At 37.8% G+C, this 103,284-nt stretch overlaps 7 protein-coding genes across 10 annotated transcripts; 2 read left to right on the top strand and 5 right to left on the bottom strand.

Moving 5' to 3' along the window:
• Positions 1–12,522: 12,522 nt before the first annotated feature.
• On the bottom strand, positions 12,523–22,593 carry tdp2a (tyrosyl-DNA phosphodiesterase 2a). 2 transcript variants are annotated; one of them, XM_079836179.1, is made up of 7 exons: positions 22,339–22,447; positions 21,870–21,967; positions 20,973–21,629; positions 15,323–15,414; positions 15,125–15,243; positions 14,784–14,954; positions 12,531–14,672 (listed from the first exon to the last, which is right to left on the bottom strand). In XM_079836179.1, exons 2-7 carry the CDS (start codon positions 21,893–21,895, stop codon positions 14,382–14,384), a joined length of 1,356 nt encoding a protein of 451 aa, XP_079692305.1. In that variant the 5' UTR covers positions 21,896–21,967; positions 22,339–22,447; the 3' UTR covers positions 12,531–14,381. The 2 variants fall into 2 exon arrangements, with proteins under 2 accessions (XP_079692304.1, XP_079692305.1); XM_079836178.1 differs by having other exon boundaries at positions 12,523–14,672; positions 21,870–22,593.
• A 645-nt stretch (positions 22,594–23,238) lies between these two features.
• kiaa0319 (KIAA0319) lies at positions 23,239–38,223 on the top strand. Its single transcript, XM_079836174.1, has 21 exons — positions 23,239–23,436; positions 23,795–23,894; positions 24,773–25,464; positions 26,470–26,626; positions 26,744–26,842; positions 26,928–27,025; positions 27,124–27,211; positions 27,303–27,398; positions 27,493–27,625; positions 27,804–28,032; positions 30,212–30,335; positions 30,422–30,551; positions 31,124–31,272; positions 31,924–32,075; positions 32,163–32,301; positions 33,083–33,242; positions 35,674–35,810; positions 35,958–36,080; positions 36,449–36,539; positions 37,101–37,192; positions 37,382–38,223. The coding sequence occupies exons 2-21, from the start codon at positions 23,846–23,848 to the stop codon at positions 37,552–37,554; spliced, it is 3,111 nt and encodes a 1,036-aa protein (XP_079692300.1). The 5' UTR covers positions 23,239–23,436; positions 23,795–23,845; the 3' UTR covers positions 37,555–38,223.
• Positions 38,182–47,676, bottom strand: aldh5a1 (aldehyde dehydrogenase 5 family, member A1 (succinate-semialdehyde dehydrogenase)). Of its 2 annotated transcripts, XM_079836176.1 has the most exons (11): positions 47,595–47,676; positions 46,991–47,239; positions 45,985–46,068; positions 45,713–45,883; positions 44,315–44,431; positions 42,816–42,959; positions 42,581–42,724; positions 41,205–41,363; positions 40,805–40,968; positions 40,472–40,530; positions 38,182–39,451 (listed from the first exon to the last, which is right to left on the bottom strand). In XM_079836176.1, exons 2-11 carry the CDS (start codon positions 47,210–47,212, stop codon positions 39,240–39,242), a joined length of 1,476 nt encoding a protein of 491 aa, XP_079692302.1. In that variant the 5' UTR covers positions 47,213–47,239; positions 47,595–47,676; the 3' UTR covers positions 38,182–39,239. The 2 variants fall into 2 exon arrangements, with proteins under 2 accessions (XP_079692302.1, XP_079692301.1); XM_079836175.1 differs by having other exon boundaries at positions 46,991–47,671.
• elp6 (elongator acetyltransferase complex subunit 6) lies at positions 47,648–52,283 on the bottom strand. The gene is made up of 7 exons (XM_079836181.1): positions 50,696–52,283; positions 50,528–50,606; positions 50,383–50,453; positions 50,183–50,307; positions 48,976–49,180; positions 48,737–48,892; positions 47,648–48,645 (listed from the first exon to the last, which is right to left on the bottom strand). The coding sequence occupies exons 1-7, from the start codon at positions 50,747–50,749 to the stop codon at positions 48,523–48,525; spliced, it is 813 nt and encodes a 270-aa protein (XP_079692307.1). The 5' UTR covers positions 50,750–52,283; the 3' UTR covers positions 47,648–48,522.
• On the bottom strand, positions 51,138–59,463 carry gabpb2b (GA binding protein transcription factor subunit beta 2b). Its single transcript, XM_079836180.1, has 8 exons — positions 59,270–59,463; positions 58,313–58,420; positions 58,032–58,199; positions 57,753–57,947; positions 57,477–57,627; positions 55,097–55,261; positions 54,882–55,000; positions 51,138–53,416 (listed from the first exon to the last, which is right to left on the bottom strand). Exons 2-8 carry the CDS (start codon positions 58,418–58,420, stop codon positions 53,063–53,065), a joined length of 1,260 nt encoding a protein of 419 aa, XP_079692306.1. The 5' UTR covers positions 59,270–59,463; the 3' UTR covers positions 51,138–53,062.
• A 997-nt stretch (positions 59,464–60,460) lies between these two features.
• cdc42se1 (CDC42 small effector 1) lies at positions 60,461–84,183 on the top strand. The gene is made up of 5 exons (XM_079836173.1): positions 60,461–60,596; positions 62,248–62,580; positions 73,697–73,801; positions 81,814–81,893; positions 81,982–84,183. The coding sequence occupies exons 2-4, from the start codon at positions 62,527–62,529 to the stop codon at positions 81,880–81,882; spliced, it is 228 nt and encodes a 75-aa protein (XP_079692299.1). The 5' UTR covers positions 60,461–60,596; positions 62,248–62,526; the 3' UTR covers positions 81,883–81,893; positions 81,982–84,183.
• A 2,021-nt stretch (positions 84,184–86,204) lies between these two features.
• Positions 86,205–102,232, bottom strand: bnipl (BCL2 interacting protein like; the record flags this gene model as incomplete). Of its 2 annotated transcripts, XM_079836171.1 has the most annotated exons (11): positions 87,241–88,234; positions 89,616–89,714; positions 89,841–89,927; positions 95,132–95,263; positions 95,368–95,470; positions 96,865–97,056; positions 97,176–97,427; positions 97,615–97,685; positions 97,767–97,847; positions 101,975–102,027; positions 102,167–102,232. In XM_079836171.1, 11 exons carry the CDS (start codon positions 102,230–102,232, stop codon positions 88,210–88,212), a joined length of 1,161 nt encoding a protein of 386 aa, XP_079692297.1. In that variant the 3' UTR covers positions 87,241–88,209. The 2 variants fall into 2 exon arrangements, with proteins under 2 accessions (XP_079692298.1, XP_079692297.1); XM_079836172.1 differs by lacking the exons at positions 101,975–102,027; positions 102,167–102,232 and adding an exon at positions 99,897–100,134 and having other exon boundaries at positions 86,205–88,234.
• Positions 102,233–103,284: the final 1,052 nt, after the last annotated feature.

The raw sequence follows: 103,284 nt of genomic DNA, 5'->3' as shown, positions 1-103,284 counted from the left end.
ATTAGACTGGATAAACACATGCAGCATCTTAATTGTTAAGAAAATTAAACGAAATAAATGAATAAATCAAGCCTGTATTACATAACACTAGGCTATATCATACAGCATTCAGAAAAAGAACAGTTTGCGCTCCTAAGGGCTTTCACACTTTTCCAAATGTTTTCCAAATGTGGGCTGATGAATTCTTCAAGCCGGGTCGAAACATAAACATCGCGTTCATCAATAATATGCATCTGGAGCTGAAATGGAAAATGATGGGCCGCCTCAAGAACTTCCTGCTCTCGCTGCTGCACCTCTGAGCGCACCACGCCAGGGCCTGAAACATTTTCTCAATGGCCCAATGAGCTACGATGAGCATTTACTACTTTTAAAAAATTGCGGGTCAGGAAGCGGGTCGGGTACAATATTTTCTTCTTTTTTTTTGCGGTCCGAGTTGCGGGCGGGTTAGTTGAAAACGTCGGTCGGGTGCGGGTTGTTTATACATTGACCCGCGCATCACTGTTTTAAAGCCTTGCCAGTTTGAACATTGAAGCGATTGTGCTCATTCAAAAACAACAATACGGAAAACTCACCGTTCAGTGCTCAGCTTTTTTCTGTGATACGGAGAGTTGAGCCGTGTCGCGTCTTTGACAACACGCGCGCGCCCTGAAGGCAGACCTCTTTTCACGTGAAGATCGCGCGCGGAGAGCTGCGCAGAAACGCAGTGTCAACGCCGTCCTGTGACTAAAGTAAAGTCACTAAAGTAGCTTAGAAACTCAACCGTTAAAGGCATGTATTTGAATACCTTTGAAGTAATTACAAACCACAGCTTCATAATGAATAGAGACTGTATGAGTAATTCACACACACAATCACTCTCTCATTAATGCATCCAAATAAATGTAATGTAGATCTATACTGTGTTAATGTATCTGTATCTGATGTAGGCTACAACAAACATAAATCTGCCCCACAGACATCAATAACTGCTGAAAGTGAACCGTTTCCTTCAAGTATTTTAAAATCACAAAGAAATGCACTTTTTGCATTTGTTGGAAAAATTCCAACTTTAGTAGTAGAAAATCAGTAACACACACACATGCACCCTTCTCTCTCTCTCTCGCGCCAGTCAGACCAATCGTGGCAATGCATCACATATGCTTAAACTTTTATGTAGCCACGCAACAATAATTTCAGCGTTCACTGTATAGCCTACACCGGGACGTGATGTGACGCGATTTTTCGAACGGATGCTTCACCTAAAATGCACCGCTATGCAAGTGATGCAAGCCAAATGCAGCGCTCTATTGAAAATGAATGTATGTATGCATTACCAAATTGCAATGAAGCGCGCGCGCGCGCACACACACACACACACACACAGTTTGCTAGGTTACCCTAGCAAATAGGTTCACCCCAGAAATGATAGATTATTTGTTAGTAGCCTAATGGTAAATGCTGCAGGTGTAGAAATCTACATAAAAGATATTTACTTTGATGTCAGGGTTAGATTACAGCATGAAACCTGTTGTGCATATTAATAAATTAAATTGCTTTTCCTCTTCATTTTCGTTATGCATTATTTGTTTTGGTTGTTTAAAAACACGGATTTTCTTATCCGATTAATCGATTAATCGGTCGATTAAGTGCTAGATTAATCGATTACAAAATGAATCGATAGCTGCAGCCCTATAAGTACCATAATTCAAATATACTACTGGGTTTCTACTGATTCAAAGCCTAATGCTAAATCACTGAAGTTACCCTTTAAGTTTAACGTTGGAACTGACAAAACTGTGAGTATTTTTTGTTAGAAATGTATATTACAAATATAATCACAAAAACGTAAACGTCTTTAGGTTTAGCTAGCTAACTGTGGCGGCACCAAAAGACTCTTCATTACTTTTAATCTACAACTTACTACTTTTGCACTACCAACCCCACTAGTTACTTTCAGAAGAAACCTGCACTCACTTTCTCCTTCTCATCTTTCCTCTGTTGTGTCATCCTCTCTTCCCTTACCCACACAATAGAGGGTATGTACATGAGGGGGGTGGGGGCGGGGGGACTACTTAGCCTTGGACCGCTTGGACATCCCTCCCTGTGCTCCCTACTATTGCCAGACCGAGGGAGACGGACTTGATAATAGTCTGTAATTTTCTAACTCAAACCACTGCCGCCTGCTGCTTCTGGGAAAAAGGGAAAAGCTGCCCATAACTGCTGGTCTAGGATCTGTTTTCCTCGTAATAATAGCTTATTATTAATGAAAAAGAGTTGGTTAAAGATCCAGTGCATATCTGTATTTGCGCTCGTCAAATGATTAAATTTCCAATGTGTTTTCACTTCGGTGAGTAATGTAGCCAATCACAGACATGTTTGTTGATTTCTTGAACGCAATGGCCAATCACAGGTGTTGAAGTTAGAATCCACTCATCGCTCGAGTTTTTGTCCAGTGCTGAGTTTTGCATGCATGCAAATCCTCTCTAGCAAAGTGGAGACAGTATGTAAATAAGAGATTCATTGTGTCGTCAGCTTCACTGATTAATTTATCGGAACTTGGTGAAATCGCGTTCATTGAATGAGTGACAGCTTTTAGGCCCCATTTACACTGCATGGTTCAAGTGACCCAATTCCGATTTTTCCCTCTCATGTGGCTCAGATCGGATAGGAAATGTGAACGTGTAAGCAGGAAAAAAACACATGAATTCCTATATCCTCAGATCAGATTCAGGCCTCACTCATATGTGGTAATAAATCCGATATGATTCGGATACGTGCATTTGCGTCTGCCATGTAAGCGGTCAAGTCGGATGTTCCCCAGTAAATGTGAGTCGTACGTCATTGAAAAAAGGGACGGAGGCGAATGACGTCAACTCAGGTGGACATGAACTGTGATCACATGACACTAATGGCACGATGGAAGACGAAGGTACGACACAGTGGAGTAATGCAGAGGTTTCATGTCTTTTAAGCCTTTGGGGCGAAGACACTGTACAGGGAAAAATGCAGGGTTGTTATAGAAACCAATCTGTGTTTGAAGATTTTGCAGGCGAGATGGTGAGGCGTGGATTTAAGTGCTCGTGGCTTCAGTGCCATCAAAGATCAAAAGCCTAAAATTATCTTTTTCAAAACGGTGAAAGACCACAATAATAGAAGTGGCAATAGCCATTTTATTTTTCCATTTTATGATCAAATCAGGGCTCCAGACTAACTTTTTTCACTAGGAGCACAGTGGCCCCCAACTGAAAATTTTAGGGGCACAACCAGAAAATGTAGAGGCGCACACCGTAAATCAACATGCTAACCAAATCTACTAATTTCCACTGTATTACTAATAAATACTTTGATAATACAGGGCTCCAGACTAACATTTGAGAGCAGTGGTACCAGCTGGAGGAAAAATTATCATTAGGATAATTGAATCATAAAATTACTATTGTTTTGCATTGTTTTGTTAATAAGTGCAGTTACTAATAATAGTACTTGTTTGTTTATTGGAAATTTAACAGTGAAGCGCTGAGCTTGAATTGTTTTGCAGAAAAAAAAACTTTTATTAACAACAGTAATGTGCAAAAACCAAATTTTTATAAGGAAAATTGTAATATTCCCCTCTTATTAAATGTACTATTGTTCTTCTAGTATCATACTGAACTAAAAGGAACACTCTTTACTTGTTTTCTGTGTAATCCAGTCACAATTTGAAGAAAAGTTTTAGTTTTTCATGAGACTTTGTCACTTCCTACTTTTTTCCATAATTGGAGTGGAAATGTCTAACAAGTCAAATAAGTGCTCCTATGCCACCACCTACTGGTTATAGTGTTTTTTTGTTAGTTTTTTTGCCATAAAGTGGCCAGCACCTTTAAACTTTTAGTTTTACAAATCATCACACTAAAATAATATTAAAATTGGATAATATTTGGAGCTTTGAAGTGCTGGAAAAAGTGTGAAACACTTGAAAAGTGCTTGAATTTCACTCTCAAAAGGTTGCACAAACCCTGAGACGAATAATGTAAAAAAACCAAAAAACAAACATTTGGTTATTTCTTATTGTCTCGCAGTATCGATGTTATTAATTCTGTGGTGAATTCAAATGCTTTCTCACTGGATCTCCCAGCGCTGTTTAGTAACGGTGTCACGTGATCGAGATTCCGTGATCAGCGCAGCACAGCTCAAACGAGTAGCGCGGTTCCGTTCCGCTTTCGTTTAGTTTGCCGTCCGATGTTTCTCATATGTAACAGAAATGGCAGCTCTTATCAGTTGGGCACCGCGGTGGTTGCACCAGTGCGACCTCCAACCAAATTCAGTCGCACCAGCAGGAAAAAAGGTTGCAAAATGCCAACATTTAGTCGCATAGAGCCCTGCAAATGGACGGCATATTAGGGGACAAGCCGAGCTGCCAACCACCTCAAATACTGGATAGTTGCAGAGAAGATGATGTTGCGTCATCATTGGACTTTGAAGAGCCGGAGAACATTCTGTTTCGCCAATGTATAGTGTAAATGCAAATATCGGATATGAGTCGCTTTTAAAAGATGATGTAAGCGTGTCGTCACCAAATATAGTCACCAAATCTGAATTGTGCATCAAGACCTGCAGTGTAAATGCAGCCTAGTGATTAGCGCTCTTTGCGCGCTGTCTAGGCGAAATAAAAAAAAATATTCATAGGCCTATAATATATTCAGAATTTGCGGGATTTACTCTTGAAATTGTGATGACTGACTGTGATAAACATTTATGTAGGCTATTGAAATCAGGCTCATATAAATGTCAGGAAACACGATTCCTGTCTGCATGTCAATATCCATGGATCACTGGATCTTAGTTGTAAGGAACACTATATTGAGTCCAACCTTTAGTTTAAACTGATAACCGTTTGTTTTACTTGCGTTTTCCCAAATTAAATCCAGTCATGCAGCAGCTCTTCTGCCACTCAGTCCCTGATGAGGGGGCGTGTTCCGGTGGGAAAGTGACGTTGATGCATAACCCCTATTCCCATCTCTGGATGTGAATACCGCAACAGACACTTTATGTTCCACTTTAACTTCTTGTCTAGATAGTATCTGTCCTCTATCTGCTAGGCCAGCACGTGCTACTCCCTCTAACTCCTAGTTATCCGAAGTTCAAACTCAGGGCAGCAGACAGTAAATGCCGCAAACCTGTCTGACCTGAGTGTATCAATCTCTGCTCTCATCCTTTTCTTTTGAAGTCCATGCTGCTAAATGCTCATATTTCCAGCGCTTCAAACACGCGCACACTTTTCAAATCATTCAACTCTCTCCCCTGTCCCCTCCGCCACCTCCCACTGGGTAACCCCACTGCTTAAAAAACCCACATTAAATATGTCTCTTGTAGATAGTTACAGACCTGTCTCTCTCCTACCACTCATAGCGAAAACACTTCAACGAGGTGTTTTCAACCGTTTTCAATGGCCTGTCAACCGAGAATGCATTACTGTCGGTCACTGAAGCCCTACAGACTGCGAAAGCTGATTCCAAATCATCAGTTCTCGTCCTCCTGGATCTATCTGCTGCCATTGACACTGTGAATCATCAGAACCTTTTGTCCACCCTCTCATTGCTGGGCATCACAGGGATTCCACTCCACTGGTTTGAATCCTCACAGGTAGGTCTTTCAGGGTTGCCTGGAGACGGGAGGTATCCAAAGCACATCAACTGATCACACGGGTTCCTCAGGTTTCTGTTCTCGGATCCCTTCTCTTCTCCATTTACACTACATCACTTGTAGTGATGTAGTGATCACTACATGCACCCATCATAAAGACACATGGCTTCTCCTACCATTGCTATGCTGATGACACATATGTAGGGTATACTTAAAATGTCACTTAAGTATACTTGACTTATAGCTACTGCCAAAAAGGTCTAAGTATATTTGGACCAGCTATACATGTAGCTATATAAATGCAATATAATATACATACTTATGTTTTCAGTGGTGTATAAAGACCTTACATAATAAACTGTTGTATAAAGTTTGTATTACCTTAGAATGAGCCATTTCTATCTACATACACTGCAGGTCCCCTTGCAGTGAAATTACTTTGCATCCCTTTTCATTTTGTGCCCCCATGTTTCTAGCCCTAAATAGACAAACTGCTTTACAGAGTGCTAGCTACTCTCTACTGTCTCAGACGACAGCATGTTTGTCCTGTGTCGGCCACCGTAGCTTCTCTACGTGCTTTGAAAGGGAGGGGAGAGCAGTGGGCGGTTGCAATTCACAACCTCAGTTCTAGATGCCGCTAAAATTTACACAGTGCACCTTTAAAATAGTAAACTACTAGTACACTTATAAGTTCACTTGTAGTACAGGTGCAGTACAAATGAGAAATGTAGTTGTGCACTTAAAGTTCACTACTGTTACACTTATAGTACACTCAAACATATACTTTTATATACTAAAAAGTAGTATATAAAATGTAGTATTGAAATAGTACACTTACATGTTTACTACATTGATATTAGTTTACCTAAAAATATACTTGAACTTTACTTAAGTATACTTCAAAAAATTAACTTGAAGTAGTATACAGTGGGGCAAAAAAGCATTTAGTCAGCCACCAATTGTGCAAGTTCTCCCACTTAAAAAGATGAGAGAGACCTGTCATTTTCATCATAGGTACACTTCAACTATGAGAAACAGAATGAGAAAAAAAATCCAGAAAAGCACATTTTTAAAGATTTTATTTGCAAATTATGGTGGAAAATAAGTATTTGGTCAATAACAAAAGTTAATCTCAATACTTTGTTATATACCCTTTGTTGGCAATGACAGAGCTCAAACGTTTTCTTTAAGTCTCCACAAGGTTTTTACACACTGTTGTTGGTAGTTTGGCCCATTCCGCCATGCAGATCTCCTTTTGAGCAGTGATGTTTTGGGGCTGTCGCTGGGCAACAGGGATTTTCAACTTCCTCCAAAGATTTTCTGTGGGGTTGAGATCTGGAGACTGGCTAGGCCACTCCAGGACCTTGAAATGCTTCTTACAAAGCCACTCCTTCGTTGCCTGGGCGGTGTGTTTGGGATCATTGTCATGCTGAAAAACCCAGCAATGTTTCATCTTCAATGCCCTTGCTGATGGAAGGAGGTTTTTACTCAAAATCTCACGATACGTGGCCCCATTCATTCTTTCCTTTACACGGATCAGTCGTCCTGGTCCCTCTGCAGAAAAACAGCCCCAAAGCATGATGTTTCCACCCCCATGCTTCACAGTAGGATTTGGATGCAACTCTGCATTCTTTCTCCTCCAAACACGACAAGTTGAGAGTTTTTTTACCAAAAAGTTCTTTTTTGGTTTCATCTGACCATATGACATTCTCCCAATCCTGGCACTGCAGGATTTGAGTCCCTGGCGGCGTAGTGTGTTACTGATGGTAGCTTTTGTTACTTTGGTCCCAGCTCTCTGCAAGTCATTCACTAGGTCCCCCCGTGTGGTTATGGGACTTTTGCTCACCATTCTTGTGATCATTTTGACCCCACGGGTTGAGATCTTGTGTGGAGCCCCAGATCGAGGGAGATTATCAATGGTCTTGTATGTCTTCCATTTTCTAATAATTGCTCCCAGTTGATTTCTTCACAACAAGCTGCTTACCTATTGCAGATTCAGTCTTCCCAGCCTGGTGCAGGTCTACAATTTTGTTTCTGGTGTCCTTTGACAGCTCTTTGGTCTTGGCCATAGTGGAGTTTGGAGTCTGACTGTTTGAGGTTGTGGACAGGTGTCTTTTATACTAATAACGAGTTCAAACAGGTGCCATTAATACAGGTAACGAGTGGAGGACAGAGAAGCCTCTTAAAGAAGTTACAGGTCTGTGAGAGCCAGAAATCTTGCTTTTTTGTAGGTGACCAAATACTTATTTTCCACCATAATTTGCAAATAAATTCTTTAAAGGGGTCATAGAATGACATTTTTGTACAAGTTAATATGATTCTTTAGTGTCTAAATGAAAAGTTTGTAATATAATTTAATTAAAAATTCTCATTAGTATTGTAAGAAAACACTCATTTTACCTGGTCAAAACCAACTCAGTTTTCAGCAAGTCATTTCAGTGTATGTGACTTTAAATGATAATGAGCTTTGCTCACCCCGCCCCCTCTGCTCTGTGGGGCGTTCGGTTCGACCCGACACAACACCACAACACACGTGGAGTGTTGCCTTGACAACATTTGAGGGTATATTTTCGAGAAATAATGGCAACGGGAGTCTCTGAGGACACATCTGAGCAACCTTATCATTTTGAACCGGAGTCGGACCAGGAACAGATGACGAACCCATCGAAGTTCGAACAGGACGTTTCTGAATGGTTGGTTAACGTCATGTCACTTTGATCTATCTTTGTACTGGCAGAGTAGTGTAGTTGCTATGTGTTTACTGATGTGTTAGGTCATTGACAGATTGATGTTATGTTATAAGATTTTTTTTTTTTTACATTACTTCTTAATCAGTAACAGACACCGTTATAAACCATGTACAAAAGTAAGCTTAGTGTAGTGTTACCACGTTAACTTTATCACCCGAGTACACAGTTTGTAATAACAAACATAACGCGTTGTTCATTATAAACGTGGGATTATGAATTATATTGAGAACGTCATACACAGAAAGCATGCCGTAATGTAACTTACCCTGTAAACTTTAGCCTCATTCATCGTGAAGCGTGCAAGCGATTTGCAAAGATTAATATAAAGGTTAATAAAACACAACACCACAATCGCTTAGACGCCATTCTGCTCCAGAGTATCAACAATGGCGGACTGATGACAGCTCGCTCAGGGCGGGTCTGTGTTGAAACGCTGCTGTCAATCAACAATCGTAGGGGGGGCGTACACCGTGTAACGTCACACGGTCAGACGGCTCGATTTGAGACAGGGGAAAATATATAAGGATATTAAAAAAAAACACTGGATGTATTTTTATCATTATAGGATGGTTGTGTACAGGCACTGCCAACACACATTTCCGTATAATCAACTTGTAAAAGTGCATGTACCATTCTATGACCCCTTTAAAAATCAGACAATGTGATTTTCTGGATTTTTTCCCTCATGTCTCTCAGTTGAAGTGTACCTATGATGAAAATTACAGGCCTCTATCATCTTTTTAAGCGGGAGAACTTGCACAATTGGTGGCTGACTAAATACTTTTTTGCCCCACTGTACTTCTTTTTCATAAGGGTTAACAGTGCATTGATACTGGATTTACTGTACAATTTCCATATTAGAATTTCCACCACCGCAAGGTGCCAAAGCTCATAACCTGGTGAGTTCTTTTCTCATATATAAATTAATTTCATTTATATAATATGAGAATCCAGGAATAGCCATTCATTCAAGTAATTACATATAGTACATTTGTTGCCACCTGCTCTGGATTACGCAGTCCACTATAAATCTGTATGAGTAGACTGGTGTAGCCTAACGGTCCTCTGTCATATTGAATTCAACTGTAACATGTAATACTGTTTGTTTAAAGTTGTTGAAAAAGTAAATTGGCACAAATTATTTATGTTTTTGATTTTTAATAAAATGAGCCGCCATATTTTTACAGTGAATTTCTAACAAACTCAGTTACCAGTTTTTATTTACCATGTTTTAGCTATCAGGGAAAGCAGATTAAAATTAGGCATTATGGTTGAATCTGGAGCATTGATATAACAGTTTGATCTTAATTAATGTGTTCTGTTCTAAATGAATAAATACAAATATATTCCCCCTGATTTATCTTTTAAATCAGCAAGCTGTCTATCTGTAAGCCTGTTCTTCATTTTCACTGTATTATCTGCCCGCCTTGCGCTTATCCTTATTGACAGCTCAGGCTTATCACGTCTGAAATATGTCCAGTGTAAACTGGAGGAAGCCTTCTAATGTAATTATTTCCTCTGCTAATCTGAGCACGCACAGGTGGGCTGTGGACTGCCATGGCATCGGTTGATCTCCATGCTGTCAAGTGACATGAATTGTCATCTGCTTTAATAGGGGGCGTGCAGAGCACCCATAGCATGGGAGTCATTTGTCATATTTCATAACTGTGAATTATGGTCATCCGCATTTGCCCGGTATAGATTTTAGGGAATTAGGGAACTGGCATGTGCATTAGGATATCATCTGAGGATGATGATGGTGAACTATTAGAGTATTTATCACAATAATAACAGAAATATTATAAAACGTTTAACCAAAAGGGTCTGGTAAATGAAAGAAAGCTTTTTCTAGAATGTGTATAATATAAATAACAATCCTGCATAGTGAGATGTTTTTGTCCTGTTTGTGCTGAACAACGTTCGTTAACATGAGGAAAATCATAAGTTCAGTAGCTCCAGTGAGCTGTGATTTTAGCTTAATTAAACACTCAAATCACTTCTAATCCTATTTCATTTCTAAAACTGTACGAATGACAAGGTTATAGCTGTCACCTGCAGGAGCAAGTCAGAAGTCAAGTTTAGTATGTGACCTTCACACAATGGAGTGCACTTCTTCCTAAATATTACCTGGTGCCATGTGTTCCCCAGGTAAGCGACGCACACACACCCGGCCAGCCACGTGATGTAAAAGAAAACGTGATACATCTGACCAGGCCACTTTCTTCCATTGCTCCGTGGTCTAGTTCTGATGCTCACATGCCCACTGTTGGCGCTTTCGGTGGTGAACAGGGTCAGCATGGGCACTCTGACTGGTCTGCAGCTATGCAGCCCCATACACAAAAAACTGCGATGCCCTTTGTATTCTGACACCTTTCTATCAGAACCAACATTAACTTCTTGAGCAGTTTGAGCTATAGCTTGTCTGTTTGATCAGACCACACGGGACAGCCTTTGCTCCCCACTTGCATCCATGACCCTGTCGCCGGTTCACCACTGTTCCTTCCTTGGACCACTTTTGATAGATACTGACCACTGCAGACCGGGAACACCCCACAAAAGCTGCAGTTTTGGACTCTACTGGAAGCTTCATCTGTCGCCAAAGCAACTTCCTTGTGTGTGTGTGTGTGTGTGCAAGCAAACTTGGCAATAAAACTCTTTCTGAATCTGATATATAAGAGCTATTCTGAAGGATTCTTGACTCCTTGTTATGAAACCAGATGTTCAGATAATATTTGATGAGAATTCATGATTTTCATGTGGCTCCATAGACTGGGTAAACCCAGCCTGATCTTTGATTTGATTTGATTTTTTTCGGCCTGGAAAACTGTACATTCATTCCTACTGCTTCTGTTACACTTTTGCGGGAACCAATAACAGACTGGCTTATCCACCTGGCATGCTATTGGCGGGTTTAACACGATGACGGATAGAGAAGCGATGGATCGATGCCCGTTGATCACGCCTCTTGTGGTCTGATTGGTTAAAGGACTATCCAATTGCATACAGAGTCATTTGAATTATGCTTGTTTATCACGCCTCTTGTGGTCTGATTGGTTGAAGGACTATCCAATTGCGTACATATTGATTCTAAAATAACTTTATGAATCGGCGAGAATAGTTTTTGTGCGCAAAAAAACCCTAAATAACGACTTACATATTGATGACGATTTCAAAACAAGGCATCATGAAGCTTCGAAGCGTTATGAATCAGCGGTTTGAATCGCCAAATTTCAGCAGTTTGGCGGTTTGACACGCGATCCGAATCATGATTCGGCTCACTGATTCATAACGCCTCGAAGCTTCATGATGCCTTGTTTTGAAATCGTCATCACTATGTAAGTCGTTATTTAGGGTTTTTTTGCGCACAAAAACTATTCTCGCCGATTCATAAAGTTATTTTAGAACCACTGTAGTGAGATGGACTTTGTAACGACGTCTTTAGTACCTTTTAAGGGTCTTGAGAGTGTAAAGTGCCATTGTGCCAATGGAGTCCTTTCAGAGCCATCAGATTTCAACTAAAATATCTTAATTTCTGTTCCGAAGATGAACGGAGGTCTTACGGGTGTCGAACGACATGAGGGTAAGTAATTAATGACAGAATTTTCATTTTTGGGTGAACTAACCCTTTAATGTGAGTATATTTGTAGTTTGTTGTAATAAAGACTAAGGCTTTCCTATAACAGTGGGAGCTAATGATCTTTCACAACCTTCATGATGGTCTTTATTAAATAATGCCTTCTAGTTAGGCTATTAGAATACTTCAACATTCAACATGTGTTTATATAGAGATGATATGGCAATTATTTCATCTGGCTGATTATTCTGTGATGTATTATAAATTAAGGAAATAGATTAGCATGACAGGACATTGAACCATTTACTGTGTTAAACATTTGATTAAAGCTGCTGTCCGTAACTTTTTTTGTGTTCAAGATTTACAAAAATTATATAATGAGAATGTATAACATGAATCCATTTTCCAAACCGTGTTTTTGTCTTGTTTTGCCTGAATCATTATGGTACACTAATAATAAGTATTGGGACTATTTCAGACCAGTCTGGTAGCACAGTCCCTGTGTGACTCGCCATAGACATAAACAGAGAAGTAGCTCCGGCTGCTATTGTTTTTCCGCAAGATGCATGCAGTTCTGTTTATTAACCGACAGAGTGCAAAAAGTTACTGCAGCTTTAATGACATTGTCATACATTTTAAAGGACAAGGTTTTTTCCTTTAGCATACAATTCTGACAAAGTTCTGTTTACTGATTTAAGTGTTTAATTATGTGAGGTAATGCTGGCAGAATCTCTCTCTAGATAATAACAATGAGTGTTTAAGACAAACATGATGGGTACAAAATAAAGAAAGAAAACAGAAGCAGTTGAGAAGATTCGTGGCACATTGCAGTAAATTTCTAAATCCATGACTGTCCTGGTAAATGGCTCTTTTGTTAATCCAATTCCTGACACCATGCCAATGACAAAAAATAATTCTTGTTGTCAGCCTGCCACCTCTCTCTAACTGTACTGGCACATTTCAATTCTGTTTAACTTAGGAGAGAGAATGTGCTGTAAATAATTTCTCCAAGTGAAAACAGGGCCATGTTTGCCAGTTCCAGAGAATATATTCCTATCCATTTAAACATAATTACTCACGGTCATCCAAAAGATTCAGTCCAGATTTCAGCATATGCATATTGAATCAAAACGTGTACAGTCCACATTATTTTATAGTGCTGTGTGCTTGCCATTCAAACTGTGTCAATGGTGCATAATTATAATGGACTAAAAATAGGTAGTATTCCTAAATCCGTGGTTGATTACCTTAAATGGAATCTATGTAAACATAAAACCATTAGAGGTATTATGTTTAGTAACATAAACCCAAATATTATTAATTAAAATGAATGAACAAAATTAATAAATACAGCTTTGATATTTTTGTCACATACACCAGCAAACATAAGAATCAGGCTGTCCTTTGAGCTCCCTCTAGTGAAAAAATAAGGGAAGAAAGCTGGGATATGAAAGTAATGGTTATTATTTACATTAGGTATTAACATTTACATATAGAGGAGACTGGTGATAGTTGTCACATTGTCAAGTCTATAGTCTAAACGGTCTTGTCAAATGTCCAAATTCCAATTACACAAATGTGCTTTCTTTAGCAGAAATTTTGTATATGCCATGCATTCAAGAAACGTAATGAAGATTGAAAGACTGAACTATGTGCTCTGGACCAGGAATGTTTTTCATAAGTCAGGATGGAGTTGTCATATGTGTTTTTAATGTTATGCAATGGTTTACCTTTTTTTTTTTCCCCAAAATATAAAGTGTGATATAAACACTTTTAATATTGTGAGAAAAAAAGTCAGAAGTGATCACATCTCTTTAGGCCTACTTCTTTACTTTATAACTTGCAATTCTGACTTTAACTTGCGATTTTGATTTTATATCACGAAATTCTGACTTTATAACTCGTAATTCTGACTTTATATCTCACAATTCTGACTTTATGTCATGCATTTCTGACTTTATATATACGCAATTCTTACTTTATATCACGCAATTCTGACTTTATAACTCGAAATTCTTACTTTATATCTGTCACGTTCCTGGTTCTGTTTTAAGTTGGACTCTTATTTTGAAATATATCGCCCAAATATATTGTTTCTTTTTCCTTCTTGTGTGACTAGTTCCTGTTACTTTATAACTTGCGATTTTGACAAAATTGCGAGATAAATAGTAGCAATTATCTTTTAAAAATGTTTTATTATGTGGCGGAAACAAGCTAGGGTAGCCTATGTGTTTACATAGAAACTTAGAAATATTCACTGAAGTAAAAAGTGTGACAACTAGCCTCAGTCTAGGTATATAGTTGGTGTATAAGTTAATCTTCCAGCAGTTTATGATTGTCAATGAACATTTAAAAACGAGTTTATCAATAATGGTTTGTTTAAAAAGCTTATGACCCATTTAGTTAGGCTATATATAATCATGCACAGGACATAAAAAGAATATCAGTCATTAACACTACTCTTCTGATGTCCCAAATATGAAAGTACAAAGAATGCCCCAGTGATCGCTGATGAAATAGTCACACTTCAGCCTCTCCAGACCAATCAGGGTCATGCTTTCTGGCCGTAGCTGGGCACCCTCTGCGGCTGGTTTGAGGAAAATTCGATCAAATCGCAGGCGTATAGAATTAGGAATTTCATTGTTATCATTGATGGATGTGTCCCAGGTGTATCTGCTTTCCTCTGGTTTCCCCAGCATCTCCCACACATCAGAGATACCGTCCGGCAGCCCCCCGAGCTTCTTCACCTGTCATAATAAACACAGGCAAACAAATCACACATCACATTTTGACAGAGTAAAATGTGAGTTTTGATTTTGAGGACATTAGAGCAAACCCATGTTAGTGTCACACACAACCTCCCAATCCCTAAGGTTAGTATCTCCTCCAAATATAACTGAGTGGTCCTCTGGAGCCTCTTTCATCCATTTCCAGACTCTCCGCAGCTGATTCAGGCGTTCTTGAGAGCCTGTCTTGCAGCTCTCCAGATGAGATGTCATGATGCTAAGTGGACGGCCTAAAAAGCTCACCTAAACAAACATGCAAACACAAAACGGGAAGTTGAATGTTTTGAATAGAAATTTACATTATGACTTGTATCATTATAAATATAGTCTAAAGGGTAAAAAAAAAAGTACATATTGATAATCAGGCATATTAAATTAATAATTATCAAATGGCTAGCAAAAAAGGGACCTACATTTGCTATTAGCAGGTTCCTGCCCATCTCTGTGGTTGGGTACTTCACAATGTTGCTTTGGAGGAATTGTACGCTGTCCTTTTTGAGCAAAATGCCAGTGAAATAAGCCTCTTCACTGGCTGAAAAAACAAAATGATCTAATATTCATATCAGAAAATAGTATTTATTTATTGAGCTTGTTTGCGACCATTAACATACCTTGCAGAAACTGATAATCTTTCATAATGTTCTGTAAAATCTTCAAAGAAGGAGGAATCAGCTCTTGTAACAGTACAACATCTGCACGGTACCTGCATTCAAATCATAATTTAGTGATCAGTTCATTCAAGTATTTTTGTAAGTGGTTTTGTAAAACATTAGATATTTTTAGTTAATTGAGACCGCTAAATGCTGTATATGAAGTGTGCAATGCTATTAATGTTAAATACTTGTTCAGATTCATGTGGGAAGAAAACAATTAAGTAATTCATTTGTCAAAAGATATCTCTATTATATAACATCAGCTCAGCAAATGGTTTGAGTTTAGGGCAGGACAGAAATGACACACTTTACCTTTAAATGTGAATGAACAAACTCCCTAAACCTGATCATTTAAAAATGTTATTCGCCATAATGCTATTTAAAGGCACAATATATAAGATTTTTGGATTCAAATATCCAAACAATGTTATATATTTTGTTGACTTGCGTACTTACATTATCCTAAATATTTCCAAGAATGTTTAAAAATCCAGATAAACAAGCAATTTTAACCAGGACACGGAACGTGTCCGTGCATCCCCTATTAATGATATACCCGCATTGTAGAAACCTTAGAATAACCAAAGACGCTTTAATATATTGTGTTTTAATAGACAGGTGAGCAACTGCTTGGATACATCAACAGAAAATGAATCATTGTTATTTACCTCAACACAGTTAGACTTATTGTTTGAATCAGTTTTTTTCTTGATTTACCGTGAGTACCGTGTTTTACCATGCCTAATGTCGATCTAGCTTACTGCAGTGAGCAACAAGTGTCTTATAGTAGCCGCTGAGCGAACGGACAGAGTAGCATTATAACATTACTTTCATCAAATTCAAATGTATATATGATTGTCATGATCACCAGTGAGAGTGCCTGTGATTTACCACCAGAGGGCACTCCACCGTGGACTATTGTCATACTATCTCAGACTACATCTCCCATAATCCTTTGCTCGGATTTATCATCCCTGATTACATCCACCTGTGTCTCATTTTCCTCATTACCCAGTCCCTCCAGAAAAACGCGATTATGCAATCGCATGAAGTCCGCATATTTACCGTAAAACTTCAAATAATAGCAGAGTCCCAAATAGACGCCTGTCTCTTTTAAACGCCTGGTGTGACGACAGGTTTGGATAAATAAAGGCCGGTCTCAAATAGACGCCGGGTCTGTTTTTTAGTATCGGGCTGTATTTGATCTTCTCAAACCCGTCAGATCGTCTGTTCTTTGATTAAATTTCACGTGACAGACGGAACCGTTCATGAACGACTCATCACTATGGCAACATTACAAAGAGGTTAACGAACTTTCAGTCTTCAGTTTTTCTTAATTCTCTCAATACCACCATGGAGAAAAGTATAATTTGACATTTAAGCTGACAGTTGTCAAATTTCAAGCGTGGGTAAAGCTGGATACGGAGCGGCTGAAACATTCCTTTAATGCTTGCGCGCAGACGTGCGCGTGTGTTTGTGTGTGCGAGGGAGAAGGAGGAGATATATTTCATTAACTTCGGGATGTTATCCTTAAGTATGTGGCCTGACAGTAGCTTCTGATGGAAGCGAGGACCACATTATCCATTGTTTCAAAGAGGGAGAGCCGTGCGCATCTGGGCGGAGCTGTTATTGCGAGCAAGGCAGGCAGAGTTAGCGGAGGCTGGAGAGGGAGAAGTGGAGGAGGAATTCGCCCATGAACTTGAATCAAGAATCGCGGGGATGATGATAGTGATGAATAGAGTAATTTTCTATCACATGATTGCAGTTGTTTTACAGGGTAGCCTTCATTCTTTCTTGTTGATGTGTTTCGGGCAACAAGTTCATACGCTCAATGGATTTTAGCGGTAACTTATATTGTTCTGCCCATTGCTGTCACATCGTTTCGTTTTTTGTGCTGCCAATAATCTAAGACATTTCTTACATTAAATGATTTGTTAAACACATTCGAATTAATTATAAATAAAACGTAATATAATGTGGTAACCTCCTACCGTCATGCTTGAACATCTCAACACTAAATTAAAGGCCTGTCTCTTATAGACGCCTGTTTCAAATACAAGCCGGTGCAGTTCGGCGATTTGGGTAAATAGAAGCCCGGGCTATTATTTGAAGTTTTACGGTATGCGGGGGCCACATTTTTTCAAATACGCCGCTCTTTCGCAGCGTAAATTGTCTATTTCCGCGTGCAAAATATGCGGGGCTAGCATGATTTCATAATCCCCGCATTTTCGTTGCAAAAAAGTCAAATATATTAGCAGAAAGTTGAAAAATGTTTGTTTACTTCACACAAGAGCCGCCATTTCCCCCTATTGCCATGGGAACGATTTGAAGTGACATAATTACTCGATGCGAACGTCGTCGAAAAGCTGCAAACCCTGTGGTGAAACCATAGATATCGGTTCCCATTTGCCAACAAAAATAACAGCAAAAGACCGTGCAAAGCAGTTTCCCGGTGTGTTGACCGATTTCAAAAAACAGCATCATGAAGCTTCGAAACGTTATGAATCAGTGAGTCAATTCAGCGGTTTGGATCGCCAAAGTCACGTATTTCAGCAGTTTGACACGCAATCCGAATCATGAATCGACTCACTGATTCATAACGCTCTGAACCTCTGAATCGACTCACTGATTCAGAACTTAAATATTCCCAGCACTTTCTGTGATGTAGTGTTTTTTTTCTCTTTTTCATCAAACCGCAGTTTTTGCAAGTTCCCGCAATTTCATTGCATAAATATCCCGCATTTTCCATCGCATTTTTTAAGAAAACGTGCCGCATAATCAAGGATTTTTGCCCGCAACAATCACAAAAAAAAGCTGCATTTTTCTGGAAGGACTGATTACCTCTGCCTATATCTAGCCTGTTCACCCTGTCATTCAATGGGAAATCTTGCTTGTTGTATAATTGCATTTCTGAGTGTTTTCCCTGGTTTATTGTCTCTTGGTTTTGGATTATTTTTGACTACGATTGTGGATTATCCTTTAATAAAGCTGCGTTTGGATTCTCAGCCTTTGTGTCTCGGAGCAGTTAGTAGTGATGGGCAGGCCGAGGCTTCGTGAAGCACTGAAACAGTTGAAGCAAATGTGCCATATTGTTTCGAAGCTTCGAATCAATCCGACACCTGTCTCTACGGCGACACCTAGTGGTCACTTGCATGTGTTGATCTAAAATAACCTTGACAATGATATTGGTTTTGTAACCTGTTGCCTCCTCATTGTGAAGAATAACTATAGGGGTTTTTTGGGGTCATGAAAAATTAACATTATTAAAATAAAGGCACAATGTGTCACATTTGTTACATAACATTTCTATTGAAAAATATTATTTGCTCTGCTGTTGAAGGACTTTTTTTACATATATAATTTCTTCAGCCTTTGTAAAAAATCCGCTCACAAGGGACACTTGTTGCTGGCATGCACAAATATTTTTAAGCAAGTACATAGGTTACAAATGAGGGGAAATTACTGCTCTCTCTTTTCAGGAAAATTAATGGATCATGCATTCTGGGCAAAAACGCATATTTGAGGTACTTTTTCACTTCTACTGTTGTATCAGCTGTAGCACCGTGTATCGTCTGGGTTTCACAGATATGACAATCAAACAGTTCCCATAAAAAAGGTTTAGATAGAGGGAGAATGTTACCATCCTCTGCACCCTGCAAAATAGCTGTGCCCTCAAATGGCGCATCATGATGTATTGTTGCAGTTGGCTAGCTGCCTATCATAATACACACATCTGACTTTATTTGGTGTTTCCAAATGGAAATGCTCCCACACCACAGATGTACGGCATCTCTTACGTGGAGCCTCCATTTTTATCTATTCTATTAATATATCTATCTAGCCTATATTTCACCTAATCATTATAATTCTATATCTCTAACTTATGCTGTGCTATCTGTCACTATCTAACTTAGCCTATATTAATGTGTCACTATATCTATCCTAACTATATGTCACTGTCTATACCTATCAGTCAATTTATCAAATTTAAATGTAGCCTAAATATAACTAACCAAAGCGCACTATAAATCTCTATATCACAAAATCACTGCTGCCATCACAAAATCTTTCTCCTCTCACAAAAACCCACGAGGTGAAGATGGATTAACTTTTAAACTGAGGGAATTATACAGATGTGTGACTGACTGACTGTGTGGTTTGTTCCCGCCCCTTTCAATCAAACGCAGTTTCGACAGGGGCAACCTGATGAAACACTTCAAAGCTTCATTTAGCCATAGTCACGTGACAAGGGTGTTTCGAATCACTGTTCGGAGTAGTGTTTCGAAACATCTGCTCTTCGGGATCTCGGCAAAGCGCCGATACCACAGTTTCGCATCAGCCATCCCTAGCAGTTACATTGCAATGATAAAGCAGCGCTGTTACCCCACATACACATGACCGGAAAAAGCGGAAGTGGTCTGTGGCGAGGGGGCCGTGGTTTAGCAAAGTCTGTGACGGGAGAGAAAGTCAGAGGACGAGCGGCACGTAAGTGGATCAAGCACAAATGATGAACACCTGTCTCTTGTTGCAGTAATTGGCGTGGAGAGAGTACATAGAGCAGGAGGAAACGAGAGAGAAGGAGAGAGAGCTGGAGACGGAGAGACAGACTGGAACTCGGCTGGGGGAGGAAGCAGAGAGGAACTGCTGGAGAGAAACCGACGATTGAGAATTTATGATACTATATGAGGAACTTTTTATGTTTGTGCGAAGTGCACGCTATTGTAACCTGAGTAAAACCTGAGTTAATAAAACCCCCACGAGTTCCAGTAAGCCGACCCCTTTGTCTTCTTCCTTACCATCCCACGAACATCACAACATGGTCGTCTTCGCCATGTGTCATGCTGCTTGTCTCATATTAGCAATCACTCCAGCGGCCTCATTCCGCTTCAGTGGCTTTCAGCCTCACCCTGCTTTATGTAACGTTAATAAATCTTTAATACATTAGCTCTGAATATAATTTATGCCCGAGTCCCATCGGATTCTTTTCCACCAACTGGGCACTCGCTTGTAATATGAGACAAGCAGCATGACACATGCCGAAGACGACCACTTCCGCTTCTTCCGGTCATGTGTATGTGGGTAACGCAGAACTGCTTTATTCCCTGACCTTTATTTTTAAGTCTCTTCTCAAAACGCGCCTGTTTTCCTTAGCCTATAATTCAATTTTCTTTGCAGTTCTTTTTGTTGTGTTTTATGTTTAAATGGATCTACCTTGCTTTCTTTGGTTTCTTCTTTATATTCATTTAAACTGGGGTCTGACTCAGTTTTATTGTGTTTTAGCTGTTTTATACTTTTTTTTTATCTGATCCTGTGTACATATATGGTTCTGTGTACCTGTGTACTTTGGTCAGTCGTGTGGCTGTTTTATAAGCGCTTTTTTAAATAAACGTAACTTGAACTTGAACTGTAGAGGTCAAGGCAACAACTGCCATGATTCTGTGAAATCAACTTTTTTGAATAAGCAACCTCTAGCGGAAAAAATTACATATTGTGCCTTTAATCCTCCTTGTAAATCTGTGCATGAGAAATCTATTCAAATTATTGTTTGGTCTGAAGGTGTATGCATATTAAAAATATAAAAAATTTACAATTGGTGAGTAAAACTTACTTTCCTAAGAGTGACAGCAGACCTTTGACCCGGTCAAAGACATTGTCGGAATCCAGACCGTCTATATTCCAGGATATCACTGTCAGACAGCTGCTTCTGGAGCCGAATTGGGTTTTCTGCTGATCAGCTGACTGATCTGTGAGTGTATTTCCCCAGTATGCCTGGTTTAAGGGAAAACTAGACCGTACTGTCTGGGTGGACGTGGATTCTGTTGATGGTGTGTCTACACCCTGGATCGGAGGGGTTTGCGTTGACTGCGTTTGGACAGATTGGAGTTGAGGTGACTCTGTCTGAGTTGACTGGTCACAGGTAGACCGAGCTGATGTTTTCTGTGCACTTTGGTCTTTTTGTCGTTGAGTGGAGCTTGCGGGAGAAATTGCAGGAGATATAGAAGGATTTCTTGTTTTGCGAGTATTCTTTTCTTGCTTTGATCCTGCAGAGCTTTTTTCAAGGGGCTCAGGCAGGTGTTGTGAGGGTGGCGACAGCTCTTCAACAGTGACCTGGGTACAATCACCACCTGTTTTCATTTGGCATGCAGCGTTGCGTTTCTTTTTATGCTTTTTATTCTTCCCAGTTTTCCCCTTAACTTGGGTGTCAAGACAAGGAGATGGAGTACTGTCATTACAGGCCGCATGGGGCTCTCCTGAGCAGGTATGACTATAGCAGAATAAAATACAGTAGCCTATGTCAAAAAGTCAATTGTGTTGCAGCTCATACATTTAGTCCATTGAAAATAAAACAGCAGCAGCATATTATCTATCAAGACTAACGCAGCTTGACATTTTGAAATTAGATAATCTAACCAAAACAGTTTTTTATACTGTAACTGACATTGATTAACTACAGAAAATAAAAATGCTTTTAATGCTTCTTGATAATGTCGAATAGTGTACTTACCTTGGTGAACAAGGTGGTTCATCCATTGTAACAGGGAAGATAGGTTTGTGTTCACTACTTGGAGCTTTCAGATTCAATTTCTGTTCAAGGGTTTGGTGCTAATAGTGAAGTTGCAGTCAAGTTAAACCAGACATGAACAAGTTTATTCATCCTATGATATGCATTGTTCCCAAAATGCCAAGAATATGTAAATTAGGCAACAGGTTCGACCTATATGTAGCTGTCACTGTGATATTTTTTTGTGGGCTACACCTTAAATCTAAAATTGAACTGCCACTCCTTTATATAACTTATATTAAATTTACCTTTAACGAAATTTTTCCATAAGAAGGAATACTGTCTGTCAGACAATGTCGTAAGTAGGATAAATATTAGAATTAGGTCTACAATAACAGGTTTTAGAGGGGGTGTTTTACTCACAGCAGCGAGATATAAAGTCGCAAAGAGATAACATAAATGTCATGCTTACTGTTCTTGACTCCCAAGTCTCGAGTAAAGCATTAGCCTACTCTTGCCTTATATGCAGCCGCAGTTAAGTTTCGATTTCCCATACATCAGTCAGGTTGGTCTATGAACCACAGCGGCATATTCAAATTTCGGAAGGGTTTTCTCGTACTTTATGGTATAAATAAATAAATAAATAGAGAAATAACGACAGTAAAATGTGTCCACAGAATTAAAAACGCAAGCGTTAAAATGAAACGAAAACTCCGCCCCTTTAAGTAAAAGTCCCTTTAAAAGTCTTTGGTATGATATGTGGAGAATTGTTAAGGTGGCTTTCAAAGAAAATAGTGTAGAATGGTGAAGATTATGATTATTATTATTATTGTTGTTGTTGTTTCTCTGACCACGTTTTGGAGTATCGACGTAATATTAAGACTAAAACTATTAATGCTAATAATAACGCATTTTGAAATAATAAAATAACATAATGTTGTTTTTGTGATCACATATTTTGGTGTGTGGTCGACATTTTAATATATTATATTATAATTAATAGGATAATATAATAAAGTTTTTTTAAATAACAAAATAACATAATGTTGTTGTTTCTGTGACCACGTTTTGGGGTGTGGTCGACATAATATTAATATTGTATCATTAATAATTCTATGCGATAACATTTTTATTTATTTTAATAATATTTAAATTAAATAATGATGTAAAAATTTAAATGTAAAAAAACAAAAACGTTCTACTTGGCCACAAGACGCAATTAATCCCAAATCAGGGATGATGTGATGTTTTTTTATTTTTTATTTTTTTTAGGGATGTGATGATGTGTGTTTCTGCAACATCACAGAGATCACGTCACGTGTCTCCCTCCGCCCTGCTCGTCTCTGTCTGCTCTGCTGACACTCCCTCCCGCAGACATACACCTAAACATCTCTCTAGCAATATCAGACCTTCATCTCAACATCACTGCCGCAATACCAGACCTTCATCCCAGCATTACTCCAGCATCGCGTGTCCCAGCCTGCGCAGGTTCGCTATGGAGCAGCGGTACGGAAGCTGATTCTCGATGTCATGGAAACAGATGCTTGAATAAGAGCGTCACATCCCACGGGTACAGCTACAACTCACAATAACAGCGCACGTTTTTGCTGTTGACTTTTTTTAGTCCCATTGTTTTTAGCGTTTTGCTTGTTTTATGTAACTAATTGTGGTAAATAATATAAATAATATTGCTGATATATAATGTATTTTAGTATCACATGACATTTCTCCAGAGGTATCTAAGCCCTTAGGGCCGGTTGCTGTGAGGGATGGAAGTCAAATAAAATAGGCCATGCAACAAATGGCATCTAGCTTTAAATTGTTTTGACTATAAATTGATTAATGCTCCTGCTGTAATGTTATTTTTTTATCTTTCTGTTTGTGATAGCCTATAGCTTGTGTTGTCTCCTCTGTCTTTAACCTTATAGAAATATTGAAGAGGTAATGACGGTCAAAATCCTTTGCTGTGAATAGGCAGCATGAACATCTCACCAGTTCTCTCACTTGTGCTGCTCTTCTGTATCAGAGGCAAGTATATATTTCTGCATTACATCCATCACCACCAAGGCAAAGCTGTATATATAGGTCTACCAAGGCGCATTTATATATATATATATATATATATATATATATATATATATATATATATATATATATATATATATATATATATATATATATATATATATATATATATATATACACAAGGCTGTCAAATGATTAATAGAAAAGTTTGTGTTTACATAATATATGAGTGTGTACTGTGTATAATTATTATGTTGGCCTATATTTGAATAGACACACATGCTTGTATATATTTAAGAAATATTTGCATGTATATACTGTATATATTTTTATATAATTTATTTTATATATAAATATAACAAATAAACCTAAGTTGCTTCAATCCAATAAATACTCATCTTGAAATATTACAAAACATGACAGTTATTCTCACATTTACTTCATAAAAATTATAAAATATTTCACAGCAAAAAGACATGTGCCACGACCTGAAGCTAGACATTTTTAGAATTTTACTAAAGGCCTTTTTCTTGCTAAAAAGGTATGAATAATCAATCAGAGGGAAGAAAACATGTAGAAGATTGTGTACAGCAGGTTTTTCAGCAAGGTTTTGATTGTTGATTATTTAGAGGACTTGGAAATGTATTTAGCAAGCTGCCATTTAAACATCATAAAAACATGAAAGACACAGAGAATAACTCGGTGCCAAATGCACATCATTTTTTGATAATCATGTATTTTAACTTGTTCTTTCTGTTTAGTTTTTTTTAGACATTGCAATGGTCTGTAGGGGCTTGGTTATGTAATGTCTTTTTATTGGACTACTGAATGAAAAAATGAAATTTATTTCTTCTTGCATTTGTTTTTTGTTGTCGATGCAGTATCAGGACAGTGCTGGCAGGCCGCAACCTACACGGAGAGCGTGGTGTCTCCTGAGCTGAGGAGCAGCAGTATTTTACGGGTTCCGGATGTCACGTCTATGGCCCAGTGTGCAGGGGCTTGCTGTGATCTCCCAGGCTGTGACCTGGCCTGGTTTTTTGAGCGCCGCTGCTATGTGCTCAGTTGTCAGCGAACAGAGAACTGCCAGCCGAAGCAAAGGCCTGGTACTGACTCTCTCCTGGCCTTTTTGCAACGTGGGCCCCCGCAGACACAGGTTCTCCAATCCTTGGTCCGAGGAGAGTCTTTCCCAAACCACTGGCAGCCTCTGCCCAGGCACAGGGGCTCTGAGGACCCCATGAAGGACCTTGCCTTGTTGGAAGGCATTCGAGATTTGGACAACACTGATGCTGAATATGCTGAGAGTTTTCGAAGTGTGGAAGACAAAAGAGCTGAAGACAGGGATGGTGCAGCTGTAGAACAAGAAGAAAGCCCTGGGCTATACGCTTGGCCACTTGTTCAAGGAAAAGAAGAATTCAACCAATCAGAAACGGAGCGAGTTGGTGAAAGGCCGATGACAGTGCAGGGCTCTCTTGAAAGTAGTCACTTCCCAGAAATGAGAAATGAAAGCAAGTCATCTCTTATTGATGCAGAATCCGATGTTACGCCCCCAACAAGCGCTGTGCTTAACCTGATGGTGAGTGTTGGTTACGGATTCATGCATACTATTTCCAGACACCCTAAAGACATTAAAAACAGACAGGTAAATAAATATTATATACACAACTGTTCAATAGTTTGATCAAAAGTGACGGTAATGTCTTTTACATTGTGACAAAGGAGTTCTAAAATAAATGCCATATTTCTAAAATAAACATTCTATTCACGAAAGAATCCTGAGGAAAAAAAGTAAAATTATTGAGCTGACAACTGGTTTTAACATTGATAATAATGCATTTTTATATCTAGTATAATTATATAATAATATATTTAAATATTTCTTGAGCACCAGATCAGCATATTAGATTTGTGAGGGATTATGTGACACTGAAGACTGGAGTAATGGTGCTGAAAATCACATGAATAAATTATATTTTAAAATATATTCAACAAGAAAAAAAGTTATTTTAAATAGTAATAATATTTCAAAATATTACTGTTTTTACTGTATTTTAATAAAAAAAAACTTGTTGAACTTGAGGAAAAAAAACAGTAGTACACAAGTGTGCGTGTGTGTGTGTGTGTGTGTGTGTGTGTGTGTGTGTGTGTGTGTATACCGTATACATATATTTATACAGTATATATTTAAATTGAATTCATCTTTAATTATATTATTCAAAAATTTTTAATATATATATATATATATAATTGACAAGGCTGTTAGCACTTAGAAATTAAAGGAACTGGCTTTTCTCTTATAGATAGTTGCCAATTCATCATCATGACTTGAAATGTCATGATTCTATTTTAAAGTTGTGGCATCATTGGGAAACATGGTGTCTCAAATGTACTCTCACTCTGGCCAAGTGCTTAATCAGTCTTCCATGTCTCATCTGCTGTGTGAAATCTTTTGAAACATCTTTATCCTGTTAAAGTCATTCACTTTTTATGGTCTTTTTTTATGGTGTCATGTACTATTCCACAGACTTTGGTCGACATGGGTGACGACATTTGTAAAACATTGTTACTTTTATCATTAAAGTTTGAAGAAGACCCACAGAACACTTCGTCTGCAACTACTCAACCTAATGTCCTGCAAGACATCAGCTCAGAGCCCTCGAGGTTCAGCGCAGTCAGTAGTTTCTTCACTACTCCACTCAGCACTGAAGCCACATCGCAGATGATCACAGAACAGCCAGGTATTACAGATGCGTTACTACATTATTTCCATTTATTAGTGGTGCTTACTCATGCAAGCATCACTATTATTATTATTACTCAGATTAAAGTTCTTTTCACACACTCTCTTTGTTCAGTAGGAGCCCTGTCTGTGTCCATTGAAGGCCCTGTGGAAGCCACACTGCCTCAAAATACAGTCGAACTAACTGCTACTGTTAATCCAGATGACACTTCAGGTACTGTATGGCCTTCTGAATTCTGTGCCTACCTGAATCATAACTAAGCATTTCAATTTTATGTTGATGGTGCCTTTTTCCTCAGAGGCTCCTTACACATATGAGTGGACTTTGGTAACGTCACCTGATGGACACCACGGTGTGATGGAGGGGCAGCACAACAAGTCTGTCAAAATTTCAGAAGTGAGACTCAACTCCTGGCCACTTTCAGTATGACTTTCATCATTTAGAACATTAAACAATATTATTTTTTCTAAAAACATCTTCCTTTTGTATTCCAGCTTTCCATTGGTGTCTATGCTGTCCGAGTGAGTGTGAAAGCACAACAAGCATATGGAGAAAGTGTTGGGAACTTCACAGTACACCCTGGTAAAACTTCTTTCGATCATAATTTGGTATTATTTGCTAAGAATACAGTATTGTGCCTCATATATGAACAGGCTTACTTTTCATTCTGCAGCTGTGGATATAAATAAGCCTCCTAAAGCCGTCACTCTGCCTAAGAGCCAAGATGTGCTTTTTCAAGAAGGTTCCATCTTCATCATTAATGGCAGTCGTATGTAGCTTGTTTTGTCCATTTCTCTCAGTTTTTTCTTTAGATCATTTAGGTCATGAGTTTTTAACCAAATGTGCATCCTGATGCTTCCCAGAGAGCGTGGATGATGTTGGAGTTGTCAGTTACTTGTGGGAGAAGGTGGATGGCCCTATTTGGAAACCTGAGGGCCCCGTTGACACATCTGTACTGTTGCTACAGAATCTTTCACCTGGAGAATATACCTTCAAGTAAGGACTTAGATAAGTTTGTACTGTAAGAATAGGCCTATGTATTGTATAACTTTAATTTTTCATCTTCTACGATTTGCTGTTTAATCATTGGTGGGCGATTCCTCCAGGGCTTTTTCTAATTTGGCTTGACCTCATTAACTCGATCCTGACCTGATTTTTGCTTGGCCTACATTAGGCTGACAGTGTCTGATTCTGATGGAATGACCGACTCCAGCACTGCCACTGTAAGGGTCAGCAGCCCAAAAGATGACCCTCCTCGGGCCAAAGCAGGCAGTGACCGGGTCATCACCCTGCCTCTCAACCACCTCACCTTGTTGGGTAACCAAAGCACTGATGACTATGCCATTACCAGCTACCTCTGGACTCTCCATCCTAGAAGCCTGACCCAAAAGGTCACTATGCAGGTAATTAGATTTTTATTTTACCCAGTGGAAAATGTGTTGCACTGAAGTGAAGAACACTTACTGGAGTTCCACAGTGTCACAGTGGTGTTCTGAAATGAGGCACAGTTTTTTGAAAAGAATTTGAATATATAAATCAAATGTAAATTCATGTCCCAGTTACACTTAATGTTGTCACATTTTCCTGGTTAAATAAACATTATCTAATTTGTATTTCCCACAGTCATCATGATTTCTGTAATGATTTGGTGTTGTAATGACAACATACAGCAGAAGGAGTGAGAATCCAAACGCAGTTTATTTACAAGTATAATCCAAAGTCATCGTCCATACCAGGCATAGGGTCAAGTACATATAATCAGTCCAAATACACAACATACTCTCCAAGGAGGGCAGACAGGAACAGGGATTCAAGACTCAGGCAGAAATCAAACATAAGAAACTCAAGAACTGCTCGAAATGCCAACGGAGAATGTAAACCAAAACAAACAAGATTTCAGCAAGAATGCAGTGCAAATGGCATTTAAATGAACTGAAACAAGACACAGGTGAAAAAGGTTAAGTAATAATGAGCAGGGGATACTGGGAAATGAAGTCCGGGGTGATAAAGTCTATGGAAACGAAGGGTACTTAAGGGTACCACAGCTGACGGATGTTACAATTTCAGGTCATTTCGAGTTTGATTTTGATGTGAGAAAGCAAGTGGGTAAGTTGTTTACTTAGTCTTTATTCAGTCTTAATAGTCTTCATTCAGTTCATTCAGACCGATTTGTGAACGCGTACACAAGAGGCGGGAACCAATCATATCCAATCATGTGATGGAGTCATTTCCTCCTCTCACGTGACTTTCCCCCATTTATTCTCAATTACCCTTGTCTGGCTATCACCAGACCAAGCTCAATCTTTTAAGAGTGAACATTAGTCTGGGGAGTCTGCTCTGTATTTTCTACTGCACAAGAGGCGTGATCAATGGGCATAGTTCAAATGACTCTGTACGCAATTGGATAGTCCTTCAACCAATCAGACCAACGGGTGACGTACAGCTGATTGGCGAAATCAAATCGCTGGCAGATCTGGCTGGGTTTTCCCAGGCTGAATCCGAAATCGCCCCCTATACCCTCAAATACGGCACTATTTGAGGGGTCAGCCATTTGTAGTGGTGTCCGAAACCATAGTGGACATTATTGAGTGCACTCATTCAGTCCCACATTGCACTGCAATAACGAGTGTACAGCCGATGGACACTCAACGGCTGTCTGACTTCACGCACTCGTTTTTCATTCACTCCTTCAAGTGAACTATATTAGTGGACTAACATAGGGAATAATGAATGAGGGTTTAGGGGGCGATTTCAGATTCAGCCTCAGTCTAGTTAAACCTGCCAATAGCGCGCCAGGTGGATAAGCCAGTTTGTGATTGGTCCACGCAAATTTTTAACGGATACAGGATTGAAAAATTTACAGGTTTCCAGCCTGAGCTGCAGGGCGAAATCAAATCGTTGCCAGTGTTTTTGATAATTTTCACAATTTCTTGGCCCCCAGAATACTTTGATGTATGAATATCTGAATATGCAATATATAAAAAAGAAGAACAGACACTCTGCTTTTAAACAAAAAATAAAAAACTGTTTTATTCGAGCTTGATGCATTCCTTTTTTTAATCAACCCTTGAATGTAGGTAAGTTTCATTTAAAAAAAAGCAACATTTTGAGCAGAAAGCGGAGAAAAATAAATTTGTCAAAGTCTAAATCCAGATCAGATTCAGAAGGATGATCAAAACATAGATGGAGTAGATTGAGTCCATCAACTCTAATGCTTGCACAGTCCTAGACCTCATCCTGGGTCGTCCTTTCCATGTTCTCCCTGTGTCTGCGTGGGTTTCCTCTGGGTGCTCACAATCCAAAAACATGCAGTATAGGTGAATTGGAAATGCTACATTTTCCGTAGGTGTGTGTGAGAGTCCCAAGTCATGTAATAGGGAGGGTAGGGGAAAGACCTGGCAACCTACCCTAGAAAAATCATTGCCAAGAAAATTCATGGAGAATCACTTGGTAATTTTATGACCATCTCTTGCCATACACAAGAGTCGGATACAACTGAAATGGTAATAGATAGATAGACATACAGACAGACAGACATCATTGTAGATCCGTTGATGTTTTCAAATGCTGTGTTTTTGTCAGGATATGAGATCACCTTTCCTGCAGCTCTCTGATCTCCAGGAGGGTCGGTATACTTTTCAACTGACAGTCACTGACTCCAGAGGTCAACAGGATTCAGACACCATCTCAGTCACTGTGCTGCCTGGTAAAACAAACCCACTATACCAATCAGTGTGTATAAAGAAAAACTATACATTCTCTATAAATGATTTTTGTTTTTTTGTGTGGTAGCAAACAAAGCACCAGTCGCTATAACCGGGCCAGACAGGCAACTCTTCCTCCCAGTCAACAGCATCACGTTGAATGGCAGCGACAGCATAGATGATCAGGCCATCAGCAGCTACCAATGGGACATGATCAGGTACCACCTACTATTTACTGTTCAAAAGTTTGGGCGCTGTAAGATTTTTTTTATGTTTTTGAAAGAAGTCTCTCTTATGTGCACCAAGGCTGCATTTGTTTAATCAAAAATACAGTAAAAACTGTAATATTGTGAAATATTATAATCATTTTAAATAACTGTTTTCTATTTGAATATATTTTAAAATATAATTTATTCCTGTGATGGCAAAGCTGAATTTTCAGCATTAATAATCCAGTCTTCAGTGTCACATTATCCTCCAGAAATTGCTGATTGGTGTTCAAGAAACATTTCTTATTATTATCAATGTTGAAAAAAGTTGTGCTGCTTAATGCTTAATTGCCAGACATTGCAATTCCATAAACTGGACAAATGTGGCATGTTGTCTTTAAGAATGCCTCCGTAGGATCTGTTCTTGCTTCACCCTTTTTTCGTACTGTCTCATATTCCAAAACACATTTCAAAACACATTTTTTACATTTTCAATCACCCTTAGTGTTGCATGAATTGTGAAGGATTTTGGTGAAAATTGTATTGATGTGCCATCACCACTCTCCTATGTAACGGTGAAGTGGCCCTCCAGGCTTGAAGATAAAAGATGCCAATAAAGCGGTTGCCATAGCAACTGGCCTGAGATCTGGGAATTACAAGTTCAAACTGACTGTGACAGATCAACAGGGAGAAACAGACAGCGCAGTCCTGCCCGTCACCATTAAAGAAGGTGAGCAGAATTATGTAAATATATAAATGTAAGTAACACATAGGTATTTCTATCATTTAAAAACTGACATTTAAAATACATGAGTGTCAATGCATTACATAAAATTGAAAACCATTTGGCATTTATTTTAACCCTCTGGTGCTCTACGCTCTGTGGTAAAAAATGACAGATTTATTATTTTTTATTTTATTTCAATGGAATGAATGTACTATATTTTAATTTGATAATGTTTTTATTTAATATTTTGTATTTTTAGTGGATTTTGTGGTACTAAATTATATTTATGTAGTAGTAAAAAATGAAATATCCAACTTAAACTGTCATAAATTTAGAATGCTTTGGAGCACAGACTTAAGTTTGGTCTATTTTTCAAAGAAGACTAGATGAAATTGGTTTCCCATTCATTTCCAATCCAGTCATATTTGACCACGAGGAGGACAAATGTGACTATTTTTACAGGATTATTTAACCTTTTCGAATCATGTCAATGATTTTCTCTAAAAGAGTTAGAGTTAAAGACATCACAAGCACAATTTTTCTAGCTCAATATTTCACAAAAAGAAGGTTGTCTGACGTTAAATGACAATACAATGGATATTCTGACAAAAAGCATTCTAGGACGTTTCCAGCAATTCTGTGTTAAATTCACAGCCAAAAGCCTTCCACTGGTCGCCCATGCGAGCGGCAGCCACACACTCACTCTGCCCAACAACTCTCTGGTGCTCAAGGGCTCGGTGTCCAACAGCGGAACAGCAAACGTGTCCTTTCTTTGGGTGCGAGATGAACAGAGTCCTGCTGCCGGGGTGAGTGAGTTATTTGTACACCATTTTCTGTGGCTCAGTATTTTACCTGATGATCTCTCTCTCTCGCTCTCTTTCTTTTGAGAGTAGGATGTTTTATATGGCTCAGATCACGAGGCCTTCCTTTATCTCGCCAATCTGGTAGAAGGAACGTATCTATTCCAACTCCGGGTCACTGATGCCCAGGGCCGCTCGAACATGGCTACGGCCACTGTGGAAGTACGCCCTGGTAAGATATTACTCATTTTATTTGCCATGTGGTATCGGCTAAGAATACACTGCTGTTCAAAAGTTTGGTGTCTTAGATTTTTTTAATTTTCAAAAAAAGCTTATTTTGCATTTATTTGATTACAAATACAGTAAAAACAGTGATATTCAGTAGTATTTTTTTTTTTTTTTTACAAATGAAAATTATTCTTATATGAAAATATATATAATAAGCTGATTTGGTGCGCAAGTAAAATTTCTTATCAATGTTGAAAACTGTTGTGCTGCTTAATATTTTTGTAAAAACCTTGATACCTTTTTTCCTAGTGCACAGAGTACTTTTCCTCACTGCAGAGCCAAATGACGACCAGCTCTCCTTCTCTGGATGTCATAATGGGGTTGAGCATGACCTAGTCGTCACCTCTGTGGATCTAATGGGTGGAGGGATAGTTATGGGTAGGGTTAGGGTGTGGTTGGACCTTCTAGTTCCACCCATTACACTCAAATGACATCAAGAGAGGGAGAGCTGGACTGCTGTGAGCTGCCTCTCTTTTTTCAGGATTCTTTGATGAATATAAAGTTCAAAAGAACAGCATATTTTGCAACGTTGTAAATTTCTTTATTGATCAATTTAATGCAGTCTTGCTGAATAAAATATATATATATATATATATATATATATATATATTTTTTTTTTTACAAATGAACTGACAAATCACCTACCCTGCCTTTAAGGTAATTAAAATAGTACATTCTGCTAATTTACAGATTGCTTGTTTGATGCCATTGATATTTCTGTGCAGATCCACGTGAGCGAGAGGAGGTGGAGCTTGAGCTGCTGGTGGGCGTGGCTCAGGTCAGTCAGCAGCAGAAGGACACTGTAGTGAGACAGCTGGCCGCCCTACTGCATGTTCTGGACTCAGACATTGCACTGAAAGGCCTGCATGGCCAATCAGACATCAGGTACTACACACACGTTTGACTTGTGTTGTTCTTAAATTAAGCATAGAAACTAACCCTAGCTTAGTTAAAGGGATGGCTCACCCAAAAAAATGACCCCATGATTTACTCACTCTCAAACCATCCTAGGTGTATATGACATTCTTCTTTCAGACGAACACAATCGGCGTTATATTAACAAATGTCCTGGCTCTTCCAAGCATTATAATGGCAGTGAATGGCAGCCCAAAATTTGAAGCCCAAAAAAGGGTATCCATCCATTATAAAAGTAATCCACACGGCTCTAGTGTTGTTTTTGGCGGCCTGTTTTCATTTTAGTTTTAGTCTAGTCTTTGTGTCAAGCTGTCATTTTAGTTTTTATTAGTTTTAGTCTTAGTCATACTCTTTTTAGTCTAGTCAAGTTTTAGTCGACTAAAAGTCTGAGCATTTTAGTCTTATTTTAGTCAGAATTATCTATGACTATTTTCGTCTAGTTTTAGTCGACGAAAACTGATGACATTTTAGTCAAGTTTTAGTCAATGCAAATTGTATTTTAGTCTCTTTTTAGTAATGCAATTCTATTTAACCCAGTCAATGTAGTATAAGTACGTATTATAGACAAAACCAAAATCTTCTTTTAGCCAAACCCATTTCAAACAAGGTTATCTTATTATATTATTGTTACCTCAGACTCAAGAATACATCCATTCCAGACACGGAAGACGCTCTGATTTGAAGTTACAACATTTATTTTACCAACTAAACATGTTAAAAGTACACACACATACATTTAAATAAAATAAATAAAAACATTGAGATGTCTCTTAAGGTTTGTGGTGTTTTTTTCCTGTGATTTTTGTGGCCACATTTTTCCCCATCTATTTCCACAACACCCGTTTTATTTTCCACTTCAATGTAATAAAAGTTTTTCCAAATGTCTTAATAAGAATAAATGCATATTTAATTTAATAATAGGAAAATAATATCCAAATTATTATTTAATTATTTAAATATGTTTAAAATTAGACCCACATTATAGTTAAAATGTTTTTCTGTCTTGTATTTTATCTCAAAATAAAGGATGTAATTTTATTCCACATGGAAATGAGTGGAAATAAGTGAATATAGCCTCTTATTCGCTTATGAGGTATTCATAATGCTGCGGTTATTTTAACATATATAATTGCTGCCGTTATAACGGCACATTTCAAATGTTTACGTGCTTTTCTTTCTTTCTTTTTTTGAGCGGTGATGAAATATCTTGCTCTTGTAAATACTTACCAATATTTCAGTAATACAAGTCTAGATCTTTAAAATGCATCCAGATAACAGCGAAGCACAACCGCACGGTGCTCTGCAGTGGCCAAAAAGGATATACCGTGAATTCTGTAGTGATTGAAAACTCAGAGATGTGGATTCAGACGGCACCCCACGACCTTGGTGTTTGTCAAACAGTAATTCAGTTAGGTAATTCGACCGGAGATTTTTACACGGGTGGTGAGAGAAAAACACTGATATTCTGCATTAAGACGACAATAAAATCACTGACTAGCCCCTGTAAATGATGAAGACACCTTACGACCGCAGGACAAACAATTACCGTCCGAATAGGGCTTACGAACCCCGACTGGCCGGCCATAGGACCCGTTCACTCACCGGAGACGCCGCGCGAGTGGGGTTTGAAGAGAGTGATTTCACCTGCGTCTGCGAAGTGAGACTTGATGCAGCCCCTGAATGAGACGCACAGAAATACTGCAGAATAAAAACACGACTTTTCGTCTCGTCTCATTTTCGTCAACGAAAATGAAGAGACATTTTAGTATAGTTTTTATTTTGTGAACCACATTTAGTCTCGTTTTTATTCGTCATCGTCACATGACCAGCATTTACGTTGCGTCTCGTCTCGTTTTCGTCACGTTATAAAGGTTCGTTGACGAAGATATTTAGTCATACTTTTCGTTGACGAAAACAACACTACACGGCTCCAGGGGGTCAATACAGGCCTTCTGAAGTGAATCGATGGGCTTTAAAAAAAAAAAAAAACATATTTAACACGTTACAAAGTAAAATATCTAGCTTCCGGCTGACCGCCTTCCATATTCAATTTCCGAAAAAAGCCTAACTGGCATGAGAATGACATCAGACATAGCGTAAGCGTTTTGAACTGGGAGAGGCATTACACTTTCTTCTTAAGTTGAATACAGATGGCGGTCCGTCGGAAGCCGTGTGGACTACTTTTATAATGGATGGATGCACTTTTTTGGGCTTCAAATTTTTGGCTGCCATGATAAAGCTTGGATTAGACAGGATATTTTTAATATAACTCTGATTATATTCGTCTTAAAGCAGAATGTCATATACACCTAGGATGGCTTGAGGGTGAGTAAATTATGGGATAATTTTCATTTTTGGGTGAACTATGCCTTTAAAGCCTAAATGTGTTTCTTATGTTTAGCACAGTATTTAGGTTCTCCGTGCAGGGTCCTGATGGTACGATCCCAGGACCAAAACTCACTCGTCTGCTGAGAAACCAGCTGTTACGAGAGAAAACCGATTTCTTGCTCTTTAAGGTCTTGAGAGTGGACACAGTCAGTGAGTGACTTGATTTATTTCCTTTAAAGACATTTTCCCATTTAATTTCCCTAAGACCGTTTAACAACAAATGGTAACAGTAATTTATATAATAAATTCAAGTTTAATGCAGTCTTTCTGATTTTACCTTGGTGGTGAATACTTTAGTGTGTTTGCTGCTGTGTTCTGGACGTGGTCAGTGTGACCCCGTTACAAAGAGCTGTTCCTGTGACCCTCTTTGGATAGAGAACCCCATTCGCCTTTTCCTTGAAGATGGCGAGAGCAATTGCGGTTAGTGTGACCTCTCGATTCTATTTCCAAATAAGGCAAATATGTAAATGAGACATTTCGAATAAGATAGAAGCAAGTTCAGTCTTAAGGTGTGGTCATTTGCTGTTGCTCTGCGAAATTTTCAGAATCAACAAGAGTTCAAAATGGGTTCAAGTTGGGCCCGGTTGGAAAGTGACTTTTGTGTGAGCAGTGCTTCATGGACCATTTATTCCCTCAAAATGTCACTATAACATGACCACACCTTTTATTGATGCTTTCTGCTCTGCTAAGTTATCTAGTGATATTTCGGATGGGCTGTCATACAAAATACTAGAATGATTGACAACAGTGGAAATGCTGAGGGCTGATCTTCTGTCTTCTCTCTGCAGACTGGAGCGTGTTGTATGTCACAATCTCTTGTTTTGTGACAATCATTTTCCTTTTGTCAGTCAGCTGGATTTGCATCTGCTGCTGTAAAAGGTGATAAAGATTATATTACTGCATGTAAACAAACGGCCTATTGAAATACAAGTCCAATATTAAAGGGATAGTTCTGCCACAAAAAAAAAATGTCATTGTTTACTCACCCTCATGTTGTTCCAAACCCATATAACTACTTATATATTTTGAATTATGTATTAACTGCTATTTGTCATGTAAGAACAGTGAATATCACATTTTTAAACTTGAGGAACAACACAAAAGCATCATAAAAGTGGTCCATATTACCACTTTTAAACTGAAATTTTGTCGAAGCTCTTGTCTTCATATGACTTTGAATAAAGCGCACCCCAGATAGCATACATATACGGGCCTCATCTGGGCCAAATATGGCACAGGCAAAGTTCACATGGGCCACACACAGCAAGACACAACTTGCACTAAAACCAGCGGTGGGGCAGATACGGCCCATATGACATTTGCTGCTGCCAGAACTGAGCCATATGTGCCCCGATGAGGGCCGGATATGTATGATATCGCCAGCCACACTCAGGTTGAGTCACCGACATCTATACCCGTGTTTGTTTTGGCCTGTTTTAGAGGGAGACGCACCAAAGTGAGAAAGAAAACCAAGTACACAATACTAGACAACATGGATGAGCAGGAGAGGATGGAACTTCAGCCGAAGTATAGTAAGTTTCACACCTGATTTCTTGATTAGCTTATTTCATGCTGGAATCTTTTTTACAGGGAGGAATGAAGACACTCTTGCACTCATTGGAGGCTTGTATTTTTAAGCGGTTCGAACCATTGTTTTAGAGGCAGACCATTAGGTTTGTAATTGTAGTAACTGCATTCACTTTTCTGTTTGTCATCTTTAGATATTAAACACAGGAGCACAGAGCACAACTCGAGTCTGATGATGTCAGAATCGGAGCTGGACAGTGAGCAGGAAAACATTTTCAACTACGGGAGAGCCGATAAAGCTCGGAACAGAGCCAATGGAGTGGTCAGAAATGGAGACACTCTCAGCCTTTGTCCTGTGGAGGGTTGAGTCTCACATGGGCAAATGGATATTTCTTCATGGTGGATATTTACAACACAAGGGTATTGTTGACTATTCCACAAATACAAAGACTGGCTGAATGAATGGGCTACTAAACTTACCGACTACTGAATGCAGTTGGTCTTGCAAAGAATAATCATGGTTTGCTTAATGATACATTTAGACTTTCAGTTGCCAATAGCATATACAATTTGAATATATAAAGACCTGTGCATTCAACTCACACATTGTTTTCCTCAGTATGTGCTTCATAATGGTTGTATGTTCAGTGACAGTGCAAGCAATTGACATTGGTTATTTTGCCATTTATATGACGCTTCAATTATCAATTTTGGGGAGAAGCTGCAAATAACTGTTAGAAAAAAGCAAACAAATATCATTCTTCTTTATGCAAAATCATTTTAACTGTACTTTTTGAATGTTAATGTGCCCGATTAAAATGCACTCTTTTTGTTATGATTTGTTGGTCTTGTCTCTGATATGGTTCTGTCTTTTTAACGTTCTGGCTTTACAAGCGTTTAAAATTTCTGCTTTAGCTGGAATTGCAATAGAAGCCATTTGTGCCAGGCATATTGTGACAAGGAGATGCATTTCTTATATTTTCTTTTTTGTTTTAATGCAGCTGGAGATGAAAATAAATAAAGACATGTGGCCCTTTACAGAGGTTAAGACTCTTTTATAACCAACATAAGAGTTCAGTATTTATAGTAGCAGTGTCAGAAATGTAATGAAACAGTGTGCATTCACTTAGCGATGAAATGGCACAACTAAACTAACAAGTTTCTTTACAGAGGACTTCAGCTGTATTTATTAGTCTTTGTATCTCCATGTGCTTACCTGCAACCATTTCAATCATACGTACAAAATGAATATACTTCTAAACATACACAGTTTACATTACAATTAGGTATATCAATATCAAAATAAGAGAATTACTTTACAATAAAAAAAACACTAAAACGGATGACTGTTTTGTAAAAAAAAACCATTGGCACAACATTTTGCCACACATACAAATTATTAACTTGCTAGACAAATCTCTACACTTCAATACCTAAAATCACACCCAAGCACTTCATTTCTTAATTTCTAGAATTACAAAAATAGAACACCAAGTCAAACATTTAGACTCTGGAATAGCATTTTGTTTTAGAAAGGTTATGCTTTTATTTCTCACTGGATCCACCCCCAATCCTTATATTTGTATATCCTATTTTTTGTGCCTAAATGAATCGGTTACACTGCAAAACATTAGTTGTTTTACATCTAAAATTAAATGGTAAAAAACAATAATAAAAGATTATTCACAAAAATAGGTTATCTTGTTTTAAAAGAAGGTAAGCTAATTTTACATCACAAAAAATAAGGATCGTTTTTGCAGTGTAAGAAACTTATTTCAGAGCAACTGGGTTACTTAAATCAGTTATGATGGACTGAATCTGAAAGAGGACAATTTGTACCACCCCTTTTTACAGCAAATATCTAAAGTACCGTCATCAAAATTCTCATAAAAATTGAGAACATCAATCCTTATAGTCAATATTCAGTTACATCTGACTAGAAGAGAGAATGGTTCACCGTGTTTTGTGGATTTATGTTTTTATGATGGTCTTGCTTGAATAATGGCACACTACAAATGTATTTTTTGCTCTAACCACTAGTAACCATTGTCTTCAAGGAGAGAGTCCCCCCAAACACATGTACTTTACTTCCAGATACTCATCAATGCCATATTTGGATCCTTCTCTGCCCAGTCCAGACTGTTTGATTCCACCAAAAGCGGCTTCTGTGGAGGAGATCAAGCCTTCATTGACCCCGACCATGCCCACCTCCATCTGCTCAGCCACTCGCCAGATCTGACTGATGTCTCTGGAGTAAAAGTAACCTGTTGAAAGAAAACAGTTTTGAATGCTATGCCACAGAAAGAGACAATAGCTAGCTGTTCTTGATTAAGATGATGTATTTGTGTGTGTATTTGTGTGTGTGTGTATGTGTGTGTGATATATATATATATATATATATATATATATATCACACACACACACACACACACACACACACACACACACACACACACACACACAAATACATACACAGAACAGGCATAACATTATTCTGACACCTTTCTATCAGAACCAGCATTTACTTCTTGAGCAATTTGAGCTACAGTAGCTGGTCTGTTTGATGGGACCACACGGGCCAGCTTCGCTCTCCACGTGCATCAATGAGTCTTGGCCATCCATGACCCTGTCACCGTTTCACCACTGTTCCTTCCTTGGACCACTTTTGATAGATACTGACCACTGCAGACCGGGAACACCCCACAAGAGCTGCAGTTTTGGAGATGCTCTGACCCAATCGTCTAGCCATTGTCAAACTCACTAAAAATCCTTACACTTGCCCATTTTTCCTGCTTCTAGGTAGGTCCTGCTTTTTACGTCTGTTTTGTTAAAAATAATCTCACTATAACCGAAGCTAGAGAGGCCTTTTACACAAAATGTGTTATTTGTCGCCATATGCAAATACTTTTTATATAGCAAGATATTTTTAGTATCATTTAAATACATATTCCAAATAACCCTTTGTGATTTAGTGTTTTGGGTGAAAATCAAATGAAAGGGCCTTTAAAGTTGGCATGAAAACCTGAAGTTCCGAAAGTATTTTCTTCCTTATTGTGAGCCGTAAAATAAATGAATATAGTATATCATTGATTGGTTCATTCGTCTATTGTACATGCCTTTTAACCAATAAGGAACACTCATCTTTTCAGCCATGTCTGACAATAAATAAACAGGTATGTGAGAAAAAGTGGACAAGCTCAAGACTGTCAAAAAACAACTTTGTCAATTCTTAAATATAACAACTACATTAGAAAAACATGATGAATTTGTACAGATGGACAAACCTGCTAAACCAACAGGAGAAGCATTGGCAATAGCAAGTGCCTCCTGTTCTGTATTGAACCTAATGAAGAAAAAAGAAGGGAAAAAAAAAACAGTAAGCAGGATGTTAAATCATTCACTCCGAAACATGTCGCCCATTAAAACCTATTCACAAAACAATAAATCAAATGAAACCTAAATATTTTTCTAAGAATGAAATTAAACTTCACTAAAATTATGTTGATAATATAATGAAATGTGTATAGATAAAACTGTAATGAAAAATATATATATATTTTTTAAATCACCACTTAAGGTAAACAAGTTATATAATACAATACATTGTAGATACTCACTTAACAACAGGAATAAGGGGTCCAAAGGTCTCCTCTCGCATACAGAGCATGTCAGTGGTGACATTGGACAGCAGGGTGGGCTGCATGAAGGAGCCCTCCAGCCTCTTCCCACCTCGAACTATGACTGCTCCCTGTGCCACAGCATCTGCAACCTGACCCTCCACCTGAAAGAAACAACAGCATTAAATCCTTTCATCTCAACCAAATGCCCTTCACATGATCTATTTGTGTGTGTCAGTGTTGCCAAGTGGGTGGTTTTCCCCCGGAATGTGATTATTAACCTCGGAATGCCAATTGGGCGTGATTGTGCTAGTTTTGATTAGAAATTGGGATGCTTTTATTATGCATTGCAGACCTGGCAACCCTGGTGTGTGTGCTTATTGACAGTGACATGACGCACCTTTTCTGCGGCGCGGGTGTTGATGAGTGGCCCCTGTGTGGTGGTGGGCTCTGACCCATGGCCAAGCTTCAGCTCGGCATCCATTGCCTTCGCTAGCTTTTCCATGAAAGCATCGTGGATCCCACTCTGCACTAAAAAGCGGTTGGAGCATACACAGGTCTACAGCAGAGGTGAGTACAAGATGTTTGAAAAATGAAATATGAAAAATGTCATATACACCATGATATTTACATGCTACTTAACTCTTTCCCTGCCATTGACAAGTTGACACGACATTCATGAGAAAACACTTCCCTACCATTGACGAGTTTTTATGGCTATCTGTGTTTTTTCACTGTAATACGCTAGGGGGCACAATTACGCATCTCCTGAACGAGTACAGTATCTTCAGATCAAAACACAGGAAAAAAAGAAGCAGAAACAAGCGATCTCTTATGAAAGCAGATGCATATGAAAAATAACGCGATCATCAACAATAAACAGCATATAAATCAAAACGGCCTCATGATACAAAGTGAAATGTGGACCCAGGAAGTGGTAAGGACTGTGCAAGCTTTAGCGGGTGCTAATGGACTCGATCTACCCCATCTGTGTTTTGATCATCATACTGAATCTGCTCGACATAAATTCTCTCAGCTTTTTGCTCAAAATGTTGCTTTTTTTATGAAACGTACCCATATTCAAATGTTGATAAAAAAAGAATTCATGAAGCTAGAATAAAACAGATTTTTTTTTTTTTTTTTTTAATGCAGAGGATCTGCTTTTTATTCTTTTGATATATTGCATGTTCAGATATTCTGGTAGCCATGACATTTTTGTGCAAATTACCAAAAATGCTGGTGGTGGCTGGCAACTTGGGGGAAAAAAATGCTGGCGGGGAAAGAGTTAAAGGTACTTCAGAGAATACTATGGTACTGTTCTTTATGAGTACCTAAAGTCCCACTATTTCACTCCTTGTTTATGAAAAATATTCACTGTAATACAGTTCTCCCCCTTATAATCTGTTTAGGTCAATCTCAAAAATAAATGTATGGGTCATATTTCTCTCCAAAATAAACAGGAAAAAACAAGAAACAATATTTGGCATAAATTAAGTCCATTTACATAGTACCATTAAGATTTTTTTGCATTGTGACAGTTGTGATTATTTTAATGACAATATAATATATAATGTATTAATTGAATTAGAATTTAAATAAATATATTATGATTAAAATATTATACAAACATATTTATTTAAATAAAAGAATTAATCAAGCATGTTAGCAGATTATTTCTGAATTTCCAACAAAAATAACTAGGCAATAATTTCATTGTATACATTATTGTGATTTAAAATGACTCATATCAAGATATAACATTGAAATAACATTCACCTGGCCTGAGTTCCTGAATTTGGAGCCCATCGCTCCGGTAACAGCTTTATCAACATCTGCGCTGTCAAATACAATAAAGGGGGCGTGTCCTCCTAACTCCATGGAGACCTTTTTGACCGTTCCTGCTGCATGTCTTAGTAGAATCTGCAAAAGTGTTTACTTAGGCAATTACTAAATTATGGTGAACATTAAATGTTGACGTCAGACATAAATTAGATGTTGGGTGGATCTTTACCTTGCCAGTGGCTGTGGAGCCGGTAAATGAGATTTTGGCCACTAGAGGGTCAGTGCAGAGCAGCTCTCCCACAGCAGGGGTCTTTTCTCTTGAGCAGGGCACCACATTAAACACCCCTGGAGGAATGCCAGCCTGAACAGACAGCTAGATAGGAACACAAATGATACATTATTTCATATACATCATATACATTACCTTACAAAAGTTTACTTTAGGGTCGATTTTTTAAGTTTCAAGTCTTTTATGCTCACCAAGGCTGCATTTATTTGATTAAAAATACAGTAAAAACTGTAATTGTTTTCCATTTTAATTAATTCCTATGATGGCAAAGCTGAATTTTCAGCATCATTACACCAGTCTTCAGTGTCACATGATCCTTCAGAAATCATTCTAAAGGCCAATTCACACCGCACTGACAGACAGCAACAGACACTTTATCTGGTTTTGCCCATCTGAGTCTGTTGGTGTCTGTTTGAGCTCGCGTTTGCAGACTGAATATGCTGAATCAGATTTAGAATGTCTGAGAAGTTGCGTTCTGTAATCTGGTGACTGCTGGCATTGGTCTGCGTCTGTCGGTGCAGTATGAACTGGCCTGGGTGATGAACTGAGGAATCAACTTTCCCTTGAGATATATAAAAGGCATAGACTGTAAAAAAATATGGACGTAGTGTCCATGACGTCACCCATAGGATTCTGATGAGCAGTTTTGAAGCGTAAAGTAGGGACGAGCTGTCCGTTGCCATCTTGGAAGCGCGTGTCACTCCCGGATAACAGAAAATGGGCAAAAAGGCGGGACGTGGGCGGAGCTGAGGTGACGCGATGTTCTTTGTCTGTGTGTCAGTAAATCAGACCAGTGACTAAACATAAACTTGCATTGTTTCTCTTAGTAGGATGAAAAGAATCTCTTATATAACAGTGATTCAATTCTATAAAGAAAGCGATCAAAGCGATCCCTTTGCAATCGTTTGAGAAGTGCGCCCCTGTCAATCAAACAGCGAGAGTTACGCGTTTATCAGTGACTCCTCCCGTTTCATTCAACGAATCTTTTAACTATATCACGTTTGCACTGTTAGTGAAGATGAAAGCATTCATTAGTGTACAGAAACTGAGTTGCAATGACGAGATTGCTGCTTTCTTGCGCTCAACGTGTGTGATCGGCTACAATGATCGTCACTGCAACCTTTCATGCCACGAACTTAATATAATGCCATTGATCTAAATGTAATGCAACACTTTTCACGATTAGTTAACCATGAGAGCTGCAATTGTAAAAACGAGCTAAAAGAGGGAGTAATACTATTTCAAATGCAAAAGACATTAGCCAATCACAGCAGTGTGTGTTTACACTGAAGTCTCCCAGCAGACACGCCCCTTAAAACAGAGCGTTCAGAGCAGAGGGCTAAAATCAGGGTAGGAAAAATGCCTTTTATTTATAAATTATGACATTTTATGACATTAAACAGTTAATGACCCCTTTAATATAATAGAAACAGACCGACCTCAGCAAGAGCTAAAGCAGAGAGAGGTGTGTCCTCAGCCGGCTTCACCACTACAGTGCAGCCCACTGCAAGCGCTGCGCCCACCTTCCTGGTTATCATGGCACTGGGGAAATTCCACTGTAAAGAGAGAAAATTTAAAGTGTCCCTATTATGGTTTTTCGAATATTCCCTTTCATGCTGTGTGCAATATAGCTGTTTGTGAATGTAAACGCTCTGCAAAGTTGTAAAGTCGAAAGTGCCCGATAAATAAAGTTGTTGTCTCCCAAAAGAAAGAATCGACTCTGAACCGCCTAAACGAGTCATTTGTATTTCGAATCTCGCTGCGTGATGGTTCTACATCACTAGAAAAGACATTTGCTTAATGCGAAGCTGAACATGTACATTGTCCGCCCGTTAACAACTTGACTAGCCCTCAAACGTCATTTCAACGCAGGACGCATACTCTTGAAAGATGGGTTAGTACCCAGGTTATTTGGACCAGTTTGCTCCCCGGAATCACAACCTGTAAGTATGAATGATGTTGAAAATAGGTGTTCAAAATACGTAGTTTTGTGTTTTACATTGTGTAAGTTTCCGGCTAACTCACGTTATTACAATCTTACTGAAATAGTTCTAAGCAGCTGTGGGCCACTATTACCTAAAACTGTCTATTAATGCAGATTGTCTGTCGGTCTTTGAGTAAAGATAAAGGATGGAGCAAGATTTGTTTTACAAAGGTTAATGTTACATCAGTCATTCATGTTGGTGCTGGGCTAACATATGCACTGTTATTGATACAGTTCCCGCATGTGCACCACAATAAATTAGAAATATACAAATCATTTTGTTGATGGACATACACTTGTTAATGCGGATGGTGAGGAATTAGAGTTGCAAAATCTCAATGTACCTCAAAATGCGCTTCACTGAGAAATGTCCTGCTCAAGTCGCCCTCGCAATGGAGGTTTTGATTGAATAACTAGCTCTTCCAATGTTTCATCATTGGACTCACGCTTGGATTGATATGGTAAAATCGACGCCATCGGTACTGTCTTTACAGTGTGTCAATCACTGAGCTTTAGGAAGCCTCTGGACGGAGCTGAAGTTCAGTTATGGTAATGGACGTTTGGCTTCCAAAACACGCTGCACGCGGTAGTAGACCAATGGTAACAGACTGGGTCATCTGGCCAATCAGAGCAGAGTAGCTCGCTAAAAGGAGGGATTTAGATTCATCCGTCGAGTCGTTCGAGAATCATTGAAAAATGTGGTGACGCATGTAAACCTGTTGTTGGAGACCTCCAAAACAAAATTAGGAGCCTTTAAAACAGCATAATAGGGGCACTTTAAAATCACAACTGGCAGTTTTAGTTTAGCTCATTGATCCTGATGGTGTTATCACAATGAAGGAGGAAGACTCACAGGTGTAATGATGGATGCCACTCCCACCGGCTGCTTGAGTAACAGGATCTTGCGGTCCTTGGCTGAAGGTGCAACAATATCTCCATATACACGCCTGGCCTCTTCAGAGAACCACTCCAGAAAGGAGGCAGAATATGTCATCTCCCCAAGAGACTCATTCATGGGCTTGCCCTGTACACACACGTGTTATATAACATCTCATAATATCTGGATCCTTGTAAATGGACATGTTAATCAGTTGTATAGTGTGTGTAATAGGTCAGTATACCTACACACTCTGCTGTGATCAACTTGGCAAGATCTTCCCTGTGCTGAATGATGAGATCGAACCATTTCCGCAACAAAATGCTTCTTTCCTGCAAAGAGCATGCATCAATATGAGAACTTATGATTTTTATATTGAATTAAATTAAAAAATGGTAAATATAGTAAATCAGTAATATTGTGAAATATTATTACAATTTCTTGTTGCTCAATAAACATTTCTTATTATCAATGTTTAAACAGTAGAAAACAGAAACTGATATTTCTTCTGGATTTTTGATTAATAGAAAGTTCAAAATAACAGCATTTATTTGAAATAGAACATTTCTGTAACAATGTAAAACACATTTACGTCACTTTTGTTCAATGTAAATGTGCTGAATAACAGTATTGATCCAACATTATGGGAATATGTAAATAGACAAGCTTAGTTCAACCAAAAATGAAAATTATGTCATCATTTACTCACCCTCAAGTTGTTTCAAACCTGTATGCATTTCTTTGTTCTGCTGAAAACAAAGGAAGATATTTGGAATAATTATCTACTTGGTTACAAACATTCTTCCAAATATCTTCCTTTGTGTTCAGCAGAACAAAGAAGTTTATACAGGTTTGGAACAACTTGAGGGTAAATTAATTTTGGGTTGACTATCCCTTTAATTGTCTTTCTTGGTTATTTTCGGAAGAAATATGGCCTGATTTTAAGGGTGAAAACTATGTTAAACTAAAGTGTTTTTTTTTTCTTCTTTCTTTTTCTAAACGAGTACACAATGATGTGTGTGTGTGTGTGTGTGTGTGTGTGTGTGTGTGTGTATGTATATATAGCTATGTTACCTACCATATTCTTGTCTAAACCGATCACTTAAGTCTAATGCAGAACAGTTATAAGTAGCAATCTTGCAAATTAATAACATTTCCCACACATGTAAATTATTAAGTCCAATGCAGAAGTTATGATAATCCTGCAAATTAATAACATTTCCCACACATACACACACATATTCAGATGATCACCTTGGCTGTATGACTCTTCCACAGGTGAAACGCTTTGTATGCAGCATTGACAGCGTCTTGAGCTTCCTTTGTACCGCAGTCTGACACCTTCGCGATTTCTAATCCAGTGGCCGGATCTAACACGGGGAATGTGGATGCAGCGGACACCCAGCGCCCATCTATGAAGCCTTCAGTCCGCAGAAGCTGCGCTGACACAGCGAGGCTGTACGGCCGCTGCAGCATACTGGGTAACGTTAGGCCAGAGAACACCTGCCGAAGAATACATCGACCTCCTGAGAGATATAAACTGCCCATGATAAAAACTCACAGGTCTAATAACACCTCTAACGTTATATGTTTGTCTGCAGGTTGAGGCGTGCAAGTCTAATATCAAGCTCAGTCCAGTCTAAGAAGGCGGTCGCTTTAAACACGTGATTATATGCGCTTATAACATAATTTCCTTGTTTACTTTCTGATATATCGACTTATGTAATATGTATAGCAGTAATGAATCCAGATGTATTATTTACTCTTAAAACGCTAAAGGCGGAGTATTAAAACGGCGGAGTATTAAAACGGAATCATTATATGATTTTCTTGTGAATTTCATCTGATTTTCACTCACTGCAAACCAGGAAATTCGATCGGGTTCAAGAGACGATAGTCATGGAAGGCGACATTAGCGACGTCCGATTCTTGAACGAGTCGGAACGTTTGAGTGAATCAGTTGAACCGGTTAAAATGATTCGTTCACTAGTCAGTCCGTTGAATGATCATACCATACAGTAGCTTGAACCGACCTGTTTGAAGGAATCGATTCGCGTAAATGAATCCGCGTGGCAAATAAATAACTCTGGCCTGTTACAATCAACATAAGCACAACAGCGCCTTCTGTGGCAAATTTAAATAAGCGACTGTGCAGTTTAAACTACAGAAAATCTTATAATGTCACTTTTAAAAAAACGATCATGCCCTAAGATCCTTGTTGTCACCTCAGGGGAGGAGAATAAAAACGTGTTTATTCGTCTTCACACATAAGACAAAACTGCATCCTCCAAACCACCTTATCCTCTACAGCAGTGTCCTTGAGACCCACCTCACCCTAGAAGCTGATGAGTTGAATTGGGTGTTTTAAATAGTGAGACATCTAATATATTCTAGTAGATAGGTTCAGAAACAGCTCTACAGGGTCAGAGGGATGCTGGAGCCTATCCCAATGTCTTGGGCCACAGGCAGGGGACATGTATTCAAATAACCCCACCCTAATTATGGATTTTTCCTTGGGCTCTTCTTTGTCCTTATGTCCCTTTAAACAAAAGCATTAACTAGCATCCAGCTCTTAATGTATGTTTGTACATTGAATGTTGATGCTTTTGCAAGCACCCATTCTACTGCTACACAAAATTAACTCGGCCAGAAATGCACACAGTGAACAAAACAACTGCAACTGGTGATGTATTACATGTATTTATATAAAACAAACTACTGTACATAATGACATTAGTTCATTTAGAGATGATTCAATGTGAAGACTTAGACTTTCGTTGGAAAACTTAGAGAACAGCACTAGAAGTCCCTCGAGCGAAAAATGACGCTCCTTTATCATGGACCTTAAAATGAAATATTTTTCGAGAGTTGTACATGGTCTTTCCACTCTGTCGCCACCAAACCTCCATCTAAAAAAATAAATAAACAACATCAAAATTTCATTTAAAATCAGGGCCATTTATTACAGAGTATTAGTGAAGTTTTAACAATAAACAGCACCTGTCCATGTATGTCCCTACAGTAGCCTGTGGGTAACCCCTCTACATGCAATGCCAAGTTACACTGATGAACTAGTCCCCTCTGGAGCAGGTTTGATCCCTCTTCATCCTCATCTACATCCTCCTCCTCACATCTCACCAGAATTACCATATTCCCCTTGATATCAAGACAAAATTTGTTTACACAGTGAAGCATTGTCTAGCATTATTTCAGGCACTGACCCAAAAACACTGACTCACCTGTAACTCAGAGCACACAATGGCTTGGCAGTAGAGAGTAAAGTCTAGTAGTGCTCCAACAGTAACACCTAAACTCAGGAGCACACTGAGATCATCTATGAGTAACACTGGAGGACCCCATGATTCACCATCATCACAATCTCTATTCTGACGCACAGAACTTTCCACGAAGCTGAACAGACATTTCAGTCCAGCACCTGGGGACCTAGAAAAACAAAATGGCAAAACTAGTATTTTTTCTTTATGTATACACACCGATCAGGCATAACATATATTGTGTTGGTCCATCTTTCGCTGCCAAAACAGTCCTGACACATCGAGACATGGACTCCACTAGACCCCTGAATGTGGTATCTGGCACCAAGATGTTAGCAGCAGATCCTATAAGTCCTGCAAGTTGCGAGGTGGGGCCTCCATGAATCGGACTTGTTTGTTTAGCACATCCCACAGATGCTTGAGATCTGGGGAATTTGAAGGCCAAGTCAACACCTCAAACTCGTGCTCCTCAAATCATTCATGAACCATTTTTGCTTTGTGGCAGGGCGCATTTATCCTGCTGAAAGAGTACATGTACATGGCCGGCAACAATGCTTAGGTAGGTGGTACGTGTCAAAGTAACATCCACATGGATGGCAGGACCCAAGGTTTCCCAGCAGAATATTGCTCAAAGCATCACACTGCCTCCGCTGGCTTGGCTTCTTCCCGTAAAAGAAAAAGTGATTCATCAGACCAAGCCACCTTCTTCCATTGCTCCGTCAGTCCGTGGTCCAGTTCTGATGTTCACGTGCCCACTGTTCGCGATTTCAGTGGTGGACAGGGGTCAGCATGGGCACCCTGACTGGTCTGCGGCTATGCAGCGCCATATGCAACAAACTGCGAAGCACTGCGTATTCTGACACCTTTCTATCAGAACCAGAATTAACTTCTTGAGCAATTTTAGCTACAGTTACAGCAATTTGGCCCTTGTCAAACTCGCTCAAATCCTTATGCTTGCTAATTTTTCCTGCTTTTAACACATCAACTTGACAAAATGTTCACATGCTGCCAAATATATCCCACCCACTAACATGTGCCGAGATGGAGATAATCAGTGTTATTCACTTCACCATAATGTTATGCCTGATCTGTGTACCGGTATGTGACCTACAGGAAGAGGGAACAGAGAGAAATGTATTTAAACTAGATTTTCGCAGTATGCTATACATGCCTGAGATAACTCAAAGGTTGTGTCCCTTGACTGCTTTCCTCCTGTAATATAGCTCCAATCGAGTCCTTCAGTCCTTCGAGAAACACTAGCTGGCCCTTCTCTCTAGCCTGGGCCAGACTCACTCCCTGCAAAGAAACATTATATCAAGTCATATTAATGTAATAAACTAAATTTCTATTAGCGCAAATAGATAGACTTACCAGCCTTTGACCAACAGCATTGTAGTGGCTGAAAGACTGAACAAGACCCAGAAAACACACCTTACAGCCAGCTGGAAATATATACGTTTATAAATAAACCTATATTAAGATAAGATTTTCTCGCTGCATACAGTATGTCACTTACCTCGTAAATAGAAAGACAGATAGTGATGAATGAGAAATGATGCGTCAGCTTGTCTGTCAGACACCAGGATAAAGTCACTCTACAAGTACAGTAGACATAGGTTAGAGTTAATGACATTTTGTGAGTTACATTAAGCGTGTAAAAGAAGTAATTGCTATAATTAGTTACCGATTTGAAACGGTCTGGAGTGGAATTGAGAATACTATTCAATTCTGGAAACATGTCTGTGAGATAAACCACACAACAGTTGTGCAGGATATGCTGCGGTCTTCTTATTTTTCTTCAGTATTTCTCATGGTGTCAAAAATACGACTGTAGACACAGTATTCCGTTTTCAAGTGCTTATTTTCTCATGTATATGTAGTGCAACTACCGTACTAAATTAGCGTTGTCTAAGCATTCAAAGTATCGTAAAGAAGAAAACATGAAATAATAATGTACCTAACGTGTCTGCAATTACATCAATAGCTTTTACATTATGTTCAAGAAATATCTCACGTTTGCCTGTTGTGCTACTAACGTGGGTACGGAAGTCGCATTAGGACAATCATTTAAAAAAACGCGTTTCGGTAGAGTGGTTTGAAATCATGACCAGCGTTTCAATACGAAGGAAAATGTGAATACGTTTTTTTTAATTACTGCAAGAATATTTTCTCCAATAAAAAAAGTATCGTAGATATACCAAACCTCAGAAATATTTATTTTAACCAAAGATAATAAAATGCAACTGCAAGTGCACTAAAGACAGGCCCCAATAGTGTTTAATTACAAAAATATATATGTAAAAAATATACAAACAAGAAATATTAGGGAAAAACTGTTGATCTATGTTATGTATCATGCTTGTGTCTGCTTCAAGTTAAAACTCTAAGCATTTGCTTACAACAAACTGAAATGAATTTTTTTTTACAAAATAAAAGTGTAAACAACTTGCTTTAGGCCTGAAACTAATTTCAACAGAGATTATCTAATGTCAACATTCACATACGTTTGTTATTTTTACCTATAAAGTACTGCTGAAGGACATCCTATACAACTGAAATTCTAAATCCATAAAAAGCACAAAAAATATATAAGGGAAAAACATGGTCTTGTCCAAATGAATCACCCATTCAATAAATAGTATAATGTCCTTCAAAATCTTAATATTCATGGGTTTAGATGGAAGAAAACAAATATTTGCATATGTACAAGACAAAAATAAGTACAATAATGGTGATGCAAGCCCTTAAAATTCAATTCATGGAATGTTAATCATCAGATGTGTAGCTAAAAAAAACATAGCAAAGATAATACAAAACCATTTTTCTATGAGAAGGAAATCTATAGAGTATTTGAGGTCTAGTTCCATAAAATGTCATTCTGCATTCATTCACATTTTAAAACTTGACATACAAAGATCGAACACAACTGATGATTATAACTTCACTGAAAGACTGAAAGTAAAAGCTGCTAACTGGGGAATTTCACAGTGAAAGACAAAATGGAATGCAAGCACAGACATGTTGCATACTTTTTAGAGCACAAAACTTTGAAATGCAAATCGTGATTTAGTGTCTAACAGAACAAAGGAAATGATGGAAGATTTCAAAAAAGTGAAACAACCATTGCTCAGTCTTATACTCTGACTAGAATAAGTTATCTTTACAAACAGTTAAAAGCATTATAAAACATGAAAGAGTTAAGTAAACACATAGCTACATTCGATTATCACGTCACCCAATGTCGACTGCATCAATAAGACACTCCTCACACTGCAGGAGCAGGCCGATGTTTCACAAAGCCATAACATAATAGAGGTCTTATCTCAAGTCTAGTATTGTACTTTATATGATATACTGTTAACCTTCACTCTAATGTCACTATTTAAGGTATGTTCTGTGTTCAAGTTAAGCTATATCGACAGCATTTGCAATGTGACTTGTCCTTCAGTTTCTAAAAAAGAAACAAAAATCATGGTTATAATAAGGCACGACGTGAGGCCATGCAATAAACATTCAACTTTGATGTCATGACGATGGTAAACCCAGTCATTTTCAAAAAGGACTATTTAGACTACAATTATAGACTTTGCAACTCAAATAATAATTTTTACTGAATCAGTAATGCAAGTGTTTTAAAAGTGCATTCCTATAACCACAATTTGCATTAAAAATTGTAAAGGGCAAGTTAAAATGGTGTGTATTGAACCCAGAACATTCCTTTAAGTGCACTATTGCGCGTACTAATAGTATAGTATGCACTGGAGTTGCACAATAGGGCATGATTGAAAAGCATCTTGCACCGCTGTATGTTAAAAGAACACGCCTGATCTTCCTATTCTACCAATCTGAGCAGCTCAGCATCATTGTGGCCACCTAAAAATAATTAATGCTACGTCTTTGTAGAGGTCTGTACAGAAACTGAATGCTACGAGTAAAAAAGGATAAAACAAAAGGTTATGATTTACAATAAATAAATACAACATGCCACTCCAGGTACACAGACTAGAAGAGTGTATGTAATTCCTGAGTGTTTGAGTCTTTGGGTTCACTGCTACGGCATGCCCTCAGAAGTGGCTGTGATATCTGCCGCCTCTACAAATGTCACTGTTTCTTCTGCTGCCGAATCAAGGGGCTCCTCCTTAATGATGATGGCCCCTTCTGGCAACATGACAACTTCCTCTTCACCAATCACCTCCTCCTCTTCCTCTTCCTGGAGCACCACTTCCTCTTGGGGCTCTGTGCTGGTGCCATTGGTCTGCCCGTTGGCAATGGCTTCTAGTTTGAGCCTGTACTGCTCAGCTTCCTGTTCCTTTCTTAGTAACTGCTGTCTGTACTCCTGGGCTTTTCTGTTTGCCTCTTTTAGTTGCTGTTCCAGTAGTTCCCGACTGTCCTTCTCATCAGACTCCTGAAGTAAACACCAAACATTAAAGTTCTGGAATTGGATACTTGTTATAAAATAATATATTTAAATTCCAATTATCTATTCCTGTGTGCGCATTTTAATGTGAATGTAAACCATTCGAGCCAAAGACGACGCAAAAGAAAACCCAATTTGGCACGCAAATAATAAATTGAGTTCTCTTTTGCGTCTCCTTGCGTTTGAACTGAGAAATGTCAATATATGCTTGTAAACAGTCGGTGATGTCTTAAGTGAACATAAACAGTTGAGAAAGAAAACATGTGTAACAGTATATTAAATCTGTGTATTCGGTCTTAAAGAGACAGCAGCATAATAAACTTGCTACTGTCTGCGTCATTAAATCAAAGAACAAAAGATAAAGCAAATCTCTCACTGATCTTAAGGGCATAATTGTTGTAACTTTAGGGGCTTTCACAACGAATAGTTCTAGGAAGTTGGCAAAAGGGTGGTTCCCCGAGAAATAAAAGTTCCCCTAAGGCCATTTTCCTGGTTGCATTCGCACCGCAGTAGGAACTTTGAAGTGACGTAAACTGCGCTTGTTGTTGTGACTTTTATTATTTTGACGGCATGGCGGACCTTTATTTTTTATACACCGCAGAAAACGCCAGTGCCTGAGCACACAGCTCTCACACTCTCCATCTTCACGGTCCTGTCTAATACGTTATTAGATAGAACTGTTATAGAAAGAAAATTAGACAGTGTATGAAAAAGTATTGAGAGGTCCATCTATCACTGTTTTCCATGCTCGTGGAGTTAGTTTCTGAAGTAAATATATAGACTATAATCTGTGCATGTAGACATTAAAAATGGCGGGTGCTGGCGTTTCGCATGCGTTCGGACAATCAGCGTAGTTCCTATTGTGCTGGGTTAGACCCAACTCTAAAGTATGAGCCAAATTATTTCCCCGAAAGGGGATTCCTAGAACTAAAATTGTTCCTAGTTCCTGCAGTGCGAGCACGGCAAAATCCGGGTACTTCCGCCAATAGTTCTAGGAACTATGAAAAGGTTCCTCCAGTGCGAAAGCCTCTTTTGATCAATATTTTATTTATAAAAAGAAAACTATGCAGTGTTATTTTACATTTGATCTCAATTTCTGAACTTTTTGCTAATTTATTCTTATTGTATTACTGTTTACTTGTTATTATTAATCATGTTTGAAATTTACATTAGTTAGTCTATTTTAGGTTGTTCTTTAGGCTGCTGATTTTTTGTTCATGGTATTCAGCAATGTCACAGAACAAATGTTTTATATTTAAATGTTTGGCTTCATTTTTTTTTTTACCATATTGGAATAAATAAAAATTGGAATCGCTAAAATTCAAAAGATACCCAACTCTAGTCCCCATAAAAATCAATGGAATATTGCCGTTTCACTCAGATATATTATGTTTCATGCCGACTTTGACCCTGATATTGGTAAGATTTAAATAAGAATTCCTACGGGTCACACCTTATGTTTGACATCTGTGTGGTTTACGGTTGATTCGAATTTCCGCTTCCGTGCTGGAACTGGTTTGGTGTCCTCTGTTATGATTTCTTCTGAAATCTGACCCGCTGGCACCGCAACCACTGAATATATACAGGCATGTCAGAATGTAAATACTGCATCAAAGAGTCAAAAAGTCCTAAAAGAGCCATAAACTAATGCTGCAGCAATCTACTCACTTTGCTGCCCCTGCATTGTGACAAAGAATTTCTGTCCCAAGTTGCCAGACTGCAGGTTTCCCTGTTGGTCGGTTACTATGGTGATGACTCTCTGACCATCTTCCCCTACAAGATGCTGGATGGCAGAATCTACTGAATCAGCAGAAATCACACTCTCTGAAGCCCCTGCAGGAATATAGAAGCAGTTTGTTTGCAAGAGAACAATACACTAATAACATTCTCTAGGTGCATAGAGTTCAAAGGTTAATTAAATACTGTTCCCTAACTTCCCAAATGTCAATATTAAAATGAATATTCAACAAGCACAAAATGCAAGAAAAATTGGCTTTAGTGAGTAATTACAATGCCAGTTGGCTGGTAATTTTCTTATGAACTGCATCAAAATGAATAAAATTTAAAGCGTAATTCAAAACAAGTGGTAAAAACTTTGGGTAAAAAGCTAAAGAAACTTGTCTCAAGTCATGCATTTAAGTTATACCTCAAGGGAAAATAAATCATCATAAGTTTACAAAGTATGCCTAAAGGTTTATTTATTTATTTATTTATTTATTAACATCATGTTAATGGTATATACAGAACCATTCAAATTTGAGGTTGGTTTTTAAATGTTAAAATGTATGTTTAAAAATGTATGTCCCTGTAAAGAGGGACACGTCGTAAATGATCGGGAAACCTGCCACGGCAATGATCAACCTCTCCTCCATTATGCTTGGGAACTAATGTGCTCGGAACCAAAATGTACAGGACTGCATTCTCAGGAATCCTCTCAAGTGGAGTACTTCTACATTCTGATTGGTTGCCGCCCAACCGCATCATAGCTCATTACCATAAAGTTGACCTGATTTAAACTTTCCTTGACGCCCTCACCGTCCAAGATACGCTGTGCATGCTCACCCAGGCTGAATTTTTTCAGAAATCATTATAATATGCTGATGTGGTGCAAGAAACTTTTCTTATTAATGTTAATGTTGAAAACAGCTGTGCTGCCTAATATTTTTGGTGGAAACTGTTATACTTTTTTAGGAATTTTTGATTAATAAAACGGTCAAAAGCATAGCATTTATTTGAAATAAAAGTCTTTTTTAAACATTATAAATGTCTTTACTATCACTTTTGATCAATGTAATGTGTCTTCTGTTAATTTCTAAAAACAAATATTTTAGTTTAGAAAGTCTTAATGACCCCAAACTTTTGAACGGTAGTGTAAGTGGAAAACTCCTTGCTTTTCACTGAATGGTTTAACTGAATATACTAGGATTAAAATTAGTGATTAAGATGATTTTTAGAAGGATAGAAAGAATAGATTTCCACTGCCATTGTAACAGGGACACAAAAAATAACAAAAAATGATGCAGAAATATATAGTACCTTGTACAATGAAAAATAAGTCAGAAAGTTTGAGTGGGGTGCAAGATTTTATAATTTTTTTGGTTTTAAATGAAAATGATGTCAAAGTTTCATGGCAGGCAAATTTTCTGAAGAAACTAAGGGCTATATTTACAAACTTTATTTACAAACCCTCTTTTGGCATTAAAAAAAACACTGTCAGGATTTACTAAAGACACACAGTAAAAAATGAGTGCGTGGACAGGGTTATTTTTGCGGCTGACCTTATTGCATATTCATTTGTAGGAGTTTCCCTTTCAGAAACAAAATTTATGGGAGAGTATTTAAATGAATCATGCAAGGTGATTTACTAAGGTTTGCGCTCGTCACGTTGTCAGTAGATCACAAGCAGAACTTTCCACTCGCATCTGTGCTTTTATGGGATTGCGCTCTCACACTAATTTGACCTCTTTAGTAAATCTAGCCCTAAAGGCCCGGGTATACTTCGGCCGTCCGCGTTCGTGCACCGCCCGCATGACGTAATTTTCGTCACTCGGAGGGCTCGCGGCCGGCCGCACACCCCGTCCGCGCGCAGCCCAAATTTTGTGACCGCGCGGACGGTCCGCGTGCAACAGCGCATGCGCCAGCAGTACAGAAGAGTCCACTAGGTGGCAATAAATACAGTATTGAGCACAGTGTTCAGCCGTCGAAGAAGAGTGTGCAAAGACCGGTTTAAAAACAACACGCTTGAAAAAAAAAGAGAGAATTTTTGATTCTTCAGTGTTTCTTCCAAACTATGTAGCAATGGTGGATGCACTACAGTTCTTCTCCGATCATGCCCAGCGAATGTCCCGTTGATGACAGGACTCAGTGCTGCCCTCCGATGTCTGGTGGAGCATAGACACTTTTTTACTGCGCATGTGTCGAACGCGATCCTCCGCGCGCATCCGTTGTGTAGTATACTTTGAAAGACGCGCGGACAGGGCTGCGCGCGTGACGCGTCCGGGCGCGGTAAGTGAAGTATACCCGGGCCTTAATGTATTGAAACTCATACCTGTGTTAGCCTTAGCATTGGTGAGAACAATATCAGAGAGATTGACCACTCCAGAGGAGGAGATGAAGAACTGAGGGCTGGTGGTGGCAGGTGATGTGCTGCTTACGATAGTCCTTTCTGGATTCATGTTCACTTGGTTTTGCATTCCCTCCTAGAAAAACAAACAATCCAGTCAATTTTAAGATACTGCAGCTTGATTTCACCTAAGAACTCTGTTAAATACAACTCAGCTGGAGAGTTTTAGATTGTGCCTTAATATCATCTGGTAATTGTCACCTGTAACATGAGCATCAGCTCAGTGTTTCCTCTGTCCACTGCAATGTTAAAAGGTGTCTTGTCAAACTTGCTGAGGGCGTGAGTATCAGCACCATATTTGACCAACAGCTCCACGACTCCCCTGTGCCCGTGTTCTGTAGCCCAGTGCAAGGCGGTCATTTTCAGCATGTCTTTGGCATTGATGTCTGCTCCGCTCTGTCCCAGTTATGAGCAGAATCAGATATAACAACAACACAACAAAAATTCAAACAATCCTATTCTGAGATCATCCGTTCTTACCTTGACCAATAATTCAACGATGCTTGAGTGGCCATCAGACGCAGCCATGTGGAGGGGGGTCCGATCGACTTTAGTGCGGGCATCTCTACTCACGCCAGCGCGGAGAAGCACCTCAGCGGTGGAGTAGTGCCCATATTGTGCTGCTAAATGAAGCGGCGAGGTACCCAGCTAAAACATATTACCATTGTCATTACTGTTATAGTGAAATGCAGATTATAAATGGCAGACAATAGACAATTGATCTGCAAATGTAGTATGCTTGAGCAGCAAATACAACTCACCCAGTCTGTAGTAAAAGGAGCTCCATTGGCCATAAGCGACCTCACTTCATCATCCTGTCCTTTGCGCGCTGCCTCCAACAAACGCTTTCCCAAATCCACAAGCGACATCTAATGATGCAAATAAGGTTTGAGCATCAGAATATGCTAAATATTGATGCTGATAAGTTGCTTTAGATCTTAACAACCACCTGTTTACATTCATGGGGTGTTTAAACAAATGTAGTGTTTCAAGAAAATGTCCAAAAGAAATTTAGAAAACGTTTTTCCATGTATACAAACTGTATGCTTAATGACACAGTTTGTATAAATAATAAGACTTTATTCCACAGGGATTTCCACCGTGTTTTAAGTGCCAGGAAGCGGATGTGTACATTAATGTTATACATAATTCATTATCAACGACAGGGCGGGATGTAGTCCTCCTTTTATAATAAGGCAAGTTCCGGGGGAAGTTGATTTCACGTTGGGCACTTTTTGTTTACAATACCCATGTGTGGCTGGATGGACATTTTCACACACTATATTTTGTATTAACTATATAATGTTATTATTTACAAAAAAGCAGTTTGATTTCTATATCAAAACAAGTCCAACAACGCCTATTGTTACCTTATTGGTTGTCTTCAACGAGATTTTTGTAATATACACAGTCTATTTTCCGAGATATTAAACTACAGACTGTATTTATGTGCAAGCTAGTAATCTGACAAGTATTAAACAAATTATTGAAACTAGTGCAAATGTATCCTCTTCAACAAGTTTGAGTAAGTTACGCTCGAGTTTAAGTTATTACAGTTTTAAAGTTAATATAGCTGTTCGTATAGACAAGTGGTCGTTTGCAGTTAGTTTATAGCCAAAACCATGTAAAATATGTAATTAAAATCTCTTTTAATGACAGTTCATCAAACTCCTGCAGTCAGATTCTAAACAGAATAAAGCAAAACTTCAGCTGCTCACCTCGCCAAAATGTTTCCCGAAGACTTTTACTGTATTATAACACGTTAGATACGGTGAAAACCAGACGTATGCTTCGGTTATTTAATACGATTTAGTGTTCTATCATACTTTTCGATACTTTTTGAAAACAAAAATAACATAGATGGGCTATTTATCGTCAAAGATGGCGCACGAACGGTACCGGAAGTAGAAATATTTGAGTGGTTCTTCTTTGGTAGTGTTTAAAAGTTGAGATGTCTCTAGCGCACCCTACTGCATAACTAGTAGATATTCATAACACCAGAAGAAAATTGTATTATCTATTTTCTGTTTTTGGAAATGAATGGTTTATGCAAACTAATTTCCTCCAACTTGTTATTTTACTATTTAAATCTCTCTTTAGGATTGGACTGCTGAGATTGCTACGTTTTCCAATGTAAAATATTTAAAAGCACTAATTCGGTTATGTGCACGTTTGCATTGAAATAAACTGCAATAATGCATTGTCACATTATTAAAATAAATATTTTTTTGCCAATGTAATATTTAATTTCATGGAAAAACACCTCATGTTTTAAATGAATATAGGCTATTCAATATATTTTTCATTAAAAATACATGTTGTGTTGTTGTTTTTCATCAATGTAAACACTATAATGCAAAAAAAAACTGCTTAATGTGACAGCATTATATTTAATACACAATGTAATGCAAATGTGCACACTGATTTACTATCGAGGACAAAACCTGCAAAAACAATTAATAAACAATAAATCCACAAAATTCTACATAAATAAATACATAAATCCACATATCCCTGCGTAAATAAATATATACATAATTAAATATGCGTGGGGATAATTAAATGAATACGAATTATGTGGGAATACAAAAAATGTTATGGCAACATTAAAAAATGAATGAACAGTTAAAAGTAAAAAGAACTTTCAGTTTAGCATTTCCTTTAACGTTTTTATTTATCCCCCAAGATTCGTTTTATCTAAAGACTAGATAGAGATTTAAATGCAGTAAAGTACAAGTTTGAGGAAATGTATCTAAATAAACCTCTCACTTTTCATAAGATAATCAACAAATCCGATAGATTAAAGAAAGGCATGCTTTATGTATGTCTATATTGGATGTTTATGCTACATACGTCGGATATATTGCGTATATCAGTAGCCCATTGGTGGCGCTGATGGTCTCTGGTTTGAAGTATTTCCTCATATTAATGGGGGAAACTTCAACCACACCTCAGTGATCTGGGAAACACAGAGTCATTTCCACCCTCAGCTCTCCACACAAGAGGCACTTCACTACAGCCGTTCACCGGGACTCTCTTTTACATGTAAGGAAGCCTATTTCTTTATATTTTTATTCGTGTGAGGAAAAGTAACTTTTTTGCCAAGACTCCGTTGAACTTTATTAATTCATTTGAGCCGCTAACATGGCCCGGTATCCAGTGCCAAAGTTTCAGTTAGCAGTTTGAATAAGAACAGCGCTGAGTAATAAACACGAGAAAGACAAGCGATGGACGCTGATAGTTTAGTTAACTTTAGTCGGATTACTCTCTGACAACTTAACCATCGAGGTGCTGCGAGTTAAAACTAGTCGAACATTTCTGAACTTTTAGACACTGCGTTATTATTTTCCTTAACTTCCTCCGGGCTGTTTGTTTTTTCTGCTTGCGGCTGAGTGGTTTGTTTCTTTGTAACGTTTGTAAACCGTGCTTCCTCGTTTACTAAGCTCATTCTGGGTGTGAGTTATTAACTGTCAGTTTAACAGGTTGGTTACTCATTATTACACCTAATTCCCGTGTATTTCTCTTCGTTGTAACGGTTTTGCACAATAACGTGTACTCAGTGCCCAAGAAAGCGGTTGTGTGTCTTTAAAAAAAAGTTAACTGCCTTCCTAGACAGCATAAAGAGCCCTATGACTACTGTCATAGACAGCACAGCTCAAAATTTACAACGCTTGGTTTGGACTAATATTGGTTGTTTTACTAATTAATCCATTTATCTATTATAAATCGGTACTACCATGTTGGTTCTCAACATGCACCATAATACCATGCTATTCTTTGAAATTAATTGGTGTACCATGTATGAATATGTTAATCATTCAGTAGGCCTACAATTGTACATATCGAAGTACCATGGTATTACCTTATGATACGTGTGGAAATGTCATATTACTGCATGATGGGCGTTACTGCCATATTACTTTATTTTCTTCTATAAAAATTGTAGTACCATTTCTATTTTTTAAAGTTATTTGGGGTACTACTACCATATACACTGCTCAGCCCCAAAACAATTTTTACCTCTTGATGGAAATAAATGTTGTGATGTTATTTCCATCAAGAGGTGCATCGATTTCTCAATTTTAAAGATCTTTTCAATGAATTTAAGGTCTGGACTCAATTCAATGAATTTAAGGTCTGGACTCAATTCAATGAATTTAAGGTCTGGACTCAATTCAATGAATTTAAGGTCTGGACTCAATTCACGTGTGAAAATGATTCTTCAATCGTTCATAGTTTGAGCCTGATGAATCTTGACATTGTCATCCTGGAAGATGGCCATGATGTGTCTTTCTACATGATTGTTTAAGAAATGAAAATCTCTGTCAAACATATAATTTTCATATAACTATTATGCTAGAAACATAATAATCATAGACTCTTAAACATTTAAATCCAAACAGCGACTTTTTTTGGCTGGGAAGTGTTAATAAATGCCACAGTAAATGAATATGGTAATCGTTCAGTGCCATTTTATATATCGAAGTACTATGCTACTGTTATATTAAGATAATATTAAGATTACAAAAACGTAGTAGGCCTATGTCTGTCTTTAATTTTTAAAGTCAAGATTCGATTTATTTGCTTCATTCATAGTCTGTCTTCTTTTTATGTGGTGTGTTAAATATATGGTGTGCTTGTATGATTGATTAATGTCTACTTCATTGAAATCGTTTTTCTTTCTTTTATTAAACAGATTCGTTTTGCAACATCACTGCCTCGCATAAACCCCACAGTCCTACAGAATCAACTGGAAATCAGGGGTCCAGAATAACTGAGGGAATTAAGGGTGTCTTATATCTACTTTAAGCACAGACATCAACAAGGATTCTGTCGGTGATCAGGTCAGAGGTTTTTGGACGAGCCACGGCTTATATCGCTGAGTGTTGAGGATTAGATTCTCTCTCTATCTCGTCTCTAAACGGCCTGCAGGGTGGCGAGAGAGAGGGGGGAACCCAACCGGTGCGTGCCGGAGATGAGTGCATTCTGGCATAAGATCGGCTGCTGCGTGGTAGCCAAACCTCCTCCGGTAAGTGCCTCATTTGGAGAGATTTATAGTTTTATTACCCAAACCATTGTGATACAGTAAAACTTAGTTTTCGAGAATCTGCATGAATCACAGGTATTGATACCAGGCTCCTCTTGAGATCAACATCTGGACTAATTTCGTCAATTTGGCATTCCCTGTGGCTCATGCGAGTTTTGTGTTCGCTAATCACGCGAAGAATGACTCACGCTGGTCTAGGACAGAAAAGAAACCTTTCAGCTGATGTGAATGTGACCCAGATAGTCTCAGGAGTTTGTCAGGAGTGCAAATGTGTTTTAGAGAGTGAAGCCAGACGTGAAACTCAGATGGACAAAGAATGCTCTGTCGTTGGACGTGTGAATGTGTAGAGGTAGCGTCATGGATCCAAACGGCTTTGCATGTGAAGGAAGTCTGATAAATGTGCCCATACATAGATATTTATTATTATGATCAAGAGTTTGGGGTCAGTAAGATTTAAAAAAAAAAAAATATATATATATATATATGTTTACAAATAAAATGTCTTGATAATGTTCGTTTGACTTTAAATGGAATAACTATTGAAAGAGTGTCAGAATTTAAGTTTTTAGGAGTACTCATTGATGAAAAATTTAAATGGAAGTCACACATAGCTTATGTAAGAAGTAAAACTTGTAAAGACATTGTGGTTTTGAGCAAAGTAAAGTTTATGTTAAATTATGAGGCAATGAGAATCCTATATTGTTCTTTTATTTTGCCACATTTTATGTATTGTTTAGAGGTATGGGGAAACTCTTATTTCACTAATTGAATGCCTTTGTTTATTTTGCAAAAAAGGGTTATAAGAATAATTAATGGAGTTGTTGAACATACTACAGGACTGTTTCTGAGGTCATGACTACTTAAATTGAAGGATTTGGTTTCTTTACAAACTATATTAGTTGTATATAAAGCAAAACACAGCATGTTACCGCATGGATTGCAAACCCTTTTTACTTTAAAGTTAGTGAGACAAGTAGAAGAAATAATGATTTTAAACAACCTTTTGCTGGAAATACCCTCAAACAAATGTGTGTTTCAGTTTCTGGTGTGAAAAGATGGAATTATCTAGAAAATGAATTAAAATGTTGTTCAAATATTCTTCAATTTAAATATCAGTATAAACAGAAGATATTTAATCTGTACAAAGATGAATGTAAAAATTGTTAAAATTTATAACAACGATGGTTTCGTCATTGTTTATGTTTTGGAAAGTTGTCATTATCGCATTATTGTTGTTTTTTTGTTTGTTTATTTTTGTTTAAATGTGTGTGTGTGTGTGTATATATATATATATATATATATATATATATATTTTTTTTTTTTTTTCTTATGTTGGTGAGGCCATCTAATTTGTGACTTTCTTAATATAAGATTGGGGTAGGAGTTTATAAGATTTTTTTTCTTCATCCTACTCCTGTTCTTCTTGTCATGGAATGTATTTTTGTTTCAGGATTGTTGTAGCACTTCATGTTGCATTACCATGAAAAGAGAATACATAAATACATAAATAAATATATTTAGCAAAGATGTTTTAAATTGATCAAAAGTGACAGTAAAGACATTAACAACTGTTAGTTTCTATTTTAAATAAATGCGGAACTTTCTGTTCATTACAAAATTCTGGGGGAAATAAATGTATCACGGGTTTCCACAAAAATATTAAGCAACACAACGGCGTTCAAAATGTATTAAAGGGGTGGTAAAACACATTGTTTTGAAGGCTTGATTGTGTTTGTGGGGTGCACTGTAACATGTGTTAATGCTTCGTTTTTAAAAAAAAATAATTATTTTTCATATATTTGACATTTATTCTACACTGCTCTGTCCCTCCTTGTAAAACGGTCTGATGCTTTCCGGGTTGTATGAAGCCAGTCCCTCAAAAATACGCAATGGGCTCAGATTGGTTAGCTGGCCCAGTGTGTTGTGATTCGCTAACCGCAGTGTATGTTTGTCGGAAACGTCACGCCCCTTACCTTACCGGTAGACTTTGCTTTGGTCTGTATTAGAAACGATGGCGTCAATAAAACCACACCAATCTGAGCCCGAATCAGACCCAGAACATTTTAGTGAAGATGATCGAGCAGAACCTGTTCAGTCCTAATGAGTAAAGACTGCGGATCTATAGTGATCGCTACTGAATGGCACTGTTACTTTTGTATTTTTAGAACGATTATAGCCAAATATCTGTCGCAAGAACTATTAACCCAAAACACTAAACTCTGGCTTTACTATAGTAGCCAAATCACACACAGAACCATGTTTAGCATGCCTGTAGATACATAATACATAAAAGCTCTAATCAAAGAATCATTTACACTAATGCCAAGTTCGCTGTTGAGATTTTAACGTTAGTGTTTGTAACGTTAGGTGTTCGTCGGATAACGTTAAGTATGAATAAGCATTTAACAGACTGGTTTGCAGAACAGCGTTGTCATCTGTTTACTTCCTTGCTACAACCTATTACAGGAAAACACATCGATGAAAAATAAATCAGACTTACAGGTTGTGGCCCGTAAACAGCTTCTGTTTGTAAATCCAGCTTTCAGGTCAAGCAGTTGTGCATATCCTGCATTGAACTCGCGAACATTGTGAAAGTTTTCCTCCGTGAAATGTGCTGCGGGAGGGAGCCCCGCGCGCGTCGTGCATTCACACACTGGCAGTGTTTGTCTTATGCAGCTGACGTTGTGCAAATCCGGTGTTGAACTCGCGAACATTGTGAAAGTTTCCCTCCGTGAGATGTGCTGCGGGAGCCCCGCACGTGCCTGTTCCCTTCTGTCTCATACACACGTGCATATAACATGTTGTATGTTAAACGCTCTGCAACACACCCCTGTCCCTATGAAGGCTGAACAAAGCAAGTACCCCAGACCTGCAATCCGGATGAAAATAACAGCGTTTCCTCGGCATCGCGGCAACAACACTCCAGCCTAACTATACCACAACAGCGCCGCGATACAAAATGGCCTCACCCCCCCCTATTTAATATTCTCGGAGGAGAGGTTTATGTAAATATTGAGCCTGGTGATGTCACCAACCCTGGAGGAATGTGTGTAGTCGCCTACTGGCCGTTTGCTGTAGTTCTTAGAAACTGATTTCTTTAAAAGCAAATATCTCCCTTTGCTTTAAACTTTGAACGTTGTAACTTTGCAGATGTTGTTTATGCTCAAGCAGCAACATTACACGTTAGCTTAAGTTAGAATAGTGAAATCGTGGTTTACCACCCCTTTAAGAAATGTTTCTTGAGCAGCAAATCAGCATATCAGAATGATTTCTGAAGGATCATGTGACACTGTGGTAATGATGCTAAATATTCAGCTTTGCATCACAGGAATACATTACATTTTAAAATGTATTACAGTACAAAACGGCTCTTTTATATATTAATAACTGTAGTAATATTTCACAACATTGATTTTTTTTTAAAACACTTTTTCTGGTTGATTAAATAAATGCTGTGAGCGTAAAATACGTCTTTAAAAACATTTAACAAAATCTTACTGACCCCAAAATCTTGAACGGTAGTGAATGATGCATTTAATGTATTTTTGTAAAATTTTTCATGGGCGCTTCTTTTCAAGTTCACCCAAAAATTAAACTTGTTGTCATTTACTCACCCTAATGTCAGAGTCATTCTAAACCCGTATGACTTTCTTCAGTAGAACACAAAATAAGTTCACCCAAAAATTAAACTTGTTGTCATTTACTCACCCTAATGTCAGAGTCATTCTAAACCCGTATGACTTTCTTCAGTAGAACACAAAATAAGTTCACCCAAAAATTAAACTTGTTGTCATTTACTCACCCTAATGTCAGAGTCATTCTAAACCCGTATGACTTTCTTCAGTAGAACACAAAATAAGTTTAACAATGTTGATGCTTTTATTTTTCATACAGTGAATTTATGGTGACTAGGCCTGTCACGATAACTACTTTTTGTTTTGCGATATATCGTCCCAGAAACAATTGCGATAAACGATATTCTTGTTATTTTAAGACTATTTTATGCCACTGAATATATAATCCTAATATAACAGCATAATAATGCAAGTACACCTAAACACTGTCAAATGACAACCTTTTAATTCTTTAGATCATGGAAATTAAGGTTAAAAAATATATTATCCTAAATAAAAAATAAAAATAATAAATAGTAAATAAACATTTTCCCTTGTGAAATGGCTTTAAAGGGTTAGTTCACCCAAAAATGAAAATTCTGTCATTAATTACTCACCCTCATGTCGTTCGACACCCGTAAGACCTCCGTTCATATTCGGAACACAAATTAAGATATTTTTGTTGAAAGCTGATGGCTGAGAAAGGCTTCAGACAGGCCTCCATTGGCATTCAGTACATTCACACTCACAAGACCCATAAAAGGCGCTAAAAACGTCGTTACAAAGTCCATCTCACTACAGTGGCTCTACAATAATTTTACGAAGCGACGACTAGTTTTTGTGCACAAAAAAAATCTAAATAACGACTTTATTCCACAAGTTCTTATCTTCCGTTTTGGCCTCTGCCGTGAACTCATGAAGCATCACGACGCATGCGCGAGAATATGACGTAGCGCCGGCGTTCGGGAATCCATGAAATGCACACTTTAGTCCCATTTTGAGCACTACGCCGAGACCTAAAGCACGATCAATGTAGAATTCAACAGCTTAGATACGGCGCGTCTTCCTCTGCTTGTAAACAAATCTCCTCTTCGCTTCTGGGTCATGTGTCCGAACGCCGGATCTGCGAAATATTCTCGTGCATGCGTCGCTGTCTTTCGTGAGTTCACGTCCGAGGCCTACACGGAAGACAAGAACTTGTGGAATAAAGTCGTTATTTTGATTTTTTTTTTCGCAAAAAAACTATTGTCGTCGCTTCGTAAAATTATTCTAGAGCCACTGTAGTGAGATGGACTTTGTAACAATGTTTTTAGTGCCTTTTATGGGTCTTGTTAGTGTGAATGTACTGAATGCCAATGTAGGCCTATCTGAGGTGTTTCTCAGCCATCAGCTTTCAACAAAAATATCTTCATTTGTGTTCCGAAGATGAATGGAGGTCTTACGGGTGTCGAACGACATGAGGGTGAGTAATTAATGACATAATTTTCATTTTTGGTTGAACTAACCCTTTAACACTCGTCATTCTGCATTGACATTAATATGTGCACCGGAACAGGGGATTGCGGCTTTGAAATCGAGTCCATTTGGGCTTATTCTTCCAAACTGTCAGTAGTTGTCAGGAAAACACTATAACGCCTCAAATGGCGTCTTTTTTTACCTGTCGATAACCGCTCTGTGTATGAAGGAACTGCCCGAGAACCACTTTCGCCTCCGTCACGGAAAACATACAAGATGACAGCACAATCGAGTAAAATGTTGGTGACATTCATTATCATGTAAACATAATGGGCGATATATTGCATCACAAAAAATTATTGAGGTCATGTTGTGCGATATATTGATTATTGCGACAGGCCTAATGGTGACTACCATCTGTCAGATTCCAAAATGAACAAAAAGCACCATAAAATTATTGCATGACTTGCATACTATATTCCAAGTCTTAAAGCCATATATAGTTTGATATAATTTACTCTTCTCTAAAATGTTATTTTCCACTTGAGCTCTCAAATCTCATTCGTTCTTGTGCATATTCAAGATGCGTTGTACCAGACCAAACGTTATTGGTTCTTGCACGTCTTGATCATTATGCAGCAAGTTTGAAAAGCAGTTTTATGTGAATAATGACTAAAGCATCAATCTGTTCCTCACACAAAATAATCATATGGCTTTAAAAGACTTAAAAAAATAGAGCATGCAGATCCAGTATGGTATACAGTATGGATCTCTTTTATGGCGCTTTTATGAGCCTATTGTCTACTTTTATTTCATTGGAAAAGAGAAAGTTTGGATATTCTACTAAACTTCTTCTTTTGGTTGCATGAACAAAACAAAGTCAAGAGTTTGGGAAAAAGTGAGTAAATTATGGCAGTAATTACATTTTGGGGTGGACTATCCCTTTAGTTAAAGAAGAATCGTGTTTTTATTCCTAGAATAGCTTTGCATATTTGACAAATGATTTGGCTCCATTCAATCTTTGTTAGTGTGTTGGTTTGTTTTTTGTCTGGATTGGGGTTCTGAGCCAATGATGAGTGACCCAGGTTTACCATGGTCTCCTGTAACAATGACAGGGGGTTCTGAAGGGAAGCTGGCTCCTCCGAGCTGGGAGTGCTCATTCTTTTCCTCCCTCCTTCCTCTTTTTATTTTTAGGTTCTTGTTTGTTCTATTGTTGGGTGGGTGTGGGGGGGAGGTTGAACAGCAGTGGGCAACTATACAGACCAATGCTACTTCCCAGTGCAAGAGCAATTTTCTTAAACTGATTTGGATAAAATGATTACCTTACTCAAGTGTCTCCTTGTATCAGAGAAGGTGATAAGGTCTAAAGCGCGTGCTATGGGCCATTGGCTATACACAGATTATGAAAGTAAACCCTTTTGAAGGATGTCTGGAGTTACATGAGAGTTTTGTTACTTTAGGCTGTTTTCACACTGAATTGTCCATTCTTTCTTTCATTTTTTCTTTCTTAATAATAGTATTCTTTCTAATTAAATAATGATTAAAGGTTTAGTTCACCCAAAAATGAAAATTCTGTCATTAATTACCCTCATTTCATTCCAAACCCGTAAGACCTACGTTCATCTTCAGTACACAAAATGTATTCTTGTCGCTTCATAATATTAAGGTTAAACCGCTGGAGTCACATGTACTGTTTTAACGATGTCTTTACTACCTTTCTGGACCTTGAAAGTGGTAATTGCTGTCTATGGAGGGGTCAGAGAGCTCTCAGAATTCATCAAAAATATCTTCATTTATGTCCCGAAGATGAACTAATGTTTTATGGGTTTGGAACGACATGAGGGTGAGTAATTAATGACAATTGTCATTTTTGGGTGAACTAACCCTTTAACAGCAATACACCAATCTAATTAGCACTTAGGTATATGTTTAATAATAATAATAATAATAATAATAATAATAAACTGAGCAATTCCAAAAGGGTCCTCACACCATCGGTGCTCGGGCCCTAATAATGCATTTGTATTTGAATGATTTATTATTATAATTGTGTTATACATAAACTAAAAGTAAATATCTGTTTTATTCGAAAGTACCTCAATGTGCTCGTTAAATTTGTCACATTGACTATAATTATTTTATGACATTTTTTTTATATGTTCCTTGAGGTTCTCTTATAATTTTAATAGTTTTTTGCGCACAGACAAAAAAACAAAACACATATATATGCGGAAAAATGATTATATTCAACCCTCATTCCGACACAGTCTGAAATGATCTGTTTTTAAGGGTCTGCTCCTTTAAAGGCTTGTCAGTAAACTGCCACTGTTATGATTGGTTAATGTCATTGCATATAGGAAACAGTATCAACATCCACTACACTAGCTATTGCACATGTAAGTGTTTTGAAAGCATTATCCATAAAAAAAGTGTTGTGAGAGGTTGTGCAAGTGCATTTATTCAGCAGTCGTAAACAATATAGTCCAGATCCATGTTTGTATTTACTACGGGTCATCACTGAAAAGCTTTGATCGCAGATTTAGCATCGCAGCAAACCATGCAGGTGGCTCGTGACAGAACACAGACTGGCTAAATTACACTTTCATTTAAGCAGAATATCTCATATGGAGATCGCTCAACTCCAGCTTGCTTGTAGGTGTTTTCAGATCGCCGGCGGCAGCATGTGCGCATGATTGCCAGATTGCAAAGATTAAGTAAAACACCGGGCAGAAAATGTATCCATTTATAAACTCTTGACATCTGGCTACTGCAAACTTGAAAGCAGTAGTAGAGGCTTGTACAGCAGTCTAATATTATGTCTCCTTTTTTGACCTAAAGAAGTTTTTATTTAACTACATTTTAGTATAGCCTTTATTCATCAACGATATTGCGTGTTGATATACTCAGTTATTGTTTAATGACCTTATTGTCATCTTGTCGTCATCATCTCCTCTTAGTCATGGGGAAAAAAGCTAGCCAACAAACATTTTCGTCATAGTTTTCATTAAAGCTGCAGTCTGTAAATTTTGCCTCTTTTTCGCCAAATCTGTTTGAAATTGCAGTTATTTGCAGAATTATCATCATTACGTGCATCGGGTTTCGGCATCGGCTCCTCAGCGCAGATTAATCTAATGTTTTGAGGAGTATATGTGGCTAGTCATTCACCGCACCTGTGTGGCCACTGTACTTCGGAATCACAGATTCTACGTCTTGGAAGTAAGACCAAAATAAGAATTTTCGCCGGAAAATGTCATCTGAACAAGTAACATATCTGCCGCTTTTGTTCTGACCAACTGAGGAAAAAAACATTACAATAAATCACGCTACCAACGGTGATTGAACCTAACGATCACTTAGATCACATGTCAAGTCAAGTCACCTTTATTTATATAGCGCTTTATACAATGCCGATTGTTTCAAAGCAGCTTTACAGTGATAACAGGAAAATAATGCAACAGAATTTGATTCTGAAAATACATTAAACAGTGATGTCATCAGCTCAGTTCAATTATCATTTAGTGTCAATGCGGGCAGATCAGTAATATAGTTGACTATTTAGTGTCCCCAACTAAGCAAGTCAAAAGCCAACGGCAACAGAGGCGACTGACTCATCAAACCGTGCAAATTATTATTATTATTGTTATACTTTGTTCTCCAATTGTTAAATGTTAACAACATCAACATTGTGTGACGGTGTATTTAGTGTGTATTAGCGTTACCTGTAGATTTCAATTTCAATCTTTTTTTCAATCTGCCTTCAAAATGATACGTTTAACTATTCCAGCTGCTGTGAGAAAAGGCTATAAATGATCTGCCACCTGCAGCATCCTCACATGTGATACTACTATGAACACTGCCATGCTTGAATTTCCCGCGGAAAGACTCCATTAATATAAACCATCAATTTGTTTCTGATGCTGGGTCCTTTTGAAGTCTGTACAGAGACACAAATGAGCCATTTAAACTGGGCGTGTCAAAGCAAAGTTTCTCTTCCATTTGTCCTGTTGTCAACAGACTCAGGTGTATGGATATGTCAGAGACTGAACTCTTGCATCGAGAGCTTTGCCTTGCAGCTCAGCTCCTTCTTTACCACGACAGACCGGTACATCGACCACATTACTGCAGAAGCTGCACCGATCCGTCTGTCAATCTCCCGTTCCATCCTTCCCTCTCTCGTGAACAAGACCCCAAGATACCTGAACTCCTCCACTTGAGGCAGGAACTCTCCACCCACCTGAAGCAGGCAAGCCACCCTTTTCCGACTGAGAACCATGGCCTTGGACTTGGAGATGCTGATTCTCATCCCAGCCGCTTCACACTCGGCCGCAAACCGTCCCAGTGCACGCTGAAGGTCCTGGCTCGAGGAGGCCGACACAACAACATCATCCGCAAAAAGCAGTGACGAAATCGCGTGGTCCCCAAACCGGACACTCTCCGGCCCTTGGCTGCGCCTAGAAATTCTGTCCATAAAAATTATGAACAGAACCGGTGACAAAGGGCAGCCCTGCCGGAGTCTAACATGCACCGGGAACAAGTCTGACTTACTGCCGGCAATGCGGACCAAGCTCCTGCTCTGGTCGTACAGGGACCAAACAGCCCTAAACAGGAGGCCGCCGACCCCATACTCCCAGAGCACCCTCCACAGAATGCCACGAGGAACACAGTCGCATGCCTTCTCCAAATCCACAAAACACATGTGGACTGGTTGGGCAAACTCCCATGAACCCCCCAGCACCCTGGAAAGGGTATAGAGCTGGTCCAATGTTCCACGACCGGGACGAAAACCACACTGTTCCTCCTGAATCCGAGGTTCCACTATTTGCTTTTAAATGCGATGCTCACTTTAAATGTAGCCAAATGTCAACTATTAAGCAACTGAGTGCCAGTGGGCAGGGCATAGGATGCAATGATGTATAACTATTTGTCGATGTCTGGAGGCAGTCCTATGCAAATGTATTTGCCAGTGTGATGTCATAGATCCTGCAATGCCATTACGAGTTGTTTTTTGTAGCTATTAAATAAATGCTTTGTTTATAATGAGGAGGACCTTTTCAGCTATGGAACTTTTATTCCAGGATGTTTTCGTGTACAAAGACTTCTCATATGTCTTGACCCCCTTTACATTTAAAAAAAAAAAAAAAATACAATTATTTAATACATCAATTAAAAATTAATATTTAGACTTATTTTATTCTAAATTGTACCGCAAAGTGTTTATTACATGATTTGTCATATTGATGATTATTTAATTAGAAAAAATATTACTATTATTGAGAAAGTACTATTTATGTAATGGTAAAATAATGTTGAAGCATTATTGTTATTATTAATATGCATTGCAAATGTATAAATATGTAATCAATAGCGACTCACTTCTGTGAGTTAGGATGTTTCATATCGATTGTGAACGTTACAATAGTTTATGTGAACCATACACAGACCACCTTTTTAAACAGACTCGGCTTGCTTGTACACTTTTACATCAGACAAATGAACTGAACACTGACCTCAAATGATCTCTGATCTGTTTCAAAAACTATAGTGTAAGTTTTCAGATGAGTCTAGATGATGGTTGACAATATAAATCCAGTGCTATGCGTTGTGTTAAATGCACTTTGTTCGCTGTGGGCAGACAAGTAATGGCATGTATGCCAACACCCCTATGGCACATGATCTCATCAAATAATTATTCTGGTTGTTGATACAAGGTTTTTTTTTTATTTACTTGTATAATCTCTCACTAACGTTACTGCATAGTCGAGATCTGGGAAAGAAAGAAAGAAAAGAGAAACCGTTGAGTAAAATAACACTTGGGCATTTTTAGAAACTATCCTGTTCATCTTCAGGATGTATCCAGGAATAGATTCCATAGGGAAAAAATAGTGTAATATCACCAAGGCACTGGTATGGGCTATGTATGGTCACATGACAGGCTTTATTGAGTTCAATCACGCTTTAAGTCGTCTGCCAATTAAGTGCTTTGTATCTTTATGCTGGACTTTCTTTAATATAAGCCTTTATGTTCACAGAAGAAGAAACGGAGGAGAATTGACCGTAGCATGATCGGAGAGCCCACAAATTTCGTTCATCTGACACACATAGGCTCGGGTGAAATGGCAGATGGCATGCAGCCGGTAAGACATGTTTTATTGTGTTGGTACAGTGGGACTCGCTCATCTTAATGTTTATGACATGGCTATAATTTTACTTTTATGTCATTGTTACACATTATATGTACTTACTGTAGTAATAACAGTAAATTATGCATAATTACATGCAACTAACATTAACCCCTTAAAACTGAAGTTTACTGCCGGCGGTACCCCGCCACCCGTGAAAAAAATTCACTATTAAATTACTAAGCAACCACTGAATTGAATAACCATTTTAATCAACTCTTTTAACGAATGCTGAGTAGTCCCTCTAAAACGGAGTGTACCGCCCATGGGTGCCACCTAGCTACGAAAAAAAAACAATCTCATTTTGATCAACACAAAATAGGTGTCATTTGAAAGCTTTGAGTCTGAACTTTACAATGCATGTAGCCAATTTGAGTAGTGCTGAGTTATTTGCTGATGAATAAAAATGTTTTCATAATTTATGAAATACTTTTTTGTACTATATTCTGTAATATGTCAAAAACATCATACAGCTCAGATAGTCTTGTCATATGTCATTTTAAAGGTCTCATGGAGTAGAATATAAGCAAAATTGATTTGTTTTGACTAAACTTGAGCGAGTGTTTGTATGTGGAGCTCAGCTAGACCCATATGTAAATAATATTCGAATGCGGCATTTGTCACGTTTTTGCTTGTAATTTCATGAAACATGCTCCTGTCGTGAAACATAATCCATTGGGTCGATCACAAGATATTCCTCACAGAGTTACGACACATAAAACTCCAAAGGCGCACATTTTGAGTCCAAAATCAACATAATCCATTACGTTGTTCTCAAGATATTCCTCACAAAGGAACAAACATTTTAAAAATGTTTTCCGGGTGTAAGGGCTGAACAAAGAAAGCTGTCATGGTTTCAAATGCCGTAAATAACTTTTGATTACTTTATGCTACTTTGTTAAATTTGATCCAGATACAGCTCACATGTAGGGGAACTTCACCAAAAAAAACTATTTCCTTCCTCAGTTATTGCATGTCAAATAGGAAAGATGTGTTAATTTTTTATTTATTTTAAACGTTTAAAAAGTTTTCTATCAAACAATACCTACCTTTTGACTCTCTTTGCTATAGGTATGAGTCTTTACTTTTGTGTATGTCACAGAAAAAACAACTTTAAAAATGCCTTCAGGGCTTAAGGGGTTAAACCAAAACCTATTCCAAACCCTAACCATATAAGTATATTTTGTTAATTAATATTACTCAGTAATTAAATATATAATTACACTGTAACAAGGATGCCTTACAATTAAGTGTAACCAATTACAATGATCATATCGGGATGTCACAGGCACACATTAAAGGGTTAGTTCACCCAAAAATGAAAAAAACCAAACCCGTAAGACCTTTGTTCATCTTCGGAACACAAATTAAAATATTTTTGATGAAATCCGAGAGATTTCAAGGTCCAGAAAGGTAGAAAAGACATCGTTAAAAAAATAATCCATGTGACTCATGTGACGAACGAAGGTCTTACGGGTTTGCAACAAAATGAAGGTGAGTAATTAATGACAGAATTTTCATTTCTGGGTGAACTAACCCTTTAAAATCCAAACAGGGTTGCTGGGATTTTTGTACAAATAGTACCAAAATTTTTGAAAACCCCTGTTGTTTTTCTTTTAGCCCTCTTTCCCTTTCATTTTTGCCCTCACACCTGCTGCCAGTTGTCTGAGCATGTCATCTTTAACTGCTTGACATGGATGTTTGGCGTTCCCCAATAAAGTGGTCATCCTGTTCTGCCAAGTCTTTCCGTTTTTTTCACTTTATTATAGTAATAATAATAATATTTTTATTTTATTTTAATTATTAGTGGTAGCAGCAGCAGCAGTAGTAGTATTAATAATATATTTTTATAATTATTATCATCACTATTATTATTATCGTTATTATTAATGTCATATAAATCTAATTCACAAAGCAAATTCATGTGTGTCTGAAAAAAGTAGACATGCTGCATGTGTAAGATGTGAACCTGAAGTGGGACTCGTGTGAGATCTTAGCTTGTGTTCATTGGGCTGTTGTGTTGTCAAATAAGAAATGTGAGGAGTTACCTAATCCTGCAATTCACAGAGGGACTGAATACCTGGGCAGAATCAAGCAGACTGCAACTTGCTCAGAGGAATGTTGGCGGCTGGCCCGTTAGAGACCGAATAGAGCTCTTTAAATGAGGAAATGTTCAAGGTCTTTGCAGTGGTCAATGATCGATTTTTAAGTGCCAATCTTTAGTTTCATGTGTGGTTTGCAGAATGTACTGTTCTTAGTTGACTCAACACTTAAGAAACTAGCAGTTTATTAAAAGGCGGCTTTAATAGTTTTATCACAGCAAAGTCTGGACCTGTTAACAACACTGTGCTGATAGCTGCAACTTTCAGTGATAAGCGGTATTTGGTTGATATCAGCCTTTCACAGTCCATGTGATGCGCCGAGTGTTGAACACAGGTGATTTGACCTGCTGGGTTTTCCCTTGTGCTTCTGTTCTTTTGTGTTGTGCTGGGAAATTGTGTATAGAATGACCCAGTGAAAATGGACTTCCTCCTCGTTCTGTTGTAAGATTCAGTGTTCCAGGAGACACACATGATGTAACAATGGGTGTGACGCTGTGAAGAGCTATATGTGAAACTGGCTTGTTGTTGCATGAAGGATGTGTGTATTTTTTTATTTTTTATTTCAGCAGCTCCACCTTTAGAAGTGTGAACCTCTTTTACAGTTTATGCATCATGCAGCATTTATGGAATCCATTATGTCTAACGAACATAATGTATGACATTAACAAAAGCTTCATTTGCAAAGGCTGCACAGGGTCATATTATAATAATTTTAATAATAATGTTTTGTTGTTTGTAAGTTATTTTGCATAAAGCCAGCCTATGGGCTTCATTGGCTGCCAGCAAACAATGTCTACTTTGACAGAATCAAGCTGTAGTTGTTGCTGAGGCATAGAAGACTTTGGATTGTTTTGTCAACATTTTTCTGCACTACAAATCCACTTTGCATGCACGTCAAAAGGATAAGGACTTGCACTGTAATTGATACGGATAAACCAACGCTATCGTTACCATTCATATCACTCTGTATATAAGCACTGAGGAAGCCTCTGGAGCTGAAATTCAGATATGATAATAGGCGTTTCGTTTCTGACACTCTGTAAGCAATAGCCCTATCACAACAGATTGGACTGTCTGACCAATCAGAGCAGAGTAGGCTCTCGAAAAGGCAGGGTTTAGAGAGACTGAAATGAGGTGAGAAGAAATGTGCATGTAAACCTATTGTAGGAGACCTCCGAAACAAAATTAAGAACCTTTAAAATAGCATAATAGGGGCACTTTAATGCTAGGATCCTTTGGAAGGACTCTTTTGTTTGACACAGAAGAAACATTCTGAAAGTTACTGTATTTTCCTAGTACATCAGGCTCGTTTACCTCAAAACATCATGAGGAATCAAATGGTCTTTCATGACCACTTTAACCCTCTGGGCTTCATCAGAATGGGATGACACTTGGTGACTTTTGTCGCAATCGATATTGAACACAAAAAAATTGTGGAGATGTTTCGATATGTCAAAGGGTCGGAAAAAAGTGTCACACTTGGCTCCTTTGCGGTCAAAAATGACAGACATAGGAAATGAATGATAAATAGAGAATCTTTTGGTGGTACAAACTACAAATTCAGCCACTGTGCAGACAAAGTGCACGGCAATGAATTGGTGACACTCTCTAAAAATGTGCAAAATAGACACATCCACCCCAAGTTTTTGCAAATGTGTGAAATAAAATCAATTCAGCCACAATGCAGTAAAAAACAAACAGCAAGGAAGAGGTTACACAAGAGTACAACACAGACACACCCACTCAAACACACAACACACTATTGTGCACACACAAATGAACTGGTGTGGCTGTAACCGTATGGTAAAATTGAGCCAAAAGTCTCAAATTAGAGGTTGAAATCAGATCAGACCCAGATTGATGAAGCTGTGATAAAGCATACCTGTTCATTTTTGTTACATTTTTATTCAATTTTGATGTTGTGTAACAATGTCCTCCTCTGTGTTCAGTTTTGACTGTAGTAAAATTCATGCAAAAACTAACACTTAAAAAAAAAAAAATTATAAATCCAAATCCATAACTTAATAAAAATAAGCATTTATGTCTAAAAACACTAGAGAATTTATAAGCCACTTTATATAGAAATAAATTGGAATCTATCGGTTACACTATGGCATACGTTTTTTATTTTATTTTTTAACTCCCACCAAATGAAACTAATCTACCTTCACAAATTGGATTTTAAATGCCCTGGGACCTATCATACACCCGGCGCAATGCGACGCCAGGTGCAATTAGCTTGACACAGTTATAATTTTTATGTCCAGCGCCACGATGTTTGAATAGCAAATGCACTCGCTCCCATCTGTTCACCCATGGGCGTGCTGGTCTGAAAACGAGGTGTGTTCAGGCGCATTGTTGGCGCGTTGCTATTTTGAGGCAACTGAAAACGACTGCGCCATTGACCAACAAAAACCTGGTAAATTCAATAGCGCAGTATTTTTGTGTGTTATTTAAAGGGGTGGTTGATCAGCTTTTTTCGAAGGCTTGATTGTGTTTATGGGGTGCATTGTAACATGGGTTCATGCTTTTTTATTTTTCACATATTTTACCTTTATTCTACACCGCTGTGTCCCTTCTCGTAAAAACGGTCTGTTGAGTTCCTGGTTCTATGAAGCCCCTCCCTCAGAAATGCGCAATAGGCTCAGATTGGTTAGCTGGCCCAGTGAGTTGTGATTCGCTAACCACCTAGTGTACGTTGTCCGGAAACGTCACGCCTCTTATCATTATGGTTAGTTGCATATGCTCAGGTGTACTGTAATAAACTATGGCGTCAATATTGCCTTATCAATTTGAACCCGAATCAGACCCAGACAATATAAGTGAAGAGGATCGCAAGAACCTGCGCAAGAGCAGCTGTTACAGGATGTTTCAGAATGGTTATTTTTATTTGTATTTGTCTCATACTTTGTAGATACGCTGTTATTTTAAATGCTACTAATGTTAGCTTTTGATATACGGTTTTAGCCTCATTAAAGCTTTAGTACAGCAGAATACATGATTGCTTTGTAGCCTTTTTTCATATAATCGTTCTAACAAATGATACTACAGTTCTCGAAGGGATTATTTGATCTATAGTGATCGCTACTGACTATATAGCACCGTTAGTTTTGACTACAACGAGTGTAGCCAAATATCTGTCACCAGACCATTTCGAAGACTAATCATGGATTTATTACAGTGGCCATATCAAACACAGAACCATGTTTAGCGTGCCTGCATTTACACGGATCACCTAAACACCAACAATCGAAGTTCGCTAGTGGGATTAAAAAGAAGTTTGTAGGTGTTTGGTGGATAAATATGAATTAGCAATTAGGTAACTGGCTAGCGGAGCCAAACTGCGTTTCCCTTTGTTTACGTCCTTACTACAGCATAAAAATAACAATAGAAACTATTCATGGAAAACACATCAACAAAGAATAAAACATACTTACAAGGTTGTGGCCCATGAACTACAGCTTCTGCTTTTAAAGTGGGAACTGCTTTCCTCCGTAAAATGTGCAGCACAGAGAGCTATATTTGGATTATAATGTTCAGGAAGGTTAAGCGTTTCGATGGCATGGCAACAACACCACTAACTCTTCCTCTTCTCAACATGGCCTTTGTTGCATGTTCCCGGGGGCGGGGTTTATGTAAATTTTAGGGTTAGTGATGTCACTAACCCACGAGAAGCTCGTCCCTACCGGCCATTTCTTTGAATTAAAATATCTCCCTTTGCTTTGAACTTGGAGCGTCATAACTTTGCAGATGTGGTTTATGCTCAAACAGCAACATTACATACTAACTAATGTTTAAAAAGTGAAATCATAATCAACCATCTCTTTAAAGGCCGCTCAGATCATTAATCTTTAGTATAGAATTATAAAAGAAATGTTAGAAGACTGCTTTAATTGAGCCTATTTTTCCCCATTGAAAATAATAATAATTAAAAAAAAAAACAATACAAATGTATTAACCCTCTGGGGTTCTTCATTTATGGGTCACACTCAGGACCTTTGGGTCAAAAATGACCCGGAGGGCAGGATTAAGATTTGAGTAAAATCAATTAAATATATTTTTGTTCAATAATTTTTTTTTCTTTTCTTTTTTTTGGTGTTTTGAGATCATTTTATTATTTATAATTAATATTTATGCAATAATTATGACCCATTTTTTCCCATTGAATATATGTGTGTGTGTGTGTGTGTGTGTGTGTGTGTGTGTGTGTGTGTGTGTGTGTGTGTGTGTGTGTGTGTGTGTGTGTGTGTGTGTGTGTGTGTGTGTGTGTGTGTGTGTGTGTGTGTGTGTGTGTGTGTGTGTGTGTGTGTGTGTGTGTGTGTGTGTGTGTGTGTGTGTGTGTGTGTGTGTGTGTGTGTGTGTGTGTGTGTGTGTGTGTGTGTGTGTGTGTGTGTGTGTGTGTGTGTGTGTGTGTGTGTGTGTGTGTGTGTGTGTGTGTGTGTGTGTGTGTGTGTGTGTGTTAAAAAAATATTATAAAGCTGTATTTCATTTTAGAGTCAAGCCTGGGCCTCATGAAAGCAATTTTTTAAATGAGATCGGTGTCATCCGGTGGATACATTGAGCATTTTTATCACGCAATAGCACATTTTTACCACTATAGTGGCTCTTGCGTTTTATAGCAAAATGTCATCGGAATGGTCCGAAACTTGGTGACTTTTTTGGTACTTGGTATATGAACACCCCAAAAAATTGGGGACAGGATAAGTGTTTTTAAAAAAAAAAAAAAATCACACTCAGGACCTTCGGCTCAAAAATGACCCCCATAGGAAATGAATGGGAAATTGGCAAAAATATGAGGTTTTTTTTGTGCGTACAATCTACAAATCAGCCAGGATGCAGAAAAAAAAGGACTCAACAGTGAAGGGGTGAATCTCTAAAACATCAAGAGTACAAAACAGACAAAAAAAACTCTCACACACACACACACACACACTTATACACACAAAAACACACGCACACAAATTAACGCGTGCCATTCCAAAAGCTAATCGTGTTTTTGTGTGTGAGTTTTTTTGTCTGTTTTGCACTCTTGATGTTTTAGAGATTCACCCCTTCACTGTTGAGTCCTTTTTTTCTGCATCCTGGCTGATTTGTAGATTGTATGCACAAAAAAACTCTGTATTTTCATATTTTTGCCAATTTCCCATTCATTTCCTATGGGGGTCATTTTTGACCCGAAGGTCCAGAGTGTGACTCTTTTTTTTTTTACAACCACTTAGACATTTCAAATCCTGTCCCCAATTTTTTGGGGTGTTCATATACCAAGTACCAAAAAAGTCACCAAGTTTCGGACCATTCCGATTTTTTTACATTTTTTATTTAAAAAAATTCGGGTCAGAAATGACAGAAGAGCTCCAGAGGGTTAAATATTGCTTAGTATCATAAAAATCCCCTCAAAATTCTAAATAATAATCAAAAAATATTATTGCAAATATAAAACTTCATTTTCAAGGCTTTGGTCACTTTTGACCGCAAAGGAACCAAGTGTGACCCCTAAACAAAGAGGACCAGAGGGTTAAGGCCTGGTTTCACTGACAGGGTTTAGACTAAGCCAGGATTAGGCCTTCGAAGCTTTTATAAACGTGCCTTAGAAAAAAAACATGACTGCTGTGCATCTTGAGACAAAACAATGGCACTGACGTCAAGACATGTTAGTGCAAGTTGCTTTCAGTTGAAACAGCTCAAACATGCATTTTAGTCTGGGACTAGCTTAAACATTTTCTGTGGAACCTGGGGTAAGACTTTCAATGGAAAAATACTATACTACTAAAAGTACTAAAGTGAACTTCTGTTTGTGGGCTTTTTGTTAATAATTATGCATGTTGTCCATGCCAATAACCTGATTTGTTTCACTTCCTCTTGCAGTCTGGCCCGATACAGCAACAAATGAGATCCAAAGTGCCTCACGCTAATGGACGAAACAGCTTGTTATAGCCTTTTTACCTGTGAGTATGAACACGGACACCTTCCTCTTACTCTCCATCCTCTAACATTTTACTCAATTTTAACCATAGACCCACATCTGTTCCCCAGGTTTTTTAGTTTTTTAACTCCAAGCTCCTTAAAGTGTCCTCAGCAGAACCTGTCCAGCTAGCAGCACTGTACCAAATAGGAGGAGATGCAAAGCACATTTTGATGACTAAAACAACAACCTTCGATTGCTGCAGCTACAAACATGGACGCCACCTCTGCAGGTTATTTTATGTTTTGGATCCTCTGGAATGTTTCAGAGGAGACATTTGTTTTTAAATTTGGACCGGATCAGATGAGAAAGCCTGACAAAGAGTGTGAATGTGTGACGTGTGCATTTGAGACGATGGCTGTGCTTGCTGTGGAAGAGGAAAGGCTCTTATCGCTTTGACACAGGGGACTATTTGACTGCCTTCCCAAAGTTATAACTGGCATGTGTGTCTCTAAGTCCGTCATTGTTAAGGATGTGTGTTTGCTTTTGTTTTGTAATGGAAATATATGTGCACCTATACCATTACAGTGTCTCCAGCTGCTTGTCATTAACAGTTGCACAAATTGTTGCTGATTAGTGTGATTTTAAAAAAGCCCTCTTGGTATGTGTATAGTAGATGGATATAGTATGAAAATGTCTGATATTGCATTTAAAGGCCAATGTGACCAAATTTCCGTTCCAACCCTATATAACTTAATTTCTTTTCTGTGGAATTTTCATGCAGGACAACGTCAATGTATAGTGCATCAATATATTTCAAGTTTTCAGAAGTTATACGTTTGCTTCATGAGATGAACAGACCAAATTTATGTCATTATTCTCTGATAATGGTCACCTCAAGTGAGCTCTTAAAGGGATAGCTCACCCAAAAATGAAGATTCTGTCATCTTTTGCTCATCGTTCCAAACCTGTATGGATTTCTTTCTTCTGCTGTACACAAAAGAAGATATTTTGAAGTAACCAAACAGTTTACGGGCCCCATTGACATTGACCATAATATTTATTTTCCATAATATGGAAGTCAATGGGTTCCAGCCACCCTTATTCTTCAAAATATCTTATTTTTTTGTTTAACAGAAGAAAGAAATTCAAACAGGTCTGGAACGACGAGCTAAAGATGACAGAATCTAAACTATCCCTTTAATTCAAGAATGACCATTTCAGGAATATCGAGTCAATAATTTGGGATCATATAGCTTCAGATGACTTGAAATATAAAGTGAGTATTACATTGGTTTTGTGCACCATGTGTTTTTTTGTATTATTATTATTTTTAAAAAATGGGAACAACTAACATAGGCACTGAATTGTTGTGTTGAAAAAAATTCTCCACTGTAAAAAATAGCAGCATTTAAGTTTGGAACAATGGGAGGGTGAGTAAAAAAATGTTTTAGGTGGTTTATTCCTTTAATCCCTAAGTATTAGAAAAAGGCTGTTATCTGAGTTGAGACTTTGAATGGTGGATACATTCAGGCTTCCTGCCAATAGCGAGCCACTGCCCTTTGTCATTTAAACATCATTTAGTCTCACTTTCACACATCAGGCTCCACCCCACACAAGCTTAAACACATGCTCTCTGTTTCCAGTCCTCACACGGCACCATGATTAAATAACTCTGACACACACACACTTTGTATACTTTACTCTGTACTTTGTTTTGAATACCGCTCAGTGTAGCACAATGTTGGGCTGAAATGTTAAACAAGATGTTTTTTGCTTGTAATTGTGATGACGTATTTTGAAACGCATTGCTTTGCAAGATCCCAAACTGTAATTTACTTTTAGTGTTTGCTGTAATTTGTTAGGAAATGCCATAGGAAAAACTGTGCGTACGCTTTCAGCATGTGCATGCTGCTTTAGAAATCCGATGTTTTACTGTATTTTAGTGTGGAGCTGCCTGGGGGCGCTCAAGAAATGCAATTCATTCTTAGCAGATAGTGTAGAGAAACATGCAGATGTTTGCATCTCAGCCAAAGACCTCAACAGCTCCCTTAACTTATGCATGTTGCTTGCAGACCTTCTCACTTTATGGTTTTATTTGTGTGATTTTGAAAGCCATGATGTTTGTGCAAAGCACTCATTATGTTCTTATTGTCCTTTATACTTTTCCTTGTGTTATTCCTTTCTTTAAAAAAAAAAAATCTCTTAGTTTATTAGTCCAGCTGATTGATTGTGATCAGATGGCAGCAGTAATAGTGTTCTGTTCATATGGCATGGTGTTGATGCGTCCTTTTGTTGTGCTTTGATTTGTAACAATACAGTTGTACAAAGAGCGGTCTGTTGTTTTTTTTATTGAGACACGCATAATAATACTGTTTAAAGTGTATTTTAAAAATGTTCTTGGGATAACTTGAGAAAGGTGGATTGATTATGTTTATATTAACCAAACATTTGACCACTGTAAAACAATGTATTTTACTTTGAGCTTTGCTTTGTGTCTGCATGACTTTAATAGAAAATCCAATTCATATTTTACATTGGTGTCACTCTTGTTCATTTGCAGCTATACTCGGCTCAGATACTTTACTTTATCACAAGTTGCATCCGTTTTATTAAAGAGTTAGTTCACCCAAAAATGAAAATTCGGTCATTAATTACTCACTCTCATGTCTTTCCAGACATGCAAGACTTTCGTTCATCTTCAGAACACAGATGAAGATGTTTTTGATGAAATCCGAGAGCTCTCTGACCCCTCCATAGACAAAACTTTTAAGGTCCAGAAAGGTAGTAAAGACATTGTTAAAATCGCCCATGTGACTACAGTGGTTCAACCTTAATATTATGAAGCGACAAGAATACTTTTTGTGCGCAAAAAAACAAACACAAATGAATTATTTTTTAAAAATATTCAACAATTTCTTCTGGCCTGTGTCAGACTCTGTGTCTTTGCCTGTGTCAAAACTTATGCTGTTGACATAGTGTAAACAGTGCAGCACTTTCAGAACGGCGGCTTACCATTGGCCGATGCTGTTCACGTGAGACGACGCATGCGCATGAGTAGAACTAGGAAGCACTGCACTGTTTACACGTGTAAGAGTCTCACACAGGCTAGAAGAAATTGTTGAATAAAGTTATTTTTGTTTGTTTTTGCGCACAAAAAGTATTCTCGTCGCTTCATAACATTAAAGTAGAACCACTGGAGTCACATGGACGATTTTAACGATGTCTTTGCTACCTTTCTGGACCGTGAAATTCAATGTGGTAATTCAAGGTAATTCAATTGCTGTCTATGGAGGGGACAGAGAGCTCTCGGATTTCATCAAAAATATCTTCATTTGAAGGTCTTACGGGTTTGGAACGACATTAGGGTGAGTAATTAATGACAGCATTTTCTTTTTTGGGTGAACTAACCCTTTAAAACAGACTTTAAACATGTCCATGGCTGCAAAAAGGTAAGTTAACGTTACACAGGCTCTCTTACAGTTTAACGTTCATAACTAATGCAATGTTTTGGTTTACCTTGTCATTCACGTTTGTACAAAGGTAAGCCTCAGATTTATGTGCGAATTATCAAAGCTGATCCCTAAAGCTTGTTTTAGCATCTAACGTACTGCTGTCTAAGTTACTGTTAATGTAATAGTAAAGCAAACCGTGTGAAAGATTGTGCAAAACGCCTACAAAAAACAAAACAATGGACCTATGACTCAGATCTCACACCGGTACAGACCACATTGCTGTTTAATTTCCTTTTCTAACAATGGCTTGAAAAACAGTAAATCGGCTGTCATGGACTGATTGCGCCGATGTTTTATTAATGAGATGTTGCACTTGCTAAACCTCATCATTCAAAGCATTCAGACATTCACAAGGGACAGAATTTTTCACGATTTTATTGAATTAATAGTATACAAAATAATTGAAATCGATACAACAGATTCTTGAGATAAAAAAATATACCCTGAGACGTTTATTTGATACATAAGGTTGCACGGCAGACTCATTTCAAATCAATGTCAATTTTTAAACCCCGCTTATTTCATAATCATGATTTGCAGCTCTATCACACAAAATAAAAAATAAAAGTTTCCGATTTGTCATATTATTTGACTAATTTATTTATTTGGCAATTAAAATATGATTGGAAAATAAAGGTTTTAAAAGCTTTTAATTAAAAAGGGAGTCAAATCTGTATCTCCCTCATGTTAAAATGCCCAACTTTTTCAGAGAAAAAAAAAAGCCTGGTACAAAAAGTGGGTTTGGTCTGTGTCCTGACATTTCATACCCGTCAGATTGTCCTACCAAGGCTTACTGCGCATGCCCACATCAATATTTTTTATTTTTATTTTTTATATTTACATTTCAAGGGTAGGGATAGGGGTAGGTGTGGATATTAATGGATATTAATAAAGCAAATCACATTAATATGATTCTTGTAGCACAATCTGACAGGTAGCATTTTACATCCATATTTAATATTTATTTATTTAAAATATTTACATAGTTTTAAGGGTAGGTTCAGGGTAGGGGTAGGTATGGATATTAATAAAGCCTCAAATCAGATGAATATGATGCTGGTAGCACAATCTGATAGGCAGCATTTTTTGCTGTCGAATTGTGCTACCTACTGTTTTAATGGGAGGTAGCAAAATCTGACAAGGTAGGACAAATCGACAGAACAGTCTGTACATCTAATTTTGCCCTTCATGACTACTGTGAGAGGGCTGATTTTTTTCAAATTTATTTTTATAAATCCTCCGTTAAAATTATAATAAGCCTTAAAGTTGTGAATAATTAAGGGCGTGGCCACTTGAGTGACAGGTGGATTGCCACTATGGTGAGCAGGGTGGGCGTGGTTTCAGCAACCAGGCACTTCAGCTCCTCCCACATCCCACTTCTTTGCCCATTTTCAGTTATCACGGAGTGACGCGCTGCCAAGATGGCGACGGCCGACTTTAAGCTTCAAAAATGCTCTTCAGAAACCTAATGGTGATGTCACGTACACTACGTCCATATATTTTTACAGTCTATGCATTTAATACATGTATTGCTTTTTCCATTACTTTTTTGTAGCAAAAATTCAATATGTGGATCTGAAAACCAATGAAACTTCGAAGTGAACTTTCTACTAAACATTATTGACTCATTGGCACAAAGCGTTACAACAGAAATCTTATTTAACCTTCCAGTACTTTCTCTGTTCCTGTTTGTGACTTCAATGCGTAAAGAAAAATGTTTCACCTCTCCGCTACCTCACTTCCTCTCACTGCCAGTCCCGGTTTCCTGAAAGCTGCAATCATTTTTCCATGGTGACTCGCAAAAAAAATAAAAAAATTCCCCTCCCAGTATTTCCTCATTAAAATTAATAGTGAAATCACAAAAGTAAAATCACAGCAGGTTTAATATAACCCTTTATTTCCTTAAATATCGTAGAAAAGACATGCATGTAGTATATATGCGTGCAGTTTGAAAGCTCAGGTTGTTCAAGTGTAGCCTTGTATAAATATTTGCACATAGGAGTCTATTAAATGAAAGCACATTCAATGGGCCACTTTACAGGCAGCAGCAGCTGAATATTAGAGAACAGTTCCCTACCTTATTCCAGAAGAAAACCAAATCCGATCATATGTGAATAAACTGAACAACTTGACTCCTTACAGCAATATTTTGCTTGTGTGCTGATAACATTCACAATTAAATGCTCAAGTACGGTGTATTTTACAGAACATATAAAAACAGATCAAATTCACTAAAACAGATTCAATACCACATTACAAAAAAGACAAAACCTGGTCACTTTGGTCACCTGGTGAAAACAGACAGTAGTTTGAAGATTTTAAATCATATGAATAATGGTTTCAGATAACATACTTAATAATGAGATTCTGTAACCATTTAGTGCAATTAAAATAGAACTATAAAACAACCATATTTAATCAAATATTTACCCTAATTTAGGTATGCTCGCCACAAGTCAAACTGTTTTATTAAAATATTTAGTAAGGTTGTGTACGTTTAACATTTGACGTTTAAATATAAAAGCTTCTATGAAGGGTGTATTGTGTCGTTTTGTACAGTCTGGGAAAACACAGCACATTTGTTTGTTTTTGTGTTACAGTTTAAATGCAATGACGTAAATCAGGCTTTCATGTTGTTCACGGATCTCTCCTGACCCACCTTGTGGTTTGACACAGCTATGTCTCTCTGAAGGACAACACTGTCTTTGTGTATTTCATCAGAGAGTTGTCAGGTGGGAAGCAGTTTTTTCTGTCATTAGGGCATTTGCCCCTAAAGCTTGACCTTTAACCTCAGCCAAGTGTGTGAAGTCTTTACAGTATGTACACCTCTTCCATCAGACACCTTCACCTGTTCATCTGCTCATCATACCTACAGAACAAAACAAATCACTGCCATCACTTTCACAAATATAATTTTATTTAGTTAAAACAAAGAATTGAAAATAAAGTGTATGGATTTATGTCAATTATTTAGAGAGAAAAAAAAGTGACTGGGTTTGTGTAAAAAAAACAAAAAGTGGTATCTAGTTTTTCATTGATTTGAAACAATAAATAATTACATTTATAGATCAAATGTATTTATAAAATTAAAAAAAAACAATGAAACGATTACATTTATTGATAAAATGTATTGATAAAATATATATTTAATGTAAATTATTTAGAGACCAGATATTAATCATTTTGTTGTTGTTGTCGTCATTCATTTATTTAAAATAATAAATAATGAAACGTATAATAAATTATTATATTATTTTATGAATACACTTACATTTAATAATTACATTTATTCATAAAATGTATTCATTAATATTATTAATAGATATTTTCAAAACATTTTATTAATACACTTAAATGTAATTACATTTATTCCTAAAATGTTTTCATTAAAAACTATAAATAAATATTGATTTTATGAATACATTTAAATGTAATTATTACATTTATTCATAAAATGTACTAATTAAAATTGGTCAAAAAATATTGATTTTATGAATACATGTTTTAAATGGGAAAAAAAACTAAACCAGTGAAAGCGTTGTTCGAGTCAAATTTCGTGACCCTATTCCTCCCTCTTTAATGTAAATTGTTTGGAGAGAAATCATTTCTCGCTAAATAATTTACATTAAAATGATTCATAAATATGTGAGTGAAATGAACAGATATGATGGGCAAAAGGAGAAATAGGGTCAGGAATTTAGGTGGACAAAGTTTTTTTTTTTTCCTTTATTTTTTAAAACCACAAATACATTTTTTGGAATAATTTATTTATAAAATATTAAAAAATGTAGGTAACACTTTACAAGAAGGTCTCACTTGTTAACATTATTTAATGCATTAACAAACAATGAGCAACATATTTAAAGCATTTACTGATCTTCAGTGTTATTAATAAGCGTTATTAGTAAGTGTAAAAATATAGTTGTTTGTTGTTTGATCTTGTTAGTTCACAGTGCATTATTAAATCAAATGTATGTGTTAAAATTAGTTAATACCATTAATTAAATGCTAAATACAACTTTTGATTTTAATAATGTATTAGTAAATGTTGAAATTTAACAATACTCCTACAGCATTTATTAATCTTAGTTAATGTTATTGTTAGCTCATGTTAACTAATGCATAATAACTATTGTTAACAAATGAAACCTTACTATAAAGGGTGATACCAAAATGTATTTATCAATATTTTATCAGCTCAGCTGTCAAATAATGGCAGTGTACTAATGTGGTTTGATGTGGACACTCACTCTCTGATGCAGTCTGGGATTTGCAGCTGGTCCACAGGAACAAACTCTGCCAGTTCCTGCAACCTGTGGATGAAGCGCATCTTCCTGCTAAATTTCTCACTGCAAGAGAGAGGGAAACGAGTCAGACTGAGGGTGTTTTATATATTAATATGAAACATCTAATAATGATGTTTGACATCTTGACATCTCTGTTTGCAGAACTAATGATCGATCACCCAAGCTCACCTGATGAATGGCTTGATGACGGTGATTAGCGCTCTAACGTACCAGGCCGGGTGAACCACGAAAAGCCCTTTCAAGTCTTTCCTTAACCTGCAAAGGAAAAGAAAAGAAATAAAAGAAAATATATTTAAGACCTCAATCAGAAAAGCAAAGGAAAATATTTTGTTTTACCACATACAACCATTTTGTTTCCAATAATATCTGCTTTGGTTCTCCCACTAGAGGAGCTGGTAAAATTCCCTGGATTCATGCAGAACATGACGACACAAGGGAGCAATCGCTGACCGGCACTATGACCAGCACCACCCGGACCCATGTGAAACCATGAGAGGCAGGGCGTTGAATCATGGGACACAGGCAGGCAGAAACTTGGAGACGACAATTTGTTATTCCACTGGTTTCCTAGCCCAAAAAAATCACCCACAAATATAACCAGTTCCACTTGTTTTGTTTCATACATATGTTATTTGTAAGGCTCAAAGACTTTATTCTGATCTACATAATAGTCTGAGACTATCAGCAAACATCTATTTTGCATTTCCAAATTTTAAAGTCCCCCTTTAGTCAATAATTGTATCCCTAAAAACTCATCTTTGATCACCAAAATGACATATTTAAACGTTTTTTTAAACGTTCTTCATGCCTTAAAATGGCTTGCATGTAACTCTACACCCATGCCTCATTTAGAATACGCAGTTCTATGAATATGCAAATTAGCCCCACCTCCTCCTGCTCATGATTGGTTACAAGGTAGTTTGCGATGTCAGAAACACCAGCGATTTCAAACAGCGTTTTTGAGTCTCACGGCAGTTTTAAGGGGAAAATACTCGGCAATAGTGTTGACTTATGAATTTGCACGTTTTGTCTTAAAGCATATTAATAACACCACATAGACATATAAACAACATTAAAAACTTGATTTTCACCACAGGGGGGTTTTAATACAATTAAATACAATTAATTGTACTATTTAATTACTCACGATTAGATACATTTTCTAACTTTAAACATGTTATATTTTTTAAATATAATATAATGAATATATAATGTTGAAGTGAATATACACTTCAAAATAATGAAAAATGAACAAGAATTTTACACTTTAATAAATATTTGGTTGACCCTTCAATCCAAAGTGCATTTTGTGCTTCAATGGAACCAAGAATATCTGACCTTTTGTACATCTTGACCTTATCGATACATATTTTGAATTCTTATTTATTGACATTTTTGCTTTGAATACAAAATGCTCATTTCAATTGGAATTTGAATGTCAGATGCCTCAGAATTTTATACCCCACTGTGTGTTTTTATGAAAAGGTCAGTGTTTGACCTGAAACTGTAAATAGGGTAGCTAAAATTGCAGAACTGTATCATAGGGGTTTTCCTTTAGATTCAGTGGTGTTTACATGGACTTCAATCAGTTATTTTTTCCTCGTTAATTCTGTGAAGTCATGCTTGACTGTGTTTGTTTGTGTTGTTTTCTGTTGCTGTCTGTACAGTCAGCAGCGAATGAGTGATCTCAGAGGAAACTTCATGCAATGACGCAATGGAGCCAGTAGGAATGACAAATCGGGCTTTCAAGAGCATCCCACACTCCTTAGTTCCTCATTTCCCAAACTGATCTCACATGATAAGCCATAAAAACGACCGTGAATTCCCAGAGCTCTCCGCACATGATAAAACATTTATGAGAATGACCCTCACCTAGAATATAACTGTGAAATGGCTATTCCAGAATATAGAGAACTTAAACATGAATGTAACATTCGACTGGTCAATAAATCACAAAACAAACCTTTTTAGGATCTTGACTTGATCCTAATCACCCCGTCAAGTTTATTTTGGGATAATGACTGGCTGACTAAAGTACACAGGGATTTTTTTAAAAAACATTCGTGTGACGTCCATTGAGAACAGTCACACTGGCCTCGGAGAGCCGACACAAGACTTATAAACCTTAAGAAACTAATCCTCAATGAAGTGTGCAATCTAAAAATGTCTAAATTTAGCAACAAGAAGAAAAAAACATGACAGCTGAGAACAGGTCAAAGGTTATCTTAGGAATGTCTGGAAGAACTCTGATAACATGGCCCTGTATGTACGAGTCCACAGCATTCCTATCATATTTCATATGAGGGGCATTAAGAAAAAGAGAGCAGAGGTGGGATCTCATGTTCAACAGCAACTAAACTAAAGGAAAGCCATCACAGTCAGAGCTAAGACACAGACGCCCTCTTCTGGAAATGATGGAAATTTACACTGTAGTTCCAGTAGGAGTAGTGGCTTTTGATACAGGAATATATTGTGAAATATTATAATTTAAAATAACTCATTTCTATTTGAATATTATATATAAATGTATTCCCGTGATGGCAAAGCGGAATTTTTTTCAATATTTTTGGTTTGTTTTCCCAGAAGAGAGTTTTTTTGTTGCTGTAATTTTTAAGTGTGTATTTGATTATACACATTAATATCACAGAAATATTTGGTAACAGTATGCATGTTTTATACATGCACAAAAATATTAAGCAGCACAATTGCTTTCAAAATTGATTATTTGTTTTTTGAGCACCAAAACAGCATATTAGAATGATTTCTGAAGAATCATGTGACAGTTTTTCTCGGCCACTTTGGTACATTTCTCGAATCGGCATTTGCAAAACAGTAAGTGCACAACACCATGGATTACCTGCAAAAGCCAGTCTCTTGCTCAAAATCATTAGTTCATCTCTCAAAAGTAAATATGTGTGTGAATGAACATATCCGTGCAGTCAGAATAACAAGTCCTTGTGTCATTGTGTACGGATAAGACAATCAAATTGCTTAGTCATGTTGTCAATATAACAGTGTTCTCTAGAGGGATGTTCTGATGTAAATATGGCTAAAATTTTGATGACAATTATTGTAAATCGTAGGTTACACCTTAGTGTATATGTGGGAGTTTGATTGCAAGAGACTGGACAAGATTCACATTTACGCTTTTACTGTTTGTACTGTAATTTGTTGACTGACCATCTTATTGCGATACAGAAAGGAAAAGACAGCACTGCATAACACAAAGAAAAAAAAACTGAACGTCTAATGGAAATGTATAGAAATATGCTTGACATATGACAACTTGTTCAACCATTTTGCATGTAAAGACTTATGCTGTGAACTAATGCCTAAATGTTGTGGGGAGTGAGACTATTCAACAGAGACCCATTGTAATACATTTTGATCAACATGGCATAAGCAACTGATAATTTAGGAAACAGCAGAGAATTGTACATAATCATTGGCAACTTGTTGAAAGAAATGAGAAACTGCTTTTTTGATGTGCACAAGTGATGTGAACATTGAACAGGTAGTTTTGAGAATTTCAATTCTGATCTGAGAAATGTACCAAAGCGACTGAGAAAAACTGTCACATGATTCTTCAGAAATCATTCTAATATGCTGATTTGGTGCTCAAAAAGTAATTGTGCTGCTTAATATTTTTGTGCATGTATAAAACTTGGATAATGTTACCTTAATGTGTATAATCAAATACACACTTAAAAATTACAACAACAAAAAAAATCTCTCTTCTGGGAAAACAAACAAAAAATATTGATTGTCATCTGTTCAGGGGAGTATGTATATTTTTGTCCAATAAAATGATCTTTAGAATGAGGGTGTCCCCTCCCTCAATACCACCTGCCACCAGTTAGCAATATCAAGGAGCTTTGTTTAGTTTTTTCAGGCTGTCTCAAACTAAAGTCTGCTGACTATCTGTCCTGCCACAACTTCCCGTTTCAGATCTTATGTAAACATAAAACAAAGAGAAATTCACTGATCAAACAGTCCATCGAGTCTTTGAAAACTATATGAAATACAAATTTTACCAATTAATTTCGTAATCATAATCAAAAGTATAGTCCCGGTTTCACAGACAGCTTAGATTTAAAACAGGATTAGGCCTTAATTCAGTTGGGGCATTTAAGTAGCTTTTATAACCATGCCTTAGAAAAACACATTACTGGTGTGCATTTTGAGGCAAAACAATGGCATTGACATATTTTAAGATGTGTCAGCGGCTCAGCGCAAACGTGCATTTTAGTCTGGGACTAGCTTAAAACTTGTCTGTGAAACCTGGGGAATATGTAATAATATTCTTCACCAATCTTTTTTGTTAGCCACAGGCGTGGAGAAAAATAGTATAAACCAATAATATCACTAACAGAAATGGAAATTTGATGCATAAAATCAAGTCCCTCCTTCATAATTTCCTATAAATTATTCTGCATTCGAAATACATCACATTACTTATGAATGTCGTTTCCTGTTGTCTTTAAAGGGTTCTAAAAGATTACTCATTAATTACTCACCCCCATGTCGTTCCAAACCCATAAGACTTTCGTTCATCTTCGGAACACAAATGAAGATGTTTTTAATGAAATCTGAGTGCTTTCGGTCCCTCCACTGAGTCCAGTTAACTACCACTTTCTTTGACGCTTCAAAAAGTGAATAAAGAGATTGTAAAACTAATCCATAGGAATTAAGTGGTTTAGTCCAAATTTTCTGAAGAGACTCGATCGCTTTCTATGATAAACAGATTGAATGTAGGCTTTTATTCACATATAAACTTTGATCAGTGAACATAAACAGAAGCTCAACCGAACCGACTTGACGTGTGAAAACAAACCTCGTTGGTTCTTGTGGAAGCTCAAACGTGCTTGTGACACATGAGAAAGAAGTTCACTGGTTCTCGCACGTCACGCAAAGATGCTTGAACTTCTGTTAATCATAACTGATGTGTGCATTGATGAACGTTTATATGTGAATAAAAGCCTAAATTCTATCAGTTCATCACAAAGCGATTGAGTCTTAATTCATATGGATTTGTTTTACTTTTTGAAGCGTCAAAGTGGTAGTTGCTTAGCTGTTAATGGAGGGACAGAAAGCTCTCTTACACTATATTGCCAAAAGTTTTGGGACGTCTGCCTTTACATGCACATGAACTTTAATGACATCCCATTCTTAATCCGTAGGGTTTAATATGGAGTTGGCCCACCCTTTGCAGCTATAACAGCTTCAACTCTTCTGGGAAGGCTTTCCACAAGGTTTAGGAGTGTGTTTATAGAAATTTTTGAGCGTTCTTCTAGAAGCACATTTGTGAGGTCAGGCACTGATGTTGAAGGAGAAGGCCTGGCTCGCAGTTTCCGCTCTAATTCATCCCAAAGGTGTTCTATCGGGTTGAGGTCAGGACTCTTTAAGTGTAAAATTGTTCAACTTGATGATAAATCATAGTAACTACTGGTATGGCTCACCTTCTGTCAATGGACATGTAACACTGCCGGAGCCACTTAATGCCAGGCATCTTATTGCGAGGGGCCATCCCACACAGATACACCAATATGTAATTCTCAGACACCATCAAGTCCAGCGTGCCAATTATGTACCTAAAGCCAGATAAATCATTAAATGGGCATTTTTCCAGAATAAACCATTTCAAAAAATGATTATTGCTTGTGGAGAAAATTCACACCAAATCATCAGGTTTTACCTGAACAGATTGTCCATCACATACTCGTAGTGTTCTGTTGTATTTTCTGGTAGGTAGCAGGCGGTAAACATAATGATGGCTGTCGATCCGTCCCCATAATACCCTATAAAAGAAGGTCAATTTAGTTCGTAATTATTCATTAAAGCTACACTGTGTAACTTTTTTAGTCTATTCTTAGCTAAAAACACTTAGTTCTTTCAAAAATATATGTGCTCATTAATGTATATTTACTTCTTTCAAGTAATAAAGTATTCTCGTAAGTTTATAATATGCCATTGAAAATACATAAGGTAATGGGATCTAACGGTGGTCGCCATGTTGCCCCTCCATCTTGAAAGTACATTAGCCAAAGAGGGACATACCCGTAAATTCAAGCTTCGCCTTTCGCGTTTTAACCGGTTTTAATACTCGATGGCACTGTACAAAATTCTCTGCCTCGCGCATGTGCGCGTCAACTTGTTCAGACTTGTCTGGTGCATGCGCAGAGAGTTTTCATCTCAGCAGCGTCCAGTAACAGAGTTATACAGAGTTTTCCTGGCTTGTTTATTCCTCAAAAGTCTGTTTTTCCTTGTGTGGTATTTCTGTGCGTTAATAACTCCGTAAGTAATAATAGTTATTGTCATTGTAGATGTGTTTCAGCGTAAGTAATAATAGTTATTGTCATTGTAGATGTGTTTCAGAGTGTGTCATCGCGTAATTCAGTTGATGTCACCTCAGAAGTATTTTTGTGTCAACATACAATAGCGTAATGCTCACCTATTTGAATAATCATTCAGTTATTTTGTTATCAACAATGTTAATTCGTTTATAGAAAATCTTTGCTTGTAATGTATGTTGATGGAAATATGTATCAGGTCTGATCGGCATATTAACAATTGTTATACAGAGCGCACTGCAGTGCTAACGTTAAAGCGGCGCACACACTTTTGTAACCGGACACCGCTTGTTAGCAGCAGCAGCGGCAGCTCCGCTCCTTTTAATGCAGCTGCATTTAGCGCCTATATATGGTACAATAAGCTCTGGTTTACGGTTACATTATACAAATGTAACTTATAAGTATAGTTATACAGTTCTTAACTGTGTATGTATATTTACCATCCTTATTTGTTCTCTCACAGAAACCACATTTTTGTACATATCCCACAAACCTGTTTATGCCTTGCAATTGGATGACTGAATAAACATTACTATCATCAAAGTTCACTCTGGATTAGCTGCAGTTCTTTCTAGCCGAATAATTAGGCCAGTTGAGTTCCAACCATCCCACTGCGCACAGAATATCCCACAGGCACCGTGTCGAATGTGGACGAGGTAGAACTGGAAGCCATGTTAATCTTGGACTAAATCGGCCACCGTAGGAGTTGAAACGAAATCGGAATTGAGAGGAACAGAAACTAAAATTCACTGGATGGTCATATACCTTTTCACCACTAGATGGGGGAAAATATCACACAGTGTAGCTTTAAACCATGTTCATCTTGTACCACTAAAGCTCACCTCCGTGGGAAAGAACTTGGAGGTACGGCTCCAGAACGCTCATGTTGACTTGGTAGTCTTGGCCGCCAATATGGAATCGTCTCCATCGCCGCCCATTGCTGTCCACCTGATCCAAGTCCAAGTGTCCCATCTCTGCGTGCTCTAGTAAACTGGCTTTTCTGATCGCTGCTTTACCCATCCTAGGAAGATCATCTGCAATGACCACAGAACTAATGCTAAACCAGTGCTCTCTGAAAGATTGCCCTGTCCCATAATTTAGCAGGTGATCCCAAACAACACAACCCTTAACGGGCGTCAAAATAACTCAATACCTTCCCACTCCAAGTCGTGCATGCTGTCTGGGAAGTTGCAAGACTCGCTGTCTGAGGGGGTCTCTAAGGCCTCTAGGTTAATGTCCATCTCTGGGTCATCATCAGCAGATGGTGAAAGGGCGGAAGCGTCAAACTCGTCTGATTTCATGCTCCGGTCCATAGAGGTTTTGTCCAGCGTTAAACTAAGCGCCGGTGCCACTAGTCGCTTCTTCCGCACACTATTACCTGTCAGGGCCAGGCTGGTCGGTGGGACTAGTGGAAGGAAAGAAAAAGAGCAGTCAGCATTACAATGGCAAATACTATATATACAGTACTGTGCAAAAGTTTGGAGTCAGTCAGTAAAACCGCAAACCTTTGAACAGTAGTGTGTATACATACAAGACCGAAATTATATAAGACACATATTTTGTCTAATAACTAAATGGAGAAATGAAGTTACCAGGCCTGTTTCCCTCAGCTCCAGGGCTTTCTGGTTCATCGTCATGACTGTGTGTGTCCTCAGGAAGGGGCCTACAAAGATCGTATTATTTAATCCCATTTGCACTCAAGATGAACATAGATAAAGTGCATGTACCTGTTAGTGCAGATTACCTGGGAAACTCCTCATCCTGCCATTCCTCCCTGAGCTCCATGTCGGGGATGAAGGCCGATGTCTTGCCACGTTCCGAATGCCTGCATGAATAAATTGAAAATGTAAAGGAAGACACAGGGGCTTCTTGGTCCATTCGTTACAAATTATCATTTACCATTCAATTCTAAGCAACTTACTCCTCAATTTTGTCAAGATAAAATTCCAAGTTTGTTTGCTTTAATTACAGAACAGGTCGGCACAAGAAAGTATTTAATATGCAGCCACTTGGAAATGTTTCTAACTGAATTCCTGCAGTGAATGACAGACTGATTTAATCGTTGATGTTTTATAAAATGCGTCTATTTGCACCTCATGCAATAATTTTAGACTTTTAGAATTTTAGACTTTTAGAATTTTTAAAACTAAAAATTCAACACCAAATCTGTTTCTCCCAATTCCTTTTATGTTTAAATATAGCATTTATTGTTAAGCCTATGGTGAAATAAACCTCTCTAAAGTTAAACAAAATATATAAAAGTTTCTCAAGCAATTTAGTTTAAAATATGGGTCTTTAAATAGCCATTTTACATCCCAATATTTAGATTTCGCTGCTTCTTTGCTACTCGATGAAATGCAAAAAACATTGCCTTTTAACAGCATCCAGCATATTAAAAATAATAATAACCCTCAGTGTATTCATATCCATGTCGAGCTGTCTGTAAAGTGTTGTTGGAACAATCAAATCTGCATTCCTTTTGTCCTGTCTTTGACTAACACTGACATATGATTGTTGTCAATGAAAATCAGCTCTGTTTTTAAAGGGGTGGTTGAGATTTCACTTTTTAAACTTTAGTTAGTGTATAATGTTGCTGTTTGAGCATAAACAACACCTGTAAAATTCAAAGCAAAGAGAGATATTTTCTTTAAACACTCCACTATTTTTGAAAATAGGGCCATTTTCCAACAGTTGAGTTTTACCGTTTTCGAATCCATTCAGCCGATCGCCGGGTCTGGCGGTAGCATTTTTAGCATAGCTTAGCATAGATCATTGAATCTGATTAGACCGTTAGCATCTCGTTCAAAAATGACCAAAACATTTCTATATTTTTCTTATTTAAAACTTGATTCTTCTGTAGTTACATTGTGTATTAAGAACGATGGAAAATGAAAAGTTGCAATTTTCTAGGCCGATATGGCTAGGAACTATACTCATTCCTGCGTAATAATCAAGAACTTTGCTGCCGTACCATGGGTGCAGTGGCGCAATGATCCACATCAGCTACATAAATTCATCAACTAACCATTCAGGTACATTGTGTTGCATTCTACATGTTGTCACACTCACTTCTTCTTGAGTCTCTCCATCATTCTCAGATTCTCTGAGTTTGAACATAAAAGGCTAAACAGTTCCATTGCCTATCTGCATGAGGTTATCAGAGCTGCCAACTGGAGTTCTTCAAGCACCGCCCAATGAGCAGCAGCTCATTTGCATTTAGAAGGACACACAAAAATGGTACGTTTTTGCTCACCCTCAAAAAGTGACCATTTTAAAATGCTATAATAAAAATCTGTGGGGTATTTTGAGCTAAAACTTCACATACACACTCTGAGGACACCAGAGACTTATTTTATATCTTGTTAAAATGGGCAATCAGCCACCCCTTTAAAGAAATAGTTCATCCAAAAATTAAAATCCTGACATCATTTACTCAACCTAAAGTTGTTCCAAACTTGTATGAATTTCATTCTTCTGTCGAACACAAAAGAAGATATTTTGAAGAATATAAAAAATATAGCTATATTATGGAAGTCCATGAGTCCATTACTGTTTGGTTATTTATTATGTTGTGCTCAACAAAATAATTACATTCTTACAAGTTTGGAACACCGTGAGGGTGAGTAAATTATGGCAGAATTTGCATTTTTTGGGTGAACTATCCTTTGAGCAGAAGTGAGAGGACATTTTCTGGAAACAATTTTTGACAGACAGACCGATAAGTTAGATAGATGTAAAACTGTAACGTTAAGCATTAAATCGTGATTGAGTAAGACAGCACATAGTAACAGGGCTGCGTACACTTGAAACCTCGCTAACGCCCATCAGCGATGGACATATGTAAATAATGACAATGTAAACATGCTAAACTCACCTTTTCAACAACCACGTAGACGCGTGTCAAAAACAAATCGCTTCTTCATTTGACAAAAAACAAGTTTTGCCTAAGAACATTACAAGTGATATATATTAAAGGGATGTATTATAGGATACTGATGAAAAACTTCGCTATGTACCTTTCCTCTGCAACGACAAGGGCGATTCTCTACCTCACTAAAGCAAGCACCTTCATGCCAAAGACAGAATTCAGCCAATCAGCGCGCGTCACACCTGATGACGCAACCTCCGCACCTGAGAGAGCTGCGTAAACGCCCCGCCCACAACAACAATGTGTCAGACCAAGGCATCATTACTGTGGAGATTTAGATCGATGAATATAATACTCCAATTAAAAAAAATAAAACACCACGACAACAGTTTCTGCTCATAAATAAATAAATAAGACTAAATACAATACAATTAAAACAAAACTTGGGACAAAACTTTACCCTTCGTTGCCATTTGCTTATTAGGCTGTCATTAGCCTAGTTGTTGTTGTTGTTGTTTTTAAAGTAACATTTTTAAAAGTCATACTAAAGTCCTCTTTTTATATTTCTCCTAGTTAGTAGCTTGCCATAAACCATCTTGTAGTATCAAGTCTTTATTTACTAAAGTTAATGCTATATTTCTCAATTTTTAAAATATTTTTGTGTCTGACAGTGTTATTTAGAGATATCCATGGAATTGTATGGAGCAATTTTGTGAGAAAATGGATTTGCCCAAACTTATGAATACCTCTAAACAGAACAGATTCATCTAAAATATGTACTCTTTATATTTATATTTTTAGTATTGTTTTTTCGATTCTACATACTATCCAAATACTATACTGAAAATAGCAGTAACATTGTGTCAACCTTGTCAAATATAAACTGAAATATAAAACTTGTTCCTGTTTTTACCTCAAGTATGTCTTTACGTCAGCACATGTGATAATTACACGTGGCACATTTGACCAGAAAATCGAGTTTTGTTTTCAGCTGATTCCAGGCAGGTAATGAACCGGTGTGCTCCTGTTGTCAGCAACACAAGAGCTTCTGCCGTCATAACTAAACCTGTTTCTGATGTGGAGCCAGTAACACTTCATTCATATCTTGATGATATTATCTTTGCTTCAGACCTGTTACCTTTGTCCATACACCATTGTCCATCAAGATTGCTCAGAGATTATACATTAGGACAATGTATGACAACTGTGGCAGACAACACGATACCTCCAATGTGAAGCATGACAGTGTATAGCCTACTGTTTCAGCAATTGTTCTTGATGTAACTCTTGCAAGATTTAGTAAAGTAATCGCCTGTTGTGAAAACCTTTGTCCCAGCTTGTAAGATGTTTCAGCAACTCATTCTATAACTTACTGTATTAAGGAAACGGGCATTATTAGATTTAGTCATATCACATAGACACTGAGGGTTTTTATGACACCAAGTTTCATGCATTCTCTTCTTGTCCGGACATGAACATGGAATTTGGTGTGGAAATTAACAAGTCAAAAGACCTATTCTGTGAATCACGGTAGCATTATTGCATAAAAACTCTCCATTTTACACTCTAAAAATGACATTAAAGAGTTTTTGAAGTGGTGCTTGTGGAAATCAAACATTACAGATAGTTTTTTCCCCCATTGATATTTGTATTTTTAACTCATAGCTGCAGTGAAACCCTTGTTGTTGTGTCTAATGTAAACACCAGAAAATCTGATGATCTGTCAGATGACAGGATATGAGAGGTGATGTCTTTCTGTGTGGTTGGTCTTAAATATTAGTCAAGAAATTTGGCAAAAGTCAGTTCAACTGTAACTTCCTTTTTCTAAAATCCTCTTTCTAAATGAACAGATACAGAAGTTGTACAAGGATCTCAGCGCAACAGAACAACCAACAAGTCATAAATTCGTCACTGGTTTATCCATGTGCTTATGACCTCCTCTGGTACTTGTTTTGATCTTATAAACGTGTTTGACCATGTAACTGAAAACTTTGACAATTACAAGGCCATGTAATTATTATATTGTGTACAAATGCATTACTTTATCAATGTTACTTCAGTATTTAGGAACAATTTTGACTCACCCATTTTGCAGGTATCCTTCCTTCTGGTCTGAGTAAGTCCCCATGTCTGAAGTCTTTAAAAGAAAGTGTCTAAATTAGAAATGCATTCAGTGAACTCAGTTGATGACCATGACCTGAGGTGGTTCATGAGCTTCGCCACAATGGCAGCCAGTTTCAGTGACTGTATCTTGTGTCTTGTGTTAGGGAACTCACCCTGACTGTCAGTACAGGTTTTTCAACATTTCTGACTTCTGCTGACTGAATTGTCTTGTCTCCCATTGGTTTAGCTGCTTTGAGCACTTCTGCTCCCCCACAGGGAAGGCTGGGAAGGTGGAGGAAGACGCCACAAAAAGGCATAACTTCATGGTCCTAATACCCTAAACGTTACAGGCCTCTCCAAAAGACAACAAACTACATCTCTTGATTATTCTATTCTATTAGGTATGTAATGGCAAAAATTAATTCATCGACATCACTAATAAGAGACAAACCATAATCCAATTGTCTTTATAAAGATTTATTTTCCTTGCAAGGAAGAGCCACGGTCAAACGCAGCCGCTCGAGGCTACCTTGAGTGTGAACTGGAGACACAAAGAAGCCACAAGCTTCTTATACCCCCAATGTCTAAATAACCCCCTCAGTAATTTCCCATACATCTGGCGAAACCCACTGAAGGTTTCGCCTTGAGCAATTAAAAGCAAGAAACACAATGGTCCTTCATCTGTAACAACAGACAGAGTATCACCTACTCTTAATCAGCATATCTATTCAAACGCATAGATGCTAGTCAGGAATTCCAATTCCAGGAGCCATGAAAGATAAAAGGGACAATGTATGGCCTCCACAGGTGAGGCCTCTTTGATCTGACTTATTTAAAACACAATAGAGAAAACAGGTCTGGAAGATTAAATCTTCTGTGATTAAATTTTTCCCCAACAATTTCCCCCTTTTATCATTCTTTGATAACTTGCAAAAAAGAAAAATTTTAAATGTGTATATAATAAAAATAGAAGTAGTAATAATAGTCACTCATCACATTCATTAAAGCTGGATAACAGCAACCTGTCGAGTCTTTCTGTGGCATGAAATGGTTTCTGTCACCACAAACCCAAATTACAGCATGCGAAGTGTCACTTGGTTTTCTAAACGTACAGGTAAAACCTGTTGTGATACTGCCTATCACCGCTGTGCAGTTCCCTGTGGTCGAATTCTTGATGTCAATTCTGACTCTGCAGTCAGAACACCCTGCTTTCACGTTCAGCTTCAGTCTCGTGAGCACACGCACACATCTCCTTGAACATGCATCACTGTCAATGGTGTAATCAATGTGT

The sequence above is a fragment of the Gobio gobio genome (assembly GCF_949357685.1).
Source record: "Gobio gobio genome assembly, chromosome: 15".
Taxonomy (NCBI): domain Eukaryota; kingdom Metazoa; phylum Chordata; class Actinopteri; order Cypriniformes; family Gobionidae; genus Gobio; species Gobio gobio.
This window is presented reverse-complemented; position numbering and strand designations above follow the sequence as displayed.

Coding starts and splice junctions, on each gene's coding strand:
- tdp2a (XM_079836178.1), bottom strand. CDS start 21,895: ATGGATGAACCACCTTGTTCACCAAG. Junction 15,415..20,972: donor CTGCTGTCACTCTTAGGAAA/GTAAGTTTTACT, acceptor ATTTGAATGCAG/GTACCGTGCAGATGTTGTAC. Junction 14,955..15,124: donor GGAACCTGCTAATAGCAAAT/GTAGGTCCCTTT, acceptor ATGTTTGTTTAG/GTGAGCTTTTTAGGCCGTCC.
- kiaa0319 (XM_079836174.1), top strand. CDS start 23,846: ATGAACATCTCACCAGTTCTCTCACTTGTGCTGCTCTTCTGTATCAGA. Junction 27,212..27,302: donor GAACTTCACAGTACACCCTG/GTAAAACTTCTT, acceptor TTCATTCTGCAG/CTGTGGATATAAATAAGCCT. Junction 30,336..30,421: donor CTCAGTCACTGTGCTGCCTG/GTAAAACAAACC, acceptor TTTGTGTGGTAG/CAAACAAAGCACCAGTCGCT.
- aldh5a1 (XM_079836175.1), bottom strand. CDS start 47,284: ATGGGCAGTTTATATCTCTCAGGAGGTCGATGTATTCTTCGGCAGGTG. Junction 42,960..44,314: donor CTGCTTTAGCTCTTGCTGAG/GTCGGTCTGTTT, acceptor GTTCCTATCTAG/CTGTCTGTTCAGGCTGGCAT. Junction 39,452..40,471: donor TTCTCCTGTTGGTTTAGCAG/GTTTGTCCATCT, acceptor TTCTTTCAACAG/GTTACTTTTACTCCAGAGAC.
- elp6 (XM_079836181.1), bottom strand. CDS start 50,749: ATGTTTCCAGAATTGAATAGTATTCTCAATTCCACTCCAGACCGTTTC. Junction 50,308..50,382: donor ATGCTGTTGGTCAAAGGCTG/GTAAGTCTATCT, acceptor GTTTCTTTGCAG/GGAGTGAGTCTGGCCCAGGC. Junction 48,646..48,736: donor GTAGGGACATACATGGACAG/GTGCTGTTTATT, acceptor TTATTTTTTTAG/ATGGAGGTTTGGTGGCGACA.
- gabpb2b (XM_079836180.1), bottom strand. CDS start 58,420: ATGTCGCTTGTGGATTTGGGAAAGCGTTTGTTGGAGGCAGCGCGCAAA. Junction 57,948..58,031: donor TCGTTGAATTATTGGTCAAG/GTAAGAACGGAT, acceptor TAACTGGGACAG/AGCGGAGCAGACATCAATGC. Junction 55,001..55,096: donor CACAATGCAGGGGCAGCAAA/GTGAGTAGATTG, acceptor GTATATATTCAG/TGGTTGCGGTGCCAGCGGGT.
- cdc42se1 (XM_079836173.1), top strand. CDS start 62,527: ATGAGTGCATTCTGGCATAAGATCGGCTGCTGCGTGGTAGCCAAACCT. Junction 62,581..73,696: donor TGGTAGCCAAACCTCCTCCG/GTAAGTGCCTCA, acceptor TTATGTTCACAG/AAGAAGAAACGGAGGAGAAT. Junction 73,802..81,813: donor TGGCAGATGGCATGCAGCCG/GTAAGACATGTT, acceptor TTCCTCTTGCAG/TCTGGCCCGATACAGCAACA.